Source organism: Phocoena phocoena, chromosome 9, assembly GCF_963924675.1.
Source record: "Phocoena phocoena chromosome 9, mPhoPho1.1, whole genome shotgun sequence".
Lineage (NCBI taxonomy): Eukaryota > Metazoa > Chordata > Mammalia > Artiodactyla > Phocoenidae > Phocoena > Phocoena phocoena.
The window spans coordinates 58,875,389-59,019,567 of NC_089227.1; the positions used below are offsets into that span (position 1 = coordinate 58,875,389).

Genomic DNA, 144,179 nt, shown 5'->3' on the forward strand with positions numbered 1-144,179 from the left:
CGGGCTTGAACACAAGAGACCAAAGTCCCTGTCTTCATAGAGCTCACGCAAGCTTCTCGTAAGGGCTTCTGGAGTGAATTGAAACATTAACAAAGCGTTGATACGATGAACAAACTAGTGTTCTTCACTAAATGGGTGAAGTCGCAAATGTGATAAGAATCATAAATTTAAAAATACTACATAAAGAACTTCTGCGACATTCTTTTCCTTTATGTAGCACTGAGGTCCCTGAACTTCTTCACTGTTGTGCTAATTGTAATGAACAGAACTTCTATATTCATTTGTCCCGTGCAAAGCGTTGTTTTCCGGAAACTATCTCGCTGAAGAGAAAAAAGTCTCTTTTCTGGGGAGGTTCAGACGTGGAGCTGTAAATGATTCTGGCAGGATGAGTGCTGAAGGGAGAGGATATTAGCAATTGGAAAATGGCTTTGTTGCCAGAGGCTACATACGAAGGCATTAGAAGCCACATGATAGAATTAGACGGAGGATCTGTACAGGTCTGGTTAAGCTTAAAATGTCTAACAACCCACCAGGAATTGATTGTAGGACAGCCTTAGAGCAGCCAAATGTACCTTTTATTATCTCTGAGAAGGGAGTCTTATTCTGAAATCCAGAATTTTGGGAGCGTGATCATGACTAAAGTCCTAGATGCTTTGCTCTACTCCACCCACCCCACTCCTCAGTTTTGGTACCCAGCTCCATCCCACTGTGCCTTCTAATTTAAAAGAGCTCCAACCTTGAACGTCCCCATTGCTGAAAAAGGAAAGAGGAAGAGAAAGAGGAAGATAGGAAATACTTCTCTGCTACTGCAAGTGATTTGAAGGTTTGGGACTGTGCTGGCTGATGTATAGCCGCTTCTGTCCTTAGACACGTCCCAACCATCTGGTCACCTGGGCTCCCCCCTCCATCTGGCTCTAATCATCTCAACCAAACTTAGGGTTGTTTGTTGGTGGCTGTGATTTTCTTTTCTTAAATTTCTCATTAATTTTGTCCTGCCTTAGTTTTGTTTTCCTTTTAGTAATGCAAGTCTTGAATAAATTAATTTGTTGCTCATGGGCAAAAAAGTGGCTTCAACAACCAGCCCAAAACATCCTCAAGCTATAACAATGTTGATTCACCTGTAAAAATCTGCATTTACTCTACTCAAACTTAATGGTGTCTTCCTTTTGGGCCATGAACACACCCATTATATTTCTCCGGGGCCTAAGAGGACACCTCAGCACAGGTCCTACAGTTCTTCCAGAAAGAGCTGTCCCGAAAGCAGATGGAAGGATAGGAGGCTGCATCAGAGAAGAGCTTAGGCTTGATTTCTGTTAAGTCCTTTCTGATTTTTTTTTTTTTAAACCCATGCACATGTTTATTTAAATAGCTGAAGAGTTTATAATCCTGGACATTGAAAATAAATACATTTTCTCTTAGGTGTTTTGACTTGGTTTGAGCTATGTTTCCTTGTGTTACAAAATGGTCTGGTCTTTTAGGAAGCCACAAGTTGTAGACACTGAATTGAGCTGAATCATTTATCCAGCAAGAGCATTAGGAACAGGTGGGAGCAGAGAGACCCAAGAAGAACAAAATGACCCTCTAGGAAATGTTCCAATGCCTCAAGACCAGAGGGACAGGGGGAGAAGTCACAGGCACCATCTCGCTAATGATGACCACACCCTCTGCACAGGGAAGCCGGGGCATTCCCTGTGTTAGAGAGCAGCGGGCATCCTGCAGCCAGGAGATCCATGCTGTCACTCTGTCTCAGTCTACAGGTTTGGTGGCCCGTAGATCCCCCTCCTCATAAAATTCACTGGCTTCTGAGCACCTCCTGTGGCCCTTAAGAAAGAATCGGCCGCTTTGTGACCACTTTATCCAAGCTGCTGAAACCGGTTAGAGATACACTTAAGTATCACTTGAGTATCTTCAGTGAGTTAGTGGATGATATTAAAAATCGCAGTAGGATTAAGTGAAGACAACAGGACATACTGTTGTCTCAAATGCAAAAACAAATAGGATCTACAGATAATAAATGACTAGAAGGACTAGTATTAAAAGTTTAAAATTCGTTGTATCTGGGCTACGAGCTTATGGATCGTTTTTACATCCTATATTTATTTGTATTTTTATGTGTTATCTATTACTTCTCAACGTGGCATAAATAGTGGTGCTTGATGCTTGGACACCACCCCCCCTTCAGTTAAATACTTCCTGAGCACACACAGTGCATGGCACCCGGCGGAGGGAGCAAAGCTGAGCACGTTCCAGGGCTTTACCTTGAACTACTGCCTCCGTGAGTCTGACAGCACCGGCCCCTCCTCCAGGATGAGATCCTGAGCTTTTATTCCCTTCACAGGCCCAGGACTCCCAGCTGGTCCTGCAGTGTTGGTAGTGTACTCTCTCAGGTATGGGCGAGGCTCCCTCCTGCCCTTCCTTCAGACCCAGCTCGGATGTCAGCACATCAGGAGGGCTTTCCGGACCACCCGATGTAATCATGCCCTCACCTCCCACCACACCGGATTCCGCGTCGCGCTTTGATTTTCTTTATGGCATTTGTCAATATGTATCTCTGTAGGTATGTGTGCACTTGAACACTGACCTGCCACCAAAATGTAATGCCTTGGAGGAGAGGTCTTCAGGCTTCCTCATTGCTATATCTCTGTCCATCTAGAACAGTGCCTGTCACATAGTGGGCACTCAATAAATATTGTTGAATTGAAGTTCTCTTCCTCAAGGGAAAAGGAGAACAGAGATGCAAAAGACATTGCTGAAGTAGAGTAAACAGGATTTGACCACTGGTTGAATCGGAGAGAAAGGCAGGAGAAGGATGGTGATTGCAAGAATGGGTGTGTCCTCAGCAGACAAAGAAAAACTAAGAGGAGCTTCTGGTTTGGAGGGAAAGAGGACCAGTCTGGACATGTTAAATCTGAGTTTCCATCCGGAAAGTTGGAGTTGTGGGTGAGAGGCTCTGAAGAGAGGTCATGAGTTTGCCATGGTAGAAAGGGAATATGGGCAGTGATGTTGCAGCAGCATGTTGGGGTGAAGGAGGAAAACAGGGATCCAGTGTTGGATCTTTTTGATCGTCTCAGTAGACTAGGAGGCAAGGCCACTCGCTGAGAGTAAGGAGAGCAGTCAGTGTGTCATTTGGAACTTGAGCCCAGGCACAGTTTGAAACAACTGCTCTGGTGAACATACAGTCAACTCCTGAGGAACAGCAGGGCAGACCCATGCAGTTTTCTCTCCAATAAAGATAGAATCCTTTTATAGTGGTTTTATGAAAACTATTCAGGAAGGTGTGAGAAGGAATAGCCTTGACATTGTATATCCATTTTGAGGCGTATATTAGTTTTATCACTCTCTTCGTTTTCTGCTAGACCGTTTTCTCTTCTTTACATATTGTTATGCCTTTCATTAGGAATTTGTTTTGGGGAATTTATTAAGATGCCAGAATCCTTCAACATCATAAACATGGAAAAGTGACAACTATTCATTGCCAACATTCCCAACTCCTCTGCTGTCTTTCCCAGTGTTGAACATCTGTCCCCAGGGAAGCCCATCATCACCTGCCCTCCACTCCTAATACCAAGTTGTTTTCTTTACTCGGTGGCTTTGGGCAGAGGGGAGAAAGAGCTCATCATGAAGACCGGTGGTACTTGGGCCTTCCAGGCCACTGTCGCATCGACAAGGGGAGCAGGGGAGAAAGGGGGACCCTAAAATCCATCTCACTCTCTGGGGAGGGCACCACGTGCTGCCCTGGTGGTTCAGGACCCGCCCCTATTTACCTCCTTTTGGTCTTTTCCAAGCATGCCTCCCCTATCTCTCTAGATCTGATCTCTTGCTTTTATTTCATGGTACCTCTGTTGGGAATTTAGGGATTTGTGTGGAGTGAGAAGCAGGAAATAATAATAATAATAATTTACATTCCCACCAACAGTGCAGGAGGGCTCCCTTTTCTCCACACCCTCTCCAGCGTTTACTGTTTGTAGACTTTTTGATGATGGCCATTCTGACCAGTGTGAGGTGATATCTCATTGTGGTTTTAACTTGCATTTCTTTAATGATTGGCACTAGTGTTTTTAAACCACCCAATTCCAGTTTTCATAACTGGGTGTATGCTAATAACTCAAGTTTATTGAATTCTTTTTCTTGTCTTTGTAATGTTTCCAAATTGAATATGTGACTAACAACTCCTTTTACTCTACTTAAGCCAAAAAAATTCCACTAAGGAGTTGAAAATCCCAGAAAATTTGGAATTGGGGTTCAAAATCACATGCTCCCTGGGCTGGTGCATCTTTTTTACTCTCTGACCACCCAGCAAGGGAAGAATATGATCTAGAAGCAAAGCTACATGGAGTTCGGTTTATTTAAGAGGCCAAAAGAGAACTACATCTCTCAGTGCATAAGAAACTAGAACTCTTAAAGACCTTAGAACTAGAACTCTTAAATATTCTTAGAACCTGTTAGGTTCTAGGCTAACAAATGTTAAGATTTTTCAGGGGTAAAAGGAGCTCATTCGAGGGAGCCGTGTCTTATTAGAGATCCCTTTCCCTCTGTCCCTCACAGCGCTACCCAGGAAAGTATATGCTGGTGAAACTTTACCCTGAACAAACAATTTACTAAACAAAATCCCTCTCCACTATACCCTCTGTCCTGCCCAAGATCAGCTTCAATTTTCCAGTGCAACACCACTCCCAGTCTTTTTTTTTTTTTTTGGATAGAATTGATGTATTTTTTTCACTTTTGTTTATTTTTGCCCCAAAGCTTTTGGCATTTCCCTCCAGTGAGTCACACTCTGGGACCATCTCAAAATGACCTCCTTACAGGATGTTTCTCTTCCCCGGGGAGATGGGAAATTGGTATAAGACAGCCTGTCCCAATATGTTACTGTACAGTGTGTGGGGATTTCAATAAAGAAATGCCATTTCACATGCCACCAAAGCCACTTGATGGATGGACTTACAGGCAGATAGCCTTCGAAATCTTTCCCCAACTCTATAGAGACAAGATGGAAAAACGAAAGCATGGTCGTTAGGGGTTTACTCAAATCAGCTGAATATGGGAATCAGTCCTACTTTTTCCATCACAGGAGTTCAGAGTAGTTCTTTGAGAATTCAGATTTTGTAACAAAATAATTGAACTATCAGGGGTGGGAGGATAAAAACAGGAGGAGAGAAGGCAGGGGTGCCCAGAGCCTCACCATTTCCCCAGCACACTTGGGCTCATGCTTTAGGCAAGGTCAATGCTACTCTTGACCTCTGGACCTCCAGCCTTCCTCCACCCCTCAGTTTGGAAAACTCCTCCTCTCCAGGAATAATTCATCACTCCCTATTCTCTGCTCTCAGAGCGCTTTGTACCTTCCTCTACGAAAGCACTTAGCACTCTGGGACTATGGTTATTTGTGCAGTGGTTACCCACCTTCCCTCTCGCATGCTTCCCTCTCCCCAGTTAGAGGGTCTCAGAGGCAGGGGAGTGTTGGCAAAAATTGTCTCTGTATCTTTAGCACCCAGAACAGGTCCTGTCACCTATGAGGTTTAATATGGCACATCCTGGTGCAACCATGATGGCAGCCATGATGGGGCCAGGGATCCAGGAGAATCTCTATTCATAATGTTGATGTATCTGGTTTTCCTGTTCTCTTCCAACAATGCTCCCCCTTCCCCCTCCACAATTCTGTCAGGCACTCACTTCCCTTCTCCCCTTGGATTCATGTAAGAAAATTTTAATCAGCAAAGATTACTAGATGTACATGTGAGTTTTGATTATAAATATTCATTGGGAAATAAGGAAGATTAACAGTGTGTATTCCCACTGTATGTCAAAAGGTAGAGGTTGGCTTTACTCTTTCTACTGAGCTTTGACTTCTGCATATGGTGGACATTTTTTGGCTCTGGGCTGCCTGGCATCCGGGCTTCCTTTCTTCTAGTAACAACACCTTGTTTTGATTTTTTTCAGTGGGGCGGTAATTGTCTTCCCCCATTGGGTGCAGTCTTAGTGGTACTGAGTTCAAGGTAGCCTTTTGTGAGGTAACATTCAAATGTCTGGTTATATGTTCAGTTTATTTGGACACTTGGTTTCCAAGTCCATCAGAGCTGAAAAAGACACATTCCAGAGATGTAGATCCAAATGGAAGCAATACCTCATTAGATGAGCTTTATTAACTCCCAACATGCATTTTTCAATCCCATCTTTTATGTAAAGACATTTGTTGAAATTTTTCCTGAGTTAAGGATTTTTTTTTTTTTTTTGGTAATGCACACACAGTAAACGGAAATATTTCCAAACATCTGTTTTCAAAATGCTCTCGCCATAGATTAAATTTCTTTTGAAGAGAAATTACATTCTCACTAATTTTTAAAGTATCACTTCTACCTTGAAAGGGCAGATTATGTGCTTACTTTTTAAAAAAGTATCTGCTAGATGACATACTAACAATAGCCACTCACTCGTCTGCAAGCCTTGTCTTTTTGTCAAAGAAAGAAAGAATGCAGGACCCATTCTCAGGTTCTACAGCTCCTTTAAAATACACTGCCCTGAGATAGCCCATGTGGTACGAGAGACTGACCTGGCCATTTTCCATCGCGTGGCAAAGAGTTATAGAGATCCTACTATTTGAAGACTTTGTTTTTATGAAATGAACCACATTGATAACATCCTACAGGCATGTACAGTATCGCAGTCACTGGCAGTATGCTGGACCCAGAAGCTTGAGAAAATGCCTCACCTGTCCTCACTATAATTCCCCTTGTTTATATAAGTTGTCTGCTTGCAGTAACGGCAGTCATGTGACACCTTCTGCCTGTCTCTTGTCTGGACTAAGGGAGGGCACCTTAATGGACTGGTGTGTCTCATGGAGGATGCCTACCCCACTGGGAGGGTCTCCCCACAAAGGACTCTCTCCAATTAAATTCAAAATTTTGCTTTTCTTTAGTCTCTGAACTACCCTACCCTCCCTTCTTTTAATGTAAAACACCTGGCAGATTCTGTCTCCATAGGACTGTAGCCTCAAAGGACTTGGCTAGGGTTGCTCTGGGAAGGCCTGGCATGTTGTCCCCAACAGTCCCCACTGGCCTAGTGCCTGGGACAGGGAGATGATAAAAATGACAACATCTAAAATAATGACAACATCTACCACTTCCACTTATTGAGCTCTGATTTTGTGTTGATCCCTACTCTAAGTGTTGCATAAGAACACTCCATTCTGCCTGTTCACTGTAGATATTTTCTAGAACACCTCCCTAAACACTGAATTAGAGTTCTGAAACACTGCTCCCAGGGAAATCCAGGATTTGGTTCCTACTAGCCTTTGGTCACAACATTTTGGTCATCCAATCAAAACATAACCTTGTTTTATGTGTGTTAAAGAAACCTTATTTAACATATGTCGTTGCTTCAGTAATATTGACCTCATAGCCAACAGCATATAACTCACGCCTAAACGAACCTTATCTAACACACATCTTTTCGCCATAAGGCACGTCACAGCCTTCTTGTACTCAAGAACACTAGCACTTCAGCACTATGCTTGGGAGTCCTTTTAAATAGCAAAATCACCAATAAAAGCACAAAGATGCGGAAAATGTGGCACTAAGTAGACTGCCAAAAGGATGTTTATTTACATTAGGAGAGCTGAAACAAGAAGGCAGTGTTGCCTCGTTTGACCTCAGCTGAGAATGTGCACATTGGGTAACTCAAATTCGTCATCACTCTGCATGTTCACAAATGACCACGAAGTGAGCAAGTATTGATTTGGGGATTACAAGTCAATTTTAATCAGTAGGGGATGCAAATATGGAATCCACTAATAATGAGGCTTGCCTATATCGTCTCATGGTACCGTGGTGAAACAAACATGGTTCCTTGTCATCACTATGACAATGATATATGAGCTGGAAGGAACCTCAGAAATCTCTTCTGGCTATCTTCTTTGAGACTTTGGGAGGCCAGTACAGTGAGATGACTTATCCAAAACATCCAGTGCATGTGTGACACACCTGGGACTAAATCCCAGGTCTCCCAGCCACAGTTGGTGCTCCTTCCACTATATATTATTGGGACCAAATGCAACTATTTAACTTGCATGTGGGGCTATATGCAAAACTTTGTGCACACTTCCCCCAGTTTATTCTCTGCCATAATTAAAATTTGCTTTTGATCAGAATGTTCAATTTGAGGTCTCACAGTATATGGGCACAATGAACAACATGTATTAAAAAAAAAAAAAAAAAGGAAAATCTCAACCCTGAATGAAATCAGGAACAAAATGAGAAATTAAAAGAACTCAATAAAATATCTTCAGCAAGAGACTTTGACTTTTTAAATTTAGTTCCCCAGTGAGCCAACTCATAGATGGGTAATATGAGGGGGAAATGATGTGGAAAAAGCCAAATGTGCTGTAGAATTAGAGATGTGAGCATGTGATGCATAAATAGGAAAGATGTGCTGAGATGTGATATTTTAGTTGGAAAATTACTCATGTATGCATATTTATAAGTGTATATATTTTGATGCAAGATGATCTCAAATTTTTTTGATATTCCAACAATTATTATACAAAATTAGGTTGTTCTTTATTTGGCTAAAAGAAGTACAGAATTTAAAACCCAAATTAAAAACGGCTCATAACTAATGTGGCCTGCAGGCTGTTTGATAAATGCGTATATTTCAAATGAACCGATGAACTAAAAAAAACAAAACAGAAGAAAGAAAGAAAAGGCAAAGATTTAGTATGTTCTCTGATTAAGATCCTCTGCTTATCGTCAATCAGTACATCATTTCTTTTACATATAAGATTTCTAATTCAAAGAATTCCAAGCTACCTTTCTTGCTAAGACTTTCTACATTCCAAAGTCTGTTCCTCACCACTATTATAAGGTCACCCATTCCTCTGGAATGATGTCAGATGTTCTTACCGGATGTTTACCAAACACCTTCGGATGCATGGTATGATAAACTTTTCTGTTATGTGTAGAACAAGATGTAGTTACAACCTTATTCATTTACTGCACTTTTCACATCATTTTAGAAGGAATTTAAAATTCCTATTCAAGGCCCCAATATCCCATTTATTTATCCATTTCCATCTGAATCGGTGTCTCAGAATCCATCCTTTCCATCCCTTAAGTTAAAAGATGTAATTCTAACTCACGCACAGCATCTTCTTACAGTTAATTTTGTAGTGATCCTCCAAAACAGAACCTCACTTGTTTCAAGGATAATTTTTATTGATGAGAAACATTTTGCAGATTTAAAAAGATAATTTTCCTATTTATGTGACATTTTCTGTTTTGAAAATTTTCTTTTCAAAGATTAAAATCCCTGACGTTCTCTTTTAGGAAAGTAGCTGATCCATCAATAAGGATCCCATCCTCTTTCAAAAATGAATCGATTAATCATGTCAAAAGATCTCAAAGGCTGATCATAGGGCAAAATGTGGCCTCCACCTCGAACAATTACCTTAAAGAAGAAAAATAGAAGAAAAACTGAAATCTAGAGAATCGGATATTCCAGATAAATGGAAAGTTTTAATTTGGATTTAAGTATTCTTAAAGCTTACATGAAATAAAGAACATATTATATCAATCCATGCCTTTGGATATGCTGATTGTCTGCTTTTGATAGCATTAATAATAGGTACCTTAAGGTAAGAAAGTTTTAAGATTGTGTAGTTATTCAATTTTATACCAAGTTGCGTTCATCTTTCACATGTACAGAACTGGAAAATTCCTCCTTGTCTTTTTCCTTTTGGGACGGAGCTGTCTGCGCCTCTGTGCTGTGCTGTAATTCTTACCCGGTTATGGCACTAAGGTGGGGAGACCTACCCCAGACCAGCTCCGCCTGCAACTGGGTGGAGGAATCTACCTAATTCCACCCTTCAGTTAGCTGGTCCACTTGGCTGTCACACTAAGCTATACCTTCCACCTTAGCCTGTACCATTAATAAAGGAGATATTTTGATCCTCCAAAAAATTAAAACAATAACAAAAGAGAAATCCTTGATAGCTGAAATTTTAAGAGCCCATTTTTGAGCAGCAAAGAGAACATTCTATTTCTCCTGACATTTTATTATGAAACATTTTCAAACATATAGCAAATTTGAAAGAATTTCATATATGCACCATTTAGATATTCTCATTAACACTCACTTTTCTTCTTACAGATGGATCTCACTATTCATCTATTAATCCACCTTATCTTTTTGACACATTTCAAAGTAAAATGGAGGTATCGGTATACGTCTCCCCAAATTCTGTGTATAATTTACATATAACGGAATCCACTACCCTTAGGGGTAAACTCAACAAGTTTGGATAACAATGGACCCCTCTGTCACCTCTCAGGATATATAAAGCATCCTTAAAACTTCTGTAGTTGAGGTGAGTTCAGACTCACACAAGAGCCTACAAGGGGCCACCCTTAACGCCAGGCTCTGCACTCGGAAAGTCTGGCTTCAGCCAATGTCCCAAGGACCTCTCTACAACAAGGGCAGGCCTTCATGATTCAAAAAGGGAAAGAACCGACACTGAGTGCTGGGAGGCCGCATGCAGGAGAGATCCCTGTGGCCTGAGGGGTCCTGTTGCACATGTGGAGAATGGACAGGAGTTAGTAGTGGCTGATGTAAGTGAACACATGCAGTAAAGCAATCACATTCAGTGACTTCTAGCAAGAATTAAAGGCTACTTTAAAAAAGTCCCTTTATTAGAGGCCGACCTTGTACCTGCATCAATCTGAAAAGAACTGAAGCAGAAAACAAAAAAATATATATATATATATTTGCATAGTGTGTTGATTATATTACCCCCTCCCCCCAACACCCACCATCTTCCAACCTTGCTGTGAGATAAGTGGATCAACATTATTGGATGAATTTTATTTTGCAGCTTACAGCTGTAGAAGCTGTGCCCTGAACAACGGCAGAGAGCACCCTTCACAGCAGCGTTGAGGAGACTGTTTGGCGCTATAAGGGGGCTTGTCCAGGTCATACAACTGTAAGTGGAGGAAGCAGCTAGAACCCTGGCTTCTAATGCAAACACCAGTGTTTTTAATCAAATTACAGTACTTACACAATAATTCCTTACTTTGAACAGAACTTTACGGCTTAGTCACAGAACATTTCACTCGCCTCTGAACAGCCCTCTGAGGTAGGTGAGGACTGAGATTGGCCTTACCCCTCATATACCACTGGAGACATCTGCTCTATGCTACCCTCCATCAGCCGTCATCTGTGCCTTGCTGCTCTGACAGTGGCGTCCATCTACCATTTGTGTTCCAGCTTGCATCTGGAAACCCACCGTGTCCCACTTTTTGTCACAGACTGAAAGTAAACACATCTGTGACAAGAGCCCGTGCATGTGGCTCTGGAGGGAAACTTCTGCTGCCCCCACTATCCCAGGCTAGAATTCTCTTCCTGTAGCTTCTCATCCAATTCTCCGGCCTTGGCAGGAATCCGATGAGCGATTTCTATGCAGCTTCAGCTCGGCCGAGGACATTTAACGAAGTCATGTTTATGACAAAACCCAGCTGCTTAAGCTGGAAATGAGTTTGGTGGCAACCATCCAGAACAGTAATAAACTGAATACTCAGGAGCTAAAGGTCATCCTGTCTTCCAGACCAGAGCTGCCACTAATGGGGGAATAGCACAGTGCTTGATGGCCTGGGCTCGGGAGTCGAAGTGCAGGAGCACGACCAGAGGCACAGCAAGCTGTGTGACCTTGGGCAATTAACTTCATGTCTCTGAGTTTCTGTTTCCTTAACTGTACAACAGAGAATAAAATATTATGTCCTGGGATAGTTGTATAAGGAATTAATGGAATAATATTGGAATACTTGGCACAGTGCCTGGCCTGGGATGGTACTTAAGAAATATCAGCCATTGTAATTATTCTTCCAGTAATTATCTATATTCAAATTCCAAGATCAAAATGCTTGCATCAACCTAACCAACCTAGAACATTGTGTTCCTACATTAGCATGGAAAAATCTTGGTTTAAGCGAGTTAACACAGTAGTTCTCAAACAAACGTGCAAAAAAGTACCTGAGCTTGTTAAAGCAGACTGCTGTGTCCCCTGCATTGGCAGGCAGATTCTTAACCACTGTGCCACCAGCGAGGCCCCTAAGAATTTGTGTTTCAAACAGTTCCAAAGTAATGTTGGAGCTGTTGGTCCAAAGACTACGCTTTGAGAACTGCTATTTAAACCAACTTTCTATTTTGTGAGAAACCAGGCAGTTCTGTTTTTACATCAAGGGAGAATACAAAGAGAAATTTGGTTAACATCTACTCGTGACCTCACCTTAGTGTATTTTTTCCTGATCATCTGCTCTCCTGGTGTTTATACACACACACGCAGTCTCTCACACACTCACACACACACATCCACCTTCTACATCCATGATAAACAAGTGGTAAAGAAGAGATGACAGGGGTTAGGTGTTATAATTCTTATTCACAGTGAGTTGCCTGATCCCTGGTCCAATTCTGAGCTGCCATATGTAATGATCAAATGACATCATAAATGATGTCATTAAGATTGGAAAGAAAAGCTCATTTAGGAACAAAGTCTTTTTCACATACCACAAAATTCTCGATGTTCTCTATCAGATTCCTATACAGCATTTTACTGAAGTAAACCTCAGAAATAAATTTATGAGTGCTGAAAAAAAAACCCACTCTGCTGTTTATAGCCAAGCCACTCACCACTCACGAATCAAGAACACAAATCACTACAGAGTTTTTAGAGCTATGTAAAAAAATGTGACAGGGTCATGATTGCATATTTAAATGTGACAAGATTAATCTCAAGGCTCCCTGGATAGAAATGGTCTCATCACCAGAAACTGTATTTGGGTGCTTTCACACTAGAACTGAAACCCCTAAACTCATATGTTCCAGATGTCATGAATTTTCAAAGGGTTATACAAAACACTTTAAAGCTTCATTCCACTTTACGTTTTAGAAAACAATACAATGCTCCCTGCAACTAGAAACATGGAACTGGCAATAAAGGTTTCTCAGTTGTGCCTTTTGAGATGAAATATAGAGGGAAATTCACAATGGGTGTGTTGACATAGATGTGTCAGGGGAGACTTCCTGGGAGTCTTGGAGGAGCAGATCACCGGAAAATGGTGGGTGGGGAGGGGGAAAGGGATGCACTAAAGACAAAGGAAACTGTGAGTTCAAAAACAGTGGGGAGGGCTTCCCTGGTGGCAGTGGTTGAGAATCCTCCTGCCAATGCAGGGGACGCGGGTTCGAGCCCTGGTCCAGGAAGATCCCACATGCCAGGGAGCAACTAAGCCCGTTTGCCACAACTACTGAGCCTGGGCTCTGGAGCCCGCGAGCCACAACTACTGAGCCCGCATGCCACAACTACTGAAGCCTGCACGCCTGGAGCCCGTGCTCCGTGGCAGGAGACACCACAACAGTGAGAGGCCCGCGCGCAGCAGCGGAGGGTGGCACCCGCTCGCCGCAACTGGAAGGAGACCGCGCACAGCAACGAGGACCCAACGCAGCCAAAAATAAATAAATTTAAAAAAACAAAACAAAACAAAAAAAACCGTGGGGCATGAAACTACATGGCACGTGCAGTAATCCAAAAGAGGTTCCAGTTGTAAAGAGTTAGTGGGAAAGCAGAAGGGACAGTTGAACAGGTAAACCCCATATGACATGCTGCTGGGATGCATGGACCTTATCCTATAGGATTTGTGTGTGTGTGTGTGCGTGTGTGTGTTAAAATACACATAATATAAAATTATCATTCTAACTGTTTTACAGTGAACAATTCAGTAGCATTTAGTATATTCACAGTGTTGTGCGACCATCACCACTATCTAGTTGCAGAACGTTTTCATCACCCCAGAGGAAACCCTATACTCATTAGCAATCGCTTTCCATTCCCTTCTTCCTGCCAGTCCCTGGCAATCACTAATCTACTTTCTGTCTCTATGGGTTTGCTTATTCTGGATATATCCTCGAGGGTTTTAAGCAGAGTAGTGATACGCTCAGATTTGCATTGTAGAAAGATGACTTAATATGTAATGAGGGGGCTGATTTGGAAGGAAATGATACTGGGGTAAGGAGGCAAATTAGGAGACTAGATCTTCAGGTGAGAGATGATGTAGGCTCATAAGACAGATGGTGAGAAGGGGAAGGGAAGAGAGATGCTGGGATAGAAATAATAAAATTAGTGATTAATCAGACACAAAGTTTAAGTGAAAGCACCCCCCCCCCTCCAACACACAAACATCCTCCCCATTTCAGGCTTCTGACATGTGCAGCTTTGCAAGAAGTGATGTTATTAACCAAGAAAGAAGAAAAGAGGCACATGGCAGAAGCAGGTTTGGGAGGCAGGTGATACAGGATAGTTTATAGTCCTTGTTTTCTACTACAGGTTGATAAAGACACTCAAGAGAATCTTGTTTGTTAGTTTCTGATTTACACTAAATTTCTTTTATTATTTTTATTCCATTCCACATTTACAAACTCCTACCTTTTTGTTTTCAGACACTAATCCTGAGTAGAAATAAAATAACTATGCACTCAAATAAAAAATATACTAAAAAGAAAGGGTACTTGGTAATGAGAATAAAAAATAAGCCAAAGCTTGTTAGCAGCTACCTGTTAACAAAGAGTGAGGCAAGTCACTTTCAAAAAAAAAAACCAAAAAACAAAGTGAAGGTCAAGGCTCAGGGCTGCTCCCACAACACTCAGGGAAAATGCCTTCAGATTCACCACTGTAAGTTCTAGGGTAGCAAATAATTATTGAGGGGAAAGGGTGCTTTAGCTGACCTAAATGTAGCCATCGCAGTGGCATCGTTTTTAGAGTAGTCAATATAGAGCTTTGATGCTACCTTACAGTTCCCAAGAGGCTCTCTAGGTGCACCATCTAACTTAATCAGTTTCAACAATATCATAATTTAGGATTTCCACTTTTGATTATGACACAATAATAGCATGGGTCAAACCAACCCCACTCTATTAAGAACAACAGTAAAAGCTTAAAGGCATGGACTCAGGATTTAGCAGATCTGGGTTGGAGCCCAGCTCCATGACTTGGGCACAATGACTTAACTAACTCTATTTTCCCATCTGTAAAATGGAGATAAGAATTAGGGTGACCAGTTGTCCCAGTTTTCGCAGGACTTAGGAGTTACTGTAAACATAAAACTTTTAGTGCTAACACTGAAAAAGTGCCAGGCGATCTGGAATGGTTAGTCATGCTAAGAATATTTAACTTTCTGTGAGAATTCATAGAAATAATGCATATAAAATGTTACATGGCACTTGGTCCACAGATGTGTATTAAGCTTGCACCACGTATCATACAGGCAAATAATAAGCGCTCAACCAAAGGTCATCATACTATTATTATCTGAATTTTTATGGTCAAAGGAATATGTTTTCCCTTTAAGAGCAGAGAAAGATTAGAAGTTACTAGGAATTGTAAACTTCCTTACTATACTTTTTCAGAAAGGTAGGTTATAATATTTTCTTTAGGAGGGGAAAGATAGATTATAATATTTTCTTTAGGAGGGGAAATATTTCTCTTCCAGGCTTCTTTTATTTCCGTGCTATGAATCTTTCCTTCCCATGGGAAAGAATGTTCCAGTTAAAGTAAGAAAGCAACTTTAATAAGAAATCAAACCTCTGTCAATAGGCTTAACTGTCTAGAGTGAATTGTATCCCTTAAGCCTGACACCACCAGGATCCATCCCATTCTTTCTACCCCCTTTCACCTCATGCAATGCCCAACACCCTCTTCTCCCCACACAGAAATGGCAAGCAAGCAAGACCTTACTTGTCTCAGCAGAATGGCAAAAGCTGTTGTGTCTTTTTTCCCTTTTAAGAACCCACTTTACAACATAGGGTTTCATGCAATTAAAAAGTAATCAAAACTTTACTCCCTCCATGTCCAGTTTGTATATTAGATATCCACAAGAGGATAAAAAGCACAATCCAGTTCATTAACTACCCTTACTCAATATCTAGCTTTATGATCCACATTTGTAGTTTTCTTTGGGAAGAGAGAATGAGAATGGGGGAGGAGAGGGCAGAGGTTATAGCAGCAAATGCTCTCTGCCAGGAGTGTTGGGAGGACTTAGATCCTGACTCACTGTCTTCTGGCTAACATGGAAACAAGAGCCAGCCAACTTGCCAAAATTTTGCTTCCTGCAAACAGTAGTGCAGGCTAGCTCCAGCAGTGGTGTGCTGGAATTCTTCCCCACTGGTTTAGGAGACTGGATTATGCACGTGGCTGCCCCACTCCACATTTGGTGACATCATGTTGGTAGCCTGAAATCAGCCATGGTGGGAGCATTTACACCACGGAAATTGGCAAACACTACAGATCAGTGGCTCCCCTCCCTCCCAAGCTGGTTTACTCTCAGACCACTGGTTCTCTGACATTTTGATGTTCCTGGGGAAACATGAGACATTAAGGCATTCTTCCTCTTTCCCAAAATAAATCAAAGAAATATCCGTTCAAATGGGTAAATTATCTTCTCTGAAACTTTGGTGCAGGATATCAGATGGGCTGGGTTTCAAATATTTGCAGGAAGGTCAGAAGGTCCTGTTGCCTGCTTCCATTCCTGCCTGTCCCCACTGAGTTCTAGTATTACTGGCAGTAATAGTTTCAAGACCACTCCACCAAGTTGTCGGGATCCTTCTGTGTATCAGAGCCCCTAAGACACTCCAAAGGTGGTCTTTTTGGGGCCACTCCTGACCAGAGAGGGTATCTACATTCAACTGTGTTCCTGACCCACAGCCTAAGGGGACCCCAGACCCGCAAATGCCCCCAGGTTCCGGGAATTTAGAAGACAAAATATGGCGAATGGTGCAACATTTTCAATGATGCCATTTGTTGAAACAGAACAAGGCACACTGTCTTTACTGCTAAACGAAAGAGTGCGAGGCAAAAATAATGCCCTTAGTCCAGCTGACAACGTAGCAATACTGCAACACAACTTTATTTTGTTCCTTCATGCTGCCCATTTCTCTACCCAACTCCACGCTCTACCTTGTTTGTTTATTGGCTCCATTTACTATTCCCACAAACAACTTTGTAAATCTGGTTATGCTTCAAATTGAAACAACGAAAAGTTATTGTTTAAAAGGTAACCCCCCATTCCTCTTTGTTCCTCAATAACATTAATTTTTAAAACCTGTTCTCCATGGGCAGATAATACTTTAAATGTTAGCCTTCTTAGTATTTATTCACTTCCCATAATGAAATGGTTCTCGGTTAAATTTCAATAGATTATTGAAAACCACTCAATAGCTAAGAGAAAATTATGCATCATTGCTGAGCTGTTATACCTCAGCAAATAGATCTGCCATCCAATTTATAGTTTAAATAATACAATAAATTAGCCCCCTGAGTATTAACTAAGTGCATATTTGGGTAGCTTAATTTAGTAGCCTTCTTTTTAAGCTCATCAGTCCTCTTTAATGAAATAGAACCACATGAACTAAGACGACTCTTGGCAAATAATCAGAGTAAAATTGGGAGTTGCTATTGTTTATTATTGCCTTTGTTTTCAAGAAGCAAGCTGTATGTTTTTTTCAGAAAAGGGAAAAAAACCCTCAAATACTGAGAATTCAATTTTTTTTAAAGGACAGGACACACTAGTCAGCCAGTGAGATAATGAAACTTCTACAACCCCTTCCATAAATTTTTTTTCCCAGAATATTTCTCCTTTTTTCTCTTATGTAACACAGAAAGGAACTAGTCTTCAGTGGACATAAACAATGCATCCTTTCGTTTGATGGGCATTGTTTTGAACTATTCATCATCTCAGCATGTCTAGTCTATTTCCTAGAAGACATTCTGGTGTGTACAAATGGTGAGCAACTATTGCATTCCTTGAGAATTACAGTATTTGAATATACACACAAATGAGAGGGGTGTGGGCATAAGGTAGGGGACAATTTGATTTTAATTCTAATTCGCTGAACATTTACTGAGTGCCAGGAACTGTGCTAAGGGGTTTGCTACAATCATAAATTGTACATTATTCCTGTCCTCAAGGAGCTCAGTGTCAAATAGAGGAAGAAGGCAATTGAAGAGGCAAATGAAAACCCAGTGTGGTACATGCAACAGGAGATGTACATAGAGAGAGTTGCAGAGAAGAAGGAATTCTGGGAGAAGGGCTTCCTAGAGGTGATGCTGGAACTTAGCTCTGAAAGGCAAATGGGGGTTTTCCAGGCAGTCAGAGGAGTAGGAAGGGCCTTATAAGAAAAGCGGAGGGAATCCATGGGAATTATTGGCTGACAGAACAGTAAGGTGTGCTTGGGGAATTATAAGGTGTTTTGTTTTATTTTTCAGGATTCTAGTTAAGAAGGAGGGAGAGTGAGAGTCCAGGCTGGGGAAGGAAGCAGAGTCCAGATCAAACATCTTTACTCTTCTATGTAAAGAGTTCAGACTTTATTCTTCAGGTATCAGGGAGTTAGTGAGGGATTTTAAACAAGGAAAAACAGGATCGGACTTGCATTTTGGATAAAGCACAGAGAGAAGGGTAGGTTGGAGAGAAAGGAGACTAGTTAAGACCAGTTACTGAGGCTATAGTAAAAGGGAAAAAGTTTAAACAACTTAAAAACACATATTCAGAGTGTTCTTGAATAGCATCTTTTAAAATTTGTGCCTTTTCTTAAAACACCACAAGGCAAAAACTATTTCATTCTAGAATTTATAATGTAGGGTAGCCATTGTTTTTTTATGTCCCCCAAAATGCTGTACATTTCTTATTGGCTTGTATAAAATCAGTGTTTTTCTTTTGAAGTAGTTCTTTGTGGTTTCTGTGTCAAGCAGTAGGAAGTGAGTAAATCAGGTCAGTGAGAAGGATCCTATAAAGCAGATGTGAGAAAGGCTAGCTAAAGAACTGGGTGAGCAGTATTTGCCAATTACTATTCTTCTTAATTTTCTGGTAAGACTCACAGCAAAGCGACTGGCTAAAAAACTTCACTTCCTTGTTGTTTCAATGGAAAAGTGATGGAAGTGAGGGGATTTGTGCTGCGTTAGAAAAAAGATTCAGGTTCTTCTCCCTGTGGTCTAGGCCTTGTCCGCAAATCCAGGCTTAAGTTGAAATGCCTATTTTATTAGTTGCTTCTTATACTGAGCCACTGTTGGTAAGCTGAAGTGATAAGGTGTTGAAGGAATAATTTCTAATTTTTTTAAAGCTGGTTATTTTGATAGCCAGCATCAGCCCAGGCCATCCAGAAAGAAAAGTGCATCCACACAACCAAAGCAGTACCAAGACTTGGATATGACATGTCCACTCCACCCTTTCACTGGGTGTAGATGCTACAGTCTTTCAACTGATGGTAGCCAGAGAGGAAGATGGGAAAGAGGGCAAGAGAAAAAGAAGACAGACCATGTTTATTAGACATGGGAAAAGACATTAAGTGCCCCTTTCCACTTAACAAGCCCAGCTGAAAGATGCCTAGAGACAAGTCCAAGAGTTGGCAAGACAGTGGAATAACCAGAACCCTTGTACATTACTGGAAAGACTACAATCAATTTGGAAAACAGTTTGGCATTACCTAAGGAAGTTGAAGATGCTCAGACCCTGTGAACTCATCCATTTCACCTCTAGGAATTATTCTTAGAGAAAGTCTTGCACGCAGGCCCAAGGAGATATTTGCAAGACTGTGTACAGCAGCAATATTTACAGTAGCAAAAAGCTGGAAACAACCCAAATGCCCATCAGCAGTGGAATGGACAAATGATAGAATCACACAATGGAATACTATGCAGCAATGTAAAGGAACGAAGCACAATTTTGCATGTATCAACACGATGAATTTCAAAGTATTGAAGAGCAAAAGTATATTGCAAAATCATCCAGAATAATTCCTTTTATATAAAATTAAACATGAAAAGTAAAATATCATTTATGGAGATGTATATCTGCAGTAAAACTATTAATTTTTTTAAAAAAGGAAAAGGGTGATAAAAAATCCAGGGCAGTGGTTTACCTCCAGGGCCAGCGAGGGAAGGGGATGGGCTGCTGGTAATGCTCCATTTCCTAAATGACTGGTAAGCACAAGGCTATTCATTTATCATTGTTTGTTTTATCTTATACAAGTATGATACGTATTTTTGGATATTATTCAATTTTTAACTAAAAAAGAAAACAAAAAACCCACCACTGATGCTGCCAAACTCACAAAAATGAATCTTTTAAGAAATTTAACGTGTTCTCTGTTGTGCTTTTTCCTTCTGCCCAACACAGGGATGATGAGATGAACCCTATATCTAAAAACAATAAGTGGGGAGGAGGATACAGAGAAGCAATTGAAGGAAACAAAGGCAAAAGTGGGAAGTCCCCCTCTGGCAAGCAGCTCCAAGAAGACAGAGCTGGTGCCAGAATAGAAACCTTGGGGCTCTGGTTGCTGCATAAAAAAATAAATAGAGGAACAAAAATAACACCTACATCTCCATGCTGGACAGCAGAAGAGCAAGAAGTTGCCAAACATTTGGTTTTTTGTTTTTGCTAGATTATTTTTTACTCTCTAAATCTAAGCTCCTATATTCCCTTTCTTCCCTGTTTCTATATGTTAGAAGCTCAGTACAAATGAAACAAAACAAAACAAAACAAAACAAAACCAGAACAAAAGCATTAAGGCTGGATGCTTCATTTATTGTCAACAGGGATGTTTCAGATTATTGTTAAACTAGAAGGGACTCAATGCTTTAGAAACATCTCATCACTCAATTTAGTGATTTTCATGTACTTTTGTTAGACTGCCATGCAGCAAAACACGGAACACCTCCCCAGTCCCCTCTACTTCTTCCATCTCTCATCAAGACAGTCTCCTTGTTATGGTGAAGGGAAAACTAGATACAACTGCAGTATTTCTAGTCCTATCTGATGAATAATACTCATCCCATTTCATCATCTGAGTCTTTAAGACATAATATCTCTTAAGGACCCTGTTAGATGGGGTTGGGGGAAGCGTCTTGCCCTGTGAGAACAGATTCATGCTAGGAGAGGTCAACAAAGACAATAAAATAAATATGTATTACATGCTAACTAGATGTCAGACAGAGTGTCAAGTAATAAATGAGCATTATCTTAATTAATTCTAATAATGAGTCCTTCTGCAAGAGAGGTACGTATTAATATCAACCCCAGTTTACAGATGAGGAACCTCTTGGAGAGGTTAAGTAACTTGCCCAAGGTCACACAGCTAGTAAGTGGTAGAGCTGGGAGCTAATCCACGTCTAACACAGTATTCATTATCTTAATCCCTAAACTATAATGTCACTTGAGTATGGTGATAATAGAAGTAGTGAGAATCGCAAAGGTAATAAAAAATAAAATTCAAGCTCATAACTTCTCAATCTGAGGTCACCAAAGGTGGTCCATGGTTTGGGCTGGGGAGAGTCTATGAATTATTTTCAACAATTCAAATAGTCTAATCCATGGGTTCTTTGTCTTTTGTGAGCCTTGGACCCCTATGGTTGTTCAGTGTAGCCTATAGATACCTCTCAAAATAATGTTTTTAAACACGATTCACTCATATATATATTATGATTCATATCATGATATATATACATATATATTATAGATTACAAATGAAGCCATTACATTGAAATGGTCAAAACAGCTAAACATGAATTTGTGATACATCAACATACATCCTTCTATATAAACACATATAGAAGAGCAACCTGTGGGTCTGATAACTCCTGTAACTTTAAAGTAGTGATGGTCATAGCATTGTTTCTAGCTATTTGCAACAGCATCTGTATTTGATATGAAAATATCTCTGCTTTCTATGGTGACAAAGTCAAAGGCACTGCTACTACTGCTGTGGTTTGTTGCCTACATTCATAATGGAAGGAAATGATGCTTCAGTTAGAGGTTAGTGAAAATAAAGATGCAATTTCTTTCCCTTCTAAGTTCATTGACCCCTTGAATCCTAACCACAAACCCTTACCCCAGGTTAGGAATCTATTAAATAACCTAACGATCACCTAATGGAAGTGCTAAATTTACTCCTGATAAGGCTTCAGTCTAAATCACTGCATTTTTATTTTTGCTTTGGCATGGAACTAATTGTATCAATCTATGATATCAATAGTATTTGATCAACAATTAATATCCAGAAACACACTGTGACTGGTGGGCAACATCTGTGCTGAGAACTCCTCTGGATGCTGTTTACAGGAGACCCTGCTTGATCTAGTTGTATCTTTGCTGCAAAGTAACAGAAGACTTTGCACATGAGGATCGCATCATTTCAGTATGAGACAGAATGCTGCTGGGAAAAGGAAGCTAATGTTTTGAGTAAATAAAAGAGTTCTTCTACGAGTCTAAATTACCAATGGTCTATCAGTATTTTGAGAGAACAAAGATCACTTGTAAACCTACAATGCATGGCAGGGAATTGAGGTTTAAAATTTAGTTTAAGGTTTTGGCTGAGGATTTCAGAGAACCAGAGCCATACCAGTAAATACTGTTGACTAGAGGACACTTTTCTAAATGTGATGCTTCAGATCAATGGCTGGTTTGTTAAGAGTAAATCTACGTTCTCAGGTTTCTGGTTGGCCTGTAAGTAAGTAAAATAGGTCAGGATTTAGAGCACCCTTTAGGCATCAGAACGGAAGTTTCTCCAAACGTAAGCCACACAGGATTCCTGCAAGATGGAAGCCATTTCCTTATCAATAGAGGAACAAAAGACATCACAGTTCAGGGTTCCCCAAAACCAGCTGCATACTAAATTCCCTAAGAAGCATAAATATTGATGCTCCGGTCTTACCCCAGACCAGTAAAGTTAGAATATCTGGAAATAGGCGTTGGGAATCTACATCTGCAAGGGTTGAGACACAATGGCTTAGGAAAATGTAGTGGACAAGGATGGTTCCAATTCTTTGCCATTCTTGCCATCAGGAGGAATATGGCCTTGCTCTGTGATTTGCTTTGACCAAGAGAATGCAGTGGAAATAACAGTCTGGGGCTTTTGAACCCTGGCCTTAAAAGGACGGGCATCTTTTGCTTCTCAGGTTGGGAGACCTGCTGCTATGCTGTGAAGTCCAGGCCAGGACACTACATGGTTAGAGGACAGGAGATTCCCTTGGAGACTATCTAGGAGACTACCTCACCCAGCTTTAGCCAAACTCTCAGCTGAATTCAGCTGCGTGTGCGACCTCGGCCTACCCCAATCAGAAGAGCCACTCTACTGAGCCCATTCCACCCACATAATTGTGAGAAATAACAAATTATTATTGTGGTAAGCCAGTAAGTTTTGGAGCGATTTCTTATTCTGTAATAAATAACTGAAAAAGGGAAATATTTCCTGACAATTCTTGATTCTTTTCCCCGAAAGATCTGTTGTTCCTATCTTGGAATCTTGATGTGAACTGAAAAACAAGGCTGGATCCATCTTTCTAATGCAGATAGAAGACATAATGACACTAAGAGCTCAAGTGAAAGCTTACATTATGCAAACAAAGGAAGACCAATACCCCATGTGGCCTTAGGCAAACCACCAACTCCTGCTGCTGTCTATTCACCCACCCCCACACAAACCCTGAGAGCTTGCAACTGCATTGTCTTGGTGGCCTTTGTGGTAGACAGATCCATCATCAGATCCCCTTACAAGGACGGACCTGCGGCCCAGCTGTGGGAAGTCCAGTCAGCAGACGGCCTCCAGCTCCTTCGGGGTCTGCCTCAGCTGCAGAGCACAGCCTTTCCCCAAAATGATGCGCTTCCTGGGGCATCCCACATTTGGTGACTAAGTGAGGCGGTGGGTATAAAGGCCTGATCATTTTTGTCTGATGTAAGATGCTCTGATGGAAACTACTGTCTCTGGAGCTCCCTTGCAGGTTGGCCAAGGTTTGTCAGGCCTCTATCATAGTTTGGTTTTCTCCTCTGCCAATTCTGCTTCCTACCCCTTCCTTTCTCAGGTGTTAATCTCTAATAAACATCTTGCACTCCAAACGTTGCCTCAATGCCTGCTTCTGGAGAATCCGTGAAGTTCTTGATGACAAGTTTTATATTGAGGGCAGGGGTATGTTTTGATTGCTATGTCTGAATTTCTGCCCACAGTCTGATTCCCAAAAGTGGACAGAAGAACTTTCCCCAGGTCTGGAAGATGGAGACAAAGAACCCATGAATCAGGCCATCCCTCTTGGTAAAAATCAAGAGCTGGGAGAGAGATGAAGATTCTGTTTAACAATTTCTGTAACAAAGCCAAAACATTTCCCCAGGAATTAGCTGCATTTGGTAATCACTGTCTCAAATCTGTTTAACAGTTACTTTCCTCCATTAAATACTGTTTTAACTTCTCATGCCCTATCAATCAGTTGAATACAATAGTTACAATTATTGCTCTTTGCTTACTCTGATTTTGTCAGTGCAACTGAGGACTTGCTGAAGACCTTTCTAGAACTGTTGGTTTCTTCAGAAATAGTTTCTAATGCTCCCTAAGATGTTTAAAATTCTAAATTAAAAGAAAAAAAGAATTATCAGAAAGTTCAAGAGAGGCAGGTGGCCAGCTCAGTCATTCTCTCTGTGGATTATCCGTGGACATGATGAAATCCTAGCCTGACCTTCCCTTCCACTCGAAGGACTGTGGTTATTCTATTCTCCATTTTTCAGTTGTGTGTAGTCAAAGAAACAAAATGGTTGATGTCAGTTTTAGAAAAGCACAATTAAGAAACCGTAGTTGTTAACTGTTTTCTGTCTGCACGCCGGGCTTTCCCCATCCTTCTACTCCTTGTAAGCACTCTGCTTTTCTTTAGAAAACAGCCTCTTTTTTTTTTTTTTTTTTTTTGCGGTATGCAGGCCTCTCACTGTTGTGGCCTCTCCCGTTGCGGAGCACAGGCTCCAGACGCGCAGGCTCAGCGGCCATGGCTCACGGGCCCAGCGGCTCCGTGGCATGTGGGATCTTCCCATACCGGGGCACGAACCCATGTCCCCTGCATCGGCAGGCAGACTCTCAGCCACTGCGCCACCAGGGAAGCCCGAAAACAGCCTCTTCTATGTGGACTGGATGCACTGCCAAACACACTGGCCACCACCCACACTCTCCCCACCTCTGTCACCACCACCACCAAGGGCAGACTTGTAGCCTTGGTCCGGTGGCCAACCAGAATCTTCCATCCTTCCCGCTCCATGGCCCCCACAGGTACTTAAAGCACAGCGGTGCCGGGGAAAGAGCAAGATGTGGGCTGTCAAATGTCAGATGCTATTACTATTTGAAGCCTTAATCAAGTTTTCCAGGTGAAACTTCTGTTTCTACATTTATAAATTAGTAAATACAATCACATAATTTACAGGGGAGCTATGAGTATTCCATAAAATTGTGTATAAGAAAGTGTGTGGCAGACCACTGGCCTGAGGGCTTGCAAATGCTGAAGGATTGGTAGCCATCCTTAGTGTCTCCTTTGGCCTTCCTGACACCCCCATGCACCAGTGACCAGCCCACAGCCGGTAAATGGCAAAAACTGAAATTCACATAGGTTGGTCTAACTCCACAGTCCACCTTCCTCTCATTACCCCAGACCGCCCCCCATTGGTCACGACTCTCCAAAACAGTCAAGCTTTGAGGGTGGTGGGGTCCTTCCCTTGGTTTCTCTGTATGTAACCCCTAACAGAAGGTCTGATTCCTGTTGGAAACTCGGGGAGAAGCCCCTGAGAAGAGTTTGGCAGAACACAGTCCTGAGGAGTCCATAAGCCAAACCTGGGTCAAGGTCAAAGTATAAGTCATGGCTCAGGGCTTGTGCTTTTGGGGGCTGGGGGACTCACTGTGGCTGCCTGAGGAGGGCACCAGGATGACACCAGCATGCCAGGTGCTCCCTGTGGATACTTAGCTTTCAAGCTGGTTTAACTACACAGGAAATACCATGTCTCAAACAGGGATCAGTCCTCACAGCTTAGACATTACAAAACTTGTCTCCTCTTTTTCAGGACCTCAGAATCAAGTATCAAGAGGGTGGTCTCAGGAAGCAGATGGAGAACCTTCTTCCAATACAGCTCCTAACATGACTCCCTATTTCCTGGGGATCCTCCTTCTCTGACCTCTTTCTACCCTGAATTCATCCTATTGCTGCCATTTTAAACTTTCCAAAGCTTTGAAAATGTGCTTAAACATATTCCACGGCGACAAGCACTGTATGCGTCCACTTATATGAGATACTTAGAGTACTCAGATTCATAGAGACGGGGTAGAATGGTGGTTGCCAGGCTCTGGGGAAGGCGTAATGGGGAGCTGGTGTTTAGTTACAGAGTTTCAGCTTTACAAGAGGAAAAGAACTGTGGAGGGCTTCCCTGGTGGCGCAGTGGTTGAGAGTCCGCCTGCAGATGGAGGGGATGCAGGTTCGTGCCCTGGTCCGGGAAGATCCCACATGCCGCAGAGCGGCTGGGCCCGTGAGCCATGGCCAAAAAAAAAAAAAAAAAAAAAACTGTGGAGATGGATGGTGCACAACATTATGAATGCATTTATACCACTCAACTGTATACTTTAAGATGGCAAATTTTGTTATGTATATTTTATCACAATCAAAAAAATTGGAAAAAAAAAACTTTCAGTGGCCCCCCACTACTTAAACAATGGAACACTCACCCCTTTGCCTACCATCAAGGTCCCATGATCTCTTTCCAGTTTCTCTCCCAGCTTTCACCCTTTACGCTCCAGATTAGAAACCAGACTGTGTGCTCTGCCTGTACGCTGCCCTGTACGCTCTCATTCGGAGGCTCTGCCCGCCATGTTTCCTCTGTTCATTTTATCCAATTTCAGCATCTGTCCTTTTACTAACATCAGAAATTCCCAGGTAAAGCTATAACCTTTCTTAACACTGGATGAACCTTGCCTCACCACCTACTGAACTCAAGCACCTTTTTAAAAATCCCGATACTCTGTCTATAGAAGGGCACATGCATGTAACTGAACAGCTAACACTGGAAGTAAAATACATTATTTCTCAGGCCTGCTTTAATTACGGCAGATATGTATGCAGGCTCCAATTTTAACTGTACTAGTTTACTACTGCCAATCCATCATTCCAGAGGTGGGTGCCCTTGTGAGGTAGAAAACCTCTGGGCTGGAAGCCAGGGGGCCTAGAATCTAATCTCAGCTCAGACATGAAATGGGTAGGAGACTTTGGAACAGTCACTTAACCTCTGGGCTTCAGTTTCCCCACCTGGAAAATGAGATCTAAAATTTGTTTCAACCAGAAAATGCTACCTAGAGTATGGAGATAATCCATCCTGTAATTACTGAATAACCTAAGCTGATATTGATAATGAAAACATAAAATAAATGATGACTCAAATTGCAATCAGAAAAAGAGAGTTGTTGGAAACAATGCAAAACTCATGGTAGAAGAAGCTACACCCAGTATGATTGCATAGGAATGAAAATTAACCAGGGACTCAAGTCTTCCTTTTAATGTTTACATGCAAAATAATTAACCTCCGTTAGAGTATTTTCATTGAAATCAAGATAGAAAAAATGCTTTTTTCAGAAAATTTAGCTTCATGAAGTTTTTTTCTAGAAAGATGTTTTTAAAGAAATTCATCAGTGTTATTATTCTGATTAAAATTTTATATTCTGATTAAAATTTTATACTCTGATTAAATTTTATATTAAATGTGGCATCAAAAAGTCTTTGGAGTTGAAATGACAATTCAGTGATGTAAGAACAAAATGTCCTGCATTTCAAAAGCAGTGGCAACATCAAAACAGATCATGAACAGCAACTGTGACATTTGGAGAAAGACCCCAAAAGGAGCAGCAGGGTGGCCTTGACGGTGATGGACATGGGTTGTCACCAGCTAGCGGGAGAGAGAGGATTAGACCTTTGTTCTACACTGCAACACTGTTGAGTCATACAAACACACACATCGCACTCTGAAGGCAACTATCTATTCGATATTGCGTGCAAACTGAGCCCCTCCGGACATTAATGGAAAATATATTTCAGATCTTTCTTTGAAGATATCTTAGCGATAACTCAGTTCAAACCTTGTATTTTACAGATGAACAAACTGAAGCTCAGAAAAGCCCATGACTTCCCAGATGATATAACAAGGGAGGGTGCAAGTCTTAGAATGGCACAGATTGTGGAGGCCAGGCCAACCAGGGGCAACAAATAGCACTCATTCTTCATCTGACCTCCGAAGGCTTGATGGAGCTGGTTGGTTTTCCTGGGCCTCCCTTGATGGAGAAACTGCTGCCCATCTCCGTACCTTGACAGTCCCCTGGGAGAGCTGTCATTCCTTTAAGTGGACATTTTAGGGAACCATCCGGAGACAAGTCTACTTTGGTTTCGATTTTTAAATTAAGAGCTGTGGAGTTTGGCAGAGAGTGAGTTTTCTTTTTTGGCAGACACATACACATGCTTCTGTTCTGTGTGTCAAATGCTAAAAAGCCAAGTCCATGGTTGAGGCCCGTTTCTTTCATCATCAGATGCCTGACATCTGAACAGTATCCTTAATCCACAGAGAATGCCTTTGTGAACACCAGAGCTCCTTTCCCTCCTTCATCCCTGCCCCTGCCCCCAATCTCCACACACCACCCCCAATCCTACGCTGAGGCATTAGGGGAAGGAGCGCCGCCAGCACTGTAAAATCACCTACATAAAACGCGGATCCCTTGCCGCTGTGTGGTAAAACACTTCTATCACAAACATATGTGGGCCTCGCTTCTTTTGTTAGCCGGTTTTTGGCAGCCACAGGAGTGCCATTTCATCTCTCAGTGTGTTTTGCATTCACCACAAGAGTCAGCGGGCTCAGTGTGACATTTGCCACAAGCTTCTGAGTGGTGGTCAATCCCTTTTCCCACCTCTACGGCCCAGGCTGCCCTGCAGCCCCGATCTCGCCCCCCAAGCTGGGCGTTCCGTGCACAGCACCGAGCAGGACACGTGTGATGCCAGGCACTGGAGTGTTTCACAAGGAAGGTCCAGGGGACACAGAATAACAGGTGGCTGAGGCAGCCATCAAAGGATCTGGAGGACACGCTGGATGTGCCTGGTGGGGTTCTTATCATAAAGCAGTGCGGCGGACAGGGGTTAAGGACGTGCCCATCGCTCCCTGGCAGCTCGGCATGCATGTTTGCCCTTAATGGCCTGAATACTAATACTCCAACTTTCCTCTAAGGGAAAATCAAATATTTTCCCTGATCTTGATTTTTACCATTTATAATTTTCCTTTTTTGTGTGTATATTCTTATAAGTGATCCACGGTAACAATAATAATAGCAAATGTTTCCTATGAGTCAGGGACTGCTCTAAGCTAATTAGCTTATTGAGTTCCCTCAATAATCCTATGAGGATACTATAGACTGAGTGGCTTAAAGAACAGAAATTTCTCACAGTTTGGGCATCTGGGAAGTCCAAGATCAAGGTGCTAGCTGACTGGGTTTCTGATGAGAGCTCTCTTCCTGGCTTGCAGATGGCTGCCTTCTTGCTGTGTCCTCACATGGCTGAGACAGAGAGAGGGCAAGCGATCTCTCTGCCGTCTCTTCTTAATCCCATAGAATCAGGGTCCTGCCCTTATGACCTCATTTAACCTTAATTACCTCCTTAGAGGCCGTATCTCCAAATACAGACACATCCCAAGTTAGGTCTTCAACATCCTAAGTTAGGGAGACACAATTCAGTCCATAACAGGTAGATATTATTACTAGCCCTATTTTATAGGAAATGAAGTCATGGTATAGAGAGGTGAAAAACTTGCCCAAGGTCACATAGCTATTAAGTAGAAGATTAAGGAGGCAAATCATGGTCTTCCTGACTCAAATACTCTATTATAGTACTGAGGACACTGGAACACTCTATTATAGTATTGGAGGCCACTCTAACACTGTAGTATAATGTTGGAGGCCCCTGTAACACTGTACCATACTATTGGAGGCCACTGGAACACTCTATTATAGTACTGAGACCACTATAATAGTCTATTATAGTATTAGAGGCCACTCTATAGTGGTCTCTAACCACTCTGTTACACAGTCTCTACATATTTTATAGGTATACACATGTATAACACACATACACAAACACACATATCCATATAACCTAATACTGTATACAGTTTTATTCAGTAACAATGATCATTCCTAAACTAGTCAGTAGTTGAGGTAAAAAAAAAATTCTCCCCAACAGAAAGATGTCTACAAGCCAATTTTTCCTTGTGGGAAAAAAGAACTCAATTAAGAGTGTGTGTGTAGAGGGTCAAAGATACCAAATTCTGAGCATGAATATACTCAGAATTTGCACTGGAAGGGATCTCAAACCAGAGCAAGACGTTTAGAGCTCTGTCTATGGGATGTGATTAACTTTCTGAGTACAAACTCTACCCTGACCCACCAGGTCCCGTATGATATGGCCACAGCCAATCCTCCATCTTTGCTTCCCCTCTTTCCCTATCCCTCCCTCAGATCCACTGGCCCTCCTTCCTTTCCTCAGGCACATCCAGCTTATTTCTGCCCCTTGGCACATTTAGACATTCTCTGCATGGAAACACTGGCCCATATCTGCACATGGAGGCTGCTTCATGTCTTACTGTCTCACCTCTTCAGTGTGGCTTCTGGGATCCACCATCCAAAGTAGTCCCTGTACCAGTTCTTTCACATCATCCAGTTTTATTTTCTGGCATTATCTGATTTGCGAATGTCTATATTTGCTTATTTTCTGCCTTTATTTCTTCCCTCCTTTGAGTAAAATCTCCTTGATAGAGTAGACTTTATTATCATATACAGTCTGCTGATCTTATAGCAACCAGACCATCCAGTCAGTGAATGGGAGGATGCAATCAGAAATAAAAGAATGTGGGCATTTCATTATTAATCTAATATTTCTTCATTTCTAGCCACAGGGAAAGTATTACTGTATTCTAATCATGGGAGGTAAGTTTAGAACCTCATGAGTATTGATAAATATCTTTTTTTTTTTGCGGTACGCGGGCCTCTCACTGCCGTGGCCTCTCCCACTGCAGAGCACAGGCTCCGGAAGTGCAGGCTCAGCGGCCATAGCTCACGGGCCCAGCTGCTCCGCGGCACGTGGCATCCTCCCGGACGGGGGCACGAACCCGTGTCTCCCGCATCGGCAGGTGGACTCCCAACCACTGCGCCACCAGGGAAGCCCGATAAATAGCTTTTTTTTTATACTGCCCCTAAGGAACGCCTAACGAATGTCTTTCAAACATGTGAAAAAATTAAATAAGTTTTTTTCCTGAGTGTTTCTCTTCTCTTCTATTTAGTTAACATTCTCCACCTTACTGGCAATTAAGTATCAGAGGCAATCTGACAGACATAGGCACGCAGGCTCTGGGAACAAACTGAATAAAGTTTGAATCCCAATGCTGTCATTGGATGATTCTGGATTAACTGTTTACCTTCTCAGAGTCTGTTTCCTCCCATGTAAGTAAAATGGAAATTATGTAATTTTCAGAGGTTATTCTAATATCCATGCAGTACCTATCACAACAGCCAGCACATATTTAGTGTTCAACAAACCAAAGCTATCTTTATCATCATTGAACTTAAATATAGGTAGGTGAGCCCATCCCTTATAACTCTGATCTTTTATTTGCCTCTTCTCTTTCATTTATTTTGCACACAAAAAATCATAATCTATCTTTTTGCCTGATTTATTTGCATAGTTTATGTAGATCAGTAGGACTACTGACACACATGATATTAGTTGGAAAATTAGCTTATAATTAATAATAATAATAACAGCAACAAAAGGAAACAACCTTACGTGGCCAACTAGAGGGTAATTAAGAAAATTAATTTTATCAATTCAATGGAGTATTACTTAAAAATAAGTTAAGAATCTATACTGTAACTTTGAAAATATGTATGATATAATGTTAAAAGAACAAAACAGCAAGTGCCACATTCTGTACTGGCAGAGACACTTGTTGCTCTCAATCCTCCTACTAAGAAAAACTAGAAAAGCTGGACAAAATACAGAACACACCCACTTGAAAATTCTGAGGCTCACCCAAGGCAGCCAGGATATAAGGGGTGTATTAGTTTCCTATTGTTGCTATAACAAACCACCACAAATTTAAGTGTTTTAAAACAACAATAATTTCTTATTTTATAATTCTGGAGGTCAGAAGTCAGAAATGGTCCCACTGGACTAAAGATGTTGGCTAAGCTAACTAAGATGTTGGCAAGGTTCCATTCCTTCTGGAGGCTCTAGGGGAGAATCTGTTTCTTTGTGATTCCTAGTTTCTAGAGGCTGCCTGCATTCCTTAGCTCATGGTCCTTCCTCTATCTTCAAAGCCAGCAACAGAGCATCTTTGAAACCCTCTCTGACTCTGACTCACCTGCTTCCCTCATTCACTCATAAGGATCTCTGTGATTACACTGGCCCATCTGGATAATCCAGAATAATGTCCCCATCTCTAGGTCAGATGATTAACAACCTTATTTCCATATGTAGCCTTGATTCCTTCTTTCCATATGATACAACATACTGACAGGTTCCAGAGATTCGGAGGAAGGTCTCTTTGGGGGCCCATTATTCTGCCCACTACAAGGGGCCAGGCTTGCAAACTGAAGGGAGGGCAACAAACTGAGTCTGGCATTCTCTGGCCCTGTCCACGTCAAAGCAATAGTTTATTCAGCGGCCAAGAGGCTACAAAACCAAGCATAACGTGGTAGTTAAGAGACTGGAAACTTGAATGGAGCTTTGGGAGACAAAAAGTACAGATTTAAAGTCACTCAATTCCAGACTTGATAAAGGTGCTTGCCTCTATTCTAATTGCCTGACAGAAGCAAAGCAAAATCTCTTTGAAGATAAATATCATCAGCCAGAAACTCAAACTACCTCCATAATTTTACCTGTTTAATGCCCGACATACAACTGAAAATTTCTAAGCATATCAGGAAAAAGTACCCAACTACCATATAAAAAGAGAATAAATAAATCTCATGAACACAAAGCTGAGCAAACATACCACACAGGAAAGAGTACATACTGAACATGTCCATTTATAAAAATTCAAAAACTTGCAAAAGTAATCTAGGCTATTAGAAGTCAGGACAGTGGTTACTTTGGGGAGGAGGGGAGTAGTGACTATGGGGTGGGGGGGGAGGGGCACTGGTTCTATTCTATTTCTTTATTTAGGTAATAGTCACAGGGGTATGTTCACTTTGTGAAAATTCATTTACCTGTATATTTGTGACTTGTTCACTTTTCCATATTATGTTATAACTCAGTAAGTAACAAAGTAGAATCAACCTTATATTACACTGTTAAAATTATGCAAAAACCTGTACCTGTGAACATATGAATCAATTAAAATACAATTTCAGATGTTGAAATTGTTGAACTTTTTCTTTTTAAAAAATATTTGAATTGCTATATAACTTGTGTTACTTAAAAAGAGACAAATAAACAAAAAAATTAAGTCCAGATTATTTTCTGCAACTGAAGAGCCTCCACTTGTCCAGGAATTTCAATATTTTGGAATCTGTCTTCAGAGTTAACTATTTATTGTGGTCCGCAACTCAATACCAGATTCAAGATCGCTCAAGTTTACAGAAGCAGATGGGGCTGACAAGGCACTTCCCATCCTCTCTTGAGATCTCTCTGCATGTAAACAGATACTTCTTTCTGTCCTTCCCTGTCCCATTTTCAGACTTCATATATATACTGCCAGAACTGTTCCTGCTCTGAGACATTTAGTTTGCCATTCCACCAGTAGTTAATTCTTTGTTTTAATTTATCTTGATTTAGAAACTGTAATGTTATAACTTTTCAAAGTTTACCTTCACTTGAGCCCAGAAATATGTCTCTCAACTGTTTCCATTGTCCAAGGTAGTTAACGTTTTGTGTAATATTTAAATTTCTGTTAAATTTCATGTTATTTAATGGTTAGAATGACTGGGGTAGGGTAGGAAGGCTACCTTTTCACATTAGAATACCCGTAATTTCTGCTGGATCTATCATTTTTTTAAACATAAATGAGTAATTCAGGTGATAACCCAGTGACCCCTGATAAAATACTTTGTGATCTCTCATTTACAGTTCCAAAGCAAAGTACTTTTGAAGTAGTATTCCTATGATTAATTTCTGTTTGGAGCATGGATTTGCCTAAAGGAAAACTCAAGCATTAGAAAGCTATTCTTCCAAATACTTGGAGGTACAGAATTGAGGTCCCAGTGTTACCTCACATAAAAAATTGGGGAATAAAATCAAGTCTAGAAGAATACATTTTTCCTCTTGAGACTAACTAAGCAAAACTAAGGGGCTTTCTTAATTTCTCCAGAAACTTTCTGGAGGTAAACAGTGTAATCATTGCGTAAACATTAAGGAAGACCTATTCATCTTCGAGGAGCTGAGACCTGCAAACTGGAGGAGCAGTGGACAGACTTGGCCAGAGTAACATCTGACCCCTGAAGGAGAGGTCACACTAGGGCATCAGATAGATTTTGTCCTGGGGTTCCATGTGTAATACGTGAATGTGATCATAGGTTTGCCAGAGGAGATTACATTGAACCTTCCTCATGTAATTTGTTCACGCTCTCTTTTGTTCCCCAAATAGACTAATTCTCTCATTAATGATTCACCTTTTGGGGTTGAGTATTATCCTTTTTTTAATCTTTTTAATTGTCACCTTATCTCTTAAATAATACCTACACTATTGTCTGTCAACTTTTGTCTTAAACATTGAGTATTTGTATTTTAATATGAACTCAGATCACCCTTCCCTGTGGAAAGGAGGGCAACAGAAGACACCTTTTGGTTGTTGTATGACTTTGCTTAAGGCTGACCATGTCTTAGGGGTATTCGGGCTTTCGTTTCAATCTCATCATCCCATTCTCAAAACCTGCGTGCTGGGAAGCATTTTCATACCTGATAGAAGCTATCCACTTGCCGTACATAACCAGCCACTTCAGGATCAGATTTAAGGACCTTCCAAACTTTTCTTTCTGCCTTCTTATAATCCTGGGATCCTTTCCAGTTCATGGCCATCAAGGAGCGCTCTGTCAGGGGAGCTGCCACGATGATGTCCAGTTGGCCATTGTAGATTAGAACCTGAAACGAAATTGAGCCATGAGCAAATGCAGGATTCAGCAGGGGAAGCCAGTCAATGTATCTAGGTACAGATAGTGCACACAAGAGAGAAAAGGGAATGTTAGCTGCTCTGGGGCACTGCTCAGAGACGCCAACCCAGGAACTCAGTAGGGTCACTTTCTTCCTGTTGGCTACATACACCAACAACCTGAAATAAACTCAAGCCTTGTCTCAACCACTGCATTCTTCCAAAAGTATGATTCTTCATAGGAATCTGCAAACATCTCTCTTGTTGCAAAAGCATTTGTGCTGTATTACCCAGCAATATAGGTTTTACTTGGATGCATGGCTATGTTAAGGAAGAAGACTGTGGTTACAGTTCAGTGGAACTAAGGAATGGTACACACGGGGATTGTCATGAAGCCTGCATTTGATTATTTTCACTTTTCAGGCCCTGCAGCAGCTGGCAAGCTGGGCATTCCCTCGTGGCTGCTGGTAATCCATGTTGCTTTCCCTTCCTACATTTCAGTGACAACTATAATTTTTTGAGGCAGACAGATAGATGCAGGTGCCTCAAATTTGTTATTTGTTGGAGGCAAACATGTCTGCTAGGCCACTTCCAAAGACCTCTTTTCTTAAATAGGATAGCCACTTGTCAAAAATGAGGAATGTCCTTCAAAATGCCTAAGATACATTTTTTTTTTTAGCCAAGTTGATGGGTACTATAGGAGAAACTCTGAGGCAACTCTGGTCTTTTCTTCCCAAACAGCTTTCAAGATATTCAGATAATACCCAAAGCTGCTGAAGTTGTGAAGCTACTGGGGACAGTGTGAATGGCATTACTCTTCAGGAAAGCAACCATCACTTTTTAATGCAAAGACTTTATAATGTTGAGACTTTGTCCCAGTAATCCCAGTTTGTGGAATAAATTCTATGAAAATGAGCCCAAAGAAATAAAAAATATATATATTTAACAATATTCACTGAAACTTTATAATGACAAATTTGAACACAGTCTAAAAGTTCCATATTAGTGAGTGGTTCAATAACCACGGTACAGAAATTCTATGGGATATTGCAAAGCCATTTAAACTGTTGGACTACAAAGTTGTCACCTCATTCTCCTTAAGTCCAGCCTCTTTCTCCTGGACTCAGGAGATGGCTATCTTAAGCTTGTGTTCCTCAGCCCATGTTTCATTCCAGAAGTGCACATTATGGGGCTCACTGCTCTGCTCTTTGGATCTGTGCTCTTTACTGCCTGTTGATAGTCTGAAAATTACTGCCTCATATACTATGTCCATCTTACATCTGTTTATAGTGTAAGTGCAAACTCAGTGGATGATAATGCCACAAGAAGAATTCTGATTTTAAAAAAAAATTGTTCATCATCAGCTTTCTCACAAAATAGTTGTGGTTCATTTATTCTCTGTAAATAAAAAAATTTTTTTTTCTTGTAAAAATAAATAAACTGTTGGACTAAACCATGAAGCAATGTGGAAAATGCTTATCACATAATGTTAAGTAGGAAAGCTGAATGCCAAATATATATCCCAATTATGATATATAAAATTGACATCCTTATTTACATATATGGAATGAATCTTTAAGAAAAAGGAATAGAGTTGATTAATTTTGGTGGTGGAAATCTGAGTAATTTCCCCCTTTGTTTTCTACTCTCCTTAGGCTATTTTTCACACTTGTTGATTCTCATAAGGTATTATCACTCCACCACCAACAAAGAGATTTTCTTCAACTCCATGCTACCTTTGATCTATTTGGAAGCTCTGGTTTGACTCAAGTGAAGACCTTCGGTTGAATCCTCAAACTGGATATAAAATGTTTCACTGCATGTTTCCATCTCTGCCCTCCTGGTACAGGCTTCTTAAAAGGCTTATACATAATTAAAAAGCCCAGGACTTTTACACACTCCAAATCCTCAAGCAGCAGTGGGCCAGGATTCAGCCTAAGATGAAAGAGCCCTGGGCCTCACCTATAGGAACACAGGGTCTTTCATGTTACTCAGTCATCATCACCACATCCACTCTCCTATGAAGAACCCCCCCTTGCAGAAAATCCTGATGGATTTAAAGCCTTTTTAAAAAACTCAACTATAGCAATAGAAGTTTGCATTGTTTATACAAAGAAATTGCCTCAAAGACCTTGAATACTTATGGCCCATGCAAAACTCCTACAGCTGTTTTGCCAACAGTTTGGAAACAATTACACATGATCTGTACCAGGAAACAAGGCTTAAATACTTCACCATCCTAGGAAGGCCTGATTATAGCTGATTAACGAAGATAATCATCCATAAAGTAATTCTTCTAGAATTCAGTGAAAAGATGCTGATGACCTAGCAAACACACAAGCGTATGTAGCCATCTTTCCTCTTCGTGGCTACTCTATGAAGCTTGCATCTTTCTGAGTGTCATCAGGATATTGTTACCTTACTATCATCAGGATATTCTGAAACTGGTTTGAATTTTCATCTTTGAGGGATGATAGCAAACTCCACAGGTTACAGCAAAACCAGGCTGATATGTACAGCATTAGGGTACACGTTTGTTGAAATGAATTGAAACGAAGCCCATCCCTGAGCCATTTCCCTTGTTTTTCAAGACATCATAAACAAGAATACTAACACTCCAGAATGAGGCAGTGAAGGGCTGGACTGCGTAATTTTGTGCATGTGATGTGCAGAAAGCCTACTTTTGGGGGCAAATGGAAATCCTTCCTTTGCAAAGCAAGGAAAACAGTTTTAACTACGAAAGGGCACATGAGTCAAGTGCAACAAAAAAAGAAATCAGGTTAATGATCAAGCGAAGTGATTTCAGAGCTGGCATTTAAGGCTGCCTTAACTATAAGAATTCCAGAGCTTCTATTTTTATCTAAATGTCACATTTACTCTCTTCAGCCCCCACAGGAATATCCCAGTTGGGTGCCTCCAGGGCTGGGTGAGTGGGTGAGATATCCCAGGATCTGGCGACAGTGAGCTGAGAAGCCAGGTGGGTGTAGCACAGGGCTGGGTGGTCCTGAAGCCGGAGGGCACGTGTTGGCCACCCACATCCTGAGAGACAGAAAAGTTCCAGGACAAGGCTTAAACCTCAACGGGCTGGCCACTTATGAAGGATCTGCACACATTCGCCCACTTCTTCCTGGTGGGGTGAACTGTCCCGGTTTGCCCTGGACCGAGGAGTTTCCCAGGATGCAGGGCTTGCAGGCTAAAACTGGGACAGTCTGGGGCAAACCTTCCCCTGAGGCTTGCTGGTATTTTAAGCAACAGGGTGTAAAGACAGAGAGGTGGAGACAGAAATGAATGCAGCTTTTAGCTACGCTTCCCTTGTCAGGAGTGACTCTAACAAAACAAAGGGCAGGGAAAGCGCTGGTTGGAGCAGGTTTCCAGGGACACAGCAGGCAGCACCCCTGAACAACCAGTGTCCTCACTTTACTTTCTGGCCAGCTGTGAGGCCTCAGTTAAAGAGCAGAGGCACTCCTTTTAGAGAATTTTCTTTTCTTTTACTACTTAGAGGTCTGACTGGTTAGTTTGTTGAAACTGATGGTGATGCGAAGACATGGAAAAATACTTATTTAAAAAATCAATGAAAAACTACGATCCCACTGTTCATGCTCTATAATTACTATATTTTTAAAGGATGCTTCAAACTTGGGAAAAGAATACATCAAAATACTAGCAGTTAAGGTAGTTAAAATATGGGCGATTTGTTTTAACTTGGCTATTTTCTAAGTTTTGGGGGTATGTTGGGATGCTTCCAAAACGAAAAAATAATAAAAAGAACAATAACACTAGGAGGTTGGACACCTCAGTTTGGCAAAAGATGGGTCTTTATTGGGGAATAATTTGTGCTAACTCAAGTATTACCAGCTCTCAGTTTTTTTCATGACAACTAGGTAAACAGCATAACTTTAGTTCAATCATAGATGATCTTAAAAACTCATTCCAGAATTCAAGCATTTACAAGAGATGGCACTAGGTGATTTGGATTACGAGCATCTCTCTCTCTCTCTTTTTTTTTTTTCAAAAGGAAGAGATGAGAAAATCATTTTTTTAATGTTCTTTACTTTCCAAAGTGTTTTCATGTACACACAGCTTTATTCACATCCAGCTTCACAGGGTGGGGATGAGACGTATTACAGGGCCCACCTCCACTTTACTGTAAAGGAAATCGTGACACAGGGAGGTGTCAGAATGCATCCTAGATCCCACACTTGCAAACTTCTTCCTAAAACGCCTTAAGAAAGGAGCTAAATTCCTGCAAACGGCAAGCATTTACTGACTCCCCACAGCTACATGTTTAAGTGCTACTCCAAGCCTTAGGAAACAGAGTTGGTGGAGAAGGAGACATAGTTTACATCTCCAGTTCAGAAACAATCTCATCGGTTGGTCCAACTCTGGAGACGTCTCTCATTCCTCACTTTGGCTCTATGGACCAGGATGTGTGCAAGGACATTACTCAGCTGGCAACAGATGCCTCACTTCTGTTACAGGGACTGGCCCTCATTAAGCAGCTGTGGAACAGCATCAGCTCCTGAAGAAGAGAGATCTCTTAGCCCTCACTCCACCTGCAGCCCCTGCATGGTACCTGACACCCCATAAGATGTATGGACACTTGTAGAGTACAGGCAATTGTGCTCTTTAAAGGCTTTCTGTAATGCTGTATAGTGATTGCGGTTCTCTTTGGCCCAGGTCCACTCCCCCTTCCCCTGGTAACTGTATTCCCATTCCCTCAATGGATACAGCCCTAGCGTAGGCTGGCGATCAGTGTTCCTCCTCTATGCAAGGGATGAGCATGTGACCTAAGCTAGGGCACTCAAATGCTCTCTCCCTAGAATTTGGATTGTGGACAGAATGACACAGGGTTCCCTGATGAGTCTGCCCATTAGTTTTGCTACTTGGATCCCCAGAGTTTTCCTGGTCCCTATCTTTCCTCACTCTAGTTCTTCAGTTCTTCAGTTTGTCCATGAATTCTGTGACCTATCCTGTCTTCTGACCACTTCTTTTCATGCTTCAAGTAACAGTTGCTGCTGTTGCTAAAAGCATGAAATCCAAACTCATACACCATTGGACCAGTGCCTCACATGCCCCAGCATGCAGTAACTGGGAATTCTTGGACATGTGGTTTAACCTCCATGAGTTGCGGTTGCCTTTCCTGAACATGTAGATGTAAGACCTACATCTCACTGTAGTGAGAATTAATGAGAAAATATGAACAGGGTTCTAAGCACAGCACTGGATACAAATTGGGGGAGTCAGGTAAGTATGGTCCTCCTCTTCAAGTAGGTTGATAATGTGATAATGACTTAGAAGACTGAACCAACAAAGAACTTCTTCTAGAATAAACCTCCAAAATATGCATATGGTCTTTCTGTGTCAAATACTTGGTTGTCAGTCTCACTCTTTTAGACAAAGGCCAACAGTAGGAGGGAATCCAGCCAGGGTAAACCTGAACTCTATGTACTCAGATGCATGAAATAACATGTCTTTCATGACTAATTTTACACACATTGGGCATGGTGTCTCAGCAGTCTTTTCTTGGTACTCAGAGTCATAAGTCTATAAATTACCCTTTAAAAGGAACTTGTAATTTTGAAGCATCCCAAGGAATTTCCCCATACCTAAATGCTAGAAAAGTATGGTTAAGAGTATAGCTTTTAAAAGGACATTTGGGAATAGCAGAACTCTCTCATTGTTCTAATTATGTTGAAGGAACTGTGCTAAGCATTGTACATCCATGATTTTACAACACCCCCAGAAGGCAAGTGTTATTTATGCCATTTTAGGAACAAAGGGACAGAGATGCAGGGAGGTGAGCCAGCTGGTAACAGAGATTCAAGTTCAGATCTGCCTGAGTCCAAAGTGTGTGCTTCTAACCCCTCTTCCACACTGCTCAGTGTATTCCGCTCCCTCCACCGCTCCCCCGCCCAGAGAATACACTGAACAGGTGGTTTATTCTTTGTAATTACACATGCAAGGAGCAAACTTAAATGTAAGCATGACTCTTTGGAATGAAGGATACATGTTTATAGTTAAGAGCACAGGCTCTGTAACTGGGTTTGAACCTAGCTCTGCCACTTACTAGCAGGATTATCTTGATTAAGTTACATAGCCTGTCTAGAGGTCAGTTTCCTCATCTGTAAAATGGATAGAAGAGAAACATGTATGAGAGAATTACATAACATAATGCATGTAAGCTCTTTGTGTCCCAGGCACATAGTAAGTGTTCAGTTAACACTAGCTATTATTATTATTGCATTTGAATAATTCAACATAGCTATTCAACTAGCTCCACAATTTCCAAATGAGATGTTACCTGTGGATTTCAATTGTGATTTTGGAGGTAAGAGTTAGAATAACGCTTAGGATGGCAAGAGTTCTAACGTAACTGCACTAGGTCATCAATTTCATAAAACAAATGGCAGGGGCTTATAAAAGTCGTATGACACTTGCAGACAGGAGTCTTGAGCTCCAGCCCTGGCTCAGCCTCCCAAGGCCTGTGCTACTGAGTGCCTTGGAGCTGTCATCTACTCACTCTGAGCCTTAATTTTCTCCTCTGTGAAGTGGAATATCTATATCCTAGAGTTCTTGGGAGGACCACATGGGATACCAGTTATAAAAATATCCTATAAGCTGAAGAATAAGGTTTTATTATTGTTTCTGTTACTCTTTATTAAGAATAATCTGAAAAATAAATTTCTATAGTGGTGTGCAAACGTTTTCAATTGGCTGCATTTAGCTTGCAGATATATTCACCTAGGTCCACAAGGTGTTGTTATTGTTTTTGCAATTAGATGCTGTCATTTAAATACCCAGACATCTGACCACGCCAGGCCTATATTTCCACTCTGCCACGATGAGTGCAGGCTGTGCAATAGTTATCTCCCTAAGACACAGTCCTACCCCTTCCTGAGTGTCCTTCCCTCACCCGCAACAGAGGTGCAAGGGCAGCTGTCATTTATTCAATGCTTATGCTACCGTTCTTCTTAGAAGAGAAACATATTCCTCTGTATCCATGTCTCTGTCACGGGTAGAAAAGAAAGATCAATAGGTCTCAATCCAGCCCTACTCATTCATTTCATTTTCTTCAGCTAAGTTTCACTTCCATGTGAAATGGAAAGGAAGTGGCCTTTTGTCTGAGCTGGAGAAAAGAGTTCCTGTTCACTTATACATGGAATGTGTTTGTTTGTTTGTTTAATCTGCTCATGTGAAATTTCTATTTATCCAACAGTAAATCTTTGTGGTGAGCCTAAGGATTGGGCACCAAGAGAACAGACATGAAAAGATGTGACCCTGTCCTCCTTATACTCCAGATATATTTTTAACTTTTCAATATAGTGAATAATCAAAAGAGGAAAAGCAAGTTTACTCTTTTGTTCTCTAAGTTTTCCTTAAAAAGAGGACTTAAAAAAAGTCAGTTTCAAAAAAAAAAAGTCAGTTTCACTTAAATCTTTCTAAAATCTAAATCATTTTAACATTTCAAACCATAAACTTTTCAGGTTCTGGATGTACATAAATCAGTAGTTTTTTCATGGATTTCACCCTCTCAGCAAGAAAACCTCCCTCTAGGAAAGACCTAGTGAAAAGAATCAGATGATGATTAACCCTTATTTTACACAGTATAAGCTTCTGAAGGATAAATATTTTCCAGGCAGATATAAAGCAACCAATTGTGCCAGCTAAAGATAGCTGCACGCCAGTTTACCTGCCAACTCAACTAAGAAGATCCCACACCCTCTAAACTCAGATTTTGACTTCAAGTAAGTTTGGGGGACAAGGGATGATACTCAAAGGGGAAAAGAGACAACTGTGTTTTTGATGGTGCCTGCGAACACTTGAAAGAAGGGGTTTGGGGCAAAAATGTATATAAATGTGCATTTTGTTATATTTTCATTGTTGCCTGTATTAAAGCATAAGCCTGAAAATAAATCACATTAGGCCCACTTTCTGGTCTAAACTTTACCTTTTTAAAAATCCAAACTGAAACACACGTGTTGCTGACGGAGAACACAAAGCATTTCTCTTTAAATCCCTGATACCTCCCCTACTTATTAGGAAAATTACAGAGATGCCGCAGAAGGAGGCTTTGGTCTCTCAGCACAACAGGAAAGCAAACTGAGCTTTTTGTGAGAAGGCTGGATTTTTGTTGTTGCGTTTTTAGACGAAAGATTTATGCTTATATTTTGGCCCATTTACAATCCATCATAATACTTTGCAGACAAAGTTATGCTCTTTTCCCAATGATCCAGTGACCTTAATCTCTAACATTTTGTGGTTTCCTGTTTGGGGAAACAGCCTAAGCTATTCCAGGCTACACAGCATTCCCAGTTGGCTGCTGTCTGTCTTAGTTTTGAATGTTCTCCTGTTCCTTAATCAAAAAAAAAAAAAATTTTTTTTTAAAAGAAGCCTTCCCTACAGATGCTAAATCAATGAAACTCCTACAAAGCAGCCCCCCACACTTCCTCTTCTGGCTGCCTTACCTATCATTCTTCTATTACAAACTCCAACATAGTTTGCCTGGAGCAATTAGCATGACCCGCCAGTAACTTTCTCCCAAATAGAAGAGAATTAATTTCATTAATATCCAACTCAACCCAGGGCAATCCCCAAGGGTTTCTCAAAAGCTCAGCTGCAAAAGAAAAACAATTTCAGCTATATAGTATAACGTTTAGCAATTTTCCCCACTGGAGGCAGAGTTGTTATTCTTCCAGGGACAACGCCTGGGCCCCAGTTGCCCGTGGCTCGCACTTTTGGCCCTACTTCTTCCTGGTGACTTTGCAGGGATATAGGGCTATAACACTCAGGAAGCCTGAGTCCCCTGGGCCTGCCTGGAGGAGACTGTGGTAGAAAAATAATGCCAGCATTGAATGAAACAGTAGTCACTTCTGCAACCAAGCCGTTCTTCAAATGAGACATACTTTGCTTCCAAGTTTAAGGAAGACAAAGAAAGAGAGAAAATGGACTTAGAATAAACACCCCCGTGTTCGTGCCATTCCCCCACCAGCTGGTTTTGCCAAGATGAGTAAAGAAAAATGAGAGTGGGGCAGGGAGTTTGAGTGAGTGTCCAGTGATTACACAAATAATAGTGAGTGTCCAGTGATTACACTAAGAAAATTATTCCTGCTTTCTTGCAACTTAACTCTAAATAATTTAGTTGCTTTTAGAATGGAACAAGAAGCAAAGCCAACTTGAAAATAATCCAGTGAGCCATCACTCCAACCCAGGGATCTTTGAAAAAAAATTAACTACCTAGAACAGCATAATTAACATGACTTTTAATAATGACCCAGAATATTTTCCTCCCATTTGAGTAGAAGAGTCCTGGGGGCCCACTCTAGGGGGTCCTTTGCTCTGCTTCTTGTTTCAGGGTCTGTTCTCATAGCCCTTTTCCGATCCCCTCGCCTCTAATCATCACCTCTCACCTATTGTCCATCCTCAGTAACTGGATTTAATGAACTCAAAGTGCTCCAGGAGCAGGCCTACCTCTTCCCCAGACAAGTCTCTCCAGAGAGGAGTGTCCTCCCTGGTTGTCAGAATGCCAGCTTCACGGTCATGCCAAGGGTACTCTCCAAACACTGCCCCATGCTTGCCAATCTTATCACTCTACTAAAAAAGTGGGCTGAGGAACCGATTTCTTTATCTTTCCACATTATTAAATGTACTTAATTAATCAGTACACATCTGCACATAAACCAAACCAACAAGAAACAGCCCCAAAAAGCAAACAAGAATTGCTATAATTTATAATATTTAAGTCTATAGGAATTGACTCACACTCATCAGTACAGTAGCCACTGGCCACACGTGGCCAGTGAGCTCTTGAAATGTAGCTAGTCCAAACTGAGGTGTGCTCTAAGATACACACTGAATTGTGAAGACTTAATACAAAGAAAAGAATGTATAATCTCTCAATAATTTTTTAATATTGGTTAAATGCTGGTATGATAACATATTGGATATACTGGGTTAAAGAAAAGATGTTATTAAATTAATTTCATCTGTTTCTTTTGATATTTTTAATGTGCCTTCTAGAAAATTTAACATTCTATATGTGACTTGTATTTCTATTGGACAGCAGCCATATACCTTGGATTTGGTATATCCCGCAAAGAAAACTGGTCCCTTTGTCAACAGATGACAGCAGTAACTTCCAAGGACAGCCACTCTTAGAGGAGTGACCTGCAGTTCATGAAGCTGGATGAAGCAACTCAGAAAGAATTTCCTATGGAGGAGTGGAAGATGCTCCTACAGTCTCAATCATTACAGCAGAAATAGGTAGGAGCTACAGGAAAACCCCTTGCCATCAAGTCCCCCTGCCAGCTCCCGGTTCCCCAACATTATCAACATCACTCAAGTTCAAAAAAACAATAGTTGTCGCCATAAAATTGAATGGATTCACCAAGGATTTTGAGGGTGAACAAAACCTGAAAGCTGAGCCCCTGCCACTAAACAGTGTCACTGCTGCCCTACTACCCGTTGTGCCCAGGCAGGACAGGGAATGATTTCCCTGCTGAAGTTATCCTGAGGGCCAGCTGAGAGCAGAGTGGTCTTGTTGCAGGAGGAATGCTAAACCACCCGGAAAAAGCATTAATTTAGAGGCAGCTGGAAGCTCCCATAGGAATATAAACAATGGGAAGGGAGGCCTTAGAGAGTCCGTAGAGTACTCACCAAGCAGCAAGGTGCGGCTCACTTTGCGGCCCACTTCCCCCACAATAAACTTTCCTTCTAGCTTGAGAAAATTCTAGTTCTCTGTGGATGAAGATTACTTTGCCTTTCTCTTAGGAGAGGACTAGAGTGACAGTAAGTAGGCCCTCATCCAAAGAGCCAGAGAGGTCACTTCTACAAGTCTAATTCCTACCTGTTGTTATCAATCTCCAGGTGAGTAGCAAAGTCAGTGAAAAGCTTCCAGCCAGGCTGATCTCACGAAAGAAAGCAAGTGGCTGGTTGTACAGCTTACTTTTCTTTATCAAAAAATTGTTTTAAAAGTCTAAGTGGTGCTCTGGCCTCTTTATGTTTTCATCTACATGGGAAAACCTGGTATCAGTCAGGTTGCAAGATTCTCTGCCCCATACTCTCAATAGTGATATTCACCAAGGTCCCCTCATTACTCTGCAGATAGGGTTTTTTTGGTGGTTTTTTCCTCCCCCAAACACAACTCCCCCTTATTTGGTAAGGAAAGCATCCCTTTCCCTTTTCTTCCTAGAGAACGTCAAATGGTCTCAAAAGGACTGTACACATCCCTGTAACAAATAGGGGGACTGTCATGGGGCTGAAGAAACAGACTTGAAGGTGCAGTGAAAGGAGCACCAGGTGAGGAAAATCAAGACGGAGGAGGTCAAGGGCTCCTGCCCAGAGCGATTCTTTCGAAAGCTTGGTTGAAGGTTCTTCTGGCTTTCATTTAGTCACATGCCATTCGGCACAAGGACACTGTGCCGGGTGCTGTTACCCAGTGACAACACTCGAGAGCCGCTCATAATGAGCAAGTAGATAGCACAGGCTGCCCCATTGGGGGGGTGGGGGTGCGGGGTTGGACGACTTCTACAGTGCAGGCCAGGCAAATCCAGTAGGGAAAAGCCCCTAGGAAGAGCCCGAGAGTTGTGAATGTGGCTTCCGTAGGCAGTGGGAAAGTATGTGAATGCTGCTCTCCTTACTGGACTACAAGGCCAGGGCCAAAAGCCACGGAATTAAGTCATCCACATTCAGATGGAAGCAGAGGAAACTGCAGTGCAAAGAGCCCTGGGCCTGGAGGCCGATCCTGTGGCAAACAGACTTAAATGATGATGGTGATGATGATGACTGTGATTAGGAAAACCCAAACCCAAACCCAAACCCAAACCCTGGCTCTATCACATCTGATGTGACTATCGTAGAGAGCAAATAAGCGCCCTAGTGCCAATCTATCCATTAAACACGAGTAAAGCTTATTTCTTAATTTCCTTTTTTTAAAAAATAAAATATTAATGTACACTATTTTCCCCCCACACCCCAGGGGACGGTGGTTGGCACACGCTACTTTGAAGACCACTGGTTTCCAACAATCCAATCTTTTAGAACACGTTGGCATCGTTTTGCATCTTCTGTTATACTAAGACACAAGAAATAAAGACTGAGAAGCTACTGCAGCGTGGTGACATTATTGCACAAGAGATATTCCTCATTGTTTCCAGAAAGCAATACTCTTCTCACGCTTTCCGTATTTATCTTTTCCGAGTAAAGTCAACTGATGTAATTGCCTGTGTTTCATACCAGCTGGATTTCATAGCAACTGGATTTAAATGTGCGTTTCTTAGCTTGTTGATTTTTAGGTCCCTGGAATCTACATAACAAATGGTATCACCACTTAATATCTTTCTTCACTCTGCTGTATTTGGGTGGCTCCAGATTAAATTCTACTTTTATGTTGCCATAAATCACAAACGTACCTTCTAATGTTTTGAGCATGAGGCACCTTCAAACAACACATCATCAACAAGCAAAGCAATTTGAAATAAACCAATTCACACAGCAGATTATCAAATGGCTTAAAGAAATAAGTAAGAGTAAATAAAAATATATGCTCGTTCTCATTTGAGTATTTCATCCCAACATCAGTTTAAAGGACAAACAAGAAAAGGCGTCAATAGCATGGCAATTTGGGGTGAAATCAAAATCTGTTTAATAATTTATGGGTATGCTTTCTTCCTTTTACTCATTGAAATGCTTAAAAATCAAAGAAGCCCAGGAGAAGCATGCCTCATTAAAAAAAAATTACTGCTGGGCTTCCCTGGTGGCACAGTGGTTGGGGGTCTGCCTGCCGATGCAGGGGATACGGGTTCGTGTCCCCGTCTGGGAGGATCCCACATGCCGCGGAGCGACTGGGCCCGTGAGCCACAGCCGCTGAGCCTGTGCGTCCGGAGCCTGTGCTCCGCAACGGGAGAGGCCACAACAGTGAGAGGCCCGCGTATCGCAAAAAAAAAAAATGACTGCTGTTCTTGCACTTGGATTATAACTAAAATAGGTAAAAGTAATTCACAAGGAACTCGACAGTGTAACTGATACTCAAATGCAACTATTTTTATTTGCCTGCAAAGCGATGACTGCTTATTGATGGTACGATTACATAAAACAACATGTCCCAGGATTAGCTTCCCTCTCTTCTGTTATGCTTCCCTAAAAACTACTCCCTCCTCACAGAAGTTTTTCACAGAATGGTACTGGCATTCTCTTTATGGTCTTCAAAGGGTTTGAAAGAAAAGTGATCATATCAGATTATAGTCAACAAAGCTAGACTTTTCCCATCACAGTCCGATGGAAGCTCAGAGTCCAACTTAGCAGTTGAAGAATCGGACCCAATTAAGTGTTAAATTTTTATTGGTACGCTAGACATTTATCAAATCTAGTTTCCTGGCACTATCACCATTGACATTTTGCCATCAGAAGATGTTATGAAGGAAAATGCCACAAGCAATTAAAATGACTGCTAAAATGACTTAGATTTACTAGAAAAATTTACCTTTCAAACTTCTAAGTCACATCCATTAGCCAGGAATTGCCCATTTCTAAAGGAAGAGCTTTTGATAGCCTAGGATAAGTAAATAAAACTCTTGACCACCTGGGTGTTAAGATTTCAGTCTGGTGGTGAAGCTGAGAAGCATTAAGATCCTGAATTCTGAAGATGCAATTAGTTGAAACTTAATGAGCTGCAGAATGATAAGTGACAGGGAAATGTAACTTTATATTTACAATTTCCTGACTAGATGAACTTTTAAACACAGCAAACTAAGCCCTACCCAGGGGCAATTTAACCTTTAAAAGCAAAAGCATATGGAGGTATTAGCCTTTGGAGATGGTACCTCTTAAAACATCAGTGGCCTTCCAGACAACTTAGCAACAAGGGCAACCTCAATCCAAGGGCAACATTTTTCTTTGGATCCAAATGGCCTCTAGAGCTGTAGCTCCTGTTTTTTTGAAATAATGGTTTCATACAGGAAATACACCACACACACACACACACACACACACACTCACAAACACACACTCACATTCTCTCTCTCATGTACTCTTAGTCTTTGAAAATATAGCTTATATATTTTTAGGAAGGCAAGAGCTGCAACCAAACAGAGAAATGGAGGTTGGAAACATATTCAGAATCTCTAGCAAGAATCTTCATAAGAAAATGTAACTTCTTTATCATAAAGTACTAAGGACCGGGGGACTTCTACAAAGAACACGGGATTCAAAACCAATAGCTTTTATGGGGTATGGGCTGCATTTCCTAGATTTTAGAGATGTCCTATCCCTATCTATCTGTCCATCTATCTATCTATCTATCTATCTACCCGCTACTATATTTTATTACGTTGAAAATCAGGATACATCTTACAATCAGTGTATTTGTTTTTGTTTTTTAAAAAATGCTGCTTAAAAGAGGAAGGAATATAACATACATAATATAATCAATAGTAACTGGAGTGGTGAATTATTTGCACTTACTAAAATTCAAATAAGTTTACTATAAAGACAGCTTATGATGTAAATGAACAGATCATCTGTCTTCTTTCTGTCATTCTGTCCTTTCCCCCCCCTTTCCTTCCTTCCATCCCTCCTTCCTTTCTTCAAAGTTTCCGGCACACTACTATATGTTAGTTGCTATACTAGGCAACTAAATCAGAACCTTTGGTGGAGGGGGTCGTAATTAAGTATTTTTTAAAGCTTCCCAGAAAGCAATACTCTTCTCACGCTTTCCGTATTTATCTTTTCCAAGTAAAGTCAACTGATGTAATTGCCTGTGTTTCATAACCAGCTGGATTTCATAGCAACTGGATTTAAATGTGCGTTTCTTAGCTTGTTGATTTTTAGGTCCCTGGAATCTACATAACAAATGGTATCACCACTTAATATCTTTCCTCTTGTAACACCCTCACTCTGCTGTATTTGGGTGGCTCCAGATTAAATTCTACTTTTATGTTGCCATAAATCACAAACGTACCTTCTAATGTTTTGAGCACTTCTAATGCAAAGAGAGCAATGTGAACCACAGCTGAAGTGGAAGAACAGTTTAAGAATGGTAAAAAAAGAGAAGATTAAGGGAAGTAAAATGTTCTAAGCAACATCTACTCTCTGTGAAGCCTTTTATTACTTCCTTTGTTCCCAAGACAATTCTTCTTTCATTATTAAAGTTTGTTGAGTGCCTACTATGTGCCAGGCACAGTGGTAGGCCCTGGGTACAGAGTGGTGAACAAGAAGGTAAGATGGCTGCCCTTACACAGTTTGTTGTCTATGAGATAGAATTTTACAGATTAGGAAGTGAAAGGGAGAACTTCAATTCCAGGCAGCTTGACTTCTGACACCGAACATATTTTAACATCACCATCAGGGAGTTGTAACATAATTTGCAAGTAAATTGGCTACCCACCAATGAGCATAGAGAGCCAGGTAGAAAAAGATTATTTTAATTACCTGCTATTTTGGATTATGTAATCAATGTCTACCAGCGAGGAAAACTGATGGAATTTTCTGTGAGAACAGATCAGTGTCCTTGCCTCCACCACAATGCCTCATAATTCTCTGAAGTATGCTGAGGGACTTTAAAGTCAAGGCCATACTAAGCAGTCCACATGCTCACGACATGGTCAATTAAATCTCTGCAAAGCACTAATCACAGTCTACCTCCTTCAAAATTTTATTGTATATATTATATATACACCAAAGAATGTATTATAACATATCTGTAGGTTAGGAAGTATAAGAATAAATATACATTCACAGATGCACCAGCCACCTTAAGAACTAGTATAGTACCAATATCATTGAATCTACCCAGTGAACTTCTCCCCTATCCCAACCCCCATCTGTCTACCCCACAGAGAGAACCACTATATAATACTATTTCATTTATAGGCAATATCCAAAATAGGTAAATCCATACATACAGTAGATTAGTGGTTTCCAGGGGGTGGAGGGAGGGAGAAAATGGGAATTACTGCTAAAGCATAAGGGGTTTGGGGAGAACATGACAAAAATATTCTAAAATTAAACAGTGATGATGGTTGCAAAAATTTGTGCATATTTAAAAAACTACAGGCTTGGGGCTTCCCTGGTGGCGCAGTGGTTGAGAGTCCACCTGCCGATGCAGGGGACATGGGTTCGTGCCCCGGTGCAGGAAGATCCCACATGCCGCAGAGAGGCTAGGCCCATGAGCCTGCACGTCTGGAGCCTGTGCTCCACAACGGGAGAGGCCACAACAGTGAGAGGCCCGCGTACCACAAAAAACAAAAAACAAACAAAAAAAACCCTACAGACTTGAACATTTTAAATGGGTGAATTCTGTATTATGTGAATTATATCTTCAATCAAGCTGTTAAAGAAATAGTATAAAGAAATCCTGCATACTCTTTATGTAGCCTTCAAAATATTAACGTTTTAAATAACCACCATGCAATCATCAAAACCAGAAAATTAACAGTGATATAATACTATTTTCTTGCTACAGATTTTATTAAAAAATTTCCACTTGTCCCTTAATAACCTTTTTCTGATCCTGGATACAATAAAAGATCACATGTTATATATATTTAGTTGTAAAGTCTCCTTAATCCCTCAGTGTTTGTGTGTGTGTAGGTATGTGTGTGTCATTCATGTCCTTTGACAAGTACCAGCCAGTTATTTTGTGGCTAAATTTGTCCCCTAATTTGAGTTCGTCTGCTGTTGCCTCATGATCAAATTCATTCATTTCTGGCAACACACATTAGTGTTGTTGTGTCCTTCTCAGTGCAACATATCAGGAGGCACAAATGTTGATTTGTCCCATTACTGGTGATGTTAACTTAGATCCTTTGGTTCATATGCCAGACTTCTCCACTATAAAGCTACTATTTTCCCCTTCATCATAAATATTTTGAAGGAGGATACTTTGAGGCTACGTAAACATTCTGATTCTCATCATACTTTCACTAACTGATGTTAGTATCCACTGATGATTCTTTCCTGAAGCAATTATTACTGTCCTATTTGTCAAATAATGATTTTCTATTCCATTATTTCTTACACATTTATTAATTGGATTTTTCTCCCATTCATTTTTTATTTGTTTACATCATCATGAACTCTGACTTTAAAGGGAATGCATATTATGTTTTATAGAACAGAATAATGCTTACTGGTAGATTTTTATTAGGTCAAGAAAGTCCCATACTATGGTAGGCTAAATAATGCCCTGTCACAACATATCTAGTCCTAATTCCTGGAACCAGTGAATGTTACCTTATGCAGAATAAATAAATAAATTAATTAATTTAAAAAATAGAGACTTTGCATGTGTGATTAACTTAAGCATCTTGAGATGGGGAGATTATCTAGGAGGTCCTTAAATGCAATCTCATGTATTCTTCTAAGAGGGAGGCAGACGATATTTGACCACAGAAGAGGAGAGGGCAATGTGACCACAGAGGCAGATGTTAGAATAATATGGCCACAAGCCAAGGAAGGCCAACAGCCACCAGAAGCTGGAACGGATTATCCCATTACAGCCACCCTATTGACACCTTGGTTTCAGCCCAGTGAAAGTGACTTTGGATTTCTAACCTCCAGAACTGCGAGAAAATAAATTTCTGTAGTTTATGCCATCAAGTTTGTGGTAATCCATTAGAGCAAGCATAGGAAATGAATACAGATACTACTATTCCTCGTTTGCTAAAAATTTTTATCCTAAGTGGGTTTTAATTTTATCAAATCCACTTTTTTGCATCTATTAAGATAGAAAATTTTTCTCTTTTAACATTTTAGGTGGTAAATTACATGATAGAACTTCTAATACAAAAATATCCTTGCATTCATGGGATCAACCCAACCTGATCTTTTTTATTCACTGGTGGATTAGGTTGTATTAATATTCTGTTTAGGATTTGTACATATATGCTCATAAGTGACGTTGCTCATTGTATTGCCTTTGCTCCTTTGTCAATGATCAGCTGACTATATTTATGTGAGTCTATTTCTGGGCTCTCTATTCTCTTCCATTTATCTATTTGTCTGTTCTCCAGCCAATACTATAATGTCTTTTTTTGTGTGTGTGGTACGCGGGCCTCTCACTGTTGTGGCCTCTCCCGTTGCGGAGCACAGGCTCTGGTCACACAGGCTCAGTGGCCATGGCTCATGGGCCCAGCCGCTCTGCGGCATGTGGGATCTTCCCGGACCGGGGCATGAACCCGTGTCCCCTGCATCAGCAGGCGGACTCTCAACCACTGCGCCACCAGGGAAGCCCTATACTGTCTTAATTATTGCAGTTTTATATTAAGTTTCCAAGTCAAGAAGAGTCATTCATCTGACTTTGTTCTTCTCCTTCAATACTGAGTTGGCTATTCTGAGTCTCTGCCTTTCCATATAAACTTTAGAATTAGTTTGCCAATACCCATAAAATAACTTGCTGAGATTTTGGTTGAGATTTCATTGAACGTGTAGATCAAGTTGGGAAGAACTGACATTTTGATAATATTAAGCCTTCCTATTCATGGACGTGGAATATCTATTTATTTAGTTCTTTGATTTCATTCATCAAACTTTTGTAGTTTTCTGCATATAGGTTTGTACATAATTTGTTATATTTATGCCTAAGTACTTCAATAGTTTCGGTACTGATGTAAAGGGTTTTGGATTTTTAATTTCAAATTCCACTTGTTCATTGCTGGTATATTGAAAAGTGATTGGTGTTTGTATATTAACTCTGTATCTTGCAACTTTGCTATAATCACTTATTAGTTCCAGGAGCTTTTCTATTGATTCTTTCAGATTTTCTACATAGACAATCATGCCATCTTCACTTATTCATTCTCCAATACTTTTATTTTCTTTATATAGAGCTGAGTTTCCGATCTATAACATTAACCTTCCCTGTGAAGAACTTCTTTTAACATAATTTGCAAGGTAGGTCTACTGGCAATAAATTCCTTCAATTTGTACTTGTCTGAAAACATCTTTATTTCTGCCCCATTTCTGAGGGATAGTTTCATAGGACACAGAATCCTAGGTTGGTGATTTTTTTTCTCTCAACTCTTCAGATATTTCATTCTCTTTTCACTTGCATGGTTTCTGAGGAGAAGTCAGATGTAATTTGTACCTTTGCTTCTTTATAGGTAAGGTGTTTTTTCCCCTCTCTGGCTTCTTTCAAGATTTTTTTCTTTATCTCTGATTTTCTAAAGTTTTCATATGATATACCTAGGTGTCGTTTTTTGGCATTTGTTTGCTTGGTGTTCTCTGAGCTTCCTGGATCTGTGGTTTGGTGTCTGACATTAACTTGGGAAAATTCTCAATCATTATTTCTTCAGATTTTGTTTCTGTTCCTTTCTCTCTTTTCTTTCTGGTATTCCCATTATGCGTATATTACATCTTTTATAGTTGTTCCACAGTTTTTGGATTTTCTGGTTTTGTTCAGTCTCTGTTCCCTTTGCTTTTCAGTTTTGGAAGTTTCGACTGTCATATCCTCAAGATCAGCAATTCTTTCCTCAGCCATGTAGTCTACTAAAGAGCCCATCAAAGGCATTCTTCATTTCTGTTACAGTTTTTGATTTCTAGCATTTCCTTTGTCATTCTTTCTTAGAATTTCCATATCTTTGCTTACATTATCCATCTATTATTGTATGTTGCCTACTTTTTCCACTGAAGCCCTTAGCACATTAATCATAGTTTGCAAAAATTCCTGGTCTGATCATTTCAACATCCCTGTCCTATCTGACTCTGGTTCTAATGCTCGTTCAGTCTTTTTAAAGTGTGTTTTTTGCCTTTTAGTATGCCTGGTAATTTTTTGTTGAAAGATGTACATGATGCACTGGATGGATACAGGGTACTGTGGTAAATAACCCTTTTGTAACATGGTGGTAAGATGTGGGGGATGGGAAGCATACTAGAGTCCTACGATTAGGTCTCAGTCTTTTAGGAGCCTATGCCCCTGGACTGCGAACCTCACCAGTGCTTTGCAGTTGCTCCCCCTCACCTCTTAGGTGGGACAGCATAGCTAAAGGCAGCTGGAATTGGGTGTTTCCTTTCCCCCACATGGAAGTCTAGAGCTGAAGTTGAGTATTTCCCTTCCCACAGGTAGATCAGGCTCTGATAAGCCCTCAGTGGGTTAGGCTGTGGTAAAATAGCTTTCTGAGGGCAGGCCTTGTTACAAAAAACAAAATGCTCTGGTGTATTTCAAGGTGGCTACTTTTACCTCCTCCTGCCATAAGCAGAAGGGATTTTTCTCCAGTATTCACTGTGAAGACATTGCAGAACTCCTGGAGATAAAACTACAAAAGTGGGGGCTTCCTCCCATGACTGGATTCCCCTGGAGTTTTTAAGTCTCAGGCTTATCCCCACTGAGCCTCCAGTAATTCACGAATTACAGCTCAGGTTTTCCTATCCTGGCACTGGTTCTTGTGGAGGTTTCTGCTCATGGATTTCTGATTAGAAAAGTGATTCTCTGTACCCACCTCTCGGTCTCTCCTGTTTGTGAAGTAGTTTGCCCTGTGATGACTTCACTTCTCTCACAGATCTAAGAGGAGTTGTTGCTTTTTCAGTTTGTTCAGCTTTTTACTTGTTGTTAGGACAGAATGGTAACTTCCAAGTTCCTGACATGCCAGACTGGAAACCAGAAGTCTGTCAAGTCTCTTTTACTTTTGTGTTTTCCATGGTTTTTTGTATAACTTTTGTATGTAGCAGGTGCTTAAAGGCTTCTGCTGAAATGTGTTGAACATCATTAGTAATAGCTTATATTTTCAAGCACTTTCTAAGCACCAGTCATTGTTTTAAGTGTTTTATCTACATAATCTATTTAAACCTCATAAGAACTCACCTGTAAGTACCATTATTATTCCCATTTCACAGATGAGGAAGCTGAAGCACAGAGTGTTTTAAGTATCCTCCCCCAAAGGAACATAGCCAGTGAATAGCGGAAACAGAATTCAAACTCAAAATGTCTAACGTGAGAACCCATGCTTATAACCACCATGTGCTATGGACCCAGGTAACTCCTAGAAATCGTGATAATATTTAACCATGATCTGATTTAATCATGAATTCCAATAGTCCAACAGATTATTTCTCACTCTAGTTGTTCTGGAAACTGCTAAAATGATATTTCAATTTACCACCTAAATATTTGAAATTACTGAAAAGTGGATGACTTTGAGTACACATCCCCTGTAGGTCTTTACAAGAAAAGGATTATGTTTTCACATAGTCTGTACAGAAACTGATGTACTACACCCTTGTTCTCTTAGTTCTATTAGTTTCCAGAAACTGATGAAGGTCTTCCTCAGCCCATCAGATATTCCACATGGCATAAAATGAATCTAGTACTAGAAAGAGACTTCCACGTTCCTATGAATAGAAGCATGTGCACTATTTTCTATGACAAATTACTACTGAGTCTTACATAAATATAACCTTGAGGGTACTAATGTTTTAAGCCAACCTAGATTGTTCTGACTCCACTGCATACACATTGAGGTTCACCACCATTAGCAGACAAGCCAAGGATAATCGCTGCCCTGTGGGCTATGCCAGCTGCAGCCATGGATACGCGGTCTATTTCAGCAACAGCCACTTTTTGGTCTGCACTCAGACTGACTGCATACTTTGTTCTCTTTCTTTCTGGAAACATGGTTTATCTGCACCACTAATCTATTCTCTTTTTCTGACAACTGATTCAGAGTTTGAAAGTTTAGAAAACATTCTGATTTCATTGGAATTCACATTGATAGGTTTAGGATACATGGGAAACAGAAACAGATATGTTTAAATATCAAGATGCAGGCTATCTTTAATCAGCATATTCTCCCTTATCAAGCAAGTGGACACTGTATGGCGATTGGCCAATACCAGGAGAGTTTACACCATCAGGTGAACTATATATCTCACGCTATCCTCACTTGGCTGAGAAAGCAATCATACTCTAGTTAAATGTATACAGTGAGAAAACCTATCTTGCAAGGGCACAGAAAAATATACATGGGAACTTCCTTATCTGCTCTCCACTCAAAAAAACCATTTTGCATTCCTTAATGTTACATTATAGCCCAGTGTTTACATCTTGAAAACATAAGCGCTAAGCTCTTTTTGGTTTAATAAATTTGTGGATAATAAATACCTGATGGATTATGAACAAGTTTATTAGCTATCTTTTTGATAGACCACTAATTTATAGAACTGAATTTTCATTCATTCATTCATTTATGTGTTACTGACATCTGCTCAAGGCTGGTGCTACGACTGACAGCCCACAATGGCAGTACAGTGTGCTAAGTGTGACCGCAGCAGCAGAGAGCACATGGTCTGAGACCTCAGAGAAGAGGACAACCTGAAGGTGCTCAGAGAAGGCTCCAAGCAGGCAAGCACTCAGGGCCACTACATTTCCCTGACAGAACCAAACACAAGAGTGGCTGAAATCCTGACCTCATCTAGTTAGGCCCTTTCTTGCCTACAAAGTAAGTATTTCATGAAGTTCTGCAGGTATATAATGGGTGTGTAGACTCTGCATGCCATTGGCCTTAGATTATTTTGAATAAAAGTTGTATGTCTAGGGCTTCCCCGGTGGCGCAGTGGTTGAGAGTCCACCTGCCAATGCAGGCGACGTGGGTTTGTGTCCCGGTCCGGGAAGATCTCACATGCCGCAGAGCAGCTAGGCCCGTGAGCCATGGCCGCTGAGCCTGTGCGTCCGGAGCCTGTGCTCCGCAAGGGGAGAGGCCACAACAGTGAGAGGCCCGTGTACCGCAAAAAAAAAAAAAAAGTTGTATGTCTAGGATTCAAACTCTGTGTACTAGAGGCAGGATCAGAAAATAGGTCTTCTAGGTCGGGCATATTCTAAAACACAATCTAGTAAGGGTGTATTAGGTCAAGGGCTCCCTGGGTAGTACTGAAGGTTGTGCACTGAACAATCCCAAGAGACACTATTCCTAACATAGACACTGTTGAAATGTGTTTTCCTTATGTCAGAAAACGGCAGTAAAGAGTTTGGTTCAAATAAAAGCAGTATATTAGGACAATTTTTGGACAGACAGAAATAAAGTGTCTTGAGGAGAGGTTGCCTTTTGTCTGATTCATGTGTTGGTTACTGGTTGCCCTGTTTTTTGTTCATTCCAAACATTTCTCTTGCCTCTGCCAGGAAACAGAGCAAAAGCGGATCACCTCTGGTGGTGATCTTCTCTATCATTAACACACTTATCCTGCTGAGCTACCCCCAGACCGTGCCTAGGACATATGCTAACAGTCCTGGAGGATCAGAGGAGGAGGTGAGAAGAGAAATAAAGGGGAAAGAAATGCACAGGATGACTGCCTCCCTGTCACCTGCTCGTGGGGTCCTTCCTTCACAGTGAGAATTCGAGGGTCCACAGTTCCTTTGCTTGAACCTCTGGTAGCACCAGCAGCAGATCAGGAATCAGGCAGAACATCTCAGTCAGATAACACAGTGATTGACTTTACATGCCTCGAAACATGGACCTTGTCTCATTCAACGCTTCAACCTGACAGACTAGCACAATGTTTGGCTTAAAGCCGGCCCTGAAGAAACTGTGATTGAGCAACGTGAATGAATGAAATTATCAAGCAAAAAGCATTTTTGGAATAACCAGTTGATTTCATTTATCCCTGACTTCATGGGGATTAACATAATAAAGCAAACAATAAGGGAAAATCGGCTTACACAAGGCCAGTCATCTTCTCGGCTCTGCTCTCCGTCTATTTTCAAGAAATGATGAGAGGTGTCATGTGCCAAAGAGAATTTCATTTTTAGGAACTTTTGGGGTAAAGTGATTTAATTAGAAGGAAAAAAATAAAACTTTTAATTCAAAGAAATCAAACAATGCAGCAGTTGTTACTCACATTTGTAAGATATCATAAAAGTAAAAAAAGGCAGGAGTCAAATTAAGAATAAAAGAAGGTCACTTCTGCTTTGGGTGATCTGAAAAGTTCCTAAAATAGACAGTAACTAAAGTTAAGTTTCTTACCTTATAATTATTCATGATTTCAGTTAACCATGGTTTCACTGACTTTACTGTATCTTCTCGCAAGTACTTTTCAACTTTGGATCCATCACTAAAAGCCTGGTTTCCCACGTGGATGGCTTGTCTCACTTGTGGGAGGGACAAAAATTTCGTGTAGTAACTTTGGTCCTCAGGTTCCTGGCATCAGAAAAATATTAGGGAAAACGAGTGGGTGGTGGGAACAGTACTCTGGGGAAAGCTTCAAATTTCTCCTAACATATATCACAATGAACAAGATGTGACACCACTATTAACTGGTCTCTACCCTGAATATTTTAACTTGGGGGGTTGGGGAAATTCAATTTTATCAAGCAAATCTGGATGACCTGATACTCTTGGAGCCAGTATCCAATTTGCAAATGCTGGATTTTTCCTTTTTGTAACAACAAAACTTTTGTGATCTGTAACTCCAATTAAAATCCCCATTCAAGGGGCTTCCCTGGTGGCGCAGTGGTTGGGAGTCTGCCTGCCGATGCGGGGAACGCGGGTTCCTGCCCCGGTCCGGGAGGATCCCACGTGCCGCGGAGCGGCTGGGCCCATGAGCCATGGCCGCTGAGCCTGCGCGCCCGGAGCCTGTGCTCTGCAATGGGAGGGGCCACAGCAGTGAGAGGCTCGCGTATCGCAAAAAACCAAAAAACCAAAAAAACAAAAAAACAAAAACCCCATTCAAGGCAAAAATAGGAAAAATGAAGAGGCGAGATTATCAAAATCAATTTGCTCCTTGTTGGAGGCTCTTGGAAAAGAAGGTGAAATGGACCACAAGGGGCCAGGGAGGTGATGTGGTGGATTAAAAGCTGAGGATTTCTTTTTCATGTTCTGCTGTTTATTAAAACCACACACACAAAATAATCAGCTGACCATAATTTGAGGAGGAAAATATATCAAGTGTAAGAACAGATGATACCTTATGAAGGACATAAGACAAAAGAGAAGTTGTCCATGAGCCTTATTTTTTAAAAATACTGCATAAAAGTCTCTGTAAGATTCATTACGCTAAAAGAAAAAAAAAAGGAGTAAATGCTGTTTTTATAAAGTTACAAAAGGATAAAAAAAAGAGTTTGAAATCAACAATTTTGTGAATCATCAACATTTTTTGCTAACTGTGAATACATTCTCTTTGTAAAGAAAAAAATTAATCACAAATTTTGCTTCTTTCTTGCCTAGCATATGTTTTTCTCTTGGTAGAATCTAAATCCAAAACCACAGGGTTGGCAAATTCCATTGAAATTAGCTTTATATTTTATTTACAAAATAGTTAGTAAGTAAGGCAATTTTAAAAACAGAATGTATTGTCATATCCACTAGACATGGTTATACAAATCCAAATCCCCAGTCTGGCTCCCTCTATCTTATTTGATTAATTCTACCCGAAAGGCATCAAATTTTGGCCCACTTTTATGAAAGAAACTAATTGAATATTTTGAGAAATATTCCAGAGGGCTTGAAGTGAGGGCCGTACTGAATGCATGAAACATCTTAAGTTAAAAGTAAGACAAAGCAAATATTTTCATAAAGGCTTTGGCAGTTTGGGTTATCCAAGCTGTATTAAGTATAGAACAAATAATGTGGGCATTTTCAAGAAACTCACTTCAGGATTGGTGCTCTGGGACCTGATACCCAGAACTGCAATCCTGGCCTGTCTCCTTCACAAAAGAACTTCTGTATAACAAGCTCTAGTGGGGGGAAACTGTGTTAATCGGAGATTTTTTTTTGAGTTATCTGGAATATCACACACTCTCAATGGTCAGATTATAATGTATACAACACTGGCAAGGTAAAAAATCCTATAGATTAGTATACCAAATAACGCAATAGAGTTTGGACATGTTTGTCTAGTGTAAAGTCAGCTCTCCTATTTCTTAAATTGGAGGAAGTTTGGTTTTGCCAAAAGTTTTAAGTAAACACTATTATGTTTTTTAAAATTGTTGTCATTACCGTGCACTGTAAAAGGTTGTAGTAATTAGAACATCCTGTAACATTCTGGAAGTAGGAAGGCTCGCTTATTAAGTCACCATCTAGTAGCTTATCCAGTAACTAGGTTGGGAGAGAGGGGAGAAAGGAAGGAGGAAAACATCAGGGTGGGTAAAAATATACAGGCATTTGTCATTTCATTTATTCAATAACTATTTCATTCAACAACCACTTCCCACACATCTTCTCTGCGCTATAGACACTGTCCAAGGCATTGGGGAAACAGCAGTGAACAAGGCAGGCCAAAAATGCTGCCTCATAGAGCTTATGTTCTAGAGGGTACGATAAACAAGCATTCATAGGTAAAATATGCAGTGTATTAGAGAATGATAAGGGCTAAGGAGAAAACTAACAAGGAGAAGGGTATAGGAAGTGCCATGGGTGCCTGTGGGGTATGTGTGCCTGGGTGGTGGGTGTGGGGGACACTGCAGAGAGGAGGAAACGGGTCTCACTTAGAAGGTGGCATTTGAGTAAAGACCTGTTGGAAGGAAGGAAGCAAGCCCGGAAGACATCTAGGAAAAGAACTTTCCAAGTAGAGGCAACAGTGAGCCCAAAGGCCCCGACTGCGGGAGTGAGTCTTGTGGGGAAGGGTTACCATAACATGATCATTGACCACTCACCCATGTACGAGGAGACAGGGCAGAGGATATGGACATACACCCAGGCGCTCGGAACTGGTGGAAGTTATCTTTCGACTGCTGACATTGAAAACCTGGTCATCAGCTGAAGGTGAGAGCAGTCAGCATAGTTGTGTGCTTTTCTCAGGTCATGTTGAACTGCATGAAAGCAGGCATGGAGTGGTAGAGAGGGGCACCTAGCCAGGACTGTGGTTTGGCCAAAGGAGTTGGAGGAGGTGCAAAGGGGGGCCGTAGGTGGGGAATGTATGTAATGACTGAGCTTGGGTTTATGTTGGGTAATTAGAGAAATTAAGACCTGCAGGGGTAGGGGACCATGAAGAGGTAGTAGGATCCATGGACTGAAAGACAATGGGGTTGCAGGACTGTAATCCAGAGAAGTGAGCTGGGAGGAAGGGAGGTGGCAGCTGGGGGAAGACGTTTGAATCTGTTGACTCTGAGATTGTGGAGTGATTGCTGGCTTTTTTGCAGGGGGTAATGGAAATAAGCAGCTAAGGTAAAGAGAACAAGATCACTAAATGAGAGGAGACTAAGAAACTGAGGGACCAAGCATTAAAAAGATCATCCATGTGGAGACTTCAGTCACCAGAAATGATGACAAGAGTAATGCTGGAAAGTGACACCGAGGCAGGAGCCAAAATATTCAGAGAATGAGAAGGCGAACGCCAGGGGTGTGTGTCGGGAGAGAAGCTGATCCCTTCAGCTCCAACTTACCGCTCTTTTGTTAACTAAATCATTTTAAGGGATCAGAACATCAAAAAGGCTTTATTATTGAGGCTTGAGATTTTGACATTTGTATTCTCTTGGGTTTCAGGATTTCTTGGAGTCTTGTATTGCATAACGTGAAACACATTTTACCACTACTTGATTACTTTCCTAAGTATCATTTCATCTATTTCCTGTGAAAAAGCAAAAGTCTTTTCATTTATCACACAAGATTTTGGACCAGTGGTCACGGGGACACTGCATAACTTCAAGAGTTTTTTTGTGGGGGGAGGGGTGGGGGGTTTCTCTAGTTTTTGATGAATCTGGTTTGGGAGAGACCTCATGGGTCATCTTGTCATTATCTCTGAATACACACAATATCTGAACTTTTCAACAGTTTCACTAACCCTGTGGACGCTTAGGCTGCTGGATCACGCACCACAGACATCTTTCTGCTTTCTTTATCCCTTTGAGTCTATCAAATATTCTTGCTCTTGACACTGCTTACGTTTGCTCTTGACATATGCTTCTTCAGAAACACATCAAATGTCTCACTTGCAGATGGGTCTCATGCAATGTAAAATCTCATACTAATTCTAAATTCTAAACGTTTAGTCCTTTTTACCCTTTCTGCCTACCACAGCAGACAGCCTAAAACCGGTCTTGAAAATACTGTGATTGCAAGTTGAAGAATGACCCAACATGTCCCTGATAAGATCCTTCTTCTTTCCTTCACATTCACAATTGCACAAGAAATTCTGAATCCACGCTCTGCAGCCGCATCAAGTGTCCCGGCACAGAAAGGGGAGCCCGCCAGGGTGCTGCGGGGTGGCTCGGGACTTCCTGAGTTCTCCTATTTACACAGCTTGCTGCTGTCAGAACTCACAACAAGGGCAGTCACTGCCCTGGCACCCTAGTTGTAAAATGGAGCACAACTTTGTTACCCCACCCTTCTCCATAAGTTTGTATGTCTCCTGTTTTGATCTGAACCAGCTGACCTACAGCGCCTAAAAGACTATTAATACCAGGCCTCGGCCTTAATAATAACAATGCTGTTAGGTAAACTATGACAGGCTGTGTTCCCAGTAACAAGATTAAAGGTCTCAAAATTCAGTCCTCACCTCATTTACTAATGTGTCAAACACACAGGCTCTATGGCAAAGGTGACAAAACCCCCCAAGGAAGATTGCTTACACATGATCTTTGTCTGCACTGGCCAAAAACCAAATGAGCAACAAACAAGACCCTCCTGCATCCTAATATTTAGTATAGTCTTACATTTTAAACAACCAAAAAAAAAATAAAGGTTGAAGAATATAACTATGTTACTTGATCCTCAAATTTAATTTTAGGAGAGCGGTGTGGCGATATTTACAAATGCCAATGGCTCTTTGTAAAAGTTTCAAGTGACCACCCTTTATACTCTTTGTTCCTGACACACAGGAACATGTGACATTTGTTACACTGTGGCCACTTCCCCAGCTGGAGCCCTGTGTGTGGATATTACCCTCTGAAGGGTTTAGAGCACATGTGGAAGCATATGCATCCACTTTCCAGGTTGCCTTTCTTCTGATTTCTTTATGGTAGGGATGCCTTGAGGGCCTACACAGCATTTCAAGAAATCAAAACAGTTAATGAAAGACACAGTTAGATAAACACCCCGAGGTGATCTCAGGTTTAAAATATGGTCAAAGTAAATTCAAAGAAACCCAGATGGCTCTTTTCTTCCTTACAAGCCCACTGTCTCGCCTCCTGATCTCTGGACGGCACCAAGGAAACACCTTTGCTAACAACAAAGAGCCAGGCCAGGCACCGCAGTGCTTCCGGGACCTTCTCAGATGGTGCTCATTGCGCCAGGGCAGCGCAGGCCACAGAACTCACTTCAAAGGCCTGAGACCACTTCTCCTCCTGGATGTATTTCACGCACTCATCACACTGCTTCTGGAAGTACTTTCTCTGCTTCTCATCCAACAAGCCAATTTGGAACAGGAATGGTGCATAGCCCTGTATGATCTGAGGAGAAAAGAAGCAAACACAGACGCTGCATGGAGAGAGAGGGATGTGAGGGAAGCCCATCTGCTTGTGAAATAACCCTTTGTAACTTCTCAATTAGCGGAGTAGGACAACACACACACATATACACCCCCCCCACACACACAAACATAGACATACAACACACACAATGCATACACAACACAAAATACACCACACAAACACACATACACAAACACACACACACCACACACACACAATTCGTGTATAACACACAAATACACCACACAAACACATATACACAAAACATACACAAACACACACCACATAACCACACAAACACTCATACAACACACATGTATACAAAATACACACAAACACACCAAGCACAGGTACACACACTTGTACATACACACACTGACACACTCACAGCCAATGTAGGCTGACATATAGTAAGTTGACACTGTAAAACATCTGATAAAAATTAGAAGATTTAAATCATTAGAAAGTCAACTGACCAACAGTATTTCCCTTGACGAAGTTAGGTCTGTAGGGTAAGAGGAGCCTCCATCTGATTAAAGGGTATTTACTCTCCTTAAGGAACAAAATGGAAAGGAAAAAAGAGCCACCTACTGACTCGGGATCAGAATACGCGTCTCCAAGAGCAATTCCCTTCAGGTTGATCTTCATGGTCATCACGGGGTTCAGCATGTGGATGTAGTGGGCGATGGCTGGCACGTATTTCCCCGCGTAAGACTGAGAAGGGTAGACGTTAAAAAGAACCATCACAAATCAATGCTACTGAAATGAGGTGTTTATGCAAATTTAAATCACAATAAAACAGTCAGTATTTCCACAAGACACATGTATTTCTTAACCTTGCATTGCAAATTTGACAATAGCACGGAGCTCTGTCCCTTCCTTCTTTTGTCATCCCAAATAGCATGGAGTGACATGCAGGTCACAGGTTAGGAGTGCAAAAAAATAATAAGTGAACGTGTCCTAAGTGAACATTCTAATTTCCTTCCAAAAGAAAGAACATGGACACCAGTGAACACAATTCTGCCACCCTTAGGGTTTTCCTTACCAGAAAGTTCCATTGCAGGCTTTATTTAAAAAAAAAAAATCCCAAGGCCAAAATTAAGATTTCAAAATCTGTACAATGATGCCAAAACTTGAAATCAACATGTATTAAAGGGAGAGGAAAAGGATAAATAATATTTATTGGCCACTAAAATGGTCACTTGAACTCACCTCTGTTTCCAACCTTTTCCAATACAAGGCTCTTCTTCAATTTCAAAATAGTTTGCTGACACAAACATGATAATACTGCTTTTAGATTATGCTGAAAAGAGCCACTATTGGTTCAGTAATATTTAAAAATAGTTCTGTGTTTCTTCCATTAAAAAGTTGCCTTCCTGACATCTCCACTTGTATGTCTAATGTTAAACTTCCTATGTTCAAAACGAAGCTCCAATCCCCAAGCCCTTCTTGCAGCCTCCGTTTCCATGAATGTAAACTCTGTTCTTCTAACTGCTCAGGCCAAAAATCCTGGTGCCACTGTTTATCTCTTTGACTCACACCTCGTGAAAAGTCCATTAGTGAATCTCATCAACTCTACCTATTCTATCAAAACACATCCGGAATCCAGTGTCTTTGCACACACCCCCTTTATCACCTTGCTCCAGGTACCGTCATCTCTCGCCTGGATTCTTGCAATAGCCTCCTCAATGGGCCTCTGTTTTTGCTCTTACCCTCATCCAGTCTAATTTCAAGACAGTGGTCTGTTAAATTAGATCATGCCATTCCTCTGCTCAAATCCTCTAATGACTTCCCATCTCTCTCAAAGCAAAAGTGAAGTGCTTTTTCTGGGGCATAAGGGCTGACATGATCTGGTCACTTCACTCACATTACCCCCTACAATCCTCTTGCTCATTCCTCTCCAGCCTCTCTCAGACCAAATCATAATTGTGATCTGTACTGTTCCTCCCCTTGCATTAGCTCTTTCTGTCCCTGGAATGTTCTTCCCCAGATATCCATATGGTTAACTCCCTCACTTCCTTCAGTGAGGCTTTCTGAGGGTTGCCCTCCATGGCCACCCTATCAAAAAATTTAACACCCCTTTTTTGATATTTTATATTCCCCTTCTCTCCTCTTTCGTCTTAATCTTTATCACTCTCCAACAAACTTTTACTTTTTACCTTGTGTATTGTTATTCCCCTACCCACACTAGAAGAGAAGATCCACAGACACAGGGATATCTGTCTGTTTTGTTTATTAGTGTATCCCCTGTACCTGATGCTGTTTGTTAGTGCTCAATAACCAGCTGCTCAATGAATGAATCTTGAATTAGCCTACATGCATTTGAAAAACAGCAATGCACATATATTCTAGATAGACTAGATGCATTATGTGGGTACCTATGGATCTGCAGAACTTTCACAATATGTCCAAGGCTCTCCAGGGCCCTGAACTTCAAAGACTGGGAATTCTGGAGAGCTCTCATTTTTTCCATGCCATAATCATATGCTGCAGTTATCATTATTCCCATTTCAACGTAAGGACATTGGGGCTCAGAGAGGTTAAGTGATAGAGTCAGAATTAAACCTGGTCTGACCTACTCCAAATCCTAAACCCCTTCCAAATTATGATGGAAGAACTTAATTGACATAACTCACACAAGATCCCTTCACTGATGCACTCCTCTTGTGCAATAATAATTATTTAGGCAAAGTATTAAATCAAAGCAGCTTATCCATTCATACTCATGACTACTTTTTAGCTTCCATGTCTGAAATTTGCTTTGTTGTATAACTTTGCTATATTCTCCTTTTAGGGACAGTACGTGAACATTTATCAAGTAAAATTTCTGTAAATTGGCCAAAAAAGCAAATTCTCTTGACTAATCATTTCACTGGTACAGATGTATTATATAATCTTCATTCAATGATGGTTTATTGGGCAACTGTTCTGTCAAAGGTATCATAACAGATACTTGAGTAGACACAAAAATGAATAAAGCACAAAACTTGTAAAGATCACAATATCTTTTAAAAATACATTATGGAAAACTTGACTCAAATGTGATAAGGCAAAGTCTACCATTTCATGGCTTATTATTTCCACAATGTGTACAATAGCCAGCACATAGTAGGTACATAAAAACATAGCTGATAAATGAATGACTAATCTGACATTATTTCTAAACATGTTTTCTCTGTTGGAAATCAGTACAAATGCTTAAAAAGTACACCTTCCAGTGATGCTAGCACTCAAGGTGTCTTGTTATAAGACCTAGCAACAAAACACCTCCCTTGACTTTTTCAGAGATAGAAGGGTATGTACTTTATAGGTAGTGATGACAAACTTAGGCTAAAACAGTCACATTTTTATGGCACCTTCCCCCTTGCGACAATCATATGTATCTGGGATTCAGGCAGGAGATTAAAAAGGAACACCCACTCAATCTGAGCATCCACCATAAACAGATTATTTCACCTACTTTAATTCGAGCCAATGTAAAGTTACCATTATCTTCCTATATTTTAAAATGATGAAAACAAAGGTCTGTGTGCTTCACATGCCCACCTGGAATTCTGTCCGGGCTTGGCTGCCTCCACGCTTCCAATTTCTCATATCAAATCACATTTCAGTCAAGAGTCCTGGATAGACTATGGATCTCTGGTCCCCCAACCTGGGACCCACACTTGGATTTATCCACTGCACACTTGCTAAGTGGACCATTTAGGAAAATGAGACAGTGAGATGGGTAGTTCTATAACCACATCCAAAACAGATTCCTCAATGTTCAGTCTACATCTACTAACCTAACAGTGATGATGTTTACCTTGGTTTTGGCTTTCTAATGACTATCACACACTTCCTTGCCCTGTGTCAGTGTGACAAATCCTTCACTGCCGTTTTCATTAATCATTCCACTGGTTGAGCGACTCAGGCTGTCACACAGTAGACAATTATAGGATTATTTTATGGAAAACAGACACCGAAACGTTACAATGAAATTTCAATTATTTTCACTCTCCTTGTTGAGACACATTTCTTTTTTCTTCAAGATGAGATTTGTTTACTCTTCCTGAACCATTTGTTTCTCGATTTAATGATTCTCTGACCACCACGAGCACTTTAAAAGACAACCAGACAATAAATCAAGTATGTTTGATTTTACCCAGTTTTCCCTTTTCCGGATATGTTTTAAATAGAATAGAATGTCAGACTCTGAGAAGTTAGGTGTGGTTGTCTGATGGATCAGAAATGGACTATATGGCCCTTAGGACTTATAATTGTGATCCTGTAATTTTATGAACTCTTTGTTTCTTTTGTTCTGAGTTCTGACCATAACAACAACTAAAGCAGTGACAACCACAACTATTAGCCCTGTGGTTTCTCTGATCTCTGGCTGGGGTTCACCAATGTGGTCAGCAGCTGGCCAATGAAGCTCCTGAAGTCTGTGAATTAACGCTAACCTTCTACCCTCAGATCAGACACTGGCCTCAAACAAGCTCTGAACAGCATCAAAGCAATTATAAAAGGAAAGAGGAAAAGTGTATCCAGAAACTGTGTGAACACATACTATTTTAGAATTCAGCAGTGACCTTCAAATGAGGAACTCAGTCAGACAAACATATTTAACTAACATGATAATTCAAACTAGATTAGCAATCAACAAGTCAGGATTTTAGTTTGCCCTTAGTAATTATTCCTTTCCAATATTTAAAGAAGCTGCAATTTCCAACACTACTCTTGTATGGCTCCTTTGCCCCACGGTGACCATATTTTGAGCTCACCTCTGACAAGAAGGGCCAGAGCCATTAGGGTATGTTTGTATGAGCTTAAAGAAGCAGTAAACCTCCAGTTTTCCTCTGACATCAGAAGGATCTCAGAATTCAGCTCTCAAACTTTTATTTCCCCCCTGAGAGAAAAAAGGTCTCAACATCAGAGTTGAATAGTGTTTTTGAATCTTGGTTTGCAATCTTTCTGTGTTCTTACATGATGTTTGGAACAGCCTAATGGAAATCACGTTAGGAGCATATTGTACTTGTAAAAATAGTCTAGAGAGAATGTAATACTTGGTTAATTATCCAGATGTGTAAAAGCAAAATGAAACTGGACTTAAAGAAACTTGTAATTGTGTATTCCATCTGAATCTCTCCCTTCTTACATGTTTCAACAACATTCATAGCCGACTTACTGTACCCCTGCCACCCGGTTACTTTTAAGGGAGTCAAAAAATCCATATCGAAAATCAGGCTTCAATCAGCTCCTCCAGAAGAAACAAAATCGTGTCAGAGAATAATATTATAATGGAAACAATGTCCTCTTACAGAAATATCACATATGTTAGCAGTTACTATTGTTTAAGCTACTCTTGGTCGTCTACATTTCTTACTGAAGTTTAGTTTAAAAAAAAAAAAGTAGATGCAGCTACATTCACTCTCTGACTTGCTTCTAAATATACCTTTTATGGTAAAACTTGCAGAACCTTTATCAGTGATAATGAGCAATGGCCTTTGAACCTGGTTACCAAGTGTCACTATTCATTGGCCCTAGCTCCTCACCTCTGCCTGGAAGTGGAAAAAGGGAGTTGTCATCCTCGACAATGGCATGTCAAGGATGGTCAGGGTCATTCTATGTCCGTTTCCCTGCTCTGCCCCCAAACCCCCAGCCACTCCAGTTAGAATGAATGTCTCTGAAGAGTTCACTTCGGGGCTGGTGAGAACTCTTCCATGTCTTCCGGGAGGAAACCAGGTGGGCTGCCCTTCTGGAGAGAGTCACATCGGTGTCATGTCCTCTAGCTGTCCCCAAACACAGACTATGGTGGAACCAGCCCCATGTACAGGGGTGGCCAGAGTGAATAGGGGGATATGCTTTGAAGAGAATTTTATACACACGTTGAAAACTACAAAACTTGGTGAAAAGCCTAAGTTTAACGGAGTCACACAGGACACGGCAGCCAAGAGGACAGGATTAAGCTAGGGTGACCCTGACTTCATCTAGCCTTGGGGTAGAATCTTACTTCACTTGGCACCATTATTGCTTCTGAGGAGAGAAGAGGTGTGGCCTTAACACGGCCAGTTCAGAAAATTAATGAATGGAGAAAACTGGAGCTTTGGTATTGTGGTAATCTCTACAGCTTCCTAGACATTGCTAGACCATGTGTCATCTAATTTCAAGACCACACTGCTGTGATTTAAAAAAAAAAAAAAGGCTTCTAACGAGAATATGACTTTATCTAAACATCTATTTCTCTTGACTATGAGCTTAAAAAGAAATGTAGAATCTACAGGAATACACATATGAGAAAAACATTTTGATGTGTATCCAACTTTTAGTCACATAAATTTATGCAGAAGTATGTACGGCCTTTCAAATATGTTCTTATTTCGTTTTGAGATGATGCTTCTTTAAAAATTAATTCCATCAGTGACAAACATACGTGAAAAGGATGTACCTCACCTCCCCCCAACTCTACCTTCAGTGCCAGTTCTGGAGAAATTCATACCCAGCTTGAAGCCAGGTGACTTGAACAGATGAATAAACCCTTTTGTTTAGAGATTACAGTTAATTTGACTTTTAAATAAAGAGTGTGAATATACTGGGCCACAGTCAACAAACTGAGTCCTTCACTTGCTCACTATAGATAGAACTCAGAAGGTTGAAGCTGCGTAATAGATATAATTTAGCATCTCTGGTCCCCAGCCTAGACATCTCGTCCAATTGGGTACTATTTGTGTCGCCATGCCACTTGGTCCAGCATAGTAGCTCACTTCAGACAAAGCTTACATTGACGTCTGATTTACTCATATTCTTTTCCACGTAACCAGAGAATCAGCAAATATGTGTTGATTTGAGTTAGATATGCTATCCAAAAGCCCAAGGCCCAATTTTGCAAACATTTCCATATGCCCCTGTTCAGTTCTCCAGGTTGCAGCGTAAACCTTGACTTTTCTAATATTAAATTCATTAAATAGTCACAAATCCGTTTTCAATTCTAAAAGAAAATATTGGCAAGTCAGAGGAACATAATTGAAAATAGACATCTGTCATGAGCTCAAGAGTTAAACCAGCTCCAATGTCATCTAGTCATATTCAGCAAGTTCCAAGCTTGGAGAAAGAATTACATTCCAAGGACTTCAAGCCTTTATATCACTTGAAACTTCCATTTACTCCATAAAACTTGATGATCAAAAGACAGAAATATCCAAGAAGCTAGAGAACTTCTTTTCTGTTTGTATAAGGTTAGTAACCCTTAGAGATTCTGTACAAAATATGTAAGGGATGTCCGACTCTCTTGTACAGACAGTGGATCTATTCTGTGGGAAAAGGCAAGTCTTGGAAACAGTGCAGTTTTGAGGAGCCAGGCTCCAGAGAGCATCTTCACGAAGCGGGTTACCATCCTTAGCCCATCCTGTGACTACAGTCTTTGGGTGATGGAGTCTGGCTGCTTAGGTTCCAATCTTGGCTGGGTGAGCTTGTAAAGCCTACATGACCTCTCTAAGCCTCAGTCATCTCAACTGTAAAATGGGGATGATAATAACAGTGCCCGCTTCATAAGGCAGCTGTGACGATTAAACAAGGTAATGCATGAAACACTGCTTAGCATCATGCCTGTCATATGATCCACTCTCAATAAACATTCTCAAATAAGATCTACAAATAAAACAAGGGGACTAGATACGTTTGAAGGCATCCTTCTAATCACCAAATTTAATGATCATAAGCCTGGACTAATAAGATAAAGGTATGACCTACATAAAACAATTATAGGCCTATAGTTAGGGCCTATATGACTTGTAGTCACATAGGGCCTATACCCCTTCACAGGTATGTCAGTGCGTGAAGTTCCCCTATTACAAGTATCTTTCTATGGTTAGGCTCTGTCCTCTATTCAAGGACAAGTATGTTGGAAGTACATTTAATTGATCAGATTCTCTCTGATGGATAGTGAGATGGTAACAAGTCAGAATGGGGGAGAGAAACAGTACAATCATGATGGGGATGGAAGAAGCATGGGAGAAATAGGACCTGAGCACAGCACAGCCAAGGAAAGAAAGGCCTTGGGTGGCAGGCAGGGCACTGGATGACCCTGGAAAATAAGGGAGTAGAAAGGAGGTTCCCAGGGCCTGGGGTACAGTACAGGGAGAGAAGAGCCATGAAAAGAGATGTTAAACAGCCAAAGAGAAATATCATTGATATTTTTATTTTATCTGGCAAATGCCTTGTGTGAAGCCACCCTATAACATCCATTCAACACTGTGCCTGGTATTGTATGAAACAAATGAAACAAACCTGGCTCTCACCTCCTGGGAGCCTGCCACCAGAACCCAGGACCATGACGATTTCAGTAAAGAAATCAGACTCTGTGAGCCCAGCAGGACTTCACTCATGCAGATGAAGATAAAGTATCCTATTAAGCTCACTAATTTTTAAATAGCTTCAAAGTTTTGCCTCAGATTCAGCCTTCGAATTAATCACGGTTGCAAAACTGCTTCTAAGGAAAGTAGGCCTCTCCTGCTGATCGGGAGATGCCCAGTTTTAACCACACGCCCTGCCAGTTTGGAAGCGCTCCCACCCATTGGCACAAATGCCTCTACACGCTAAATCTTTCCCATGAGTGGACAGAAAGCCACAGGCTCAGAGGCCAGTGGGCAGACCCCTCCCTACCGTCACCTCCCTGCCTTCCAGCGCCAGGGCTGTTGTGCTTTAAGTTTTAGCTGGGCCCACATACACTTGAGTGGATCCTACAGAGTGTCTGTACCTCAAGAAAAAGAGCAATCTCACTAATAGTTACTGGCTCGGAAAGGATAACACTTAGGAAGAAAGTTAATTATATGAATTAAATGCAGCTTGTTTCTCTTTTTGAAGTACATTTTTTTCATGCCTTGAGGAGGGTGATTTATAGACACATTTGTCTCTCTTTAGAGAAAATTAATTCCAGTTGGTGTTCTGGGCAGAAATGGAGAGAAGGGAAGGAGACAAAGCAGTTCTTCCTTCTCCGCTGCCCCAACTGCAGGTCTGCACTATGCCTTGCTGTGGCCTCGCGTGGTCCACACGGCAGGGGCGAAGGGCCTGAATCGGTCCCCACACATTTTGCTACCATCCAAAACTTCTAAGCTCCACCATCATTTTCTGACGGAGCAAACAATTTCTTTTAAAGATGATTTCAAAATAAGAGGGGAGACAATGCCATACCCCAAGAACAAGTGAGCAGAGCCTTGTAAACATCTCAGCCCCTGTTTACATGCATTAGGCCATATGCTTTGGAGCTATAACATTTTAATCCAGCTTTTCAACATGAATGGTAATAATAGTCATCATATGCTGGGTACTCACCACAGCCAGTCACTCTGCTAAATATTTGAGGAGGATTATCTAATTAAATGCTCAAAACAACCCCATGCAGTAGGTACTGTTATTACTTCCAGACTCCCTTACACCAAAGTTAGGGCGCTGAACAGCTGTTCCAGCCCCTTTGAGCACCAGGCTACCCTCAATCATAGCACACAAATGTGGAGGATATTTAGGTCTAGTACCTTTGCAATCAAAAGCAGAAAACCATTTCTGAGTTTATGCATTTGTTTTCCAAGAACAATTCTACAAATCTAACGGCATTATTTGTTCAGGAAATTAAGAGTTCACAAGATAAAAGATTTCCCTTTCTTGAAAAATCTATTACAACATTTTTTATGGTGGCGGACACGGGGAGGGTGGGTTGGTATTATGTTAAAACTGCAATTGTATACAGATGCTTTAAGAGTACATCTAGGTAACTACAGTTGAGTATCCAGTAAAGTAAAATATCCCCGGAAGTGATCTAATTTAAAAACCAACCCTTCTGATTGTAAGATGAAAAGCAGAGGCCCAGAGAGGTCACAGAACTTGTCTGGAATCATCCAGAGAGAGGCAAAGCCAGCAATGAACCTCAGGTCTCCTGATTATTAATCCAGAATTCCTTCCACTTCTCCATTCTGCCTCCTAGCCTTAAAACAGAAAGACCAGGTGGGACAAAGTAGACTAGAGAAACACAGCATTCTGCCAATAATAAACCATCAAGGCGTTATTTAGTGCTCTACCTTTTAGAAAAGGATGTGCCCCCAGATTTAATGTATCTTGTGTGGTTCTCATGAAGATGCTGCTGCCTGGCAAGTGCATCTCCATCCCAGGCTCTGCCTGCCCTCTTTCCCGTCTTCCTTCATCACTTGGAAGGCACAGGTTTCCTTAAAAGTATTCATCCTGGCAGCAGAGAATATAAAAAGAAAATTGTCCTTTGCCACACACATTCAGAAACTACATGCATGAAACCACCAGGCAGACATGAGATAGACAAGTCAAATTTTTCATTTGGAATTTGGTAGCTTTGCCGAAAGTTCAACATGATGGTTAACAACATTGTCACATTATTCGCAAGATGAGGAATTACACACTAAGCAGACCACTCTTCTGTTGGTGGTGGAGAACTGGGTGTTTTCCAGGGTTGCCACCAAAATGACAGGAGTGTCACTTCCTCCATCCCCCTGACTCCAGTTATTAGTTCTAGAATGGCCATGGGATTCAAATGGATAATGAGATTCAGGTATATGGTGGAATTATTGGGAAAGAGAAGTTGAGCTGGTAGGCTATACCTAGAGCTCTGGAGTGGGTTGGAGAGTCAAGGGCACAGGTGCAAAGAACTTATCTGAGAATGAAATCAGTGAAGTGCAAAGCCAAGTGAATAGATGGAGAGAACATGAGACAAGATCCTGATAAGGTTTGAGCAACCAGATCCAGCCACACCTGAGGCCAACAATTCAATCCCCTGTTTTACTTAAGACACTTTGAACAGGGTTTCTGTCACTTGCAAGCAAAAGAGCCTTGACTAATACACCCATATTTATCCTTCAAAATCCAATTTAATTGCTGTCTCCTCTGTTTGACTTTTCCTGAGGATCCCATATTGAGAGGTAGCTATTTGCTCACCTTATACTATTTGTCTTTACAGCTACTTCTCTAACTGTTCTCTTCATTCTGTATGGTTAGACTCAGATTTACAGTAGAGTTAATGTCTTAATCATTGACTTTCTAATACTTGTCCAAAGCCTCAGACATAGTACATACTCAATATATGTGTGTTGAACTGAATTGAATTTGATTCTCAATACTGTTTCAGGGAACACTGAACCCTTCAATGGTTTCCTATTACACTTAGAATAAAGTCTAACCACTCTGCCATGAGCAACAGGGCCCTACACAATCAGCCTGCCTCTCCCATCTAAGCTCCTTCTGCAGTGGCTCAATGCTTCTCCTTGAGTGCACCAAGCCTGTCCCTACCTCAGAGTCTTTGCATTTGCTGTTCCTTCTTCCAGGAAAGCTCTTCTCACAGATATTGCAGAGACCACTCCACTACGTCACTCAGGAATCTGCTCAATTGTCTCCTTACCGAAGAGACTTTCTCTGACAATCTTATCCAAAATAACACTTCCATCACTCTCCAGCCCTCACCCTGCTTATCTTTTTCATGACATCTTTTTCAGACATATCGCTGCCTGACCATCTGGTACATATTTATTTCTTTCATTATCACTGCTTTCACCTCTGGAATGTACGAATGCAGGGATTTTTTCTGTTTTGTTCACAACTGTATTCCTAGCACCTAAGAATTTTTGTGTTCTCAAAATATTGGCTGCTATACATTTTTAAAATAACCTTAAATTTAAAAGGATGAAAAATAGCAAACCTTAAGATTGAAACCAACATATGCAAATGAACTGTTCATTAAATTGTAACATAATCACCCTGGAAAAAAACAGAATTAATTCCCTGCTAGGGCAGGGAAAGTACAAGATAATCCTATAACTTATAACTAATTTGTGCCAAAGAGCAAGGAAATGCTCAAAGGCTAACGGGGACAAGCGGGGACAATGTGTCAAAAGGACACAGGAGCCAGCCTGAAGGGTTCCCATTGACCAAATATAGGAAAATACAAGCATCAAAAACAATAATGATAGCAATAAAATTTAACACAGCAAACAGAATTTACAATCCATGAGTCCCCAGTGATATTTTTAAAGTACATATCAGAGAAGAGGAAGAAGGAAAGATGTTCTCTACAGAAGAATGCCAGATGATATCTAAAGGAAGATAGATCAGAAAAATCACCATTTTATAACCCCCAGTGTAATAACTGATTCAGACAGGAATCACCAGTGGATGCTAAAACTACTTGGTGACATATTTGGTGTGTGTGTTGGGGGAAACAGATGTTCACATGGTCTCAGATTATTTATTAATTTCAAAGGGAAAATGGTACCTTTTCAATGGTGAGATCTGGCAGATACCATCTTGACTAAGTGACCAGTAATGGAACAAAGATGTTATATGCCTTCTGATGTGATTGAATAGAAAGCAAACAACATCTTCTATGTGGTGTTCTTGCCAAATGTTTTCAGTGAATCTAAGCATTGGAAAAGAGTCAGACAAAGTCAGAAAATGGGACATTCTACAAGGCACCTTGTCTAGACTCCAGATAATCATCATCACAAATGACAACAACACCAACAAAGACATGGTACCGAGACATGACAACCCACTGTGATATATGAATCTTTATTGGGCACTGAATTTTTAAAACTACGTTATGGAGGACATCTGGGGGATAATTGGAGAATTTTTTATATGGGCTGAATTAATATTGATGTGTGTGTGTGTATATACTGAATGAATAAACCACAAGTGTCATAATATATTTCAGTCCTGAAGATGTTGGAAGCATGCAAGAAAACATGACTTCAACTCACCTCCCCAGTGGCATAAAAGTCATTGTCTTTATAGTCAGAGAACAACTGGAAAAACTGAGTAAGTGCACTGCAAAAAGAAGAACAACAATAAAAATCACTCGGAATCATGCTACACAATTTCACCCTTGGACAACAGGCTCCACATTTGAATTAAACTATTATGCTATAAGTTCCTGTAGGCATTTTTTCAACGTCTCATGTGCGTAACACTCCATACTCTGTGGATGGTTAGAAGAATACTTGTGGGCTTACTTTGTGATACTCAAAGTTGAGACAAGTGAACATCAACACTCTGGGAAGGTTTCCAATTCCCTGGGTTACCAACTTGGATCACCCACCTGTTGAGGGGACCCTTGAGCAAAGTGCTACAGGCTTTCACCTATTACTTAGCAATTTGTGGAGTTAGTTCTGCAAACCTTATGACCCTATTAATCTCGGGTTGCGGTGAGGTAATGGGAACCTTAGTTGCTTACCAACCTCTCTCTGTGGGGAAGCTGAACATTTCTATATTCTAATGGGGCTCCCAGCATTTCAGTGTTTTAATAACCAAAGAACAGAAAAGGTGTAAAACGACTGTAGTCTAAGGGAAAACCACCAAATGGTCACAGACATTGAAGTAAATGCACAGTGGCCTCCAGGGTCAAAAGAATCACATTTAGGAAAGAATGCCAACAGCCACCTTGGTAAGCTGAAATAGATTTAAACAGCCTCCAGCAATTATTTTATAATAAGCAAGAAAAGGGTGGATTATTGAATCATTCTCTACTTGAACAAAATCTTTCAGAAAGGAAACAAAAACTTGTGAAACTCAGAAGCTTTATGAATGTTTTGACCCAGATTGCAATGCCTGAGAAACTAGGCAGGGTTTCTGTTCCAGTTTCCTGCTGAGGGACTGAAAGACGTAAACCAGCCAGTGAACATGAAAGGCAAGGAGGCCCTGCAAAACCAGGAGAAAGAGAAAGTTCAAGGGTCACCCAGAGGCAAAACTGGGTCATTACAATCACCATGATCCTGGAAATACTTAATTTTCAAAGGCTTCATAAAAACCCACCATTAAACTCTACTGTAGAGTTTCAGTTTATTTCTCTGTTTATTATTTATAGTAACTAAAATCTTTGTAGCAACTAAATCTGGGAAGCTGCATTACACAGCGTCCATGTTTGTGCTGGCAATGAGCTAGCTTTAGAGCTGATATAAAAATAGGAGTTTATTCTCCAGCCTTCCCTCTCCAAACTTCAGGCTAAAAACTGCTTGCCTTTCTCTCTGCCTGCTAGTTGGAATGGCAATAGACATTTTAATATAGTAAAGCTGAACTAAGCCTTGTGCTTTAGCTTAAAGCTTATTTCCTTAAAGAATTTGTTGGAGGATTGTCAGGGCTGCTAGATTTAGCAAATAAAAACAAAAGATGTACAATTAAATTTGAGTTTCAGATAAACAACAAATAATGTTTCAGTATAAATATGTTCCAAATATTTCACGCGCCATACATAGATTAAAACATTATTCGTTGTTCATCTGAAATTCAAATTTAACAGGGCATTCTGTATTTTATCTGACAATCTTAGCTGAAGGAGATAATCTCCTAGGTTGCTTCCAGCCTGAAAAAGCAGGATTATCTAGCTGAAGTTTCCAAGGCAAGGTCCCACTTGAGGAAGCTATCACAGAGATTTAATTTCACAGTAGGATATGAACAAAAATTTGGCTAATCATAGCAAGGCCTTAGTAGGTCTTTCTTAAATGGGAACGAAGAATAAAAAAAATAAATTTAGTAAGTGCACGTACACATATCATTTGCTCATTGAACTGTGTTTTCATCAAGGACTATACCATTATGTGGTGAAGGGTTGTTTCAAAATAATACCTAGAATCATGCTCACATAAAATTGCAAATTTTAGAAGTAGAAACGCCAAAATACATAAGGCATAATACATACACGTGTGTGCCGTGCACTCCATGCATTTACTCAGGCACAAACGCCACATGGCACACAAGGCATGCCTCTTCCAGGTGTTTCCATTTGACGACCTTGCTGGCATTGTGCCAAGGCCTTGTCAATTTGAGTCAAATTTTAGTCAAAGGCTACCTGGTGGCAGAAAGGTACATTAAAGGACAATAGGATGAAACACAGATTGCAAGGGTGAATGAGTAGGAGAAAATACTCCTCAGATAATTTTTTTTAAAGGGAAGATGGGTTCGGGGCAGAGAAGATAGACGTAAATGATAACGCATTATAGATCCAAAGACAGCCTTGGACTTTGGTCAGCTCTAGTGGAGTCAGGGTCATAGTAAATACAAGACATCCAGGAGAAATGAGGTTAAAATAATCTCAGCAGAAGCTCCGTACCAACAAAAGCCAAACAAGGTATAGCTTTTGTTGCTGACAGGCTGAAAGAAGCACAGCAACAAGAATCTCGGTGGTTTCGTTCTGTTGCATCAGATCAGGAGCCATCCTCTGCATTCATTCATTCCACTTCTAGTATGGCCAGGCCATGATCTCTGCCTGCACCCATCATGCAGTATTGTTCTAATTAAATATACGAAACCTGTTTCATAGTCACACTGTCATGAAGCTTTGTTTAGCAATACATACTATCTCCCATGCAAACCAATACGTGGAATAGAATAGCAGCATTTCTGTCTGGCCGCTAAGAAGATAACTTCAGGCACACTGGGAGAGTGGGGACTGGGGAGCTTGCTTACTACTGTATCAGCAGCACCAGGAACCATGTCGGGCACATAGTAGGCAATCAAAAAATAGTGGTACATGCCGTGGAGTGGCTGGGCCCATGAGCCACGGCTGCTGAGCCTGCGCGTCCGGAGCCTGTGCTCTGCAACGGGAGAGGCCACAACAGTGAGAGGCCCGCGTACCACACACACACACACACAAAAATAGTGGTAGAGGGAGAGTGGCACCAGCTGGTCTACTCCAGTTAGAAAATTTATTATTCTTTAGGAAATTTATATATTTTTCTAAACCAGAGCGGCATTGTGGTCCTAAACACATTCCAAATAGAAAAAAAAAAAAATTTAAACATCTTGTTAGTGAAAAAGTTTCACTTCCAAACACAAAGAAAAGCAGCCTAAATGTGAATGTCAAATGTCTTTAGGAGTCTCCTTACAGCCGTGCACTAATAATAGTGAAAAGGAATTGGATTTTCAGAAAAAAAGAAAGATGGTTTTCAAAGGGAGAAAAAGAATGTTCTACTCTTTAGACCAATAGTAGACAATTTATAGGTTTCAAAGCGACCTTCTTATTCCAAACACCCATCTGGACAGCTGGAGAGAAGACTCTAGTCACAAAGGGAAACAAATAGTGCAAACCATAAAGGAAACAGCTGAAATCAGTTTTCTGCACTACTCTTGATTAACTACTTTCCAGTTCTAAGAGCCTGAAGCAAAAAGAACTAAAGCAGCTATAAACAATGGATGCTTTGAAATAGGTTCTCTTTACATGTCTTGCAAGAGGAGATGAACCACATGTCAGCAGTAAATATCCACTCAGAGGGTCAACTGGAAGCTGTGACCATCTCTGGGGGAGGGGCAAGAGAGCCAGAAAAGGAAGGGCAAGGGTGCAAGGCTCCGGCTTAGAGGGTCTGATGAATTTCTTTAATACAGACCCTCCGCCCTCAGGGTGTTTGCTAGTTAAACAACTGAGGTTGTTTGGATTTAAGCCAAAAGAGGGTTGGAGTAGGAGGAGGGTATGGGGGAGAAGTAGGTTTCCGATCTGAAAAATGAGAGCTCACAGTCAGTGCTAAATGAGAAAGACATGGCGCTTGAGTAAACTTGTAAAAGACGGCCGGCAGGATTATGTCTGTGGCGGGAAAAAGGAGGTGCGTGAGCTGCGGGCAGGGAGGAGACCCCTGTCAGGATCTGGCTAATCTGTCCCCAGGACCCATTCATTGTATCTGGAAGCAGAAGTGTGGGTCCTATCCAGCCCGCCTAGAAACTGAATGAAAGTGTTAAAATAATGGGACATGTGGCAGATGAAAGTGTGCAAGACAGACAACAACCATATCATTTTCTGGGGCAGCAGAGAAGAGAGAAAAATCTCTGGGAGAGAGGCCGGAAGTTCTTCCTTCCTCTCCCCCACTCTCACCCCTCCCAGCCATTGGCCTTGGGGAGAAAGAAGAATAAAACGGAAAGCTTTTGTCAGAGATCAAAAAACTCTGACTCCTGATAGATTCACTTTCACTTTGGGGATTGGTTGGGTTTGCTCACCAAGTAATTAGCAGAATGAGTGTTTGGTAAAAGTGGGGGGCAGGGTAAAGGAGCTAGTTAACTCTTCCTGGCCACTAGGATTCTTTTAGTAAATTATTACAATGCGTAAAGGGGTGCCCTAGTGATCTGAAAGAATCCAGGACTTGGTCTCTAGTAATAATTTAGACTGAAAAAAAAAAATGTGACCTAATAAGAACGGTCACTTACTTTAAAAACAAGTACTAAAAAATAGCTATAATGAATGTAAGAAAAAGAAAGGAAGACATTATACGTATACTGTTTGATCAGGCTTACAACGTCACATTTTCCTTAATTTCTTTTTTAGTAAAAGAATAATTTTGTAATATGAAGGGAAAAGTAAGAGACTCGCTAAAAAGCTGAGCTTTCAGCCTGGAAAAGGCATGAAGGAGAAACACAAGAGTAAAAAACTGCATTTTGTGAAGGCCACAAAAGGAGGAATCCTGGGAAAGAAAACAAACAAACATCCAAGATGTTGTTTCCTGGCAAGAGCTAAGTTCAATATAATGTTGGAAAGCAAGCAGAAACCTCTTAGGCATCTAGGTGAAAGGTTGGAAAATCATCTTTGGTTGAACAATTCTGCTCTGTTTCCATTGTTTTTCAAAAGCTATGTTTACAAAATTAAAATTATGCCTTAAGATGTCAGTTCTTCTTGCTACTTTCTGTACTTTCATACTTATCAATGATAACGTAATAAAGTGGAAAATAGGCCGTGTGCACGCACACACACCCCTCACATAGAAGTATTCTTAAAAGATCTTCAGGAAATGGACTATGAAGACCAATCAATAATACTTCTAGGGCTTCCCTGGTGGCTCAGTGGTTGAGAGTCCGCCTGCCGATGCAGGGGACACAGGTTCATGCCCCGGTCCGGGAAGATCCCACATGCTGCGGAGCGGCTGGGCCCGTGAGCCATGGCCGCTGAGCCTGTGCTCCGCAACGGGAGAGGCCACAACAGTGAGAGGCCCGCGCACCGCAAAAAATAAAAATATAAATAATAATAATAATACTTCTACTACTGGAAGAATTTTCCTGTTGAAATAGAAAAACGTTTGGTCTGAAGAAGGCTGAAAGAGTCAAGGCCTTTTACCTGTATAAGTCTCGTGCCACATCGTCCTCATCTACTGCATATCCCTGGAGATGTTCAGTAAAACTGAAGCCTGTGCCCACCTGAAGGTGAAATAAATAAGCAGGTATAAACATAGAGAAACACATGTCCTGCTGAGAGATACCACCTGGGAAAGAAATCAATCTTATTCCAAAGGCCATGACTTTGACCTCAGATTTTTGCCATCACCCACATGCACTCAGCCGTCCTCGCAGGAGGATGCTGCATGTCACCTAGGTCCCCCTTCCCTCCTCCAAGCCCCAACAAAAGAGCAGCGCAAAGCTCTGCCCTGAAGTCAGTGACTGAGCTGTGCTGATCCTGCAGCGGGGACCCTGCCAGATGTTGCTTTAAGAACAAGAAATTCACCTTTCCTGGCTCCTGCTACAGTATCAAAAGACCTCAAGTTGTCTCCTCTCTGAAACCTGGAGGGTGCACTGCTCTGCCTGCTAAGAAGGAACTTGGGCTGGAGATAAAAGATAGTTGTGTGTGTGTGTAGTTATTTTTTCCCATTTCTTTATTTATGGGGAATATGGCCACTAAGCCCTTTCACCTTCAGCAGACAAGGGGCTTTAAAATAAAGATTAGCTTTAAACTAATATTTCCTTATACCTAGAAGTTCATGGACAACTGAGCTGTAAATCAATAGAAGAAGCTACTATTTATTTTGGGTCAATAATATACATAAGGAATGCACCCCCTCCACACACACCAGTTGTAAATACTTTTGCTTTTGTTTTTTCTCCAAACACCCAAGAGAACAGGACATTTAATTAAACTTTTATTTAAATATGGTATTATAGACTAGGAAAAAGGATGGTTGACAAAACATGGGGGAGGGCAAGAATGCTGGACTTTATTCTCCCTATTTTTCTGTTTTATCTTTGAACCATCTGGGAAATGAAAGAAGTTAGAGGAATTAGTTAGAGGACAAAGAAGAAACTCCCAATCTGCAGAAGCTGACCCTAAAGTTACTTTCCTATACTGCAGTTTATAGGATTTAATTTCATAAGAACTTCCTAAGGAGAATTCCACCTTTTGCTCCCCCTGAGATGAGGCATTCTGTTCACTGTGATAAGTGACGGGGGCCAGTTTTGACCTTTTATATCTAGAACTCAGTTTTTAAAAGATTAGGACTTCCCATACTATACAATAACCCATGCTATAGCGAAACCCATAGCATCAGGAGAAAGAAACTAATCCCTTATCCTGGATGGTATAATTCAGTGATCAGGACATTTTATAAGATTAGAAATGAGGGAAGGAGAGAAGGTAGCAAGTAAAATCCCCAAACTTGGATGTAATGATACATGTTAGAAAAGTTAAATTTCAAATGTGTTCTTTAAATAGACAATTATATTTTAAAAAGAAAAAAATTAAATCTGTATTTTTTTCTATTTCTTAAATGTACTTAATGAAAGAAAAAAGACAAGAGAGACCAACACTGCCATTTCACAGGACCCTGGGGATACTCACTGGATTATCAATGTAGAGCATGGAAAATATAGTGGTCCAAGGAAAGTCTCTGGCACGTACTAATAAAGCAGAGAAGAGGTTTTAGACTGGGTCATTAATAAAACATCCCATCTAATGCCTAGCTCTGGTTAGGAGCCCAACACGCCTGCCTGTCCTCTTCAGGTGAGCGAACCCTTGGTGTCCCTCTGACGTTGCATTATACTCTCATAGTAGGGAACAGATACCGGCGCCTTTTTCTTCTCCCCTCCTCTCCTTTACTTTTCCCAGAACCAGAGAGTTTCTACATCTAAGATGAACTTGGGAAACAAAACCCCGTGCAACTGGTTCATGCAGAAACACCCATCAACCAGGGGTGTAATAAACCCATCTGCCCAAATTGGGTGAATCATCCTTAATGTCCAGTTCTCCAGAATCTGCTTCCTCCCGTCCAATGCTGAAGAGAACCACAACTTCAACGGAATTGTGTACATGAATATACTGAGTCACAAACTGGTTCACCCTCCAAATTCTGACCCAGGGAAAGTAAACAGTCTCCCCTCCCCACCAAAAACATGAGATGGAGGTAAACCTGGGTTAGAGCTGGATGTGGTTCCTTCTCCATTCCTTCCTTCATGCCAGCCCCAGCCCTCAGTATCTTGCTTCCAAGATATCCGATCATTCATGTGACTGAACCGTACAGTGTTCGGTTCATGTGAATAACTAGGGATACAATTCCACCCATTTGTCCTACGCAAAAGGGCTTACCCAAATAGTAATAAATACCAACTGCTTTCATAAGCCCGGATTGCTTGAGTCAGGAGGAGACTGGCAGAACAAAGCTTGGAACCTTTCACCCAAATTTTAAGGGAGAAAGCAGCCCAGCCAGGACACGCACCCTGGTGGCTCCTCCTTCTTGGACAAACGTTGCCAGAAAGTTACGTTTTTATAATCTGGAACTGTAAAGCTATTACTAGTGGCTCACTGCTCACTCTAAGTTATTTCTAGAGCAGATATAAGGTTCAAATGAAAAACTCTCCATGGGAAAACAGAGTCCAAGCAGCACTTACCGGTCATGTTTCTTGTGACAACATAAGGTCCGTGTTCCACAAAGAGTCCAAACATGGATGAGCCTCCCGGCCCTCCCTGCAGCCAGAGGACGACTGGAGCATTCCACGGCTCTTTCTAGACGGACAAAGAACCCAGTGACTAAATAGAGCGCTAAGGCTGCAGAATACATCCAAGCAAATTTACCCCAACCCTCTGTCTTTCACAGCCTTGACTCATCTAAGTCTCATCAAGCCTTCCCAAACCCCAGTGACCACTCTCCACTGTCATCTCTTGTTGTTTTGATTTAGTATTTGTTTCATATGCCGGTATCTATCTTGTGCAGTTAAGTCTTTTCTCACTAATGGCCATAAAAGCCACAGATTGTAGAAGCTTAGCCTTTGTGTGCCCCTAGACACCCAGCACACCGCCTAGGGCACGGTTAGATTTTTTTAAAGCTCTTTAAACTTTCTGGGGACTCTTCCATTTGACCAACATCTTCCCAAAGAGGCACAACAAAGAATCCATCCTCCTCAGTGACAATTTTCCCCTTTCACTGAGAGCCCAAATTGCCTTTCTGATTTTATTTACAGAGAAGGTGACCACGGAGATAACAGGAACTTCATTCAACATGATGAAACTGAGAAGAACAGAGACAGGCCCTGAGCCATCTAGTCCATGCAAACAATAGCAACAAAACCCTGAACAAGGTATGGATTTATTTAGGAGATGTGGCTGATGTAAATAAGGAAAGGTCACTGGCAGGGTTGGGATGCTGGAAATGAGCCACTGGTAGTGGTCAACACCGTCACCCCTGATGACAGAGTGGTCTTTACTTCTTTCACGCAGCACCTCGCAGGGGTCGGCACCACGCTAGGAGGAGGTCCTAGCAGAGCAGTGAGTGAAAAAGACAATTCCTTGCCCTCTTCAAGCTGACATTTCATTGGAAATACTGACAGTAAATAAATGAATAAATACGAGGATTAAAGAGTGTGGAGAGGAAATAAGGGTGATGTTAAAAGAGCGAGTGAGGGCAAAGAAAGAGGCATTTCCTTTGGACACAGTGATCAGGGAAGTTCTCAGTGAGATCCTGAGAGTGAAATTGAGACGTGGAAGCTGAGAAGGATCCAGCCACAAGGAGAGCCAGGGAACGATGCTGTAGATGGAAGAAATCCTCAAGACAGAGAAGAACTGGGTGGGAGAGCAGTGAGCATGGAGGTTGCCTGGCCCTACATGAAGCCTTGGGAGCAATCTGAAAGAAGCTCCACTTGGTCTCCACAAGGCTCAAAGCAGAACCTGATAGTCCTCATTTGATGTCATGGCTCATCTGATGTGCAGTCAGTCAGGTCTGGCAAGAAAGGATCCTACTGCTTCAGCCCAGAATGAAATCCTGCAACCTCTTACTTAGCCCAGTCACACAGAGACAAATCAGTGTTGCATTAGAAGATCAAAGTGGATTGGCTCATCCACCTGGATGATGTGAGAAGGCTGTGGGCAGAAGGCAAGATGAACTCAAGGGGAGGGGATCTGGGACCCACAGCCAAGAACCTGGAAGAAGAGCTGATCTTACAGGGTTCTAACCATGAAAACAGCAGGGACAGAGGGATTTCTCTTATCTAGTCACCAAATATCTACAGAGTCCTTTGGCAGCTTTGGGGAGGGGCCAAGGGAGCGGGCTGAAAGAGTGGCAGCGGTCAGAACAGCTGTGAGCTGGAGAAAAGTCTGCCTAGGAGGGGCCACCTGGGATCCACTCTCCAGTGTTAAGGAATTAAATGAGATAATATAATATTTGCAAAGCCCTTGGAGCAAAACCTAATGCATGATAAAAAGCACATTAAGCACGAATGATTATTAAAACTAAGGAAGCAGGTAGAAAAAGTTGGAGCCCAGAGTGAGACTGGGAACTCAGACCAGGGCTGTCGCTCCAAGAGTCAGCACAGTGTAATGGATAAGTCTTGTGAGCTCTTGTCCCAAACTGGGTTCCAATCTGGGCCACTAGCTGTGTGACTTTAGGCAAGTTGCCTAAGTCCTGTGGACCTCAGTTTCCCCAGCTGTAAAATGGGGATCAATGATAGTACCTATGCCATGTGGTGGCTGGGAGGACTAAATAAATTAATTTTCATAAAACCCAGTGAGTGGCATATAGTGCCTGCTCTACAGATGTTAGCTGTTGCTACTGGGTTGGCCAAAAGAGTTAGTTCGGGTTTTTCTGTACCATCTTACGGAAAAACCCGAGGAACTTTTTGGCCAACTAACTATAATAGAAAAATACTAGGAATTTATAGACAGTTTTCATGTAAAACATCTATAAATGAGAGAATAGGAAAAGTGGGTCGTTTGCTGTTTATTCTCGCTCCTTTGGACATCTTCCCTGGTCAGTTTTTCGCTAGTTGGTTCTCTTGCCTCAAGTGTTGTAAATGTCTATAAAGAATTCAAGAGAACCAGGAACTTATAAGTTGAAGCAGAAAAAATTAACATCAAAGCTGGACTTTTAAAGCCACTGTAGGGAAGCAGAGTGACCCTGGAACTGGTAGCCAGACAGGTGCTGGTTCTACTTGGCCACGTAATAGCTGCGTAATCCTGGGCCTCAGATTCTTCCAGCCCTCTGCTGCCTCATCCATCAAAGGGCAATAAACGCTCACCTCACAGGCTTGCCCAAGGACCCTAATGAGAAAATGTATCATGAAATGATATTGTCAACTCTACCGTGCTGAATAAATGTAACTACCTCTGCCCTAGACTGCCTGGCCCCAACTGTGTGTTTTGTTTGAACAAATGATTTTTATCTCCCCTCCAATCCGCTATCTTGCTCTTCAATATCACTCCCCAGGACCACCTTCCACTTGTATTCACTCAGCAGCAGGAGAGTATTAGAGGTGGAGAGAGGATGGAATCTAGATGGAAGTAGTTCCAGCCTCCCGGGCGTGTGAGATACAGCGAGTCCATCCATTCCAGCGGACCTCCAGCCCCCCACTTCCTTCCTATCGTGCACATGAGCTTCTAGAAGCCCTGGAGAGCTACCCATAAGCCAGTGGTTCTCAACCTTGGCCACCCATTAAAATAACTTGGAGAGTTTTTTTTTTTTAAAAAAACTACTGCTTAGGCCCAAATCCCAGTGATTCCAATTCAACTGGTCTGGGGTGAGGCAGGCATCAGTCTGTTTTAAAAGCTCCCAGGTGGTTAAATGTACAGGCAGGGCTGAAAATCTGTGAGGGTGATAGAGAGTTTGCCCTCTTGGGTGCCCGGGGCCCTCTGATCTCCACCCTATCCTCCCCTGCTTTTCATGTCCCTTCCTGTGACCTGGCACAATGATGGGACCTCCGGGCTCTCAGAAAAATAGGCTGACCCTGAGAGGCCACACTACAAAGTCAAGTCTAACACCTCAGTGCCAAACATCTTTATTATGCGACTTTGAAGCACAGGACACTGAATTCTTGGAATGCTTAAATAATAGGAGATCTGCACACACACCTCCAACCTCAGCTGACCCTGCTCCTCAAATTTACTTTCCTGAAGGAGGTGAATGAGCTCAACAACCTCTGAAGAAGCTCATTTTTTACAAGAAAACTCCACGCACACATCTTCTTACTCTGATGAGCCAACCAACCTGTGAACTAATACTACCCTTATCTGGAACGAAATGCAAAAGTCAGATGCTGGAAAAGAAAGGTTCACATGTACATTGCAAAAAGTTAGTTATAACACAGCCTGTGGACTTCTGTAATATGCTGTGACATCACAATGTCATGACATATAACAATAGTCATGTCGATAATAATGGCATAAAGTTATTATGTGATAATTCCTTGGGTGATATATTCAGCTCTCAGTTGTGAGAATGAAACCCTTCTCCCACTCGCTACCCCCCCATTTAGGAAAGAATAAAAGTAAATGAAGACACCCTGAACAAAACCACACTGCAAAACTTAGGATCAAATGAAGTAAGAAACAACTGCTTTACTTCATTTACAGATTTACAAAATTCAGGACTTTTAAAGTACTTATTATTTTGAAACTATAATTCAAGAGTGTATGAAACAAGAGAGAGAATGTGTTTATTTTTGTCCAAATTTTGAAAAATTTTACTTAAAGCTTTTCATATTATAAAGAAAGTACTTATTCTTAATTTTTTTCCAAAGAGGGTATAAAAAAATTCCCCCTTGCCCCACCAATCCTATTCCCTAGAGATGATCATAGAAATATTTACTCTTCCAGATTTTTCTCTATACCCCACCTCACCTCCCCACATGTACATATACACGTATCTTACAGATGTTACATATGCGATATACATAAGCACTTTTTTTTTTCAAAAATAGAATCAGGCTATACATAATATTCTGTATTTGCTGTATTCACTTAACAACATGTTGTGGAAATATCTTCGTATCAGTACATATTATCATTTGGCTGAATAGTCCGACACTCTGAATTTACGACAATGTATTAATTCATTTAACATATAACATGAACAGGCATTAGTCTAGGGCTGGGGATTCAGACCAGCTCCACTCATGGACAGGAAGGATACTTAATAATTAAGAGCATAGGTTTTGGCACCAGACTGCCAGGGTATGAATTCTAATTATGTGATTTTAGAGCTGTGTGACCTTGGGCAAGTTACTTAACGTCTCTGTGTCTCAGTGTCTTCTGCTTGAAAATAATAATAATAATGTCTATCGTACAGGATTGCTGTGCAGATTCAGAGTTAATATACGCCCAGCAATTGAACAGCTCCTGACATGTCTACTTAAGTGTTAGCTCTGATTACTTTTCTGGTAAGGTGGGAAGACAGGTAATAAAAAAGCAGGTGATATGAAAGAGCAATGGAGAGACGTTAGATTGAACACTTAAAGAAGTCCTCTGGTGATGGGCTAACATTTGAGCTGAGACCGGAAAGGTGAGTAATCCCCTATTGATAAAAATTTATATATTTAATTAAAAAGAAAATAAAATCTCTACTAATGACATATAAGTCAGAGTAGTGTAGCAACAACTGATGATCAAAAAGAAGGGACATGGAAATTCTAAATATAAAAGAAGGGACAAAGGAATCATAAATAGTTAAGTGAGAAGTCTTTCTAACAACAGAAGGGTGGGCACGCAGGTCCCACAAATCTGCCCTCTTCTTGGTGAGCAAGAAACTATGGCTTTGCCTCAGAAGGCCTTTCAATTCTTCTGGTGACCCCTGGTGGCCAATTCATGAACTTGGACATTCCTCCCTCAGGGTTTGTTCCTAAAGGAACAGCCCAGAAGGAGGCAGGTTATCTATTGTTTTTTAGATCCCTACTGAAGTAAATTTCAGTCTCTCACATTAGCACATTCCATTATTTATTCACTATGATAGTGAAAAAATCTACCCTATGCCTTAATAGATTGTCATTCGAAGTAAGTAAAACATTTATTTGGCTTAACATTCTGTACTTAAAGAGATTCTTAGAAACACCCAGCTTTTTCCTTTCTCCTTGCTTCTAAGTGAGCGTAGAGGAGACTCTATATGGGAACACTAATGAAATGAAACCAGTACTCAACCCTCCTGCCCTACTGCTTCCCACGTGGGTAGCATCCCCTTATGTTCTGAGTCTTCCTTTTCATCCCTGCTCCCCATCAAACTATACCCATCTTCGTTCCGCCCTCCCAGGCCCTCCTCTACATCACGTGGTAGAGAAAACCTTCTACTCAGGCCTTACACATAATCAATGAAGTAGTACAGTCATACATCAGGGCCAGGGGAGCACTAAACACTTGCCAATTTCAGTACTCTCAGGTAACAACATTGTATTTTACACAGAGGACTTGCTGGAGTAACTCTAGGGAATCTTAGATACCCAACAAGTATTGGGGCAATATTTTCTGCCAATGCCTAGGGCTGGGTACATATTCTAGCCACCCTCTTCCTGAACCCCCAACAAGGAACACCACACTCTGTAAGAGAAAACAGCAACTTAACCACTATAGACCCAAATCAATGTACCACTTAAAATAAGAAGTGCAATTAGTATATTAATTAAGGCCCCCTTCACACTTCTATATGCAGAAGCTGATCATTTTTGGTTTAAGTAATGTGTTCTGTCATAATGGAAGTCATTAGTACCCCAAGTAAATGTCTTGAAATTCCCCCGAGTATGTTTGAATGGACTCCCATTTTGCCACACAGATCCCAGTTCAGCTGCTACACTAATGGTATTAATCAAGACAGAGCTTTTTATTTAAAGCAATTGTTTTTGTGCCTAGAATTGTTAACTAGGTACCTAACAACATTTTTTAATAGTATTTTAAAATTAATTTATTTATTTTTGGTTGTTTTCGGTCTCCATTGTTGCACGCGGGCTTTCTCTAGTTGCGTCGAGCAGGGTCTACTCTTCGTTGCAGTGCACAGGCTTCTCATTGCAGTGGCTTCTCTTGTTGCAGAGCATGGGCTCTAGGCACGTGGGCTTCAGTAGTTGTGGTCCACGGGCTTGGTTGCTCCGCAGCATGTGGGATCTTCCCGGACCAGGGATTGAACCCGTGTCCCCTGCATTGGCAGGTGGATTCTTAACCACTGTGCCACCAGAGAAGTCTCCCTAATAACATTTAAATTCTACATACATACTCCCAACACATGCAAACAACTTGCTTAAGACATTCAGTGCTTTTCAGGGGAATTTTACTAACAGTGGTTGGTTTCGACCACTCACTTAAAACTTCCTATACAATGATTGTTGCCACTGCACTATCATACAGACAACTAACTTTTCCAAACTTTTTTCTGTTTCTGAAGCCTCCTTACATCACTCCCAAGCTCCCACTGACTCTCAACAAGCTTTGAATTGTCTCATTAATTTGAGCCAACTCACATCCCACTAGAATTCTCTTTACCTTTCTCCTCATTAACATTTCTACCTGGCTCTCATTCCTTCATGAGATAACTCTGGCTTCTCTGTGCCTCCTTCAAGAAAGTTGGACATTAGAAGGAATGAGGTGAGGGTGTTAGAGAAAAGGCCTGACTTTCCTTTCTTAATGCATAGAAAGAAATTGCTGAAAAGGTTGCTTTCTTCTCCATGTTAAAATTTCATTTCTCAGGGCTTCCCTGGTGGCGCAGTGGTTGACAGTCTGCCTGCCGATGCAGGAGACGTGGGTTCATGCCCCGGTCCAGGAGGATCCCACATGCCATGGAGCAGCTAGGCCCGTGAGCCATGGCCGCTGAGCCTGCGCGTCTGGAGCCTGTGCTCTGCAACGGGAGAGGCCACAACAGTGAGAGGCCCGCGATCCCAAAAAAGAAAAAAAAAAAATTGTCATTTCTCAAAGGGAATTAGGCATGCAAAGGTTTCTTCAAAGATTGGATATATCTATGGATGGGATAATCTGTAATTTATCTTTTTTAGCTACTTTCTTTTTGATTTGTCTCACTCCACCTACCTTCTACTTTTCTAGGTCTCTGATGCCATTAGTACATAGCAAAGAGAAGATAAACAGTGAAAGTTAAGAAGATAAATGTCTGTGACCTCCACATCTTTACTGTTACTAGTGGATCTGTAGTCATCCGTGGTAGACATATTTTAAGAGATCTGTCCAGACCACATTTCCTTCTCTAAGAATTGACTCTCCATTCACCAATGGAAAGAGCCCATTAGCCATGTTTATTATCACATGACCCAGCAACCTCAGCCTCAGCTGATTGGACCAAGAAAGAACACCTGACCCAAACTGGGCCAATCACACTTTGCCCCCAGGAGAAGTGCCAGTTAATCTCTGTTGATTGTACAATCCAAGGACAGATAGGCTTGGAAACTGTAGGGTAGCCATCTTCTGCCAAATGCCTGTAGAAGCAAAGCACACTGATCTGTAACGAAGCACAGATGAGTGACCCACTGGTCTCGACAGAATAAGGCTGAGACAGAAAGACTGGCTGCCCTGGCTCCTGACGCCTTCTCAGCAAACACACAGTAAATTTTTCTATTTTTTTAACTACTATTTTTTCAACCCGGAAACACTGACCTTCAATTCTGTTACAAGTTCTAGTGTTTGCCCTGGCCTCCATCAGCCATGAGTATCATATCCAGCCCAGGGCAAGAGTAGGGGCAGAATGCCAGAGGGGTCTGCTTCCCCCCGAGCCACTTCCTCAGTGTTCGCCAAATGCCAGCATGCTAGGTAGGCTTCCTGTGTCCACCAAGGAACAGGGAGATTTTAACATAAAGGGGTATTCATTATAATGGGAGAATAACCATAAATATATAAAGAGAACTCTAAAGTGTATCCTGGGCTGAGGGAGAATGTCCACGGATGGACAAACTCATAAGGTGGGGCGCGGCCCTTCCCAAGGCTACGGTCCAGACCTTGTTGGGTAGCTGAGAAGTTCACTGAGGTGCCCAGGCAAAGTTGGCCAACAAACCCTGGGCAAGTAGGAAAGGCCTCCTGGACAGTGGGCTGTGGTGGCAGGGCCGGGAGTGCAGAGGAAGTCAGGATGTTGGGAGCCTCCTTCCTTGAACGAAGGCACAAAACCAGGAGTGCACGGTGTCCACGTCAGGAGGGCTGTGGGAAGCCACTCTCCGGGATGCAGGTGGTCCAGGCTGGTGAGAGGGTGCCAGAGAAAGCTGGGCTGTAGGAAGCCTGCTCGCTGGCAAGACCTGGGATCAATGGTGTCTATCTTGCGAGGGCCATAGTCAGGTGGTCACTGGGACAGAGTCCAGACTGTAAGCTTGCTGAGGGTCTTCGCGGTCTGGGTGCCCAGCTAAGGCAGAGCGCCACTGGTTGTCCCTCCACACACACTGCTGACAGACTGAGAAAGCAAAATGCAGGACAAGGGGCCAGGAAAAGAAGCCAATTTCCTCCTGCAATGTCCCTCCAGCACCCTCTACTGTCAAAGCTTAATATCGTGTTCACTGAAAATTCAATACACGTTAAGTTGATCAGTTATTATTTGAACATAGGGAGTATAAGAAAATACGTTTGGAGATTACATTAGAGAAAAATGCAGGAACCAGTCCATAAGGAATCTGGTGTGTTTAATAAAGTTGTTTAAAAATTTAAAATAGATTATACTTGTTCGTAGAAACCAATCTGGAAAGCATAAAACAGACAGAAAAAACAAGTTTTTTTAATCCTCCTAGCCTAAAATCATTGTGAACATTTTGATAGCATTTGTATTCTTGCTTTTACATTATGATTTAATATGTAAATAAATTTGCTTTTGTCTTCAAAAAAAAAATCGTGTTTGCTTTATAGGAAAAATACTTAAAACTCTAGTACTGTGGAGCAGGTAAGAGGGTAGAACTGGAGCCGAGAGGCAAAAAACACAAAAAACAAAAAAAAAGTACAAAAAACACAAAAGTGCACACGCAAACACACACACAACCAAAAGAAAACTGGTACAGTAGTCACCACTCCAGAAGTTCTAGATGTCACAAGATATCACAAACATAGCCCAAAAGTACATGACAAGAGGCTCTACGAGCTATCTAATGCTGCATAACACGTCTCTAAAATTTAGGGGCTGAAGACAATAATAATCACTTATTATCTCTCTTGCTTTCTGTGGGACAGGGATTTGGGGCTATCTGGCTGGACAATTATGGCTCAGGGTCTCTCATGAGGTTGTAGTCAAGATATCAACCAGGGCTGCAAGTTGTCTGAAGGCCTGACTCCAATGTTGACTGGAGGGTGGAGGCCTCACTTCCTCTCCAGAAGAGTTTGTCCATATGGCTGTTTTAGCATCCTTCCAGCATGGCATCTGGCTTCCCTCAGAGCGAGTGGTCCAAAACACCAAGGCAGAAGCAGCATTGTTCTTAATGGTCCAGGCTTGGAAGTCACACACCATCATTTCTGCTATTAATGTGTGGGTCACTAAGGCCAGCCTTGATTCAGTATGGAAGGGGACTACACAGGAGAACACATACCAAGAAATGAAGATCACTGGGGACTCTCTTGAAGGCCAGTTACCACAGAGGCCACAAATTCAAGAGTTCATTCACAAACCAGAGTTCTCGGATGCTTTTATAACTTTGGTTGCACATTAAGGGATGTTTTGTAGGCAAGCCGACTAAAACTGTAGATACCACAGAATGTAAGACTGGGAAGGGACCTTAGGAATCAACTTTAACATCTTTATTTCTCTATGAGAAAATGGGGGCTCAGAGAGTATAAATGCCCTGTCCCAAGTTATATAGTGAGGAACCGCAGACCTGCAACTAGAATCCCAGTTTCCTGACCTCTAGTTCTCTCTTCCTAAATTCAAGTGCACGGACAACTGCACTGGAATCACTGTGGAGCTTGATAGAAATACTGATCCCTGGGCCCTCTCCAGATCAAATGAATCAGAATCTCTGCTGGGAGAGACTGCACACTGAGCTGGGGAATCTGTCATATTTGTAAAGCTCCACAGGTATGTCTGATGAGCTGTAGCAAATTTGGGAACTACTGCTCTCTACCACCCTGACTGTTACTGAAGCAGTCCAGACACGCAGAGGAGGGAGTGAACTGATTTTGTGCAGAGGCCCCGTGGAGCCTGATTCCATGTCTGCACTCCCTGGGTGGGCTTTTCTACTGGCTTCCAGGGACCCCTGGGGACCTGCTCTCCTGCTCCCAGAGAGAATGCCTTCTGCTTTGGCCATGTGCATCAGAGTGGCTCACTGCCCCTGCACCGCACTGTGGATTTATGGACCTGGACCGTGTTGCTGGATATTTTTTTCCAATGAAAAGGATGCTAATATCAAAAAATAATAATCCATATGTCTTTTTATATTCGTGAACATGAAAAATCCCAATTTCACTTTGTAATTTCCTTACCCAGTAACAATTAATCCACATTCTTGGCTGGCATCCAACTCCTTCCAATTTGGAATTGCTCCTTATCTCTTGCTTCTTTAACCTCCCCAATTGTGTCTGATTTTGTTCTGTAGAGTATTTGTATTAATACGAGGAAAACTAACAATAATGATGATGATGATGATAATGACATAATAGCAGCCACTCTACTTACTATGCATCTATTTTTATTTTATTAATATTTTTTAACATCTTTATTGGAGTGTAATTGCTTTACAATGGTGTGTGTTTCTGCTTTATAACAAAGTGAATCAGTTATACATATACATATGTTCCCATATCTCTTCCCTCTTGCATCTCTCTCCCTCCCACCCTCCCTATCCCACCCCTCTAGGTGGTCACAAAGCACAGAGCTGATCTCCCTGTGCTATGTGGCTGCTTCCCACTAGCTATCTATTTTACGTTTGTTAGTGTATATATGTCCATGCCTCTCTCTCGCCCTGTCACAGCTCACCCTTCCCCCTCCCCATATCCACAAGTCCGCTCTCCAGTAGGTCTGTGTCTTTATTCCTGTCTTACCCCTAGGTTCTTCATGACATTTTTTTTTCTTAAATTCCATATATATGTGTTACCATACGGTATTTGTCTTTCTCTTTCTGACTTACTTCACTCTGTATGACAGACTCTAGGTCCATCCACCTCATTACAAATAGCTCAATTTCATTTCTTTTTATGGCTGAGTAATATTCCATTGTATATATGTGCCACATCTTCATTATCCATTCATCTGATGATGGACACTTAGTTTGTTTCCATCTCCGGGCTATTGTAAATAGAGCTGCAATGAACATTTTGGTACATGACTCTTTTTGAATTACAGTTTTCTCAGGGTATATGCCCAGTAGTGGGATTGCTGTATCATATGGTAGTTCTATTTGTAGTTTTTTAAGGAACCTCCATACTGTTCTCCATAGTGGCTGTACCAATTCACATTCCCACCAGCAGTGCAAGAGGGTTCCCTTTTCTCCACACCCTCTCCAGCATTTATTGTTTCTAGATTTTTTGATGATGGCCATTCTGACTGGTGTGAGATGATATCTCATTGTAGTTTTGAACTGCATTTCTCTAATGATGTTAAGCATTCTTTCATGTGTTTGTTGGCAGTCTGTATATCTTCTTTGGAGAAATGTCTATTTAGGTCTTCTGCCCATTTTTGGATTGGGTTGTTTGTTTTTTTTTTTGTTACTGACCTGCATGAGCTGCTTATAAATTTTGGAGATTAATCCTTTGTCAGTCGCTTCATTTGAAAATATTTTCTCCCATTATGAGGGTTGCCTTTTGGTCTTTTTTATGGTTTCCTTTGCTGTGCAAAAGCTTTGAAGTTTCATTAGGACCCATTTGCTTATTTTTGTTTTTATTTCCATTTCTCTAGGAGGTGGGTCAAAAAGGATCTTGCCGTGATTTATGTCATAGAGTGTTCTGCCTATGTTTTCCTATAAGACTTTGATAGCTTCTAGCCTTACATTTAGGTCTTTAATCCATCTTGAGCTTATTTTTGTGTATGGTGTTAGGGAGTGATCTAATCTCATACTTTTACACATACCTGTCCAGTTTTCCCAGCACCACATATTGAAGAGGCTGTCCTTTCTCCACTGTACATTCCTGCCTCCTTTATCAAAGATAAGGTAACCATATGTGCGTGGGTTTATCTCTGGGCTTTCTATCCTGTTCCATTGATCTATCTTTCTGTTTTTGTGCCAGTACCATAGTGTCTTGATTACTGTAGCTTTGTAGTATAGTCTGAAGTCAGGGAGCCTGATTCCTCCAGCTCCGTTTTTTGTTCTCAAGATTGCTTTGGGTATTCAGGGTCTTTTGTGTTTCCATACAAATTGTGAAATTTTTTGCTCTAGTTCTGTGAAAAATGCCAGTGGTAGTTTGATAGGGATTGCATTGAATCTGTAGATTGTTTTGGGTAGTAGAGTCATTTTCACAATGTTGATTCTTCCAATCCAAGAACATGGTATATCTCTCCATCTATTTGTATCATCTTTAATTTCTTTCATCAGTGTCTTATAATTTTCTGCATAGAGGTCTTTTATCTCCTTAGGTAGGTTTATTCCTAGATATTTTGTTCTTTTTGTTGCAATGGTAAATGGGAGTGTTTTCTTGATTTCACTTTCAGATTTTTCATCATTAGTGTATAGGAATGCCAGAGATTTCTATGCATTAATTTTGTATCCTGCTACTTTACCAAATTCATTGATTAGCTCTAGTAGTTTTCTCGTAGCATCTTTAGGATTCTCTATGTATAGTATCATGTCATCTACAAATAGTGACAGCTTTACTTCTTCTTTTCCGATTTGGATTCCTTTCATTTCCTTTTCTTCTCTGATTGCTGTGGCTAAAACTTCCAAAACTATGTTGAATAAGAGTGGTGAGAGTGGGCAACCTTGTCTTCTTCCTGATCTTAGTGGAAATGCTTTCAGTTTTTCACCATTGAGGACGATGTTGGCTGTGGGTTTGTCATATACGCCTTTATTATGTTGAGGAAAGTTCCCTCTATGCCTACTTTCTGCAGGGTTTTTATCATAAACGGGTGTTGAATTTTGTCGAAAGCTTTCTCTGCATGTATTGAGATGACCATATGGTTTTTCTCCTTCAATTTGTTAATATGGTGTATCACATTGATTGATTTGCATATATTGAAGAATCCTTGCATTCCTGGAATAAACCCCACTTGATCATGGTGTATGATCCTTTTAGTGTGCTGTTGGATTCTGTTTGCTCGTATTTTGTTGAGGATTTTTGCATCTATGTTCATCAGTGATATTGGCCTGTAGTTTTCTTTCTTTGTGACATCCTTGTCTGGTTTTGGTATCAAGGTGATGGTGGCCTCGCAGAATGAGTTTGGGAGTGTTGCTCCCTCTGCTATATTTTGCAAGAGTTTGAGAAGGATAGGTGTTAGCTCTTCTCTAAATGTTTGATAGAATTCGCCTGTGAAGCCATCTGGTCCTGGGCTTTTGTTTGTTGGAAGATTTTTAATCACAGTTTCAATTTCAGTGCTTGTGATTGGTCTGTTCATATTTTCTATTTCTTCCTGATTCAGTCTTGGCAGGTTGTGCATTTCTAAGAATTTGTCAATTTCTTCTAGGTTGTCCATTTTATTGGCATAGAGTTGCTTGTAGTAATCTCTCATGATCTTTTGTATTTCTGTAGTGTCAGTTGTTACTTCTCCTTTTTCATTTCTAATTCTGTTGATTTGAGTCTTCTCTCTTTTTTTCTTGATGAGTCTGGCTAATGGTTTATCAATTTTGTTTATCTTCTCAAAGAACCAGCTTTTAGTTTTGTTGATCTTTGCTATCGTTTCCTTCATTTCTTTTTCATTTATTTCTGATCTGATCCTTATGATTTCTTTCCTTCTGCTAACTTTGGGGTTTTTTTGTTCTTCTTTCTCTCTTACTATGTATCTAATAGCAACTCTACTTACTATGTATCTGACACCATTCTGAGACTTTATCATATTATCTCATTTCTCTCAAAGCCATTGTTCAGAAGGTATTTTGATTCTCATTTTAAAACAAGGAAACCAATGCTCAGAGAAGTTAAGAATGTGCCCAAGGAAGGTCACATTTGGCATAAGGAGTGGAGGCAAGGTTTTATCCAAGCCTGACTAACTCAAGAGCTATACTTTTCACAGCTGTTATCTATTGCCTTTCATGACTAGTTTTCTCAGGATCAACATGGGATGATCAAGAGCAAAGATTTCTCCACCAGAGACCTCATTTTAAAATCTAATTCTGCCCATTTCTAGTTGAGTAACTTGGGGCTAATTATCTAATCTCTGTAATCCTCTTCATCTGTAAAATGAGGCCAGTAATTCCCTCCTCATGTGGCTTTAGTACGGTCTTAAGAAGAAAATGCAGAGTGCTTTATTAGCACATAGTCAACGTTCAGTTAAGAACAGCTATTTTAATTGCTGACATTTTTATTGGCTTCATTGTACTTTTTTTTTTATAAATTTATTTATTTATTTTGGGCTGAGTTAGGTCTTTGTTGCTGCACGCGGGCTTTCTCTAGTTGTGGCGAGCAGGGGCTACTCTTCATTGCGGTGCATGGGCTTCTCACTGCGGTGACTTCTCTTGTTGCAGAGCATGGGCTCTAGGCATGCGGGCTTCAGCTGTTGTGGCTCGTGGGTTCTAGAGCACAGGCTCAGTAGTTGTGGTGCGTGGGCTTAGTTGCTCCGTGGCATGTGGGATCTTCCTGGACCGGGGATTGAACCGGTGTCCCCTGCATTGACAGGTGGATTCTTAACCACTGAGCCACCAGGAAGCCCTTCATTGTATTTTTTATTCCATGCAAAATGCCTATTCATTTCTCTTGTAGATTGCGTCCCTAACTGCAGACCAATTTCAAGTTCTGGAACCCATTATGCACTGATTTGTATACAATAACAGGGGAGCCTCACAGAAATAACAGGAAAAGAAAATTAATTTCAGAAACAGCAGTCCAAAAAAATACTCAGAGGATATGACAAGTGTGGCATTCTTCCTGGGTTTTCCATTTTCTCTACCTTCAGTTTTTTTAAGGGGTCCCTTCTCTCCTGATGATCATATCAGCTGCTTCCCTGTGACAGGCAACGAACTAGTATTTCTGCCAAATGAAAGGAACTCTCTCCCATCTCGGTGACCACTGCTTCTCCTTCTCGCATGCTTTATCTCCTTCACCTAAACTTGTCTGGTCCATAATTTACAGCCTGACTGGCTCCGCAGGAATGGTTGCCTTGAGGCCTTGGAGACCTAACTGTGCGTGTGGGCTCCCCTGTAAGGAGGTCTTGGAAAGATCTATCCCAGCTGCCATGTGGTGACACCTAGTACCGTCTGTGGTGACAGCTGTCAATGGTACCATCTTTTCATCTCTGCCTCTTCCTGAAGCTCAGTCTATCACTTCCAACAGAATACTATGTGCTTAAGCTCCCATCTTCTTTCCTGCTGTGGTGGTGTGGTTTTTATGTCTTAAGCATCTTCTTTCCTGCTGTGGTGGTGTGGTTTTTATGTCTTCTGGGATCATCTTAGAACGTATTTAGGGCTATAATTCTGGGCCCAGAAGAACATAATCTGGTCAGGGGGTGCATAGGTAGGTCTTCATTTAATTAAAAGGGGGGCCCCAATAGCACAGTTATTGTTTACTGCAGGGGGTTTCAGTCTGGAAACCAGGAGTGGGTACAGCAGACCCTAAGCCCACTTCCCTGACTAGCTTTATAGTCCCAGAGAATCACCAATATCCTAGATAAAGCTGTTCACCTCTCAGAGGCAACCTAAAAGGGAAAAGACTGGGTCTTTGTTTGGTTTTCATTTGATCACTTCCTTCAACATTAATTGCTGTTTTCACAAATCTGGATCATTACTAAAAAAAAGTCACCATGTAGAAGTCAATGGGGAACTTACTGGTATCATAACCAGCCACCGAAGCAGAAGAGAGAGTAAGGAATCGGGTTTGGCAGGGCTGGGGTGGAGGTGGGAAGAGGCAGAGGGTGCAGTGGAGGTGGAGCCCCGGCAGGACTTAGAGGAACATGAAGCAGGATTAGGAGTGCTGACCCCACAGGCTGCACTCGCCGCCTCGGCCCTCCATTCTAGCCCTCACCCTAGGCGGATGAGTGGGACAACGTACCACCTCTATTGGGGTTTGCCTGCTCTAGGTGTTTCCAATAAAAGAACTGTGGGCCACTTTGGGGCCAGGAGCACTGAATCCAGGGTGGTAGCCTGTAGGCTAGAGTGATGGTTTCTCAAGTGTGGTCCACCTGCTAATTCTACAACTTGCTGGCCTCTCCCAGTTTACAAGTCAGAATCTCTGGAGGAACGTGAAGATCATTCCTAAGTACAATAAAATGTGAGGATCACTGAGAGAGAACATACTGCAAATCACTAATCCAGGTAAAATTTTCAAGTATCCATTTTGCACAGAATAACGGCCTCCAAAGATGTCACATCCAAAACCCCAGAATGTGTGAATATGTTAAGCTACGCGGTAAAGGGGAATTAAGGTTGCAGATGGAATTAAGGTTGCTAGTCAACTGACATTAAAACAGGGAGAGTATCCTGGATTATCCAAGTGGGCCCAAAGTAATCCCAAGGGTCCTTAAATGAAGAGGGAGGCAAAAGACAAGAGGCACGGAAGGTTATATGCGTATGGAGTCGGCCAGAGTGATGCAATGTAAGAAGGAGTCAACTCACTGATGTTGGCTTTGGAGATAGAAAAAGGAGCCATTAGCCAAGGAATGCCAGCAGCCTCTAGAAACTGCAAAAGGCAAGGACATGCATTCTCCCCTGGAGCCTCCAGAAGGACCACAGCCCGGCTGACACCTTGATTTTAGGCCAGCGAGACCGGTGTTGGACTTCTAACTTCCAGAACTGTGAAATACAAAATCTGTGTTGTTTAAGCCACTAAATTTGTGCAAATTTGTACAATAGCCATAGAAAACTAATATAACTCCTATTCATGATAAATGCCTGTATTCATGATAAATGCCTGTATTCAATGATATGGATAGATGTGATATCACAAACCATACAGTATGGTTTCTGAAAGGCATGGAGTTTAAGGGACTTCCAAGAACATGAAGAAAATTTCCACCTGTTAGAAACAGGTCATCTTTCTAGGCTTAATTTATCTCCTCAAGATAGCTGTGCTGGATATTGGGATATTTACTTGGTTGCTTCTGAAGATCCAGTCTCTGCTCTGTGCCCTGGTTGGCAGATCTCTATGGACCAGACTCCCTTGCCCTTTGTTTTCCAGCTGGGTTCCCCCAATGGGAGGTACCAGCAGGAGAGTCTAGAGGTCACTCAGGTACCAGCCTTGCACTTGTACAACCCTGAGAGTGAGTCTCTCCTTAAATTTTGTGCTCTAGGCACCTTACTTGCCTCACTCAACAGTAACAATGAGGAAGAAATAGGTAAGGGGTCCAGGAGAAGCCTTCCCAGAGTGGGTGACAGCCTGAAAACTGCTATGAGCTCCAACTATAAAGTATCTAGAATTCCTCCCCATTTCTTATATGCCTCCTTCCACCCACAACTACCTGGTGAACTGTCAGAGGCTATGGTTGAGAAAGTAGAAATGAAAAATCAAAAAAATATGATCCAACAGTACCAAGAGAAGCAATTTAGTTCAAGCAATTTACCCAGTCATTACATATGCAATGCTGTTATATGCAAATCACATGCAAATATAAATACTACCCTCCATAGGAGGGTAAACATTGTTTGTTTTCTCTGGCTTCTAACGCAAATTCAATCTGTAAAATAAAAATAGAAAACTACCCTCTGTTGGGATAAAATTTGTTTATGCATCTCACTACCTCTTACAATAACCCCAATAGTATCCATAAGCCTAAAGTAATTTGTTCCTGCTGAAGAACTGTGTGACCTTGATGTGAGCTAAACAGAATTGCTAAAGTACAAGCATATACGAACCTGTGTCTGTATGGATGTGAGAAGGTAAATAGCCCCCTCATCCAGGAAGCCATCCTGGGTCACTGGTCCTCCCCACCCCTCCCCTAAAGGCCCACAGAGTGAGTTCAATTCTCTCTCCTCTGTATCCCCACAGAGCACTACTCAGTAAATGGGTATTGGATGCATGAAGGAGTGAGTGTAAGAATGATAATTGGCACAGCAAAATCCATAGACAGAGCAGCCAAATAAGACTACAATTGACTAAATTTAAACAGGCTTAGACATGCATCACCTGTGAACTTCAGGAATCTCCCCACTCCTTGTCCTTCCTTGGCTCCCCAAGGCCCAACCCTGCCCTCAAGTATTTTTAGAACAAAACAACAAAAAGATAGGAAGAAGACTGTGGCAGGAAGAAGGTGGCAGCATTAATATTCTGAACAAGGCTGCAAGGAATTTAAAAGCCGGACCTCCCCCACTAACGTTTGTTTCCTGCACATAAACAGGAACACCACGCAGAGTCACTGCACTTATTTTTAGAAAAAAAAAAATCTAAAAGATTTAAAAGAAAAGAAAAGCACCCTTAGGTTGGTTGTAGACCAATGTTTCTACCTGAAGCAACAGAGTCAGCTCTTGAGCATCAGTGTCCTGTGAGGGCGCTGTTGCGGGCCTACCTGAGCTGGAAAGAACCAGAAGAAAAGGCTGCTGTTGTAAGTCTTATTCACAGTGATGTAGCCGGAATAACTCGTCAAATTCCATCCTGGGAAAGGAGCCACCGAGCTCAACCGTCTTCCTAGGGGGGGAAAACATTTACCCGAGGATTAGACAAATAATAAATACGGGGTGAGCCATCTCCATCTTGGCCAGACTTCTCCCAGAGGCCAGGTCTGGAATGAAGTGATCAGAAAGGCTACAAGGGGATTGGTATAAAGGTGTTTACTGGTAGCAACTTCCAGCCTGCCCTGGCCAGTTCCACATATTCAAAATTCACCATTCAGCCAAGGGCAAGTGACATTTTAAACCTTTTTTTTTTTGGTTCATACCTTATGAGCTATAATAAGAATTTTTTTAAGAAGAAAAGAAAATCACCTATCCTTAGCTCCACTCTAAAGAGTAAACCAAGGTGTTCACATGGGGCCACCTGGAAGGCCAAGGCAGGATAAAGTCACCTAACCCCAAAAGGTGGGGCGGGGGAGGAGTGAAAGAGAAATAACAGCTAAGGAGCTCTCAGCCTGGGGGAGGCCTGTGTTCTCCACACTCTCCTTGTGGTGAAAGCAAAGGGCCTGCCACTTCCACTAAGGGAAATGGACCAGGCATGTGGGGAGTAAGAATGACTGGGGCCGGCTGGGGAGGGTGGGGAGAGACAGGCAGTGAGACTATGGGTGATCACGTGGCTACTCAGAAGGAGACAAATAGGACAAGGGGCAGCTGTAGAGGGCAGAGGTCCTGGTTTTCTAAGGGCAGCAAAAGGACAGGGACAGGGGGGAGGAAAGAGGGAATGCTCAGAGAGGTGAAGCGCCCAGGAGTAAACAATACTACTATCAATAGAACTGGGAACACCTACAAGGCCATTATACCAAGGGCTTTACATTACGTGGTAGGTATAATTAGTATCTCCACTTTACAGATGAGAAAGCTGAAGCATAGAGAGGTTAAGTAACTTGCCCGAGGTCACACAGCTAGCAACGGAGAGCTGGGATTTAAACCCAGAAGTCGGGCTGCGGAGTTAGCCCCTGCCCCTACCCTGCTACACTGCATCTCGGCTAGAGAGTTAGTCAAAAGGTATGAGAAGCAGGGAATGGAGGGGGAAGCAGTGATTAGGAAAGGAGTGGAGAAGGGACAGTAAACAGGTAGGAAGCAGGGTGTGGTGGGGAAGTTTGGGTGAAGAAGAGTCCTTTAGGGGGAACAAAGCAAGTGTCCCCAATAAAAACAAAATTGTTCAAGAAAAGCTACTTAAGTCTGAGACTTATTAAGTTGGAGACTGTTTAGTAGACAGTAGGTAAGGAAGCTATGATCCTACTCATGTGTCACCAACTAAAGATGTCTTCAGTGGGGTACCAGAGCCCATGGGCCCTGGAGTGCTAATTGACATCTCTTCCCAACTCGGCGTTCAGTGACAGCACAGATAGGATGCAGGAAGCCATGGTGTCAATGTGGATACTGATTTGTCCCCCCTGGGCTTTGTGTGAGGATCAAATGAAAACATGCATATGACCCTTGAGCACAGAGATGGACATAAAATAAGGGCTTAGGCAAAGAGAGGGATGATTCTCATTAGCCTGTGGGCCACCTCAAGAATAGCCTAGAAGACTTTGCCTTTTTGGGGCTCAGTCCAGTTCCCCCAGGAAAGATTGTTTATTCCAACCTCTTTACCTCTTCGCCATTCTCTTCCCAATGAGATCTATCCCTCTCCACCAAAAAAAAAAAAAAAAAAAAAAGGCAAAGAACAAAGAAAGATTTTAAGGAAAAGAAAAGGGATATGTTTTGGGGAAAGTGGTATGTGCCTGCCCTTCCCGTCCCCCGTCCCCCACCCTTCCCTCTTCCCATCTTTGCTTCCACTCTCAATTAGCCCACAGAAAGATCACCTCCAGGGCTGGGCAGCCTTTAAAACACTTCTTTTGGCCTTTTTTTTTTTTTTTATTGAGGTGTAATTGACATACAACATGGTATTAGTTTCAGATATATTTAACATGATTGAATATTTGTATATGTTGTGAAATGATCACCACAATAAATCTAGTTAACATCTGTCATCACACACAGCTACAAATTTTTTTCTTGTGATGAGGACTTTTAAGCTCTACTCTCTTAGCAACTTTCAAATAGCAAGACAGTATTATCAACTACAGTTACCATGCTGTGCATTACATCCCTGAAACTTATGTCTTTTGTAGCTGGCAGTTTGTACCTAAAACACTTTTGAAATATTTTTCACAAAACTATTAATCTTCTCAAAATCCAACAGAGATCCCCCCCAAAAAGGAGGGCAGAGAACCAAAGGCTGAAGCATTGGGAATAAGTGAGATGTGAATCCCAGAGGGCTAAGTGAGCACTTGAGAAAGACAGAGAAAAATGAGAAAGGTCAAAGTAGAATGAGAAAAAGAGAAAACATATAACAGAAAGGAGCTGGAGGGAATGGACTGTGGGAGATGGGGTGATTGAATCTATCTCTCTCTCTGAGACCAGCACAACACAAGGTCTGCTGGCCTGCTCTGAAAATGACTCAGATGCTTACTCAGTCCTTCCTTTCTGAGCATTGTAAAGCTGTTTCTCTGCTGCCTTGTACTGACTGGGGTTTACTTTCTACCTTCCCTCCTAGATCAGGGGCTATTGGGAAGCAGGGAATTTGTCTTGTTTATCTTTGTACCTCCAGGGACACAGTATGCTGGTTTATACACTTAAGACGTTCAATACACATTTTTTAATGAATAAATGTGAATGAACTAAAACATGACACACTGGCAATGCACTAGGATTAGCTTACTTCTACAAAAACCTCCTAAGGCAGGCAGGCCTTATTAAGATCTCAAGAAATTTAGAAAGACTTTTCTCTGCCCCACAAAAAAGTGTTTCATCCTGTTTTAAATTTCCTTTAACTAAACCCCAGTAAAATAAAAGTTTTTTCAACTAAATTGATTTTTTGCATTTTCAAATGTCCCCGTTCATCCTTCTAGAATCTATTAATGGAATGTGGAAAATAAACTCCCAAGATGGAGGAGTTTCTTTCTTCCTGGAACCGTGACTCATAATACAAATGTTGAAAACAGTTGAAAAAAGGAAAAAGGTTTTCTTTGAAGCGACTTCACTTCCTACTTGTTATTTACTGTGCTTGTGATAGAAACACTTTCAAAAAGATTAGAGTATGACCAAAGAAGGGCTTGAACCAGTTAATCAGGTACTTCATATTTGCAAAGACTTGCATCATAATCAGGATGGACAGGACACTACCAGGCTGTAAGTAATAATAAATTAAGACCTAATAGCAAAATATTCTTTAAAGTTGGTGAAAAAGCAGTGTCTGGAAACATGCTAAAACTGGCCTCCTACATTCATTTTGTTTCAGAGAGTGAGGATTTATTCTAGCTGCAGAGAAAGCAAACATGCAATTACAGTAACATAAAACTAAGCCAGTTAGTTTATGTTGGAGATTTTTTAAAAAATTAAAATTTCCCTTGTCTTTTTGTGAATTACTGTTTATCTCAAAAATGTTCCATTACGATATTAAGACTCATGTTCCTAAGATTCTGACAGACTTGATAAACAAAAGGGATTCAGCGGAGTGAGCTGACCATCTGTCCAGAGCTTCCTGAACTTTCAGTAAAGCGGATGATTACAATTATCCTTAATTGTGTTGTCAGGACTGCAGTTGAATACCCAGATGTACCTGATTTTGGATTAGTCATTTAAAATTCTGTTCAAAGATTTTTGACAGAACTTTAGAAAGTGACATTACACCAGATTTAATATTTTAAATGTTGTCACTCATCAGATGGTGATCTATCAGGCTTAGCACAAAAAAGGACAGAAGATAAAACTATCTCCCTCAGAATCTTTCTTTACTACTGCTGACACCCATGACCGTGAAATGCTTGTAGGCGAGAAATCCAGGAATGGGAGGGATGTGGACAATCTCTCAGGCAGATTTCTCTGTATTCTTTGCACTTGTTCTACCAGATGTAGGATTCAGAGACACCATAGCCACGTTGCCTTAATGCTCTGTTTAAGCTGTCTTACTCAGTATGCACAGGCCCTTTCTTATTTGCCCAAATCTTACCCTACACCCTCAAGTCTGGTCACAGCGGTTCATACCTCAGGCTCTGGAGTCAGCAGAAATAGGTTTTAATTCCAGATCTGCCACTTACTACCTTTAAATAGTCCTGGGCAAGACACCTAATTCCTCTGGGCTTTAGTTTTCTCATTCGTAAAATGGGAACAATAAGTATTCATTTTTCATTAGAGTTGCTATAAGGATTAAAAGAGCTAATTTGTATAAAGCATAACTTCTGAAACATAGGTCTCAAATTTAAATTCTACAAATATTTATTAGTGCCTATTACATACAGCTGCTGTGCCAGGTACTCGGGATACAATTACTACTAAATGTTAGCTATTTATTGATATTATCCTTACTACTACTACCACTACTACCACTACTACTGCTACTACTTTCTATCTGGATTATGCCAACCAACAGGGATAGCTTCCTTCTAAAAATTTCCAGCACGCCTTCCTCAAATGTAATACTTTAGAACTTTAGTATGCATTGCCTGATTCCTTAATTGTTTCATGTGTGTGCATCTGGTCACTCCAAAAGAGGACAAGCTTCTTAAACAAAGGAAAATAAATTATAGCAGGCGAATTACAGAGCGCAAGTCAGAAAATTTGGGTCTTAGACTCATCTCTACTACTATTACTTATGTCCCCTTGGGCAAGTCATGTAAAATATTTGAGTCTCAAATTCCTCATCTGTGAATTGGCAGGGTTTGGTTATGAGTATTTAACTCCTTTTCAGCTCCAAATGAAATGATTTGCTTTGATTTACTGTGAATAAACATAATCTAAGTCATCAGTATCCATGGAAGCCAAAAGGAAGGCATATGATCCAGTTTGGTGGATTTGGGTTAATGATATTTTGCCTCTTCATTTATGCCTAGTGATATCAGCCTATGCCATTGGGCTGCCATCTTTTCATGACTTTTCTACACCAAGCAAAAACGAGTCTTAAAAAAAAAGACTACACAGCCTCACTACATTATCACTGACTATATTATCGAAGTTTTTCATCTTTTCTTAGAAAAGAGATGGTGAAACATGGAGCCAATGTATATTTCAGACAAAGATATATGAGCAGGACTCCAATGCACCCTTAAGAGGGGAGAATAGGGCTTCCCTGGTGGCACAGTGGTTGAGAGTGTGCCTGCCGATGCAGGGGACACGGGTTCGTGCCCCGGTCCGGGAAGATCCCACATGCCGCGGAGCGACTGGGCCCGTGAGCCGTGGCCGCTGAGCATGCGCGTCCGGAGCCTGTGCTCCGCAACGGGAGAGGCCACAACAGTGAGAGGCCCGCGTACCGCAAAAAAAAAAAAGGGGGGGGGAGAATATTTTGGTTTTAAATCAAACCGAAGACAAAAGTGATGACAGCCTATTGACTATGAGAACTAAAGAAAAGTTGCTTTATTTTAAACTTCCATACAGAGTATGTACATTTATTTTAGATCTTTAAAATGATCATTTCCCTAAAATTTCCAGTTTCAGCTCCACATTCCCATGAAATCTACCAACTTATCAGCCTCACAAGCATTAACTCTGCCTTCCCACCTGTGACTAGGGATAAACTCCGAAGCAAACACCAAGATCTCCATCCATGGATTCTCATCTCCTTCAAGAAAATGTTCCACAGCAGACATCCCACCCCAATCTACTTTCCCCTCTCTACTGGACTATTTCCATCATTACCTCCTACCCTCCGTAACTCTCTTCCTGACCCTTCCTGACTCCATAACTCCCTCCAGCCACCACCCCATTTCTCTGCTCCCTTTTACAAACAGCTCTGCCTATATACCAGTTTATAGTTCAGGAGTGTCCTGAGGTCCAGAAAGATTACATAATTGATCCTACACAGTGATTTACCTAAGCATGAAGAAGCATTAAGGGCAGAGGCACGTCATAATTTTTAGTCTCTGATGACATCAGAAGATACTTTTTTTGTATTAATAATAGAAAAACCCACAAACTCTAAATAAAAGCCATCAGCAAACACTAATATTTAGAGAGCAATTTACAGGTTATAAAGAGTTTTCACATGTATTTCCTCATATGATTCTTTTAACATCCCTGAGACTTGGGTGGGTTGTTTTTTCTCCATCTTATTAATGAGGAAACTGAGTCCTAGGATGTTAAGTCAACTTACCAGGCAAAGGGGCCCAGCACAGTGGCTGTGAGCTTAGGCTTTGGAATGAAGCTATCGGGGTGTGAATCCTGCATCTACCAGCTGGTGTCTGTATGACTCTGGCAAGTAACTTCATCTCCTTCTGCTTTAGTTTTCTTGTGTGTAAAACAGATGCACTTCCTGGCTTGCTGCGATTCTAAAATGATTTTTATATCAAATGCTTGGAAGCAGTAACTGACATGTAGTAACCAATTGTAGACAGGCCCTATATTAGTTTTATAAATAGATATGCAGGGACTCAACCACTGGTTAATCTGACCCTGATGAACTTTCATTTTAGCTCTAAACTCTGATACTATATGACACCAAATCATTAATATTTGAAATAAAACAATTGAGTAAAATACTAGAATGTATTTTGGATCCTGTGAGACAACTGCTAAAAAAAAAACCAACTGTTGAAACTATACCAGAAGGTAAGTTTCTGATTTAAACTTACCTTCTGCAAACTTCCCAGCTTCAATATAAGGAGTTAGAAATAATGGCTGTCCTGGATCTCCTTTATGTGGTGTGGAAACATGCGCGTTTCTGTATAAGGAGTGAAACAGCCCATCACCACCAGGGCTGAGCACCAACAGGGCCAGCAAAGCAAGCGCCTTCCACATGGCACCAACCGTCTGTCTAGACCTAGGATGGAAACAATAACATTCCACAAATAAATACAGAGTAAAAATTTACCAATCCCCTTTACACGCAAGACATTCATTTAGTTACTCAAAGAAAAATATATATAAAGCTCTTTGCTAAGTACCTTAGATACAACCTAAATAAGAAAGACCCAATCCTTGCTCACCCTGAAATTAACAGTCTAATGGAAGGCTATTCAAGGGATTTACAATGCAACTAAAGAAACGATTTATATTTCTAAAACTGTGGTCTGGAAAGTAAATTTGATGAAGGATTACATGAAGCATCAAGACAACAGGGACTCTGTAAATAGATCATGAAATGAGTGGGAGAGACAGTCATCTGCTACAGGCAGAGGACTGAGAACACATTTCAGGCCCAGAGAACCTAGGAAGGCCTTACCAAGGTCGGAGGTGAATAAAAGGTGGGTGGAACTCAGCTAGGCAGAAGAAATGGGGAAGGCATCATTGGTAGGAGGCACAGCTTGAGAAAAGGTGAGACCTGAGCTGTCCCTGGGCATTTTGCATGTGATTTCTGGTCACGTTTCTATCTCTTACAAATCACTAAACTCTGCATCCAAGAACAAAAAAGAAAGAGACAGGGAGGGTCCTACAACAATTTTCAGGCCCCTGCCCCTATAGCTAGCTGACAAATGAACTCAAGAGTTAGACTTCACACTTTATTAACACAAAGCTTTCCAAGGATCTTCCACTCTGATGTTTGCTTAGAGTATTCATCTGAGCCGATAATAATAATGGCGTAAAGTTTTACGGTGATTTCTCTAAACTTGTAAACACATAAACTGTATTTACAATGGGCTTTCCCATGTATTTTTAGCTGATTTGAACATCCTAATAAATCAAGCAGGAAAGCAAGGATTATTATCATCCATCTTAGACAAAGAAAACTTGACTCAAAGGAGTGCCTTATCCATGGACATCAAAGTAGAGAAATGGGAACTCGTATGCAATCAGGGCCGGGACCCCGGTAAGGTGAGTCTGAGTGCAGATGCAGGGTGCGAACTAGTCTTTTTTAAAATTTTGAGACTTTGTCTATCGTGGGGTTTTTTTGTACTATTTTTGATTTTTTTCAAGTATTGCATTAAAATACTATTTATCTTGATTACTGAGTTTTTTGGCACTCTTAAATTTTATATCCAAGGCAGGCACCTCACTTGCTTCCCCTTAATCCTGACTCTGCTAAGTATTACAATGCCTACATCAGTGCTATTACATTACTCTGCACTGCGGCTAGTTAAATACTCTGCTCACTCAGATTTCTGGATGCAAAAAGAAATATACAATTTATGCGAATATAATGTCCGCTTTTGACTGTTTAGTGCTTTAAAATACAAAGCCACTAAAATGCCTTAAAAACTCAAAATGTGTAGAAATCTATTAATCACATGCTCATCACAACCCAACTTGGCATAATAGGAAAATATTGCTTGCAGAAAATTTAAAAAGCTTTTCAGCCACATTTCCCCAATAAGATAAAAGTTTATAATTATAATTTGATTGAATACATAATCCTTGTCAAGTCTTTCATGGTTAACTTAATAGAACCTCCCAGACTTAATGTAAACAAGCCCAACCAAATAGAGTATGTAGCTAAAAAATGCTTTTCTCTATCATTTACTATAATAAGGAACAAAATGAATTTAGAAACTAAATTTAGGTTCCCAAGAAGCCCAAGGGTAATTTAATGATCACTATGGCACTGATAATACATTTTTTTTTAATTATGAGAACTTGTTATGCTAACGTTTTACCAACAGCTACTTTCAAGGAATGCTTGAATCAACAATCTTACTCTCTAACAGGTTCGCAGGGAAAAAAAAAATCTGTGGTATCAGAAACATGTTGGAAGAAGCTCTTCCATTAAAAGGTCTTTTCCCGTGGGCAGAAACAAGAAACTAATCATACCACCTAATTTCTCAATCTTTTTGCTGCAAACATCCAGCCCCCGTTAACGGAAGTCATTAATATTAAAATAACCAGGGTAGTTACAGCACTTCTTCTGTAAGCAGATGTTGACTCAAAGATGTTAAAGACAGAAAGGTAAAACCAGTCTCGTTTTAACTGACATAAATCTAACACATAAAAGTAAGAGTTGGGTCAATTTAGGAGCTCCCATTGACATTTAATCAAATAACTATTAGAGTCATGGCTTCCCATGTAGGTGAATTAAAGCAACAACATACTTCATTTCACTGTTTCATTTAATAGTCAGAATTCCCAAACTGCACTTAGCTGTCATCTCTCCTAATGAAAACGAAAGCCATATCATGAACGGAGAAGTGTTTCTTTTTTTTTAACATCTTTTACAAATGTTTTTGCATATCCTAAATTAGCCAGAATCTTTTTATTTATTGAATATTTATTGAGTACTTTCTAAACTAATAAACCCTGTACTGGAAGTTATTGCCCACAGAGAGTGAAAAAAAAAATTATTAACCCTACAGTGTATCACGTGGCTACTTGAAGTGATATGAAAACATGTGTGCTATTTCCAGTTCAAATACATCCTACTGAAGGATTCAGGCAAACTGTTCCTCTTAATAAATGTTCAGAAACTGAATAAAATCTAGGCAGATACAAAACAATATTGGCAGACTCAAATAAGCTAAAGGTCAAAACCATGTGATTCACTAAAACTGTCTTACTAAGCCTTAAATATTATAATTGGAAATCATGTGTCTAATGTAAATGTTTTTGATATAAACAAAGCTATTTATCACAGTGTTATTTAGAATAATAAAAACTGTCAACAGTGTAAACAATTTAAGATAAGTAAGTTACTGTACATCAAAAAGATGGAATTATATACAGCAATTAAAATGACTACTGAGAATGTTTTGGAAAATATACTAAAATATTAGGTAAAGAAAAGCAGACTATTAAAATAGATGTATGGTATTTTCTCCTTACTTAATACACTTAAGAATTTCTAAATTTTCTACAATAATTAACCTTATAATTAGAAGAAAATTATTTTCGGTTTTGCTTTTTTATCACACAGTGAAGCAACTGGTAGGCATGGCTTGTTCCTTATTCCTTATTACTACCTGGTTATGACCTCTCGCGTTTCCAAGGAGTAAGAGTTCTGTCTGTTCTTTTAGAATAAGTTCTGCTCTAACATTCTGTGAAGATGTGTCCTGATCTCCTAAAACCATAGAACCTCAGAGACTCAAAGTAAAGTCTGTCTTTGGTGAATTAGAAGGCTCTACACTAATGTGAGATGTTGTTATAATAATAATTACTCTTATTATATTTATATTTAGTTCTGCCTGGAGTAGAGTCCATAATGAATGTGCATATAATTGGTACTAAGCAAATATGTGTTGAATTGGTGGGTCTGAATAGTGAATCATGGTATGTTAGACATATGGGCGATAGTACATGCTCATATGGTTCAACTCCTTCATCTCACAGACTAGACAACTGAACAACGAGAGAAGTAAGCAAGTAGCTTATAAGTAAGAGTACACCACTGGTGAGCAGTAGGACCAAGACTCAAAGCCAGGACTCACTCATGGCTCTAAGTCTAATCTGCTTTCCACTCTCCCACCTTTGGTTATGATTATATATATTCAAATATTTTGACTCTTATTGTCTCAGTAGATAGTAACAGTCTATTATAGTCCTAAACCCCTTTCATTAGATCATTATAGCATGCAGTAAAAAAAATAAATAAACAAATGAATATACAGAAGCATTAATAAGTAAATCTTTCTAGAGAAATTTGGGTTTTAGAAATGATTTGTACTAATTCAGGTTCTAACACGATTCATTCACTGAACCTTGGGCAGGACACTGACTTTTCTGGGTCCCGGTCAATGTGTTAAAACCAATGGTTAGATTTCCAGGAACTGTGAGAGCCAGCTGTTCAACACAGCCATTGTTTAAATTTAAACTATAAAAGCTTACCATTAAATAAGTTATATTAAAAACATAAGTAATAAATACTCAAAACTCATCACTTCTTAACTATTTTACTACATTTTACCATCATCTATGCTCTGGAGTTATATTTTTCGTATTTGTCTAATGGACAGATTATATAATGGTTTGCTACTGTGCATTCCTTTCCAACCTGGTGTTCAGTAACATCTCGTAGCTTGAAATCAGCCACAGTGGGAGTATTTACACCACAGAAATCAGAGACACCACAAATCAGGGCTTCCCCTGCCCACCCTACCCCAGGGAACGAGATGTTCAACATTTACCTGCTCATGTGAGTCTCACGTTCCTTATTTGAAAAATGAGCTGGAAACTACATTCCATCAACTCACACCCCAATCTAATGGAAATGATCAGAAGAGACAAAAGGGGAAAATCTGGCAAGTTGTCATCCGTGTGTAGAAGCAACCAGTAACACGCCCAGATAGGCAAGGCTTAGAGAAAAGAAACCTGAAAAAGCCACTGGAAAGTGTGTGTTCTACCAGGGAAAAAAAGAATCATAAACAAAAACTCCAGAATGAGGACAAACAAACAAACAGCAAACGTGTCAAGCAGCCCTATGTTTTCCTCTTCTCTCCTTCCCATGTCTCCATTTTACATTATAGATTATTCCAAACAAAGGATAAAAATCATTCATGTAATAAATGTCATAGCTGCAATTAAAACAATTATTTGGAGTCCCCTCACATATTTAACTGGCCTTAATAGCTCCCAACATAACAAAAACATTCCCCTGGACAAACAAACAAAAAACAGGCCAACTAGTAACAGACGTTTCCATGAAACCTGTAATTAAAGAAAGGGAAAAGAAGTGATCCCTCTATCCAAATAAGACTCAGTCACCTCACAAGATTATTCAGGTATATCCAAAGCATTTGAATCCTGTAATGAAGGGCTATTGTGCAACCCTGAATTAAATACCAACCCAAATCCCAAGTCTAGCTATTTTTGTTAAAGGATTTCCATGCAAACAAATGGTAAAAGAAAACCTTTATTTCAAAGGATCCAGTATTCATTTTCCTTTGGACATCATTTCTAAAATTGATATTTGAAGCACTCTTTTCCCAGAAAGGACTAGTACATGACACAAGGTGATGGGCAACCTTTTGCTGAAGCATCACTGAGACTTACATGCCTGTCTCCTTTCCACAGGCTACCCCTCTGGTATCAGACAGTGCTGTCTAATCTTGCTGGTTGAATTAGTCATCCCTATCTCTGCCACCATATCCTTGGGCTCACAGGAAAGGGAAACAAACTCAAGTTATGTGGCAGGTAGAGAATAAAAAGAATCAGGAAGAGGAGGAAGTAATACTATCTGACACTATAGTAGGGAGCTTACCTTGAAATCTCACTCCAACCAGAAGGAAAATTGGCATGGGGGTAGGAAGTACAAAGTAGACATGTCCCAAAATGTTAATACCAGCTTTGAAACAGATAGACCATCCCCATGATCCAGGGCATCCTCATGAGAACGATACCAGTAAAAGCTACCAATTATTCAATGCACTCCAGGTACATGAACTGTGCTAACTGCTTTATATTTTTATTTCTAATCTTTACCAGGTAGGTACTATTATCACCCCATTTTACAGATGAGAAATTGATCCTCAGAGAATTTAAGTTATTTGCCCAGGGTCACACAGCTAGAAAGCAGTAGAGCAACGAATTGAGGCCGGTACCAATCAATTTTCAAAGACCATTCTATAGTCCCATACCAGCATCTCCCAAAATGTGCTATGTGTGCCAGGGGCTTATCTCCCAATTCAGGTAAGTTTGGAAATACAATATACAAAAATAAAATTTTTGCCAGAAGGTAAATGAGGATGAGAGAAGATTCTTCCCCCATGTTTCAGAGGGAACATGGTCCCACCAACACATTGATTTTGGACTTCCAGCCTGCAGAAATCTGAGACAATAAATTTGTGATGTTTTAAGCCACGCGGTTTGCGGTACTTTGCTATAGCAGCCCTAGAAAACTAATACACGGATAGTTGGGAAGACTGTGGAAGGAGTCAAGGTGGAGGAGATTACAAAGAGTGGAACTTAAACAGTTCTACTTTAAGTTATTATTAAGCATCCAAGCGAAAATTCTGAGAGGTCAACAATAAAATGGGAAAGGGAAGCTAAATTGATTTTGTATTTAAGACACGTCTGGCATTCTGGTAAGCCAGGATTTCCCACAGAATCCTTTATGGAATACTAGTTCAGCAATATATAATTAGAGTTTATAAGGACAAAACTTTGGGAAAATCTGGGCTAAACAAACTTAAACGGGTTTCTTGGTTACAGAATGAACATTTCCGAGCCTTTCACTTGCTACTGGATAGCATGTGTTTATTGGACTGTGTCACTATCCTTAGGCCCTAAGTTCCGAGATTTATATAAGACATACTCAGATGAGGAAACTAAATCCTAGGTTGACTAGTTTCTCAAGCACTAGGTTTAATTTTCTCAAGCCCCCGACTCAACCACTAGATAGTAAAGCTCGAATTTGAAGCCAGATCTAGAAGATTCCAAAGTCCATGTATTTTTCATATATCGTCATATAAATGACATAATACAACAAAATCTGCCTCCAATCAAATTTTGACAAAAGCAGAATTCTGGGTAAACTGGATTACCTTGGCATGCCATTTGCAAAATTTATAGGGGTTGAAATTGCAAGTGATTTAAGGGCACGTTTATTTGCAAAGAAGTGAAACTCACATGACCAGAGATTGCTTCAAAATGAGTATCTAGCTTCCTTCTGTTTTGAAAATAATTTGAGGGGATGGATGAAGCCCTCAATCCTCATGGCAAAAGAAATGTCTTCCACTGAGAAATTCCTTATTTTTGCTGAAGTAAATGTAGCCCTATTCTTTTTAAAACGATCCTCCTTTTTGCTATCTACTATGACTAAATTTTCCATACAAAAAATCAGGATACACAGTGTGGCAAATACAAGGATAAGACTGGGTATAATGGATAAGAATATTTTATATGAGGATGATCCTGGGAAATCACTCCATGTTGTCACCTTACCCAGGTGACAGGTAACTCCTTGATTCCAAAAGAGATAATGTTGTCATTGGGAGTAATCTCCATGCAACACTCCCTTAGATTATTCCAGTACTTCCCACATCTCTTCTCTACACATAGTCTCATTGGATCTTCACCACCACTCTTGAAAGGAGTTAATGCAGCTCTTCAACAGAGGCCCAGGTGGATGGAGCAATGTCCCAAATAATGACACTCTAGTCAGTAGCAGAGCTGGGACAGATTCCAAGTTCACTGGACCAGTTATTCATTCCATAAACAAATATATTTTAGCTCCTACTATGTGCTAGACTCCAATGTAGGCACAGAAAATGAGAGACAAAGTGTCTGCCTTCATGAAGCTTCCCATATAATGGAGACAAGAGAGAGGAAACCTATTAAGAACATCAAACCAGGGTGAACGGTTACAGAGGGATGGGGTCAAGGAGCAATATTATTTTATTTTATTTATTTTATTTTTTGCAGTACGCGGGCCTCTCACTGTTGTGGCCTCTCCCGTTGTGGAGCACAGGCTCCGGCCGCGCAGCCTCAGTGGCCATGGCTCACGGGCCTAGCCACTCTGCGGCATGTGGGATCTTCCCGGACCGGGGCACGAACCCGTGTCCCCTGCATCGGCAGGCGGACTCTCAACCACTGCGCCACCAGGGAAGCCCAGGAGCGATATTATTTTAGATTGGGTGGTCAGGGAAGGCCTCTCTGAGGTGGTGACAGGTGAGAGGATCTCAAGGTATTAGAGAATTTCAAGTGACTATCTAGGGAGAAGAGAGTTCCGGGCTCGGGTAAGGAAAAAGAGGAACATAATATGTAAACAAGTGGGACAATGGGAAAAGCAGAAGATTGATGGAGTGAAACAAGCAAGTAAACAAATAAAAAAGAGAGCTTTTCTCTAGCTCACTTTAAAAAGAAATCAGCAGAGGACTGAAGGTGTGATCTTCAGGAGAATTAATGAAGTGATTGTTAAACTCAGCCTTAGGGGGTGGCATATCTGAGAGGGTGTGACTCTTCCTGCAGAGTTAAAGAAGTTGAGTGACACAGACATAGAGAACAAACTTGTGGTTGCCAAGAGTAAGGGGGGTTGGGAGAGGGATGGATTGGGGGATTAGCAAATGCAAACTATTATATATAGAATGGATAAACAACAAGGTCCAACTGTATAGCACAGGGAACTACATTCAACATCCTGTGATAAGCCATAATGGAAAATATGAAAAAGAATGTATATATATATATGCATAACTGAATCACTTTGCTGTACAGCAGAAATTAACACAACATTGTAAACCAACTATATTTCAATAAAATAAATTAAAAAAAAGAAGTTGAATGAAAATAAAATAGGGCAAGAGGGTAGATACCCCACCAATAATAACCAATTGAGCAATTTTGGTTTGAGCTTTTCTTGGAATTACCTACTAAACCAGAGGGATGAAATGAAGGAACCCACATGTGCAAACACCAGATATAATGCCTGGCACACAGTCAGTAAGTATTTGGGAAGGTAATACAGTCCAATGGGAGGAGCAGAAAGAATTTAGACACAGCTTCAAATGTGGCTCTGTCACTTAAAAACTCTGTACCACTAGACAAAGTACTTGTATACTGAGTGGACCCACATTACCACTCATTATTATGGTGACAATGATATCGTACATATATAAACTCATACCAGGTATAGCAGAGAGATGAAAGACAGTCCCTGCCCTCACCTTCTGAGACCTTAGAACAGTCCCTGACCACAGAAGAGATGCTAATTAAATCTAATTTCCTTTGCCTTGTCAGTGAATTATTATAATAAGATGGGTTTACAGACCTGAATATTTATTCAACACATAAAGCATATATGAAAATATTAATATAAAAAGGGAGAGGGGAGTTTTAGTTGCTAAATATTTGGATAAAGGCTTGGTGACCATGCATTCAGAATGTGTCCCACCTGAGGTTTCATTCGGAAAATATGGCCACCATCACAATAGGTTGTTATGGTTCCCAGATTAAGTAGGCACTGCCTTCTGAAAAGATAGACAAATTCATTAAATTACCTGGCTTCCTGATATTTGGTTGACATGGATAAAGCTCTGTGTACTCTAAAAGTCCAAGATAAAAAATATTTCAGTTTCCCTCTTTCCTGCCCTCTGCCACCTTATTCTCCATCCTCTTTTCATACCCTCCACCTGTGCCTCCTACAGTGGGAATAGGAAAGAATCCACTCCATTCATATGGGTACATTTTTTAGTTTGTTATAAGTTATCAAGGAGAACTGTGGCTTCAATAACGCCGTAGATAGAACCATCATTAATATACAAACTGACAATTAACACGTATTTTTTTTTCTGTTTCAAGAACTCTATATATTCAGATTTTCCTCAAGGTGCTGCCCTTTTTCTCTCCTTCTGTACATTCTCATTCAACCATCCCTTGATCACTAACTGCTAGTCCAGAATTTTGTTCCTGACCTTGCTGTTGGGCTCCCCACACTCAGAAGGCTCCTTTCCATGGGTACCCACTTGGTTCTTCAAACCCATCGAGTCTTATAACAAAACATCAACATCCCCCCTGAACTTCCCCCTCCTCTAACTTCCTGATTCCTAATGACACCCAAGGCTCATGTTAAGTCATTCACAAAATCCCACCTCTCTTCTTTTTTTTTTTCCCTTTTGGTTCATAAGTCAACCCTCACTTGCCCTGAGGACATTTGCAAAGCCTCCTAACTTGTCTCTCAGACCTCAGGTCCTCTCCACACCCATTCAGCCTAACACTGATGCCGAAGTGAGCTTTCTAAAGCGCAAGACACTTCCCTCCTCAAATGCCTTCAGCGGTTCCCAACTGCAACCAGAATAAAGTATAAACTTCCTGCCATGTAATTCAATGTTTTCCACAATGTGACTCTGGCATAACTTTCCAGAGCAAAGTGATACGACCCCTTCATAAACTCTATGTTCCAGCCAAATCAAACCCTTTTGTGTTCCCCAACTTTACTCTGCCTTCTATGTCTTTACCTCCAGGCAAATAGTAGGCACTAAATCAATATCAGTTGAATGATAATAGAATTTAGGTGGGAGTATACAGTACACTGTAAAATTCTTTCAACTTTTCTGAATGTTTGAAAATTTTCAAAATCCAACATCAGTAAAAATATTAGTCCATTTAGGATGAAAGAATGGATCTCTTGGGAGGTGGATTATCCTCCCCAGATACAGGTACAAGAAGATATGTCAAGGGGTCTTTCTGAAAGATGAGTAACAGAATATGGAGTCGCAAAAGGGAAAGGAGGAAGAGCTAGCCCCTAGATGCCTAAATAAATATTTTGGCCAGTAAGCAACCTTAGCAATTTAAAGACAGCCACTAACTAGAATCAGAACACAAAGAGAAGGTTAAGAGGTAAGACCTAAGGATACTGGCAAGATGTGATGCTAAGAATTTGCTTTTTCAGGCTAAAGGATCTAGGGACATCAAGACTTATTACCACCACCCCGATCTTGCTCCCCAGATTCTAAGGTTAAAGCAGTAAAAGAAAAGCATGTGCTTTCACGTCCAAGGCAGCACTTGCAATATCTTCAAGGCAGAGGAATCTCAGTATTCTGGTTTTGGTTCAGTTACACTCAGGAGCGTAGGTTTTATGAAGAAAGCACCTGATCACTGTCCTGTGAACTGAGTCTATTGCTTAAAGCTTTGAACTTGCAACTATATAGCATGAAAGTTCAAACTCCATCACTTGTTTTGACCAAGTACAGTTCTTAGCCCTCTGTCCCGCTTACCCCTCTCCCGAATCAATATAGATATTAATGATTTGTTCTTCTAGAACAAATTCTAGAGGAACCTTCCTAATTATGGGAAACTTGTCCTTCTTAAGTTCTTCTTGTAAACTGCTGGGAATGTTAAAAATAATGTTTGCTCTTTAAAATGAACTATACTTCCTATTAAGAATGGGTCATTACCTATTTACCTTGGGTATTTGGGAAAAGATAAAGGGGTATCTGATGTTAGCTGGGGCAGTAACTAAGCTCTTTCTCTCTTACTGTCTTAGTTTCATGCACACCAGGGTAATATGCAACACAACTTTTCTTCTAACAAATCATACACTTTCCAAAACAAAAACAGTCATTAACAAAATACTGTTATGCTGTTTGCATTTTTTTTCTCCCCCCAAGGGCAGTGAACTGATAAGCCCAGTGGACTTCCTAAACACTCTTCTAAGTCATTTGAACTGCCTGTCAGTCAAAGTCCACTTATTTCTCGGGCTATAAAATCAGTCTAATAGAACCCCACTGTAAATTGGTTTACAAGCTGGATTCATATGTAGTGTTGGGCCAATTACGTCCCTCCAAAGGAACCCACTCCTATAAAAGAAGAATAAAACAGCTTCTTGCTAAGAACACTTGCATCACATTATAAAGGGTTTCCACTGCACTTAGATTAGCCTGCAGTACAATTCTAGAAAGCCCAATCAGCTAAGGGGTTTTGACAACTTTTCAGACTTTCATATGCCAGCAAAGCCAGTGCAATCTACTTTTCCAAAAGCATTCCAATTCCCATTTTGAACAGCTTTCTTAAAAGTTATTTTTCAAGTTACTAAAATGCTCCTTGGATTTTATTTTTCTCCTTACATCTCTGTTCTTCCTCATCCCTCACCAAAAAAAGTAAAAAGCAGTTGTACAAGTATCTTTCAAATGGGGAGACTGAAGCTTAGTAAGCTTAAATAATTTGTTCAAGGTCACCAACTCGCCAAAGGCAGAGCTAGGATTCAAATCCATTCATATGCCAAAGCAGCTTTTTTTTCAGGACACCAAGCTGACCTGAAAGACACTGGATGTTTCCATTTACACATCTCTACGTGTCCCTCTGGCTCCTATGAATTCCCCTGCAAGGACCTAATCCACTTGGCAGAAAGCTGCTTCCACCTGTGCCGTGCCCCTGGTTTTCTCCTAATCCTACATTCCGGGAAAAACAGCCTTTTCGTGTGCCTTCCTTCACTCAAGCCAAGTCTCCTTTTGTGGGACACGCACTAATTAAAGGCATTTTCCACTTTCCTCCACAGCACCCACGAAATAAAACACCCCAAAGAGACTCGGTGAAGGAGAAGGAGGTCGTGTCCGACGCCCACCCCTCGCACTGAGAGTCATGGTGGACCACACAGCTTCGCGCTTCCCTGGAGGGGCGCCTGGCCTGCAAGCTCGGGGTCGACCTCCTCAGATTGTGCCAGAAGCCTTCGGGACCACGCTCCGGGCCGGGCGCACACAGAGCAGAATACCAAGCACCCCCAGGACTCCGATTTGGAAACTACTTGCCGGCCCAAACCACCTGACCCCAATCTCACCTCACCGGGCTTGCTTTCTCTACGGTGCTGAAGGCTTCTGAGACCGCCCTCCTTACGCTCCGTACGTCCGGGGACCAGAAATCCCCGCGGAGCCGCGCACTTACGCAGGGCACACGGCGCTCCTCCCTGCCTCGCGGTGCGCGGAGACCCGGTCCCGCCGGGTTCCCGAGTCCGGAAAGAGTGAGGCGGTCTCCCCTCGTCGCCCCTCGCAGTCACGCGTGCCCTGCAGCCCGCGAGTTTTTGAGTGCTTCTCTCAGGAGGAGGAGACCCACGTGACCTAGACCTAAGGAGCCAAAGGTAAGTCCCCACCTATCTCTCCCCGCGACCTGGCCGCGCCCGGTCAGCGCTTTCCGTCGTGGAAGAAGCCAGTAGTCGCAGAGTGAAATCTTAAAAATGAACAGAGAAAAGACTGACCACGGTGCAGCTCCATTTGGTTTGTTTGTTCCTTTGTGTTCCTTTTGACTTTCTCACCTGCTTTTTTTTTTTTTTTTTTTTTTGCGGTACGCGGGCCTCTCACTGTTGCGGCCTCTCCCGTTGCGGGGCAACAGGCTCCGGACGCGCAGGCTCAGCGGCCATGGCTCACGGGCCCAGCCGCTCTGCTGCATGTGGGATCTTCCCGGACCGGGGCATGAACCCGCGTCCCCTGCATCGGCAGGCGGACTCTCAACCACTGCGCCACCACGGAAGCCCTCACGTGCTTTTTTGAAGCTGCTATCTTAGAATTTCCACCGTATTTTGAAATAATGTCCTCACGCCCGTGCTTGCAAGCGTGGTGTTTGCATCTGGAAGCAGAGTGGGGTTTTACTCCCCCCGTTTAAAAGGCCCACATGCATTCCTGGATAGTTATTACACATGGTAATGGCGCTAACACTGGGGACACACTGAGAGCCAGTACTGTGTCCAGTGCGTTCTCTGCCTTACTGCATCGGAATATTAGAGCAACCCGATGTGTTCTGTGCTATAACTATCCTCACTTTGCAGGCGGGAAACTGGGACTTAGAGAGATTAAGGAGCCCATTCAGGGTCATCTCTTGTAAGTGACCTACCTGAGTAGGTAGTATTAACCACCACCAGGTGCTGGCCACTAAGCCAGACACTGGAGGAAGACAGAGACTTGTTTTAAAAAAAAGAAACAACAGACCCAAAATGGGGTCTCTTGTGCTAAGCCCCTGTCACCAAACCAAGACCTAATACCTAACCTGATTGCAATTCCAACCTTCCCTATTAACATAATCTTAACCAGCAGTCTGAAATTTCCTGGTCAGCACCAGTGAGGTAATTCACCTGATGGACCCTTTGTCCTCCAAAAGAAGGCGAAGTTGCCTGAAATAGCCTAAAATAATGCATTTTTTTTCATTTATGACTTCCTATCCCACCCCCACCCCCGCCTTTAAAAACTTTTCCTTTTCTGCAGCTTTTTGGGACTCCTTTCTATTTGCTGGATGAGATTCAGATGGGATTCTACCCAGTTCACGACTTAACAAAGCCAATTAAATCTTCAAATTTACTTGATTGAAGTTTGTTTTTTAAGACTAAATAGGTAAGGAGATTGCAAGAGCAGGGGGATAAGACAAAATACAGGAGTGTCATCATTCCCATGACTAAGTCCCCAACAGGTCCCGTGGTTCAGAAAAGGCACAGTTATTAGAGCATCCCAGCCAGGCCACTTGGCTTTGAATCCTGGCTCTGCTATTTAGCTACTAGCTCTGATCCATTGTTTTTAAAGCTGGCCAAAACAACGTCACCATGCTCCTTTGCAGGGTGACTTGGCCGTTCGTCCCATCAACAGGTGAAGTCTCTCTTCCCTCCCCTTGAATCAGGACTGGCTTTGTGTCATGTTTTGACCATTAGAATGTGAGCAAGTGCCAGTTCTATCCCAGGAATCAAAAGGCCTTGCAGCTTCTGCTCTGAGACAGCTGCCTTGGGACCACCATGACAAGAAGCAAGTGTGGCTCCTGAAGAGTGAGAGGTCATGTGCAGGGGAACCGAGGCATCCCAGAGACAGGAGCATCAACTGGGAGACTGGTGAGAGAAGCCATTGGGACCTTCCAGCTCAGCCCACCCTGCAGCAGAGTGCAGCTGCATGAGCTAGCCCAGGTGAAACCAGCAGTGGAACAGCCTGGGCAGCCCACCAATCAGGGAAAAAAAGATCACTGTTGTTTTAAGCCACTTCAGTTTTGGGGAGTTTGTTATGCCACTAAGGCTAACTGTAGCATTAACTTTCGGATCTGGAACAACTTGCTTAATGTCACTGAGTCTCAGTTTTCTCATAAATACTTACTTTATTGGGTTGTGTTGGACACTAAATGTAAGTCATCTGGCCCAGAGTATGTGCTGGGTGGCTGCAGCCATTACTATCTGCCATCATACACTATGCAAGAAAGTACATTCTACACACTTATCTTTTTATGGAGAAAAATTTATTGGTGGGAAAAAAATTTCCTTTAAGACCAAAATCAGACCACCCTTAACAAACTATTAAATAGAATAGGTGCAACCTTCCTACCTTGACAAATATACCTTTGTAATGACCTGCAAGGCCAGATACAAACTTCTTGATGATCTGCACCTAGATGTGGTGATGCAGGGAGAGCTGGTCTCCAGCCCCTGGTCTGCAGCCACTTCCCTTTTTCCCAGTAAGCTCCAGTCCCAGTATACTTTACTGAAGTATAGCTGATTAACAATGTTGTGTTAATTTCTGCTATACAGCAAAGTGATTCAGTTATACATATATATATTCTTTTTAATATTCTTTTCCATTATGGTTTATCTCAGGATATTGAATATAGTTCCCTGTGCTATACAGCAGACCCTTGTTGTTTACCAGTCTTTAAGAAACTTGGAGTTTAGCTGGGGGGGGCAGGTGGAGGGAGGCACTTAAATTGATCCTTTAATTGACACTTAAATGCTAAGTACTATCATTGAGGCCTATTAAAATCGCTGTAGGAACAGAGAACCAACTGACTCTACATAGGAGCCAGGGAAAACCCCTCAGAGGAGGTGACATGAAGCTGGGCATTAAAAATGAATAGACATTGGGCTTCCCTGGTGGCACAGTGGTTGAGAGTCCGCGTGCCGATGCAGGGGACACGGGTTCGTTTCCCGGTGCAGGAGGATCCCACATGCCGCGGAGCTGCTGGGCCCGTGAGCCGTGGCCGCTGAGCCTGTGCGTCCAGAGCCTGTGCTCCGAAAAGGGAGAGGCCACAACAGTGAAAGGCCCGTGTACCACAAAAAAACAACAAAAAAAAATAATAGACATTGAGGGGAAAGGGTATAGCACAAGCACATAGCATGCCGTCTGTGAATTGATGCTATGTTCTGGGAATGATTGACTGTTTGGAGCTACTGGATGCATTTGGGATGGATCAGAGGTTGGCTAAATGGAGGTTAAAAATTGGTGTGGGAAAAGCTTGAATGAAGTCTGATGACATTCAGAATTAGTAGACTGGAAAATCAATTTTCTTAATGAAATAGGATAGAATAGAACAGAACAGAAGAACATGTGTTTGCCAGGACTGCTATAACAAAGTACCCAAAACTGGGTGGCTATAAACGGTAGAAATTTATTGTCTCGCACTTCTGCAGCCTACAAGTCTGAAATAAAGGTGTCTGCAGGGCCGCATTCCCACTGTAGTAGGAGGATTCTTCCTTGCCTTTTCCAGCTTCTGGTAGCCCCAGGCACTCCTTGGCTTATGGCATCATCATTCTAATCTCTGCCTTGGTCTTCATAGGATGCTCCCCTTTTTTATAAGAACACCAGTCATATTGGATTAGGGCCAGCCTAATGACCTCATTTAACTCATTACCTCTGTGAAGACCCTTTTTTCCAAATAAGGCTGCATTCTGAGGTACCCAGGAGGCGGGGGTTGAGGAATTCAACATATCTTTTTGAGGGAACATAATGAAATCCATGAAGATGGGAAAGAAAACATCAGAGTATATCATGTGTTATGAAACTGTTTCAATGTGTGTACATATGTGTCATGGCATTAGTTTCCTGTTGGTACTGTAACGAATTACCACAGTTTAGTGGCTGAAAACAACTCAAACTTAACTGTCTGAAGTTGGAAGTCTAAAATCAAGGTTTCAGCAGGGCTGCATTCCTTCTGGAGGATTCGGGGAGAATATGATTCTTTGCCTTTTTCATCTTCTAGAAGCTGCCCCCATTCTTTGTCTCCTGGCCCTGTACTTGCGTCACTCTAAGCGTTGCTTCCATCCTCACGTCTCCTACTAATCATTCTGATCCTTCTGTCTCTCTCTTTTTTTTTTTTTTTTTAATATAGATTTATTTATTTATTTTTGGCTGCATTGGGTCTTCGTTGCTGCCGCGGTCTTTCTCTAGTTGCAGAGAGCAGGGGCTGCTCTTTGTTGCGGTGCGCGGGCTTCTCACTGCAGCCGTCTCTCCTGTTGCGGAGCACAGGCTCCAGGCGCACGGGCTTCAATAGTTGTGGTGCATGGGCTCAGTAGTTGTGGCTCGTGGTGTCTAGAGCGCAGGCTCAGTAGTTGTGGCACACGGGCTTAGTTGCTCCACGGCATGTGGGATCCTCCCGGGCCAGGGCTCCAACCCGTATCCCCTGCATTGGCAGGCAGATTCCCAACCACTGCGCCACCAGGGAAGCCCCCTGTCTCTCTCTTATAAGGATCCTCATGATCACAGTGGGCCCAACAGATAATCCAGGGTGTAGGGAAGCAAAATTTGCCACCCCAAAGTGTGTCTCTTGTGTCTCATTTTTCTCATGGGACCCTTGTAAGTATGTAATTAAATTTGATTTTCTCCTGTTCATCTGTCTCAGGTCAATTCAATTTTTAGACAAGCTAGAAGAACCTAGAAAAAGTATGAGGAAATTTTTTTTTTAAATAGGTGGTGTATCCAGCAGGATCCTTCACTGGCTGGAAAAACTGCTTTCCAGAAGACCACTGCAGATAAAGAGATCCTGGGACATCTGATAAAAGCTGGCAGAAGGTAAGATTTCCTATTATATCAGCCTTCCAGAATCTCTGTGTGTGGGATTTGGTAGAGCAAAAGTGGTGTGAATGTTTTCACTCTCTCTTTCTAAATATAGGTTAGTAGGAGAAAATATCTGTGGAACTGCAGTACCTTGGACTTAGTGACTCTGATCACTTTGGTATTTACCAAATGGCTTTAATGATCCATTTCCTCCTAGAGACAGTCACTGTTTTTTCTTTGTCCTTGTCTTTTATGTTTGTCATAAGGAGGAAAAACCACAGAATAATTACAGAGGCATAGGCTGTATAGGGCCCTAGAACCTGCAGTTTGAGCCTCAAAGACTAGTGAGTTCACAGTTCTCAGCAGACTGGCATCTGTTTAGACAAACTTTGCTGTGGATTAATAGGCACATGAGGTTAAAAGCTATTGCTAAGGGACATCTTGGAAGCCAGAGCCACAAAATTGGTTGACATGGATCGAGCATTTAAGAGCCATTAGGGTGCTTGCCACCTCATAAAGGCACCCATGAGAGGATAAGTTGGTCACGGAATGGGTTAGATCAGCACTAGATCACCTGCCAACCTCAAGAAAATTTCCATGTAATGAGGTACTCTGTAAAACAACACATAACCCCCAACCCCATGACATATTCCTCCTAGGTACTTCACTTACAGGGTTCCTGGCAGCCTTACCAGGTGTGTAAGGATGGTCACTTCCTGGAAGGTACAGGAACCTCAAGGTATTTGGGGGACCTCGAGAAGAGAAGAATTCACTGAAATGTGTAGGTATTGCACGTGAGTCTGATGGCAAGTCCTTAGCTTGGCTTCCTGGCCTGAAGAGGCATTTAAAAGTCCAATCTGAAATTTCTTATGAAAATTTCCAGCAAAGCAGATTAAAAGAGTTACATGGTCAATTGCTATTCTTACTATACTTATATAAACAGGCCAAGTTTTTTGAAACTAAACTTGTTTTGCAAACAAATTAGTCCTAAGTTGTCTACCTTTGGTAAAAATTAGGATGATTTTAGAGAGAAAAATTATGTTTTAGTAATATACTTGTGGCTACAGATTCTAATACTGTCCCTTGTCTTTGAGGTTTGTTTTCTACCTATAAACTGGATTGGATCCTGAATTCTTCCAGTTTCCTCCAATATTTGGCTACAACTCTCCAAGCTAACATTTCTAATTTTCTCTCCCACCCTTTTGACTTGAAATCATTAAGAACTAAAACTGTCCTTTTTCTGAAGCCATGCAAGCTAAAATTGGACAACCTGATATAAACTTCAGAGAAATCACCATGATAGCTCATATATAGTCTTCATATCTGTTGCCATATAAGCCACTCAGAAAGATCACAAGAGACATTCAAACTGCAAACTAGGAAAATTTGTCAGTTTGCCACTACCTGCCTTCACTCTATCTGAAAACTCTTTGAGCCAGACATCTAGAAATATTTACTGGCTACCCTCAGAACTCAGAAGCTGGGATTATGTTTTGCTCCAATCACTAGCCGTTATTCTACTTTGTTTCCATAGAAGTGCCTCTTATTAAACACCTGATTGCCTGCACCATAGTCCTAACTCCGGGAGCTCACCTGCATCACCACCTCCTGAAATGAGTTTAGCCGAAGTGACCTATTGTCAGGGCTAAGAATCTGGTTCAGTGAGATGGAACAATCTACCAACTCAACTTCTGGACTGTGAAACTTCTTGGGGAAGTTTCAAAGGCATAACTGTAGGGAAGCAAAATTTGCCACCCTAAAATGTTACTCTTTGGCATGAGGATTATTTTAGGTTGATTGTCTTTAAGAAACAGAAGACTCAGGAAGTCTTTTTTTTTTTTTTTAACCTCTCCCTTAAGCTGCCTAAGAGAATTTAGATACTGGTCCTGGAAGAGCACCGTCACCAGAGATATCTACAAAGAATATGGGTTATAGGTGTGGTAGGGGGACTCAGCAGGGCCTTAAGACCAAAGTTCTCTCTGGGTCCCATTGCCTTTGCATGGCATAGCAAACGTTTGTTTACCAAACATTTGTTTTTCCATCTCCATATGAATTTCCGTTCTCCCCGTTGAGGTTCCCAAACCCCTACCCCCTTCTCCTTCTCTCAGATGGCATATAAGCCTCAATTACTAACTTGTCCATGGCCCTCATTTTTCTTATGGGGCCCCTGTACATACATAATTAAATTTGATTTTTTCCTGTTAAAGTGTCTTATGTCAGTTTAATTCTCACCAGCCAGAAGAACCTAGAAAGGGTAGAATGAACTTTTTTCTTTTCCCAACAGTGACATTCACAGCTTCTGGAGATTAGGGTATAGACATCTTTGGAGGGAGTGGCATTACTCAGTCTACTATAGTCATAATGCAAACCATATTTGTTACTAGGAGATGAGGTCAAAATAGCTTGAAAACCACTGAACTGGAAGTCTTCTGAATTTTTCAAGTAAGCTATATTGCTTATTTTTTATTATGAGCATAATACATTATCATTATAGAAATATGAGGATATATAAAAAGATCAGATAAAAATCCTGTTGTGACTCCTAAGAGATAAGCAAATGATACATTTTTTTCTAATCTTTTCTCTATACGAACATGTGTTTAAAACAAAACTGAAATTACATTATACAGAGTTATTTATCTTCTTTAACAGGTAGCATATTATATCCCAGTTATTTTCCCACATAGTTAATTCAAAAACATGATGTTAATGGTTGCATACTGTTCAGCTATATGAACATACCATAATATATTCCACCATTTTCCAACATTTGGTCATTTCAATTGCTTCCAATTTTTTCTTGCTATTAATTCACTAAAACGAATCCCTGCAAAAGATGATGAGGGCTTGGGCCAAATTGTATGTAGTAGTTCCTTTATTAGTTTCCTAGAACTGCTGTAACAAATGACCACAAACTGGATGCCTTAAAGCAACAGAAATTGATTCTCTCACAGTTCCGGAGAAGTCTGAAATGAAGGTGTTGGCAGGACTGCTCTCTCTCCTGAAGCTCTGGGGGAGGATCCTTCCTTGTCTCTTCCAGCTCCCAGAAATCCCCGGCATTCCTTGCCCTGTAGCTGCATCACTCCAATCTCTGCCTCCATGTTTACGTGGCTTTTTCTCTGTGTGTCTCTTCATGTCTTCTCCTCTTCTTATAAGGATGCCAGTCATGGGATTTAGGGCCCATCCTAACCCAGTATGACTTCATCTTAACTAGTTCCATCTGCAAAGACCCTCTTTCCAAATAAGGTCACATTCTGAGGTTTTGGGTGGATATGAATTTTGAGGGGACACTGTTCAACCCACTACATTCCCTATGGAAAGGGTACAACTTTGAAAGATATTTAGGTGCATTGAGAGGATTTGGGGACAGCTAACCATGGGATGGGCAAAAAGGATGAACCCGTACATTTTCATGAAATAATCATTTCCCTGTCTTTATTCACACCCATTCTCCAGTGAACTGTGGCTTCTGAAATGACACATCTAGTGAACCCATGAGCAAATTCTGTTTGGAAACGACACTGCAGTGGAGGAGATCATCAGTAGGGTGTGCTTGCATCCAGACTGTGCAGGTATAATTGGCAGCAGCGTGGGAGAGATGATTTTGGTGCGTTTCTTTCCTTAGAGACAAACGTATTCCTTTTCTACACTATTCACTGGCATAGTTTGGCATAGCTGGTCAAATATTACTAATACTTTAGAGAGTATTTCTTTACATTTCTCTCCAAGTGACCATAATTGTAATCAACCTAACAGCTGAAAAATCAAAATATATGACTTGCAGAGGAGGATCAAACTGCTGGAAATAGTATTTTTAGCCTATTTCTGTATCAAGAGTTCTCAAAGGTGGACAAAAGCATGGCTGTGTAAAAAGATTGGTTAAGCCTTCTTCTCTGATTGGCTTTTCTGAGAACAACTTTAAATTGGCCAGTTGATCAGTCCAGATGACTTCAGGGTCCCCTAAGCCCTTGTGTTCTCTGCACCTGCATATCCTGGGAAGGTTCTAGTTTGTTAAGCCCTGGTGGTTCACAGCATGAGTTGGACCCAGGTTTAGAGCTAGGACCTGCCATCTGGTGACCTCAGCAAGTTACTTAATCTCAGCTTTTTCAACCATACATGGTAAAAATAATATTAGCTACCTCACAGTGTTATTAAGTGGGTGAAATGAGAGTGTGTCCATCAAGTACTTGTCATATAGAATGGGCCCAATGAACCATAGCTATAGCAATAGTAATGATGAGCATGACAGTCTGTGAGATTTCAGTCCTGTGACTGTCATGCTTTTCAGCTGTCTCACCAAAGGTGCTAAACTGTGTCCTCTCCCCCAGTGTCTTCCATGGTATCTGGACACCACAGAAAAGTGTGTCCCTCACTGACCTACCGCCGGAGCTTTGCAGTATGTCTTACATCCTGTCTAAGAAGACACAGAGAATAGCTCGTTTCCATGTCTCAAGCAGGTAAATACAATTTCAGTCGTCTTGGCTTTCACGTTTGTAGCTGCTGCCGCCAAGATAATGTGGACCTGGAATGAAAACCAAGGGAGTTGATTAACCTCGTAGACAGCCATGCCGCTGTTGGAAGTGTCTTTGTCTCTCCCTACACTTGTCATGGCCTCTGCCGTTGCTCCTTTTAAGTGTTGTTAGTATCTTCAACAGCGCCTCATGGCTTGAGAACACAGCTGGGAGGCACGTCAGAAAGAGGAATGTCACGGCCTGCCCATTGTATTAACTTGCTCTATAAGCCGGTTGCTTCAGAAAAGAAGTCAGATGTGTCGCATTCAGACACCTGCAAAAAAAAGTCATTGTGCTATGAGGAGAGGAGAGGAGAGTGGATCCAGTGGCTGAGACCCCACAGCTCTTCTGCCCCTTGGCCATCAGCTTTGAGAAGTAGGCCCAGGTGGCGCTGACCCAGCTGTAAGGCGCAGACACGTGCCCTGATAAATTTATGGAAGTGCTTCAGTCTCCTTACACTTAGTTAGGAAGGGCCACCTCCTAAGACCAGCCACAGGCTACAGCCTCAGGGAAGTTGTGGATAATTACATGGTAATTATTTATAATAAGTGCTTCCACTCTCAGCACGATTATCCTTCCCTGGGTTGCTTGCCTTCTTGTGCCTGGTTTATGTAGGGAAGTAATGTCCAAATTCATCTACATCTTTTGTAAGTGAATCTGGTGTCCTCTGATGATCCAGCACCCTTTGGCAGCAGGTGTTAAGCCTTCCTTACAGAAGGCATATTTTCAGTTTCCCTTTGGTTATAGAGAAAGCCAGGCAAACAAGACTTTGGTGGATTAAGCATGAATTGTGGGATTAGTATAGACTTGGTCACTAAGGACAGCAGAGCTGCCTCTGTGTAAAGCCTTGACAAATAATCACAGTGAAGCTTTGCAGGGCCTCGTGGTTTGCCAAACACTTTTCATATATATCATCTCTTTAATTTGCACGCCAGCCCTGCAAGGTATGTATTGATGTGATGATGAACCTGCCAGTACGCTCACTAGAGTATCTGATTAAGGGCACAGCATGGCTCATGGAGAAGACTGATGGGGATTTGAATCCCAGCTCATTAGCGGTGTGACCTTTGCTGTGTTAATTAACCTCTCTAAGCCTTCAGTTTCTCATATATGGAAAGAGGACAGCCCTACAGGGCTGATCTGAGGATTTACTAACTTGCACGTAGAGCTGATATGACAATGCCTGGCCCATTGCAAGCAAGTTATTCATTTGTTGAAGGCAAAAAATTTACAAATGATAAACAGAGATCAAAGGAACCAAATTGGTGAAATGGCATGTGATGTCTCCTCTTTTTGTTTTATTCAGGTTTTATTTTATTTTTCCCTGATGTCAGTAGTGGTTAGTCCAGGGGCTCTCCTTACTAACAAAATATTGTGCCTGTGATTAATTGCATGATTCAAAGAAGAGTTGGCCTAGAAAAGGGATTCTCTATTTTTCTGGTTCTGTAACCTCTTGAGGGCTTCCAAGAACTTCAAGAACTAAGTAATATTACCAAATAAAGGGATACAAATGAAATAGGTGAAGGGTGGTCCTCGGCAGGAATGCTCAGTCAATGACATGAAACGTCATGTTTTTTTTGTTTGTTTGTTCGTTTTTTTTGCGGTATGCGGGCCTCTCACTGCCATGGCCTCTCCCGTTGTGGAGCACAGGCTCCGGACGCACAGGCTCAGCGGCCATGGCTCACGGGCCCAGCCGCTCCGCGGCATGTGGGATCTTCCCGGACCGGGGCACGAACCCGTGTCCCCTGCATCGGCAGGTGGACTCTTAACCACTGTGCCACCAGGGAAGCCCATGTTGTTTTTTATATAGGGTGGTTCAGGCTAAACTGCTCAGAACCTCCTGCTTGGTTGACTTCTCTGGGTTTAAAAGATTCTCCCTTGAATTTAAGATGGCTATACTCTCGGAGCACACAACGGTTGGGAAGAGAGGATGCACTAGAAGACCAGTTCCAAGGTCTCTTCCTTCTCTAGTCTCTGTCACTGGCTACAGCCTGTCTCTCAACTCTGGTTTCCTCATCTGAAAGTGGATGTTGTAACAACTCATCTACTCCATCCACCTTTACTGCCATCCTCACCCCAGAGAGTGGTGATGGATGACTAAGTGAGCTGAGGAATAAGAAGAATGCACTGGGCTAATTGTGCAGGGCATGTTGTGGGTGGCACAGTGATCACCAATGTGATATAAACTGGCAGTGCTTAACTGGTCCTCTTCCACCCCACACAGAGATCTGTCAGCAAAAAGAATAGAAAAGGAATGATCCCTTCCTCTTCTCAGAAGAACTCAACACTAGATTCTTCAAAATCTGGGCTTCTTTGCAACCGGAATGGTCAGGAGAGTTAGTAACGCCACTTTTCCTCTTTCTGTGTACCCAGTTGTTCATTTCTCTCAGGAAATTCTTGACAAAAACAAGCAAACAAAACAAAACACAGTCACTATTCATTCTTTGTGGATTCCATATTTGCAGATTCGCCTCCATGGTTTGGATAACACGGCCCTCAGAATTCCTTGCCCAAATGTCTACAAGTCTGATTCCAGAGCCTGCACGCTAATCTTTTTTGGATTCTGGCTCCCCTTGGGGGGTGTCTAAGGAGCATACTTACAGATCTTGTATGTATAGGATAGGGTGTCAAGGAGCAGGACAGGCTAAAAGGCTATCCTGCCCTATACTACCATGTTCTAACATAGAGCATTAGGGAAGGAGTCGTGGAATTCTAAATTCAAATCTCATTTTCCAGGTTGTTATAAAGGCATATTTTTCAAGGTAAGAAGTGTCCAAAGACGGAGAGAATGAAGAGTGCCCACCACTGAACTAAGAAGGTATCTTGAGACTGAAAAATGAGGTAGGCAGTTGCATATAATCAATGGATCAGTTTATTATAGGATAAATTACATATAGAGTGGAATTGGGTAAATGGCGATACCCCTGTTTGTACTGTAATTCTCTGCTCTGCTGAGGGGCCTTTGGGACGTTTTTATAGTTAAACTAGGATATGGGGGTATGTGCTCAGAGACAAGGAGTGTATTCCTAAGTCGCAATCGTATCTGACTTATGATGGGTAACTAGTCTTGTGGGTGCCAGAAATGCGTCAGTATCATTGTTTGGGGACTAACAGAGCATAGAGGCCACCCAGAACTAATGAACATTAAACAATATCTATTAACTATAAAGCCTTTGACAATAGAGAAGAGATTTACTACACAGTACAGTCCTAGGTAGGTTCAGTGGAAGGACAGGAAGAACTGAACAGGCCCAAGATGGTATTGGTTATGCTAACAGCCATGCAAGAGGGTAGAACATATTTTGTTTGTTACCTTGGTTTATAACTTTTAAATACTTAGACATATGGTACTTAGGGCTCCATTCGTACTTTAGGCTTGGAAAGAAATGAACCTTTGGTGAGTCGGGTTACTAATATTTGGGACTATCACAACCTGGTTTATTCTGACTGTTATACCAAGGTAGCGGGTCTCACGGTTTCTGAACCTCTGTAGCCATATGATCTGGCAGCATGGGTGCCAGTAGGGGCTCAACCCAGCAAGTAGTGCTGGGAGCCTCTGAGAACGTGACTGTGTTCTGTGGTGAGGGCTGCCACGGGGGCATGTCTGTAATCTACCTAGGGCAGGGTGCCGACAGATAAGGAGCAACAGTCAGAGCTGCACGGAGTAAGTGACAGAGCAGTAGGACCAGAAAGATTGTGAATTCCAAAGATCAGGCCCCTTCCCTTATATATATAAGGAATAGCTACTAGCATGTTCTAGGATCTAAATGAGAGAAGGGAGAAGGGAGATTCCCCATCCCTTCTCCATATCCCTTTAAACCATTCGTTTTTAGACTTCTCTCCAAATTCAGCAAGGGTGAGCTCAAACTGGATTCTTTTTCAACAATATAAAATGATAGGACATTTCTTACACTCCAGGTGTGACAAAACAGTACACATCTGACCAATATATAAAGTACTCTTATTATCGTCTAAACTTGGTTGACACCATTTCAGAGAAAACAAATACATTTTAACGGCCTGAATAAAAAAAGCAATTACCAAAAAAATAAATCTCTTTTCAAAGTTAGAGGGGAAGACAAGGACCCTCTGGTCCTTGAGAAAAAGGTATTGAACTCTAAAAACAAAAAAGGCACTGAGCCCTAAAAAAACAAAAGCTATTAAGCCCTTACTATTAGCCAAAAGCCGTGCTAAGCGTTTCACACGCATTATCTCATTTAGACCTCACCCTAACCCTAAAAGGTAGGTATCATAGTCTCCATTCCATAACAGAAGTAACTGAAGAACAGAGATGTTTGACAATTGGCCCAAGGTCAAAGAGCTACTAAGTGTCAGAATCAAGATTCAAATTGAGGCCTATCTGATACTAAAACACCCATCCTTTTTACATCTATGTCTAGTGGCCTCCATTCTGGAGCTTAAAATAAATAATTGGATTATTCACATCACCTGCTCTGCTTCCCTGTTTCTAAATCCTGTCCCTTTAGCAAGGTCACCAGTGGACAGTCCTCCCTCATCTGGGACCAGGAAGTTAGGCTGGCTGGAGGGGGCCAGTTGACAAATCTCATCTTTGTGGTGGATTTCTTATAGGGTACAGAGCAGCTGGAGAGGACACTTCTTAAATACCCTCTGTTTGTGTTGAAACAGTATTAGGGCATCCTGTCAGGGTCTGAGCGCTGGGCAATAGGCCGTGAGCTGACGGGTCCATTGGAAGCCACATATACCCCTACAGAGTGGATCAAGCATTCACCCTTTGGCTATTGGTTTAGCAGACTTACTTTTACATTCAACCTTGTTTTTTCCTCTCAAATGTAAAGAGGGCCAGGGGTAGAGCAGTGAAGCATGATAAAATTGAAGAAAGTTTAGATACAAGGTTATCCTAGACTTCAGAGAGAGGCGCTTTGAAAATCATGCATGTACTTTGAATTTTTTGACATCACGATCTCTTTTGTCTTCCCTTCCCCTACCAGACTAGTCCATTTTCCCTCTATTTGTAAATTCTCACGTGGCGTGTCCCCTTCCTTGCAAATCTGTTGGGAAGTAATCACATCTCTGTATTAGGTTCCGTTTCTAAAAATGTCAAAACAGATCTCAATGATTAAATGCAATGGATTAAGCTTTAAGCTTTTTACTTCTCTAAAATTGATATGATTTTAATTAGAAAATTGTAAATCTAAGCCACTGTATCACCAAACCACCTCCAAAATATGTATAAAGCTCTAACTCTGAAAAAAAAAAAGGTAAATTCTGTATAATGACAGTGATCTTGTTAAATAACCAGCCACATCTTGTTTTATTTCATTTGGGTTGAGATTTTGCCCTGAGGCATCTGAGAGTAAGACATCTCTTATAAAGGTCATCTATGAGAGAACCTCTGAATTTTTTCTCTGTCTATAAACTCTAATTAAATATGCATTTATTGGTGTGATGTTGACCAGGGAGCTTTTTATTAGTATAGAAGTGACTATTACTCTCTGGCACAGTTATCTATGGCATTATGCTAAATGTTGAGATTTTTCGGTTCTGCATAGCTAAAGACAAAGTCCAAGAAGTCGTAATTCTTTATCAAAACTGACACTTGTTTTATGCATTTGGGGATCTGTGTAGAGAACGCTGCCCTGCATTCTCAGCGTTAAAATCCTGTGGCTGCCAGTCACCAATACATCTAATTTTAACGCAAGAAAAAATGTCTAGCAAACATCAAAACAAAAGCTACCCTTTGAGCTTAATTTTCTTTTTCATGCATTTGTCCATTCTGCTCCTTCTTGGTGTCAGCAGGAAGTAATCTCACTTTTGGAAAGGAAGTCAGTATCCTAGCTGTGCTGACAAATTGTAGGGAAATGATTGCTGAATTTTATCCCTCTTTACTTCCAAAAGAAGAATAATGAAGAGCTCTCTTTTCTTCCACTTAACATCCTAATGATCCACATCTGCAGTTTACATTGCAGCTACCCATACCTCTGCACAGGAAGAAAAAAAAAAAAATGAGATGTGACACCCCTCCCCCTCCCCTACCACACACATTGGAACCTGTCGCTAGTACATCCTTAATCAGTCTCTGAAATTGCTGTGGGAACTATACAATCCTACCCCAGTCAATGCCCAGCCCCTGCTGGTTGAGGCAGCTACATAGCTTGTGGTAAACTGCTATCCACTATTCCTCTATATTTAGAACTTCTCTAGGGAAATGGCATTATCTCAGTCACTAAGCTGAAAGCTGCTTAGTTTTTCACAGTTGTTTATTCACCGTCTGTTTCATGCACCCTTCATTCACCTTACTTTAAGAAACTTCCGACTGATGCACAGCCACAGAAATGCAAACTGTTGAAATATCGCCTCCTAGAAAATTGACTGTGATTTGCATTTTGCTAATGTTGGAGTGGGTCAAAATGTTATTTTTCTCTCTCTTCTCAATAGTGTTTCATTAAAGGTAAATTCTCCTCCCTTCTACCCGTGAAATGCCACTCAATGACCTGAATAAGATCTGGTGATAGGAAACATATTTTCAGTAATACTGAACTCATTTTTCTGCCAGAACAAATTAGTCAGTAGCTATCGTGTATGTCACAGAGGTTTTCAAGAGGCACTTAGGAGGATGCTAGAAAAAAAATCCTTCTGTGTAGATTATTAGAAATGTCATGGTGCTAATGGAAAAATGCTGTGGTAATCTTTTTGTTTCATTCTTCCCTCCCAAACTACTCATTCTTGTTTGCAATTCTGCTCTTAGAAGATATCTTCTGAAAAATGGTTCCAAAGAGAAGCAGAAAGGAAATTTTATAATTTATCCTGGAAAAGGCAAGATAGAGGGGTAATCAGATAATGGAGGCAAAGATGCAACTGAACTAATCATTGAGTTCCCATCTTCACTGAAAACTGAATAAGGAAAGGGAAGTGGGCTGGGTTTAGAGGATGCTTTCCTTAGAGTAGGATATGTTAGAAATAGAGTGAGTCTCTGAATGAATGAATGACTATAATCAAGGACTGTCTTAACGTTCTTTGGTATTTGAAGGAAAAGCAGTGTACAGCATACACATAACCCCTTGGGACCTCAGTTTCCACCATCTTGTAATAGAGCAAACAATTGCTACGTTTATGGGCTGTTGAGATTAAATACCGTGATGTGAATGAAACATCTAACATGGTGTCTGGTCCGTAGTCATAGAAAACCAGAGTAATGCGTAAAGCTATGATGCAGGTATGTAGGGGTGGGGGTGGCTAAATCATGAAAATTCGGGCAGAAAGACTGACTTTATTTATTGTGTAGCCTGGCCTTTATGTGATTGCGTTACTATCAAAGTTTATCAGAGAGGAAAAGTGACTCTTCGGCATCCTCTGCGTGATCCATTTTCTCATGTGCGGAGTTGATTGTGTATTTGTGGGGACAATTTATGCATTTCCCCCAACTCTTTGTTATAATGAGTTATTAGGCATGATTTGAGTTAACTTTTTAAATATTTATTTATTTGGCTGCATCGGGTCTTAGTTGCAAGAGTTAACAGTTAAACATCAAAGTGTTCCCCGGGATTTTGCTGGTTCCTTTTGGCTTCTACTCGAACTTAACAGAGATTAGTAGAAGTAGTATTTGTGGTTTCATCCTGTCTTAAATATTTACAGATGCTTAACTCTTTGAAAGACACTTTTCATTTTCCAGCAGATGTAAACTTTAAGTATAAACATTCCTTTGGGAGCTTTCACTTTGTTCTGAAAGTGAAAACTATCAGAGGAGTGCGACTTAAACCTGATTTCCAAATGAGACATCCTCCAGCCATTGAAATACCCTGTGCAGTTATTATTCCACTGGAAAGTACCCTTTCCCCCCAAGGGATGTGCTATAAGAGGAAATGAAAACCCAGCTGCCCAAATTAAAGCCTATTCAGTCATTAGATGGCTCTTCAGTCTTCGTGAGCCTCGTTTGCCTTCTGGGTGGCAGGGAGCAAGAAGGCCTTCCAGAGCAGGTGAGAAGAGGCTACTGCAGACTCCCATAAGCAGGAGTGTGATTTATCTAAGAATCACAGAATTTCGACCTGAGATGGACCTAGGGCGTCATCCTCTTCAGCTCCCTCAATTTGCGGACAAGGAAACTGAGCACAGAAGAGGTTAAATGGTTTTTCCAAAATCCACAGCTGTTTGAGGAAGACTCAGGGTTAACCCCCAAATCCCTGCAACATCCTGCAATCACAGAGCCCACTAGTCCTGAAGGTAGGGTGAATTTCTCTAGACCCGTGTGCTTTGGATGGTGGAATTTGAAAACTCTCTGGGTTGATGGTTGCCTCAGAAGAAATAAAAAACCTACTCTTTTTAAAAGGTAGAGCAGTTACAATGTGTTTTATTTTGTAACATATCATGTACTATCACTGAATTGATCCTGAGTTCCATGGTGTCGTGATATGCATTTAATCTGTATTTTGTATAAACAGACTGCTAGTGATCACTACCTAAAGTAGTTTGGAAAGCAAGGTAATTGAAAATTACGAATTCGACTCTTTTGAAAATGCAATTTTGGCCAAAACAAATGTCTCCTTTAAAGAAGCAGAAAGTGGAATCTGTGCATGGCCTGTTGAAACTAATTATTTAGAGTCAAAGGATCTGGGAGCTGGAAGGGATCACACAGATCAGCCAATTCGACCCTTTATTTTACAGAAAAGGACACTGAGGCCCATTGAGTTTACCTAAAGTCACACGAACCAGTGACAAAACTGGAAAGTGTAGCACTCCAAAACAAGACTGATCTCTTTTTCTACTTAATTGGGAAGTCTCACTTAGAGAACATCAGGGTAGAATCATGATGACTTCATAAATGTTCTCTAAATTTTTGTAGAATTTATAATTTATCCAAATCTTAAACCTAGTGCATTGATTCAGCTTACCTGTCAAGGACTAATCATTCCCATGACACCGTCCAGGTTACAGTTCTCACAAATAAACATTAACTGGAAAAGTATATTTATGTGATAATAAACAAGCAATAATAAAATTAAGGCAATTCGTCCTTAATCACTTAACCACAAGCACTATATTTTGGTGTTAAATGTGAAATGGCAAAGAAATATGAAATCCACATCAGTGCCAAAAATCGAAATGGGCATACAGAGGTCCTCAACTTTGTTTCAAGGAGAAGCAGCGGCTCACTTCCCTGATACATTGAGATCTCTCAGGGAAGGTTTGGAAGGCCCATGTTTCTAGAGGGCTGGAGGCAAGGGCAAGTGCCAATAATAAAGTCCCTCTGTAGAGCAGGGAAATGGGATGCCTGATACTAGACGCAGCCTTCCCACAAGTCCTCTTGGCCATCCTTTACCTCCTTGGCGAGTTTGTTCAGTTGTCACCTTCTCAGTGAGGTGTCCCTGACCACCCTGTTTAACCCCTCCCACAGCACCCACCCCAGGATTACTGACCTCTTTGACCCTGTTCTATTTATTTTCCATAGCACTTAATCACTTTCTAACTTAATTCACTTTGCGGGCTGTAACTTACTCATTATTATGCTGGAATATAAGCTCATGGGAGTAGGAAGTGTTTCGTTGTTTTTGTTCGCTAATGTATTGCGAGTACTTAGAACAGTGCCTGATATATAACATGGTCTCAATAGGTATTCGCAGAAGGAACTAATGCTTTCTCCTCAAATGGCATTCTTTGGGCTGTCAAAGGTGCCCACCTTTTTTCTTCTTCCCATTGGTGGTCACCGTCTTCTGCCTGGACATGCCCTGTCCATCAACACCCAGTCATGGTGAAGAGCCAGGCTTCATTATTACCTTGCCCTCCTGAAAAATAAACACTGTGGATTTGGGCTCTCTGATAAAGATAGCCTACTTTCTTAATATCAGTGTGATTTTTCAGCCCTCATAAATATTTCTACATGTTTAAATCCTATTCAGTTTGCCACCTTCTGCATTCTACATTAACCTAAAATGTGTATTGAACACCTACAATATGCACAGTTGGTGCCAGACATTCAGTGGTGACGGGAAACATATGTAGTATATTCTGGAATTTATGAGACTAGTGTCCCATAAAGCTTCTCTAACTCCCTGATACTCGTCAATTCTTTTGTACTTCTCTGGGGCAGACAAGGTTACTTGCTTATCCATCAGTCATTCCCCTTCCTGTTTGCTGTCTCAATTTAGTTTGGGCAGGGCAACAATGTGCTAGGAGTTGAGTCATGTTTGACCTCAGTCAATCATGGCAATCCCTTTCCCCTTTGGCAGTGACTGTTCTGCAAGTGGTCACGTAACCCAGTCCTGGTCAGTGAATTGTAATGGGAATTCTAGTGGAAGGCTTGGGATAGATTTTCCTCCCTGTTAAAAGATAGGGGAAGTTCAGCAATCCCCACTCCAAATCCCAAAGTCTTGATTCCTAATTTGGGTGGTGTCATGTGAGAATGTGATACCTGGTGCTGTGACAGCCATCTTGTGACCATGAGGCAAACCATCACATGTGCACTAAGGATGGCAGAGAGGAAGGACTGAAGGTGTCTGGGCTCTTAATGAGATTGTTAAGCCAACAAATCCAGTCTGAGACCACTCTTATCTCCTGACTTACTGACTGCATTCACGTATCTCTTAATCATTGGTATCTCTTAATCACTGATATCAAATCTGTAGTCTTTTCTATTTTTGATCAGTGTGAAAAATTATAGACTATTTTTGTCTAAAAATGTCTGTCAACCTTGGGATAATAATATTAAGAAAAGATTTTACTTTCTTGAGCTTCTCCTCTATCACTGAGTTTTTCTTACTTTTGTTAACTTTATTTTCTCAACCTTCTTTTATAAAGTCTTGTTTCTATTAATTTATTTTCTGTACAATAATACCTATAAGCTGTCTCACTTCTTACGAGATATTATCTTAAGCCCCTTCTTTGTACCTTAATAACAAGATAGGGTAAGGTGCTCAAGATTAGGGGAAAAACTTTAATGTTTTCAACATTATCCCAGACCAGGCTCTCATGGCTGAGAGTTTGGAGAGGGAAACAGGAGGAAGGAGAGGAGAGCATGGTTGCAACATTTCCAGTCCTCTTTGAACACTGCTACCAGCGAATCTTCCTAAAACACTGCCTGCAGTAACATTTTTCTCCTGTTTAGAAAGTCCCAAGGACTCTGTAGAGCCTGCCAGATAAGGCTTCCACCCTCTTCTTAGTGTTCAGCATCTTTCACAATCTAGACCCAATTGACTTCTGGTCCTGTTTATATTGGTCCCTCACCTGGAAGGATGCCCATCCAAATTCTACCCATCCTCTAAACTGTGTTATTTACTAGTTAGCGACAGGCTCCATGTGGGTACCTGAAAATTGCATAGTGAGACTGGCCTTTTTATCCAATTTTTAATGTAATTCAGTTTGAATTAAAAGACTGATAATTGAAAATTAAAAACTTTTGCTCAGTGAAAGACCCTGTTAAGAGGTTGAAAAGACAAGACACTGACTGGGAGAAAAAATTGACAAATTATTTATCTTATAAAGGATTCATATGTAGAATATATAAGAACTCTCTGAACTCAACAGTGAGAAAGTAAAAAATTATTTATAAAATAGGTAAACGTGTTGAATAGATATTTCACCAAAGATATGTGGTTGGCAAATAAGCACATGAAAGTTGTTCAACACCACTAGCCATTAGGGAAATACAAATTTAACTCCTAAAGATGTGTATCAGTACACATCTATTAGAATGTCTAAAATAAGAATTATAATAACAAATGTTGGCATGGATGCTGGGAAATTGGATCTCTCAGACATTGCTGATAGAAATGTAAAATGA

General features: G+C 41.2%; 1 protein-coding gene across 1 annotated transcript; it reads right to left on the reverse strand.

The window, feature by feature from the left end:
* Window positions 1-9,330: 9,330 nt before the first annotated feature.
* CPVL (carboxypeptidase vitellogenic like) lies at window positions 9,331-110,582 on the reverse strand. The gene is given in 8 exon segments (XM_065883857.1): window positions 9,331-9,435; window positions 34,793-34,975; window positions 58,925-59,098; window positions 77,055-77,121; window positions 82,382-82,461; window positions 83,873-83,931; window positions 84,919-85,029; window positions 110,465-110,582. Coding segments are annotated over 8 exon segments (897 nt in total).
* Between the last annotated feature and the right edge of the window lie 33,597 nt (window positions 110,583-144,179).